Raw genomic sequence first — 142,016 nt, forward strand, 5'->3', positions numbered from 1 at the left:
AAGTGAACAAAAATATCTCTAGAATGTAGTATTGAGCAGCACAAATTCACATGTTATATTATATAATTGAGTCAAATAATGATAACGCTACGTTATTATGTTTCAAATACATAAAAAATAGCTCTAAACTAACGTATCAGCGTACTCGTATACCACGTGGCCATAAATGGTGCCATTAACTTTTCCTTTTTCATTCCCATGCAAGCGGTAAATTCTAGTTAGCATATTTTCTTTACCAAATTGTGAATTATTATTTTTAAAAGTTTATATTCTCTCTCTCTCTCTCTCTCTCTCTCTCACTGAAACTAAGAGCCTTTAAGATGTTGAATTTGACAGGCAAATGAGGTACACAGCTTAGTAAGAAATTCAAGAGAGCATCATATATACTTTAGCAAGAGGTTCAAATTGCACTGTTGCGTCCTGTTGCTCTCTCCTACTTCTTCTGCTTCTTGCTCATAAGTTTTGGACATCCAAGAACAAACTCTGATCTCAGCTTCTACAACCTCAATTTTCAGTCTGATGTGAGTACAGTTCATCTTATAATCCTAATTATATCTTCAAATTGGTTTGCTAAGAGATAAAGGTAATTTAGGGTTTCTGGTAGTTTGAATTTGTATGGCTTTTGTTACAAAATCAAAGGAAGAGAATAGAAGAAAAAACCTTATTTCAATTAAACTCTTATTTTCTGCTAGCTTTTCCTCAACATGCATGTTAACATCTTGAATTTAGTTTCCAAATTAAATGTTCAATTTTAAACGATTCAGATTTCAGTTCTTCAACTTATTTCAAGATTAAAATGGTCCAATTCATTAATCACATATATATATATATATATATATATATCTTTAAGTAGTTTGTGACCATTCATTTTAATGCAATATTTATCAATATCTGCTCAACTTCTCAGCAGAATTTTCAGATTTGCATGTGGAGGATCTCCATAATAATTAGAGGAGAATGTATATAAAATTGAAAAGAAATACTACTATCAGAATCTTTGATGAGAAATGTTTTCTTTCTCATCTATCAATCTCGAACCGATCAGTGATCAATTTAATTAGTTCATGAAGCAATTTTCCATAAGATATAAACTTATATGGAGTCCAAAAGAAATTAAGAATAATCTCACGAAAATGGAAGAAGGCTCATATGGTATGTAACAGTTTATTTTTCCTCTTAATTTGTGTTCTTCTTTCTCTTTCAGTTGAATCTTTGGAGCTGAACGATCGCAGTATTTCTTTCCATATCCACAAAAAAGGAGCGATTGAAAGAATGGCGAGTTTACTATAATCAGAAATATTACAATGATAACAAATTCAAGGGACAAGGGTTTCCAAGCGAAGCAAGAGGGCCACAACAACAATGATGGGAACAACAATAGCAGTTTTAATAAGGCATCATCATCAAATACTACTACTTCAAGGCAATGGTCTGTATTTAGAAATCCGAGGATCGTTCGAGTTTCACGTGCTTTCGGTGGGAAAGATAGGCACAGCAAGGTTTCCACAGTGAGGGGATTGAGGGACAGGAGAATTAGGCTTTCAGTACCAACGGCCATTCAATTGTATGATCTTCAAGATAGGCTTCGTGTTAGCCAACCTAGCAAGGTAATAGACTGGCTGCTTGGTGTTACGGAACAAGATATCGATAAGCTCCCTCCACTTCAAGTTCCTCATGGATTTGGTCATCAATTTCATCAGCCAATGCTATATCCTCATCAAGCGAGTAATTCTCTTATTGCTCCTTTCTTTGATGTAAATTCTACATTTATGGAGGCAGACCAAGTAGATGAACAAGTTCGTGATCAAGCGAAAGGCAAGTCGATCAAGACAAACGATGAACAAGATGATCGAAATCGTCATGACCACGAAGGAAATGTTAGTGGACAACTCCTAGCTCAAAAGCTATTTCCCATAGGCAATCATCCTTCTTCCATACCTGGCTTGCTAAACAATGCAATGGCATTCAACTACTATCACAACTATTTGGAGCCTTCAACGCTATCTCTAGCGCAGTTTGGCAGCCATGGATTTCCACAAGGTCCACAAACAGATCAGCATCGTAGTCATATGATGAGTACTAATGCCTTATCATTTTCAACTCCAATGGCATCTGGTTCTCAATTATGCTTCTGTCCACCTACAGCAACACCAACGCTATTCGGTTCATATCCTCCATATATGACCAATCCAATAGTGGAGGGTACTAGTACTGCTAATGATCAGCCTAGACAAGCCAGCCATTTCCAATTTTTGAGCTCATCAAGTAATTCACAAAATTTCCTAGCTAATAATGCTCTCATGCCTTCTCTTCATTCAATTGGCTCATCCTTGAAATCCTTTCCGTCATTGGTTGATCCCAAGCAGCAGCTCCATTTGGATTCACAAAATAACCATGCAAGCCAACCAAACAAGGACGTTCCATAACTTATTAGCCTTATTGCAAGTAAGATCGTATACCTTAGTTGTTGGTGTCGTGGTCTTGCAACATCGATCTCTATACATCGTGCATATTGATTTGCGCAACAGACGGGGGATGGAAACTGATGAACCGTGAAATGTATTTGGGTTGACTCGAGGAGCTAAGAGTTGATTCTTCAGCAAAAGATATATAGCTACAAGAATTGCTAGTGAAAAACTATGTAAGTATGACAATGTTATATCTAGACATTTGCAAACTAGTGATCCATTTGAGTTCTTATAATCTTTTTTTTTTTTTTTTTGTTGATGAAAGACCTGGATTCTATACATTAGACCATCAACAAATAATAGTTGGTATGTGATGACAGTGCTTGTGGTAAGTTTGTATATTACCATGTCGTAATACCTCACTACGTACTCCATATAATCCAGAATATTTAAGATGTAGTTTCTCTCAGAGGATACATATTTAGTCTTGTTAATTACTGATAATTGGAAGAAAAATTGATAGAAAATCAGCCGATTCAGACGTCTAATTAAGTAACTACTTATAGAGCAACAAAGGAGTAGAGAAAAGTAATATATACTCTCCATGTGTTGTTTAGTATGTAATGCCAAAATTTTGACACTATTAGTTGATATATAGTGTGTTTTTTTAAGAGAAAGTTTAGGGGTAGGGAGGCTGTCCCATTCTAGAATCAGGACATATGATCATAAGCCTCTTTGAGAACTTACGGAGAGGGTCTTAGCTTATTTTATAATTTTTAAAGATCGCTCACCAAAAATGATTTTTAGCAAAGGCATTCGAACTTATACCTTAATCTAACACAGAAAACGATCCTTGTAAACTTAATCAACCTTCGTTCGCAATATATAATGTGTTTAGTGCATGCATGTTTTTAATTTAGTCATATCCTATCTGATAGTGTTTGACTATGAACTCTTTTCAAAGGAGAGGATTCATATTATAAAATGTGGCCATTATCAACCACGTTTTAGGATTCATAGATTAAGTATAAAGACTCGAGAGAGAAAGAAAACTTAAAATCACGTTGATGTGTATTTTGGCTTGATATTAGCTAGGATTATGAACTGTGTGATATGCACATCTCTTCAAAAGCCAATATTAATAAGAAATAAAATAAAATTTTAAATTTTGATAGACGTGCTCTACATAACCAACTGCCCTACCCCTTGTACAGTAGTACGTACATCACATGCTCGTTAAGATCATGTGGGTGTGTGCTTGTAACTTTTGAACTGTTTTCTTTTAAAATCTTCTTCCTGTTTCACCAGCCGGTTTTGGGGCCCAGAAGTTAATTAACACATATATAAGTAATCTAGGAGATCTATATACACAAATATAAGCTGTGGTGTTTATATATGTGGTGTGCAATCTGCAATAGTATGTATAATGAACAGCACGTAGTCCTGGGGCCAAAATTGTGATCACCTCTTGATTTCTGCTGCTAGAACTGTAGCTCAAGCCTCGTGATGACCAATCGTACTTCCAATAATATTGCACGGTTCTAATTACTAATCCTGACACATATACTTAATACGTAGGAACACATTATAAATGTATATACTGTATCCGTATAACCAGAAATTAACATGCACCACTGTTTGCCTCTATGCATATGGGTGCATGTTTAATTCTATATAAAGCACTCAATAATATATATTAATGCTTCCAAAAACGAAGAAAAGGTAACGAGTGGAAAGTGGCATATAATTCGTTTGAAAATGTTTTTAAAATAGTCTAAAGCGCTTATGGTGAAAATATTTTTGAAATTAATACTTAGTAAAAATGTAAGTAAATTCATAAAAATCACTTTACGTGCTTTTAGAATCTAAATTTTTTTTGCTAAAAGCACTTTCAGTTACTTTAAAAGCACTTCCAAACGAACTTAATTATAATCGGAGGAGAGAAACTTTTTTAAAACAAGAATGTTATTATAATGATATTTTAAATCATGTCATGTAGTGTTATATATGTGTTTTTTATTTTTTATTTTTTTTTTGGAGAAATTAGGTTCCTATCTCTCATTTTGCTAGTCCATTGATTAAAAAACCTTATTCCTTTTCAATTTTTGATTAAGGTCCTTGGGTATTAATAACATCATTAATTATTTCAATAATAAAATATTTTTACATACAAATATTCATTTAGTGTTAAAAATGTTACAATTAGTATATTTATATTTATGGCTAAATTTTTTATCATATATTTTTATTTTTAGTTTGTACCCATTTTTAATTTGCAATCCTTTTTTAATTTGTACCAATTTTCTTTTCAGTTTTAATTTGTACCCATATATTAATTTCTTTTGTGCCCATATTTTCTAAACTTTTATTTGTATTTGTGCTCATGTGTTTACCGTCATGTGACATTGTATAATTAATCAATGATAGAAAAATTACATATGGTATAGTTATGTTTTATGGCTAAACTTTGTATCATATATTTATATTTTTAGTTTGTACCCACTTTTAATTTGCAACCTTTTTTTAAATTTGTAGTATTTTATTTTTAGTTTTAATTTGTACCCATGTATTAATTTCTTTTTGCGTCCATATTTTTAAAATTTTCATTTGTACGCATAATTTTTTAATCTTTTATTTGTACCCTAATTTATTTATAATGTATCCATTCTTCTTTATTAATGTACCACTTTGTTATATGTGAAATGTATTAGTTTTTTTTAAACACTACGGATACATTCTTTTGCCATTTATTATTTCTTATTGTTACATAGTTTTTATCCGTTTATTCAATTAAAATGTTTGAATTTTTTATTGTAGCCGTTTCTAATAGTATTATAATGAGGGACTTTAAATTTATAGGATTATAAATCTCATAAAATATCAAACAATTAATGTCAAAACTATAAAAATATAAATATTAATAGTAATATAATGAGGTGTACAAAGTCAAGAGACTTTGATCAAACTTTGAATACCATGAAGGTTTTTGTGATAGCCCGTCCCGAATTATTTGTACCGTAGGTGCGAAATGACTAAAATGCCCTTGGACGTATTTGGTGTTGTGGGGTGTTGTTTTGTTGTTTTTGGTGTTGACTCTACAGGACACACACACACACACACCCATACCACTCCCGTGTCTTTCTCTTTCTGTCACGAACACTCTCTCTCTCTCCTTCTTCTTCTTCTTCTTCGTACGGACCATTTCGAAGAACACCATCTAAGCACGGATCGAAGGTTTGAATGTGGTAAGTTTCATTTTGGTACCAATTTCGTGGAATTTGGTTGAGAAATGAAGAAGATATGAAGTTTTGAAATTTTTTCCAGTTTCTGGCAACGCAGACGACGGTGCTGATGGTGGTGGCTCTAGCGAGACTCACCGGAGAATATAAGGGAATATTCCGTTAAGTTAACAGAATATTCTTAACGACGTCAGGTTAGTTTTAACGGAATATGCTTACTGTTGGACGGAATATTCCCTAACGCCGTTAGGGATTCCGTCAGTGTGGCAGGCACGTGCTTGCGCGTGTGGCCATGCCTTGGCCGGCACATGGGGGCACGTGAGACGTCGAAAAATTATTTTAAAAATATGGAAATGTTCGTGAGGTTGAGTAGATCAAGTTGGTGTATTCATACACCCCGTTTGAGCATTGTATGAGAAGTTATTAGCTAGTTTTGGTTATGTGCTTTAAATTGACGTTTTTATAGTTGTTTCTCATATAGGTGAGACCTATCCCGAGGACGAGCACAGTCACTCGAGGCAAGGGGGTTACGACCCTTCCAAATGCCAGTGAATGGGCTTTTGGTTTTCCGTATATACCTATATACTTGTGATTTTCCCAGAAAATGATATGGAATGTTTACTTGTTTTAAATGCTATGCATTGCATTTGCCTATTTATTTATACATTAGTAGTTGCATATATGTATGTTTGGTGCTACGAACGCACAGGTAAGTGTCAGGTAAGTTATGGTGTGATTGTAATTAGTAGTTATGTGAGATGCATAGAGAGCTCATAACTTGCACCCCCGGTGTTAGTGCTCCCGCCCAGAGTAGGGCACAGTTCTTCATGTGATGGTCACCTCCAGCACCACATGCTCATCTTGGATCCAAGTTAGGTGCACAGTCCTGTTGTACAGACCACTTTAGGTGGTTTCGACTCGTAGGTGACCTACGATTATTCGTCTAGTCTTCATGTGATCGTAGCACTTAAGCGTATTTATTTACACCCAGTCCTGTCGTACATACCACTTTAGGTGGTTCCGACTCGTGTGCAGGTATAGTTAATGAGTTGGGGATTTGAGCTCTAGATTCAGCTGTACAGGTCACGTTAGGTGACTCCGGCTGACATGTTACTTGCATTGATTGGCATTACCTGGTTTACTTACTTTCTATGTAGGGGCGTTCGACATGGCATATTTCTGACCATGTTTTCTATATATGTGTATATTCTATTTTCTAGGAAACTATACAGGTTTTACGGCGAGGGGGTTAGAACTTTTGATAATGAAATGATTTTGAAAAGCTTTGTTTTTACTCACTCACACTTTCTGTTTTGCGCCCCTCCAGGTTCTAGTTTGGATTGCTCTTTTGGTGGCTCATGAGGAATTTACGGCATATCTGACAGATTATTACCAGTGTAGGACCCCCTCTGGGTGTGTTTAGTTAGTATTTGTTCCTCTAGACTGCACTAGGTTTTCTGTGCTCTGAATATTGTTTTTCACACTTACACTTGCACATGTATGTTAACTACTCTGTATGTAGTTTGATTTTTATTTGTTCGTACTTTTATTATTATTCTTAGCTTCCGCACTGTGCACATGGTTACGTCACCCTCACGTGACGGCCAGCATGCCTTGATTTCGGTCGGGGTGTGTCAGTTTTAATCAAAAAGTGTTAGAGACTAGAGACCGCATCCAATGTATCTTTTTTTCTGTTTTTTTCACATGACATTTCGTGATTGATATCGAAATCCTTGAATGAACATTGAGCTCTTCTTAAAGAACACACACGCGCACGCACACACACACAACACGCACACACTCTCTCTCTCTCTCTCACATGCATTTTGAAATGCATGCCAAACTACTAATTCTTCAGATTTTAACCATCCATATGCATGCATGCTGGGTCCTAATCTCGTTGTTTATTAACTATATACATGTCTAAAGTAAAACTTAACTGCACGAGTAAATAAATATTAACCAATTTCCTATACCCTACCACAGGGAAAACACAGAAAGCATTTCCTCTGTGGGTCATTTTTCTTTTCAGTTTCATGAATTAGTAGTCTTAATTTTGGCAGACAAGAGCCGAGCTACAAAGAATAGCCCACAGGTTTATTGTTTTCCTTCATCTCTGCACCCTCTTTTTGAAGCAACAATTAATATTATTAAATAACCATGGAAGACTCCGCACAAAATGAGAAAGGAAAAGCTACAGAAACACTGGTTAATTAATTTCGAAAATAAAGCAATTCTTCAGAGAATGAAAGCGAAAGAACACAAGTCCACAGGCAGAAAGGACTGCATTAGAAGGCAGACTCTGTGTCTCTCAGCTCAGCAGGCTCCGCAGCAGCTGCATCTAGGTATTAGTAGCATTATGTCACATCCAAGAAGCATTAAGGGACACCGGACCCCAGTTGTGGTCCTCTACGCTCAACACTCTGTAGAAAGAGTAAAAATTCTACTACGCTCCCGTATATGACATGCATTAGATGAATAGAGTGTTGGACATGTTGCTAAAAATCCAACGATGAAGGATTCAATCAACGGATGTTATAGCGTTGGGTTTAAGGTTTCACTAGCACAACAGGGTTAGGGTTACAAATAATCTTCGATAAACAAATTAGTCTATCTTACTAAAATAATCGGTATAATGTACAGAGCGAGGCGTATGTGTACCTAGCATGCATGCACATGCATACACACGGTAAGAAACTGTTCTTCTTTTCTTATTATTGTTTATTTATTTTTATTGTTCAAAATACATAAGGAGACGAATGGAATTTGTGTACAGGCATGCTGATAGGTACTACCACTAAGATTTATGGAATTTTTTGTGGCCCTCAACTATCTACATGCTGCGCTAGGTCAAGGACCACATTTGATCCATGGTTTCTTAAATTCTCAAATTGGTTTTTAACTTCCACTTTCAATTTTTCTTGTGTAATTAATATTTATTGTATTCTTAACTCATTACTCTTGTATTCGACAACTGATTATATGTAGACTGTTCGACTGATTCACAAACTACATTTGGGTATCACTTAACCGCATTATACAGCCTCCAATACAAAAATACTCCTCTGTGAGAAGTCTAACATAATTCATCTGATTCGACTGTCAAACCATAAGATTTCTCCGTTACTCCACGCTCCTTGATTCTTTCATATGCATATGCATTCGATTGCAAACAAGAACCAATAAGGCAACGAGTCAAAAAAAATATTAAAAATAAAGAAGGTGATGAAGTTTCATAGTTACGGCCCAACTTATCTACAAGTTTATTGATTGGCATTCTGGATTTGGGTAAATCACTAAATTGTGGTAACGTTCATCAAAAGTCCAGCCCATTTGATAAAACTTAAAACTGAAAAGTAAAATAGCCCCCGGCGAGGATCGAACTCGCGACCTTTCGCTTACGAAGCGAACGCACTACCACTATGCTACGGAGGCTGAGTACTTATTGTTTAGTTTCTAAATTATTTGTAGAATACATAATCATTAATTCGCAAATGATTTTTCCTTCTTTCTAAATTATTTATCAAAGTCACATCACATTACGTGGAGCTCCATCAACAAAATTCATTTTCCGGATTTAATCACTAACCTAACGTGCAAATGGTTGTATCGATTATCGCTTGTATCAAAAAAAAAAAAAAATGAAAGCAAACGGTTGGGAAATTGTTCACCAGAGTGTGCTAGGTTAGATGGAACATGAAAGCTTTGCGATGTTTTGCTACAAATCCTTTGAATCTGATGCTAACGGCTAATGGAACACTGTTCTCTTTCGAACCTTTCAACCAATCAGTCCAACCCCAGAGAACGATTTTAGATAAAACTCGAGCGGTTTCTTGATAACTCAGCTGCGGATAAGAAAACATGTTATGATCAACACAACACAGCATTTGTAAAAGGGAAGTGGAAAGTGGAGAGGGAAGATAAAAAGGATCTTATATATTGATTTCAAACACAAGTTCATCCTTTTAAGGACTTTTACAAGTTAACTTCTTTACAAATCCAGCATTATGATCTTACACACAATTTATTATGCTGCTTATCACAAAAAAATTTAAATTTAAATCACGACAGAAAATGGAAAGGAGAAGACGGATTAGAGGACACTCTACTTAGCAAACAGCTGCCGACGCCGCCTAGCTGGCTTTGCTCGCGAGCAAGCTGCTGCCTCACCAATAACGATTTCATTAACCAGATCCTTGAAGATCAACCGTTCGACGTCTAACACTACACCGGAGATGTCACCATGGAAAATTGTCCAGCTTTCTGACCGGTGCATCACATCCTCCCACAAGATGTTTTTCAAACCATCACCCTCGTCCTCTAAGCTGCACTCCGGTTTCTTGGCTTGCAATTGTTCTATATCGCTAGACAGTTCCTTCAGAAGCTTTTGCGCGTTGAGGGTCTTCTTTGCGAGCTTGTCAGGCTTCAACCATGGCACGGGAGGGATACCGGCTAAATTCAACTTGTCAACAAGAATTTCATTGACTGCATCAAATATGAGTTTCCGATGAAATTTCTCTCTCTCTTGTACCGCAATGGTTACCTTTTCGGGGATGCATTCCTCTTTTGCAAGCAAACTGCTTGCCTTGGTTTGCTCCAAAACATAGAATAGCTCGGGGTTGATGGGATGGCCTGAGGGATGGAGCTGAAATGTTGTCAAGCTGGAGCCGAGGTCTCTGAGTAGGAGGCCTGAAGCTAACAATATCTCAGAAATGTATCTGTGGTCTGGATTTGTGTTCTCGCAGAGCGATGCAATATAGTCTGTTCTTGCTTCATCATGATTAGAATTCAATCGTCTAAGCTTCTGAACTAAGTTTTCAATGTTCTTCAATTTCATGCGATTGATTTCTGATGTAAGACCAGATCCCATGCTGTCAAGCTTATCTGCAGGGTTCCATTGATCTTCACCTTTGCCGTGCTTGGAATCTTCGGCAATATTGCCTGTATTCCAAAAAAGAAGTATTCTAGTCAGATTTTAAGGACGAGAGAATATAAAATAAAATAAAAACCTCTTTTCTAGAATGCAAATATGTTCACCACTAGTTCAACTCTATCTAATCTTTCTAGTGAGAGCATTTTTTGAAAATAATGTATTCTCTTCTAAGGTTAAACTGTACCTTGGAGGGCATTCGGCATCTGCTTTACGGGTGATGGTGCATCATCTCTATATGCCGAGTTATCAAGAACAGACACAGGACTAGGTTGTTCTGGAACAACTATAGCAAGTTCAGCAACAGATCCATATTCTTCCAACCTTGGACTTGATTTCTGAAATGTTACAAAAAACGATATAAACATATAAATTAAATTTTTGAAAGTGAACGAGTGGAAACGGAAAATTAAAACCAGTAAAACACCTACTTGCTGCATTGAACCAGAAGCCAAAGGCTTGACAGCTCTCAAACATGGACTCTGGCTGCCATTTATCTCAGTAGCTCGTACAATACTATTGACTTCCATATCGAGGTCATCTCCTTCAAAACTCAAACTTCTAGATTCATTACTTATCTCACTCAACTGGTCATCACTTTGCTGCAAGTTGGAAGATTTTGGTCTGAGTTTTCCACCCGGCGAACCTGACTCTGTCAATTGCCTGCTGGACTGCCTTCTGGATTTTTTTGAATCAGATGGAGGGGTAGGTGGACGAGATGACTTTGCCAACTCAAGTTTCTTCTGTTGTAGTCTTGGACTCACAGATCCTGAGCTCTTTACTGAACTTGATCCAGCAGTATCCTTTGGCAGAGATTGCGTTGATCTTATATTCCTGCCACTTGTTTTTTTGTCAGTGGAACTGACAGCAGATTCCTTCCGACTGTTTTTAGGATGCTGATCTTTAACTGTCCGACTGCTAGTTGAACCCGTCTTATTATCTGTACTTCTCCTTCTCTGAAGAGTACGGGCATTAGAGAGGCCATCTACTGAAATTAATGATGAAGTGGGAATACCAGATTTTTCAACAAGTTTTGCAGGTTTCATGATCACAATCGGGGACTCAAAAGACCCAGAGAAAGCAGCACCTGTACTTGTGGAAGCAACAACATGGTTGCTTGTGTTTCGCTGGTTTGTTGATTTCGAATTCAGATTGGAACTTGTACATTTGGATTCACTGTCTTTTTGAGTTCCAAAGTTTGAAGCTTGTTCTTCTTTTTTGGTCTCTAAAAGACCTTTTGCTTGCATTGCTTCGAGTATCTGTTTAAGGGCTCTGAGGTCCTTCCCGGATTGTTTAAATTCCAGATCTTTCAACCTCTTCTCAATCTCACTATAAACAGAAGGGAAGGAGTCTGAAGTCCTTGCTTGAACTTTTACAGGTTTGGAAGATGGTTTCTGAGAACCTCGACTTCCATCCTGCATTTTCCATGGGGCTGGCTCAATTGGAAACCTTGAACTTGAAATAGGCCTCATAACCAAATCTGGATTTTTCCACCGTGGTGATGATGGTTCTTTCAGAGAATTTCTTGTGGTATTAGAAATTCTCATAGGCATAGGCCTCTGCAGATTATTTAGCTTCAGTGGTTTTGAGAAAGGATCAATAACTTTAACCGGGCTGGTTTCAATCAAGTGACTATCACTAGTCGAGGCAGAATCTGGCAAGGCTTCCAAACCCATCAACTTTGCCACTACACTAGGAGGTCGATTATGACTTCGGGACAACTGAGGTAGATTATGGTATCTGTCATTTGAGTTTCCACTATTCTGAAAACTTTTCGAACGCTGATATGATTTTGAATCAGATGTGGAATTCCGCATTGAACCTTCTCTACCGTCCAGCGAAAGTCTTGGCAACTCTTTTAGCTTTGGGGTTGCTTTGAAGGCATCTCTTGAATCCAAAGACAAACGATTTCTCTCTCTCCCATCATTAGAAAAACGTGGAGCGTCCTTTGTAAGTGTGTTCCAGGAACTATCTTTCAATTCATATGATGATCTTGGATGATCTCTAGCATCATCATTACTCCACGGTGCTTCTCGAAGTTTAGCAAGAACTCGAAGAGACTCCCTGAGGTCAGCAGGCACATTTTGCTTCCCATTGATCCCAACTTCAATTGATCCTTCCACTGATTCGGACAACTGTAAGGGTCTTGGAGAGTCTCTATGCTTCACCGCATGACCTGCAGATTCCTCTTTGGTTGTAGTTTTAACTGATAGTGCCCTAATTTCCCTATGCATAGAATCCTTCACCATGTCCCGGAGATCAAGGGATTGCCTCCCTAGTTTGGGGGACATACTTGATTGGTTTGTCAGATCCCTTGGTGGAGTTTCAGGAAAAATGCTTCTGTCAAAGGAAGATGTTCCAGGTTGAGCTGTTTTGTTGTAGTCCAGAGATGACAAGGAAGAAGAAACGGATGAGAAAGAGGCTCTTGACGATTCTGCTGAGAGTCTTTTTGTCTCATTCTCACTCTTGTTCAAATTCATTTCCTGCAATAACAAGCATTATAAATACGGTACCAGAAAATATCTAAATCACAGAGAAATCTACATTTATGACTTCAAGTTCGATTCCAAATTCAGCAGAAGCTCAGATATACATCATTATATCTGCTTGTGGATGTTGATTAAAACAAAGGGGAGGACTCATATACTAAGGTCTGAAACAACCTCAACTAAGAAAGGCAACCATATACAGAAAGCAGATATGCATATACAAAGACGCGCACATGCACACACATACAAGGGAAGAATAAAGGATGGCAGGGGCTGCTCACCACCTCCGGATAGAAACTGGCTGCATGCACACAGATATGAAGGGTGGTTCTAATTACACATAGGGCGCTAGCTATTTTTACATCCATCGATAACTTTGTATCGAATTGGTTTTCCATCAACTGAAATTCTCATCTAAAAACCGTATTAAATTAAAGTTTAAAAGCCCCTTCCAAATACATTAACGAAAGAGTAGGTCACATATTATCCGATCGATATGAAATCAACGTGTCTAAGAGATGGAGTCATCAAGTAGAAGCTCTTACAGGTGCTGTCTGACGATGGTATGCATTATTATACTCTCTTTCCAGGCCACCATTGCTGAAATGGGAATTCCCTACGAAGGCAATGCACTAGATGTTACAGGTTGCAATGCTAAAATTCAACCACCAAATTTGCAAGCAAGACAAGATAACATAAAGACCAAAAGTCAAAATTCAACCGGAAGACAGAAAATTTCCAATTAACCAACATTAACTTGATATCCATTCACCAGTAAGGAAACTACCTGAAGGAAGCCTCTTGTGGTGGCCAACCCGCCTACCGGTGAGAGCATGTTGCCGGTCAAAAAGCTGAAGAATCCCATTCATACATCCTATTTGCTTCTGCAAATCTGGACTGTCATCAGCTAAGGAATGCAGAAGTTTTGCAGCCATCTTCCCACCTCCTCCAATTGAAGACAATCAATTACTCTCACTTCCTAAACATCTACTGTTCTATATTCAAGCCGGAGAATCCCAGCATTTCATCCCCCATCTGCAGGAAAATTGAATGTCAAGCTCATCGAAAATTTCGGAACCAATAAGCAATTCACAACTATCAATGGCAGCCAGAACAAAAATCAGTAATGTGACTTACAATATTCCATCGCGTATTTAAGCAGTAGCCTCCTCAACAAAATGCAAACCCAGCAGCTCAATGGGGCTCCTTTCAATCAACTTTCCTCATTGGTGCAATTCCAAACACAGCTTCCCAACCGGAGTTACCACAAAATCAAGTCTTCTTTAAAAATCACTTTCTCCAACTGCTTGCAGCTCAAAGAAGATAACTTTTATCTTCTTCCAAAAATCCCACCATACAAAAATGTCCTTTTCAATCAAAGATCCAAACTTTCACAACATTTCCACTTCTACCATGAATTTATTTTCTGGGTTTTCCTCAATTTTCCAAAATCTCATATGCTTTACAAGAGAAAAATTGGAAATAAAGGGTAAATACCCACAAAACCAAATCCAATCCAATCCGATCCAATCAGCGAGGGAAAGAAACCTTATTGGGTTTCATTTCACAGAACAACCAGACAATGGCTTGTGGAAGAAGCACAAAAGGGCCAAAGAAACTCAGGACTCTGGGGACCCAGTTTACGCCAATGAGCACACAACATCCAGAGTTACAAAAACATTCACCTTCAATTGCCTAAAAGAAACTAAAACCAATGCAAACGTGTAAAGGAGGAATCTTTTTGTGGATCCAAGAGAAATAAGAGATGTTTTTCCTCAAAGAACAGATGGAAAGACACCCCTCCAACCTCCCTGGTGTCCCTTCTCTCTCGTGACGGCCTCCCCGCTCCGCCGACTTAATGCTTCATTTTCTGCTGCTTTTGTTTAGTTTCTGCACTGTTTTTCTTGTTCCTCTGCCTTTGTGGCTTTTACGAAGCATCTTTTGGACATACAAAAAAACAGATGGAAAGACAGCTTTGCAGATTGGGAAGGTTTGTTGTTTTATGGAAATTGGGCAAATGTGTTAACAAATCTTCTGGACTTGCGATAGAGTTAGATTTGAGAGTTGGCAAAAATTAAAAAGAAAAATAAAAGATGGGGCATTTTTTCTAGAGAGAGAGTGTGTTTGTGTGGGGCAGATGTAATTTAGGCGCTCTCTCTCTCTCACACATCCATGTGGGATGAAGATGTGGGTGGTTGTCTGCATGTGCATGTGATAATGTCAGGAGAGAGAGAGAGAGTTATATTTTTCTTTGGAAACTTGGAGTTGCCTGCAAAAGTCCAAGTTCCCTGTACTTCAAAAAGACTAGTCAGGTGATGATTTTTACCATCATAACACCGAAGGAGAAGTTCTTTTCTATAAATTACAAGCGCTGATAAGGGTTGGTTTGGTATTGTTGTAATTTGAAAAAAAAATTGTTTCTACTATATTGTGACAATAAGCAGTTATGAAATAAAGTAGCAGAGTGTTTGATAAACTTTTTTGTAAAAGTGCTATTAAAAAAAAAAACAATATTATAGTGTTTGATAAATTTTTATATAAAAGTGAAAAAAAGTTGATTTTTTAAAGCTGGGTTTTGCAACTTTGTGTTTTTGGTTTTTTTTTCACCCAAAACTGTGAAAAAAAGCTGAAGCTGAATGTTTACCAAACATAAGCTTTTTTTTATAGCCATTTTTTTCATAATCACCTCAGTACCAAACTAGGGATAAGAAGAATAACTTTTATCTCACGGATTCACAGTTATGATGATGTTTTGAGTCAATAAAATAAAAATACATGAAAGTTCTTGTCTAAATTTTTTTTTTTTTTTGGCGCGGAGCGAGACAGGACGAAGAATTTGTGTTATGTAAATTATTTTTTTACAGAAAAATCGAATTTGAGAACCTATTTACAAAGGTAAAATGTTGTAAACTACTTGAGCTAAAGTCTTATGCAGAAGCTAATATCATTTTATGAAAACGTTAATCATTTTCTAGAGTAAAAACACGCATCAAGTATGAGCATTTACAAACAATTTATCAGATACTGTGCATTAACCAATCAGATGGTGCGGTAAACGTTGAAATGATGATGCACCTCTCAATAAATAATTTCAAGCATTTGCAAAAAAATACGTGTTAATATTGTAGTCGGATGTGTTAATGGCAAATATACGAGTATCATATATTTAAAATAAAATTGAAAAGGGGGTGAATCCTATCAAGGCTCCTACGTGAGTAACGTGACTGGTGGCTGATGAGTGGCTGCTGGTATTTAATTAAATCTATCTATAAATTGAGTTGAATAATGCCCACCTGCTCACGTTGAGTTGATTGAAAATGAAGACCATTTAAAGGATGCTTATTTTTGTTAATAATCACCATAACTTAGTACAATAAATGGACCATTTCGAAGCAAAAATAGGATAATTGGGAGTTGGTTTGGTTTTGACAGGTGAAAGGAATTACTTACGAAATTATTATTGACATTCTAAAAATTTAATTGTTCATTCGTTATAAGTGTGTTTTTTTTTTCTTTTAATTATAAAAAGTTTGAAGTCCACAAATGCAATTAACAATTCCTTGGAGCCCTTTGTTCTAACATGGAGATTCCTAACTCTGTTGCGGCGAAGATAATAGCGGTAATTAAGACTATTGAATTAGATTTAGTTTCGGGATTGAATTTGGTTGGAAGTTGATTCTGATTTGGTTCTTGACTTCTTGTGCTCTCCTCAATTGGTTCCTTGGCAATTGAGAGTCGAGTGGAGGAATTGCTGGCATAGAATTTTCTAAATGTATTTTCGGTCTTCTCACATTTATAAGGAAGGTAATCAAGTTGTCTTATTTTGTGAGATTATCCTTTTGATTATATTTTGTCATATTACCCTCGTGATTATATAGGGCTTCCGCACTATCACTTTAAATAGGTTATCTTTTGTTGATCTTATTATATCTTGTATTGGTTGATGGTATGAGATGTTCTTCCTCAAAGAACGTATGGGAAGACAGCTATTGCAGATTGGGAAGGTTTGTTGTTTTATGGAAATTGGGCAAATGTGCTAAACCAATCTTGTGGACTTGTGAGAGTTAATACTTGAGAGTTGAGAAAAATTAAAAAGAAAAATAAAAGATGGGGTTTTATTCTAGAGAGAGAGAGTGTTTGTGTGGGGCAGATGTAATTTAGGCTCTCTTTCTCACATCCATGTGGGATGAAGGTGTGGGTGGTTCAAGAGCTGTCTGCATGTGCATGTGATAATGTCAGGAGAGAGAGAGAGAGAGAGAGAGAGAGAGAGAGAGAGAGAGTTATATTTTTCTTTGGAAACTTGGAGTTGGAGGGAGAAAGGACTTGCCTCTGCTCCCTTCTAACTGCAAAAGTCCAAGTACCCTTTACTTCAAGGACTTGTCAGGTGATGATTTTTTTCACAACAGAAAAGTAAAAGTTCTTATCTATAAATTACAAGAGATAGCAAGGAGAATAATTTTTATGATACAGTTATATTTTTCTTTGGAAACTTGGAGTTGGAGGGAGAAAGGACTTGCCTCTGCTCCCTTCTACCTGCAAAAGTCCAAGTGCCCTTTACTTCAAGGACTTGTCAGGTGATGATTTTTTTCATAACAGAAAAGTAAAAGTTCTTATCTATAAATTACAAGAGATAGCAAGGAGAATAATTTTTATGATACAAGTTTATCATCATAGTAACGTCATGAGTCAATAAAATGAAGATATGTGAAAGTTTTATTCATGTTTCTTTATTTAGTGGCATGGAATATTATGTGACAATAAATCTGTATTATGTAAATTGCTATTTTAGGAGAAAATAGAATTTGAGAACCCGTTTGCAAAGATAAAATGTTCTAAACTCCTTAAAGTCAAGCCTTATGCAGAAGCTAATATCATTTAATGAAAACATTAACCATTTTCTAGAGTGAAAACATTAACCATTTTCTAGAGTAAAAACATGCATCAAAAGTACGAACATTTACAAACAATTTATTAGATACCATGTATTAACCAATGAGATGGTGTGGTAAATGTTGAAGTGATGATGCACCACTCAATAAATATTTCCGAGTGTTCGAAAATGTACGTGTTAATACTGTAGTCGGATGTGTTAAAAGGCATATATGCGACTATCATTTATCTAAAAGAAATTTTGAAAAAAAGTTGAATTAATGTTGTCAAGGCTCCTCCGTGACTTGTGGCTGATGAGTGGTTGCTAGTATCAATTAAATCTATCTATAAATTGAGTTGAATAATGCCCACCTGCTCAAATTTTATTTGATTGAAAATAAAGACCATCTAAAAGGTTCTTATTTTTTATTTTTTAATAATCGGCCAAAGAAATTACTAAAGAAAGTATTATTAACACTTTAAAATTTTTATTATGTGTTTTTTACGAAGTATTTTTTCTTCTAAGTATAAAGAACATTTTCTTACTATTATATTGGCATTGTTACGTAATTCTATTAATTTCTTCAGGCTAGTAATATTAATTGATTAAATTTGATTAATTTGTTTTAGATTGAAGTGTCCCAATTATATAAAACAAAAGTTCTCCTAATTATACAGATCGAATATGTTTGTATTGCACTAAATTCAAAATAAAAATAAGAAATTAATAATTTGTGGAAAGTATCTCCTTTGTCAACTCTGAATATTTAACCCGATGGCCGTCTACCATTTTGGAAATATATTAATCCTAATATTTTTTGGGAATGATTTATTTATGAAGAAAATAATTGTAGCAGTTAGGGGAATATTATAACTAAAATACCAATGTGAACATCTGAAGACATGTTAACCATAACAATTTAGAAGAGTCCACCTAATCTGAAGAAATCATATACTTAATCTCAACTCATTAACAACGAAAACTAAAAAAATCCATAGAAAACTGATATAATTAAGAAGCTTCCATGGCTGCTGTTGCTGTAATGCGTGGGTTGTATGAAGTGCCCGTGCTTCGAGTCCCGCAAACACAACATTAGAGTATATATGACGAAAATTCTATCATGCTTCGGTGTTTTTGCATAAAATATACCAAAACATTTTAAAAAATGTTTTGTAATACTGAAACTAATTAAGAATTAGGAATGCTGTTTAGAATCTTTAAGCATTTGCTTCTCCACCATCTCTCTCTCTCTCTCTCTCTAATTAACAATTTGACATGCTTTGGCTATAGCAATAACAAACTAATCTGCAAGCTGCAGCCTCTATATTAACGCTTATTTATCTATTTGATTGATTCTGTGACTAAGGTTTTTTTTTTTTTTTTAATTTAATGTAGAAGGAAGAATCGAATTTAAAATGTCTTCCGACATTAAAAAGAAGACTTATACTATCTAGTCTAGTTGGTTTACAATTAAGCTTGTTAATTAGGGTGTTGTTATGATTCTTTAGGAACATATATTATATATGTGTTTGGTACTATATAATTGCATTGAAATTTGGAGAAAGTTAACGTACTGCATGTGCTTTGCTAGCTAACCAGTGGCCTGCATGCCTTCGTTCGCTTATTAGAAAGTGGAAACAGATTCTTCAAACACACAGAAAAGTCGAACCAAGAAAAGCCAAATGATGAAAAGGTGATATCAAAAAAGAAAAAAAAAAAGAAAGATGAAAAGGTGACAGTGATATTAATTACGACTGATGGAGGAAGATTGGAGAACAATTTATATATCCTGTTGATTTGTATGAATCAAGGGAAGTTTTGGCACAACGGGTATGTTGTTCTTTTGTGATTAGAAAGTTATAGATTCAAATTGTAGAAATAGTATTTTTGCAAAGTAAAGATAAAGCTATTTTCTTCTTTAATTGTCGCAAAGCAGAAAACTTTGTTAACTTAGGATCGTCATTCGGTATTTTGTATTAATTCTACAATATCACATGAAAAAACACTCACAAAAAACATTATATATTAACACAAAATATTATGGTGACAGTATAACCATATCATGCAACTCCTTCTCGGAAGATTGAGACAAAAGATTCATGCATCTTTAATTTTGCACACTCATAATTTGATGACAAGTGAAGGGAAAGCAGACGTGCTATGCCTGAACTCCATTAGGGCATACCCAACTAACCTATCTCAATCATCATAACCCATGTTTGAGGGAACACGTAATTACTCATTCGCCCCCACCCTTTAATTGATTGGAAAATTATGCCCTACTTTTCTGCAATTATTCCTCTTCCCCACAATTAATCATCTTAATCATTGGGGACATGGACATTACACTTCAAATTCATTTATCTAATTAGTATGTAGGACTGTTGTAAGGGAATTATAGAACAACCATAAGATTGATGAAATCATACAGGTATATCCAATCAATAATAGGTCATTAATTATTATCAAGGTCGAAATTAGGGCTAACTGAAGACGTATCTTTATCTCTACAATATTCATTACGTGACCAAATACTCTGATGAGTGTTATATATAAAGTTATGTGAATGTATTTAGGTGATATTTAAGAATTCTACATAAAGCAAAAAATTACAAAATGACAATTTGCGAATAAAATATCTTTATGCCCCATGTTGTGATTGAGTGACCACATATGAAAACACGCATGCACGATGGAATCACATATATGTTTTAAGAAACATGAATTTGCTAAGCTTAATTAGGTTATAAGAAACATATCAATCAAGGGTCTACTTTCTTATCCAAATAATGGCTTCGAAATGAACTCTATCTAAGCTTGATTAGGTTTTAAGAAAGCTCACTTTCTGATATAATGTGAATAATATATATATATATATATATATATATATATATATATATATGTTTTAACAGGCAATAATCAATATAAAATACGTATGAAGATTAGTGAATCAAAGTGAAACGTCTCTTAAAAAAGTTGGCCCCACTAGATTAAGTTTTGGTGGACCCAAGAGATGAACAAGCTTAGGGTTCACCATATCTGCTAGCTGAAACATACAGGGCAGGCACATGGAATCTGATTTGGTTGGTATGTTATCCCTTAGCTGAAATATATGATTTATATAAGCAAAGGCAAGGGCAATGAGATGTGATTTTACCTTCAAACTCAAAGCATAAGATCTTGCAAAAACATGGTGGTTGGGTAACCAGTTTCAATCAACTGTCAACGCCAGCTACCTGCATGAAGTTGAAGACGATGGTGACAGTGAAGAGGATGGTGAAGAAAAATTATTTCAGGTCCCCTGAGCTTTAGCTGTCATCTGTATGGGCATTTAATGACGGGAATTACGCACTCGGTCATCATCTTGTTTGCATAGTACGTGATAATCATCTTCGGGAAATAGGAGATTTAAACTCAGGACGTCTCATGAAGAGGTAGAGATTATCCTAACCGTGCGAGTTACAAGCAAGGTCATGAAACAACGCATGGGATCATCTAAACCCTTCGCTACCTAACCCGAATATACGCTCTACTCTTAGATCTCTGTATGCTTGGTAAACAAATACTGAAACATAAAACAAAAAATATACTATTACACGTAACTGAAACTTGCACCGCAGGGAAGTTACAAACATCAAGGATTCAAGTCACAAGCTATGATTTCCCACCAATAACATTGTAAATACTTAGAAGTAAAAGTAACTGAGTCAGCATTATTTTCATTCCGATTCTAAACAGTCGGTAAACAAATTGATCAAAATGTGTGATTCTAATTCATGGATTCTCCGACTAATTCTTGATTATTCCGATTCCTGATTAGATAAACTGAAAATCACAAATTCAAAAACCTAAAGGAGGAATTGCAATTGGTTGTTCCACTTGGCAGAATTCTTTGTCTAATTTCCCTCCACAAGTGGTTGTCCCACTTCTGGCTCTTTGTGGTTCTAAGGACAACTTCTCTCTCTCTCTCTCTCTCTCTCTCTCTCTCTCTCTCTCTCTCTCTCTCTCTCATTTGCTTATACATGAAGCAAATCCTCTTGCTTTTCTTCCTCCTGAATTTTCAGTGCATATTTCAGCACTCCGGACATGAATTTAATTCAGATTCTTGGGGCCGCAGCACCTATCGTAATGTTGCTAATTTTCTCACAATAAAATTGGACCAAAACAATTACCCGTTATGGAAGGGCACAATTTATCCCTCTTCTCAGAAGCCGTGGTCTTCCCTCGTTCGCGGATGGAACTGCTGTCTGTCCTCCGGACTTTATTTCCGATGCTGAGGGAAGGTTGCCCGATAACGTCGATCCTCTCTGCGAAGCATGGATCCGGCAGGATCAGTTGGTGCTGCCATGGTTGGCGAGTTCACTAACACCAACGTTCTCACCGTCATTGTCAACAAAATTCGCACAAAGACGACGATTAAGCACTCAGTAGTCATCCTGTTTGCATAGTAAAAGTGAACCATACTCGAGGAAGAGATTCAAACTCGCCGTATCGGTTTAGAGGTAAATGTTCTAAACCACATGAGTTCATGCGGAGTAAAGAAACATCATCACATTAGCACGCTATAAACGAAAACTCTTGTAGTCTGGTCCGTCACATGAACCAAATAACCAAAAAACCGAACATAATAAGAATGTCGCTTATATAAAAAACCGAATATAATTAAGCCAACAAAATTCAGTAGCAAACTCTTCGAAGATATTGCATTTCTTACCCAAGTAAATAAAACGCTCTATCCTTCTAGCTCTGTATGCTTGGTAAACAAAAAAACCGAAACAAAACAACGAATGTGCTCTTACACGTTTACTGAGAACTGGACCGCTAGGAAGTGAAAAACACCGAAGGATCCAAGCGCACAAGAAAGGCTTCTGAAGAAGGAGCTGCCGAACAATTTCATCTTGACTGGAAGCACAAGGTTTATGTGGGTCGCCAATACAACTTACACAATTATTCGTTGCCATGGAGGTGTTTAGAATCAACTCAGGAACCCGTTTCCTGAGTAACTTTAGCCAACTTCAACTCCACCGGCCAATACAAGTAATGGTATCAATTTTTGGGTGACAGCGCTTGATCCCTTAAAACTTGACTATAAAATTTCCACGATTTAGCTTTCTTTGTTATGGGGCGTTGACCAAATCGATTGTGCTTCACGTATTCTTGAACATTTGGAGCATAAACTAATCCTTCCACATAACGACGAAGATCGCCTCCAACCCCTGTGATGAACCAAGCGTATAATTGCATATTACACCAAGTCATTATGTAAAAAGTATTTGATAGTAGAAAACAAAAACAGAAAATAAAATGGATATTATGACTCAAATGTCATCCGAAAAAATACAACGAACGATAGGGGACTGCAAAAGACAAGTAATTGTAATAAAACACCTGGAAGCTAAAATTTCACACCAATAACGTTGTAAGTAAAAGTAATTGAGTAACTACTCCAGAGAAGTAAACAAAAACATTGAGGATGAGAATAGATAAACTGAAAATCATAAATTCAAAAACCTGGAGGAACCTACAGACATAAGCTTTGAAGCCACACAAACGTGCATAATACTTGAAAGACATAGCGGAAAAACTAGGTCCACACATGGATCAAATTTTAACCAACGTAATTATTTTAGCTGAGATCGACCATGTGCAATGCAAATGTGAATGAGGCTAGAATGTGAGATATGCAACCATTGATCTCCTTACATTTCCAAATACACAAAAACTTGAACGGTATCTCACCTAGTGATCTATCTGTTCGATTCTTGAATCGATATGGGAAGGGAAATATTGCTGTGTTCTCCTAAGCAATCAGAAACAAAGTATTAGTTTCAGGCTGTAACCTTTGTACTTAAACCAGTCACGTCAAAGTGAAGAAATAAAGAGGAAAGAGTTAATCAACTAACTGGATTGCATAAAGCTTTGTATGGAGAATCATCCACTAATAATGTGTTTGTCTCGTTGTACTCTCCCCTTGCAAATGGAAGATCAGGATCATGCTTCTCCCATAACTTTCTAAGTTCTTTGAAAACAAGGGGTTTTTCCTTGTTGTCAAGAGTTTTGAACTTCGTTTTAGTACAGTGGGATTGATTCTGCATACAACAATCGTTGTAAGAATAACGTAATAGAATTGAAATCAATGCAATGCAATTATGAATTGATTCACTCAAAATACAAGTTCTACAAATTGCTAAAGTAACACTAAATTACTTTACTGGATAAGTTTGATTACAGGTGATTATCTTACAAACTATACTGAAGAAGTCCTTACCCAGCAAAAAAGCAATTTCTTTTTGGAAATTCCCAAAAGATAATCTACCACCGCGTCCACGTTCTTCCTGAAAAAGCAAGTGTAAAATATCACAACCCAACAAAACAGAAAATGAGAGAAGGAACAGGTGTATCAGTCCTGGAATGAAGTTTACTTGTTTCTTGAAGACCAAATAGCCACGTTAAAATAGTCAAGGCAGAACAGTAGAAAAGAATCATAAAATGGCCTCTTAAAAACTGCGAAAAAAACATGTAGGGATTAGATTTCAGTAAGGCTAGAAAAGTATATAACTCTCCATATACATTTAAATGTAAATTATCACCTGATTTCCTTGCTATCATTTTGTCTGGTTTATACAGTTTCATCTGCTGGGGAACCAGTTGAACAATATCAGCAAGAAGCCCGTTTACATCAAGAATGAGAAGCTTTTTCCAAGAAACAAAAACAAGAGGTCTTTCAACAGCCCAATATGGTATCTGTGAACAACTGCCTTCCTTCGCCACAGCACCCAAATCAACCTGGCCAGGAAAGCCAGCGCAAACTTGGTGGTTGGTGTTGTTATTTCCTGAGGCATTAGATCTCTTGTTCTGATCCTTGTCCTCATTTTTCTCCTGTAAAGTACTTTCCTCCAAAAGTAATTGTATCACATGTAGGTCTGATACTACTGCTACCGGAGGCTGTGGAGATGGATCCGCTTCTGGAATAATCTTCTCCACTGAAGTACCAACAGAAGGATCAGAACTTGTATCATTACTCTTACGCATTTTAAGCCTTTTCTTCCGATCCTTTCTCCCTTGTGAGCAACTCAAAACTTCAATGAGTTCGATACTCTCAGAATTGATTCTTTGTTTAATTCCCTCAACAAGAGGTTTTTCCACTTCTAGATCTTGTTTTGAGAACATTGCAAGTGGAGGCTGTACAGTAAGATCTACTCCTGGAAAAGTATTTCCTCCTAAAGAAGTACCAACAGAAAGATCACATCTTTCATCAATACACTCATTGGTCTTATGCCTTCTCTTTCGCTTCTTCTTCTGTTCTTGTGAGCAACTAAAGTCCACATTAAGCGACTTGGGACCTTCTGAACTTGCTGCCGCGCTATTTCCCTTCACAAGTGGTTGTGGCAAATCTAGTTTTTCCTCTGAGAATTCTGAGTCTGGAGGCTGCTGAGAGGGATCTATTCCTGGCATAAAATTTTCCACAAAAGGAATACTAACTGAAAGCTCACAACTTTTATCATTACTCTCCCGGGTTTTAAACTTTTTCTTCTTTTTTCTTGAGGAACTCAAATCTCCAATAGGTTCAGAACTTTCTGAATTAATTTTCGTGCTAATCCCGTCCATAAGTGATTGTGGCAATTCTAGCTTTTGTTCTGAGGATTCTGAGACTGGAGGCTTTTGAGACAGATCTACTCCTGGCACAATATTTTCCACTAAAGAGCTACCAACTGAAAACTCACCACTTTTGTCATTCCCACAACTTTCATCATTACTCTCCCGGGCTTCCGACCTTTTCTTCTGTGTCTTTTTCTTCTTTTTTCTTGAGGAACTCAAATCTTCAACAAGGCCAGAACTTTCCGAATTGATTTTTGCGTTAATTCCTTCCATAAGGGGTTGTAGCAATTCTAGCTTTTGCTCTGAGGATTCTGAGACTGGAGGCTGTTGAGACGGATCTACTACTGGCATAATACTTTCCACTAAGGAAATACCAACAGAAAGCTCACAACTTTTGTCATTACTCTCCCTGGTTTCAGAATTCTTCTTCGGATTCTTTTTCTTCTTTTTTCTTGAGGAACTCAAATCTTCAATAGGTTCAGAACTTTCTGAATTAATCTTTGCGCTAATTCCTTCCATAAGGGGCTGTGGCAATTCTAGCTTTTGTTTCGAGGATTCTGAGACTGGAGGTTGTTGAGGTGGATGTACTCCTGGCATAATATTTTCCACTAAAGAAATACCAACTGAAAGCTCACAACTTTTGTCATTACCACAACTTTCGTCATTACTCTCCCAGGTTTCGGACTTCTTCCGAGCCTTTTTCTTCTTTTTTCTTGAGGAAGTCAAATCTTCAATAGGTTCAGAACTTTCTGAATTAATTTTCGTGCTCATTCCTCCGATAAGTGGCTGTGGCAATTCTAGCATTTGTTTTGAGGATTCAGAGACTGGAGGTTGTTGAGGCAGATCTCTTCCTGGCATAATATTTTCCACTAAAGAAATACTAACTGAAAGCTCACAACTTTTGTCATTACCACAACTTTCGTCATTACTCTCCCAGGTTTCGGACTTCTTCCGAGCCTTTTTCTTCTTTTTACTTGAGGAAGTCAAATCTTCAATAGGTTCAGAACTTTCTGAATTAATTTTCATGCTCATTCCTCCCATAAGTGGCTGTGAAAATTCTAGCATTTGTTTTGAGGATTCAGAGACTGGAGGTTGTTGAGGCAGATCTCTTCCTGGCATAATATTTTCCACTAAAGAAATACCAACTGAAAGCTCACAACTTTTTTCATCACTACTCTCCCGGGTTTCAGACTTCTTCCGAGTCTTTTTCTTCTTTTTTCTTGAGGAACTCAAATCTTGAATAGGTTCAGAACTTTCTGAATTAATTTTCGTGTTCATTCTTTCCGTAAGTGGCTGTGGCAATTCTAGCTTTTGTTCCGAGGATTCTGAGACTGAAGGTTGTTGAGGCGGATCTCTTCCTGGCATAATATTTTCCACTAGAGAAATACCAACTGAAAGCTCACAACTTTTGTCATTACCACAACTTTCATCATTACTCTCCCGGGTTTCAGACTTCTTCTGAGTCTTTTTCTTCTTTTTTCTTGAGGAACTCAAATCTTGAATAGGTTCAGAACTTTCTGAATTAATTTTCATGTTCATTCTTTCCGTAAGTGGCTGTGGCAATTCGAGCTTTTGTTCCGAGGATTCTGAGACAGGAGGTTGTTGAGGCGGATCTCTTCCTGGCATAATATTTTCCACTAAAGAAATACCAACTGACAGCTTACAACTTCTGTCATTCCCACAACTTTCATCAATACTCTCTTGGGTTTTAGACTTCTTCTGCATCTTTTTCTTCTTTTTTCTTGAGGAGCTCAAATCTTCAATAGGTTCAGCAATTTTTGAGTTTTCATTTGTGCCAATTCCCTCCATAGGTGGTTGTGCCATTGCCACCTGTTCCACTTGTTCAGGGAAGTCTACGACAGAAGGCTCTACAGAATGATCTACCGTTGGCATAATAGTTTCAGCTAAAGAAGTACCAACAGAAATATCACAATTTTTATCATCACTCTCATGGATTTTATGCCTTTTATCCTGCTTCTTTCTCTTCTTTTTTTGCTCGTGAAACAAATCTTCTTGCTGTTCTTCCTTTTCTGAAATTCCTGTGCAAATTACAGCACAAGACTCCGGGCATGAATTTTCAGATTCTAGGGCAACACCTATTGTATCCTTCTTCTTTCTCTTCCTATTAGTCAAGCCTCCCAGAGGAGGTAACTCAGCTGGTACCAAATCAGAAATGATACTCATTGAAGGCTCATCCATCAGTTTTTCAGTCCCAAGTGAATCATTATGATGTTCATCCCTACCCAAAGACTGCACACAATTTTTTTTTTCAGGAGTAATATTCTCAACTGAAAGTGTCCCCTTCAAACAGCATAGATCTGAATCACCAATATTTGGGGCATGACTTCTCTGCACATTATTCTGGGATTCCACTGGGTTTACCAGAATGTCCAAGCTTTGCACTGGATTGAAATTATTAATAACTTTAGCACCACTGCTCCTAGCTCTCTTCCGCTGTCTCTTCGGCAATACAGCAGGCAGAGCTTCAGTTAGAGGCAAATTTGCACTAATATTTACTGAAGGCTCCTCCAACAAAGCATTGTTCATGGACCCAGTGAGCTTCTCTGAGTACTCCTTTTCTGACTGAGAATTTGGTTTTTCATTACACACTGCAGTTTCCATGTTGATCAGTAGATAATCACTGGGAAATCTTCTCCTTGAATTCAAGCATTGTCAACTAAAATTGTCTTCTCCATAATTTTTCTAACACCTGAAAGAATGGTCAACATAAACGAAAAAACAGATTCGTAAAACATTTCTGCATTTTCCACAAGTAACAAAGAAAAACACGCTAATTCATTAAAAGGGAGATAGAGCACCCAGAAGCCAATATCATTAAACACATGCTTGGATTTCAAAATTACAAATTTCATACCGAAAGCAATTAAAAAATCATAATAAAGTAGTAAAAGAATCAGTCCAGGGTGTATATTCACATAAGCACAATACCCGGATGTGTAGGTTGTTATACACATCAACAACAACAACAACAACAAAGCCTTTTCCCACTAAGTGGGGTCGGCTATATGAATCCTAGAACGCCATTGCGCTCGATTCTGTATCACATCTTCCGTTAGATCCAAGTACTCTTAAGTCTTTTCTTAGAGTCTCTTCCAAAGTCTTCCTAGGTCTTCCTCTACCCCTTCAGCCCTAAACCTCTGTCCCATAATCGCATCTTCTAACCGAGCGTCAGTACGCCTTCGTTTCACATGTCCAAACCACCGTAACTGATTCTCTCATCTTTCCTTCAATTTCGGCTACTCCTACTTTACCTTGGATAACCTCATTCCTAATCTTATCCATTCTCGTGTGCCCACACATCCAAGGAAGCATTCTCATCTCCGCTACACCCATTTTATGTACATGTTGATGCTATTGTTATACGCATATTCACTTAAGATCAAAATTGAAATTAACAAGATAACAAATGATAATAGTAATAAACTGAACCAAATGATCCATGAAGATGATGGGAAACTTCTAGCTGATGATCGACCTCCGCTATAACTAACGGACTTTATTTTTCAGCAGTCATATAACAATAGGACTAAGTAATTTGCTTCATATAAAAATGGGATTGAGTAGTCTGCTTCGTATTACCAAATGGATCAAGTAATTTTCTTATTCTAATAAAGAATTTGAAACTTTGTAACATTGAAAATTCGAAAATTGCACTCAATCAGCTGATACACACAGGACTGAGATGGGATTAATAATTTTCTTCATACAACAGTGGGATTAATCCATTTGCATCATATTAATGAAATGGTTATGTAATTTCCTTATTCTAAAATCGATTCTATCGAAAATTTGCACTCAATCAGCAGATATACACAGGACTGAGATGGGATTAAGTCATTTTTTTCTTCATGTAAACATTGGGATTAAGTATATCCATATTGAAAACCATAAAAATTACAGAGTCACCTGATATACAAAGAAATGAACACACATTAAAATGCATTCACAAACAATCAAGCAATCAAATTAACAGCTCAAAATTAGTTTCAAAGCAATAACACAATCACCATTCAGAAGCTAATCAACAACAATTATAAATAATTAAAAAAAAGATAATATGAGCCGAAGCAAACAGGATAGAGATTAGTAAATCAAAAACGCAATTAATTCGTTAATTAACTAAATTTTTATCAGACATTTCAAAATATGAAGAAAATAATAGTTAACGGAGAACCGACCTCTGTTTAATCGGCAGTGTCAGCACCGAGCAGATTTCTGACGGCGGAATTAAGAGAAGACGCGGAGGAGCAACCTCGGCAGTATCAGTACCGAGCAAATCTCTGACGGCGGAAGTTAGAGAAAGAGCGGAGGAGCAACGGAATTCGCGGCGGAGAGAAGAAACAGAAGAAGAGAGGAAAATGAATGAGTAGGAGGCGGAGGGAGTCGAAGCGGCGGCGAGTCGAAAGGTCGAAGCGGCGCTTTGGGTGTGGTGGTAGTGCAAAATTGGCAATTGGAAAATTTAACTGCTTTTCGCTTCCGCTTCGATGCGCGGCTACCTGTTGTTAACCTAGGTGGGCTATTTCGTCATTTTACAAGGTGTTTACTTTTGCGTTTTCATCCGCCGCCTCTGCGTATTCGGATTAGGGTTTCTCTGAGCTGGACTCTTTATTGTTGTTTTGGGCCTAGTTTTCTGTTAATGGGCTGATAAGGTCTCATTTGGCCCAAATGGTGATTTTGTTTTGGTGCAAAGCCCAAATGTTGATAGTTCCGCCTTTAAGTAGTTTAAATTAAAGTAACATATTCCAAAAAGAAAATTAAAAGTAAAAAATATGATTAAAAGAAAAAGATTAAATTGTAGTAATGATCTCTTAACTTTAACTAAATTCATTACCATTGGTCGTTCAACTCATCAAAACGTGCAACTGCGATCTCTTAACTAAAAACACATTATCATTGTTCCCTTAACTTTAATCTAATTGGATAAATGATCTCTCAATTTTAACTCAATTGGAGTAATGATCCCTCAACTTTAACTCAATTGTAGCAATGGTCATTCTAACATAATTCATTTTGACAAAATTCTAACGAAGTTGACGAAAATTACCATAGCTATATATTTTGACGAGTTGAGGGACCAATAGTAATGAATTTTTAGTTGATAGATTATTGTTCCAATATGATTAAAGTTGAAAGACCGTTGCTACAATTTACTCAAAAAAAAAAAATCTATTTTTGAAAATATCTTCTGATAGTGGGCCCAGCGCATGCGATTTGAATTTCATTATAAATATAGAAAGTTGCCGCTGGCTTTACTACTCAGTGCTCTGGCGACGCAGATCTGAAGTCCAAACAACGCAACGCTCTCACAGGTAACCGTCGCTCGCTATCTCTATCTGCTGTTTGTTTCCCGAGAAAATGCAGGAAAATTATGTACAGAAATCTTCTGAAATTAGCTAAACTGAATAATTTACTCTACATTTGGTGGATCTGTATCTGAATTTACAATCGTGATTTTACTATGGAATCGCTTCTGTTTGTTGTTGTTATTGTTGTTGTAGATTGATGTTTATCACTCTCTTATGATCTTGTGAACATTGTGCATTTTCTTCGCTTAATTTTGATTCTCGTGGATTAGCTAGAAATTTTCAGATTGCAAATGCGAGTTTGTTTAATCAAGTTGATTAATTGCAAATTTTGCAATTGCTTGAATCCATCTTTCATTACTGTTTTCGGGTCAAATTTCGCACTCGGAGTATGAGATATGGCCGAGGAATTGAATTTCATGGTCCTTTAGTAATTTGATATGAGATCCAGAGTTGCATTATTGGAGGTTGGGTTTTGATCATTTGATGTTATGAATTAATGAAAAATATGAATTTCGAGATCCGGAGACATGATTTGTGGCGTAATAGCACAAAATGTTTCGGAGATAAACAACAACAAAGCCGTATTGCACGAAGTGGAGTCGGCTGTATGAATGTTAGAATGCCACTGAGCTCGGTTTTGCTCCAAGTCTCTTCCCTATCGGAGATAATCCCCGAAAATGGAAATTGACTAGAACTGTGTAATGTGAGATGGCATTTTCTTGCTTGCTTTGTGATTCATGCAACCCTGGGTACTTTTTGGTTGGTATTGCTTTGTGTTGGTTTCATTCATTGTTATTTAATTGGTTCGAAACCTATGTGCAGTATCCACTCATTCGAGGAGAGGAGCATGGGTCGTGGAGTCAGCAGCGGAGGGGGAGAAAGCTCTTTGGGCTATCTGTTTGGAGGTGGAGAAGAAACTCAGAATCCCGTGGCGAAAAGGGGTGCAGCTCCTCAGAACGAGGCGCCGGTTCCAACTGCGGAACCACCTGCTCAGAGGGCTACTGCTCCCGCACCACCTGCAGAAGTCAATAAGGAGATTCCCGCTGGCGTACCTGGGAACACTTCAAACAACTATTTCCGAGCTGATGGCCAGAACTGCGGCAACTTCATCACAGTATGATCTTTGTTCATAGTCATGTTTTGTTCGGTAGAAATTTCACCTACATTTCTGTTTCTCTCGCGAAGAGATTGCTCGCAAATCTGTGATTCGCAGATTTGCATATTTTCTGATGTTCTGACTGGAAATTTGAATGTTCTTTATCTTTTACTAACAACTTTTATCACCCGTTCATGTTTGGTATTCACTATTCATGGCTTTGAAAATATGGTTGACAGGATCGACCATCAACAAAAGTGCACTCAGCTCCCGGTGGTGGATCATCCCTAGACTACCTGTTTGGAGGCGGTGGCGGTGGCAAGTGAAAACCTCACGCCGCTGAAGTTGGAATCATCAGTTTGGTCCTCGGGCACCTTTGTAATTTGGACCCTCTGTAGATGATTTCTCCTCTCCAACATTCTAGCACTTCCTGTGGCGGGGATTTGTTGGGTTTAGGCTTTTATGCTGCTGAAACTTTCGAGTTAAGTTGGCCGATGATATTATCGTTCACAAATTGCACTACGTGTTCTACAAGGTTTTTTCGTTTTAATCGAAATTTGTACAAGTTTTCTAGATTCTGTTCGGAGGAAAGAAGCACACGAGAAGCGTTTCTCCATGAAGTCGCTTAAAAAATCACTTGATGTTATCGAAACCCCTTTTTTGTGCTCGAATTTTGTAGTGTTCTTGAAAAATACCTAGGAACGAACCTATTTTTCTCCCAACTCTCTCGTATAGAATGAAATCAATTGACCGACAAATCAACATGGGTTAGGCCAGTTGGTCAAGGCAATGTGCTTGCCCATTTTTTACTCAAATTCAAATCCCCCTCTAGAGATTCGTTCAAAAAAACATATGATGAACTTCCCCTAGCATCAAGATTCAAAGAACAAAATTCATGAACCGAAAAAGTACCAATATAAAACCAGATAAAACTACCAATGTAACGAATTTCCATCTAACGGAGACTGTAAACGATAACAAGGTAAAATTTAAACTAAAAAGACCAAACTTCTTATGAGCAAAAGCAACCTCTTTTTTTCCCCTTTCAATTAGGAGGACCTAATCGAGAATTCGCCCCGAGTTTTGATGAGCACTATAAACTAGAGTTTTAAACCTACGACTGTTATTGGAGGTTTGCAGATAACAACGGTGGGAAAATTCTGTGTCTCCCGTCATAGGCATCTATGATCTCCTTCGCATGATGAATGTACAGATACCCGGTGGTTTTTCATTTCTGGTTATGTTCAGAAGTAATCCTCAATTTCAAATGGATGCTGCGTCGTTCTGTCCTTCCGATGTTAGTTTCCTGTCACCTGCCATCAGAACAGTAAGAGACGATTGTACAGATTTGTTTCTCAACTCATTGCTTTGGCATAACTCATTATAGTAAGCATAAGCATTTGCGTACAATGCCGATGAGCCCGTAGCAAGGCAAATAAGTAGAAAAATACTCGTTACATTCCTACCTTGGCTTAGGGATGAAGCAGCAGCGGAATTAGCAGACAAACTTTCCCTTGTAACTGCAGCGTTGAAATTTGGTGCATCAGTCGGCTTATGAGCCCCGTTGTCTCCCACAACTTCAGAGTTAGAGTTCGGAGCATTATTGGCCTGATTTTTACCCAGATTCAGAGGAACCTCTGACTGCTCAGGGTTTCCAGTAACCTGCATAAGAGTCCAGGGTTTAGGTGCAACCCAATATATAGCCCACAACAGATAACATTCAGTATGCACACGACAAACAAAACAAATTTCTACCCCTCTTATCTATTCAAGACAAGGGAAAGAAAAATCAGACCTTATGCAAGTGAGAAGCGGCCGAATATGCTTGATTGTTTGAAATGGAACCTGCAGCAGCTTCTGTCTGCTCATGTGATATGGGCGCCTTTCCATGAACATTATCCGTCAGATCTGCAGTTTCTTGCCTGATGCCTCTAGAAGTTTTTGACTTGCTGCTGTAATCACCATTTGACATCAAACCACCAGCTTCACTGGCAGTCCGCTTCCTGATAAGGGATTCACACAATCAAAGTTGAATCAAAATATTCAAATATATTAGTAATATACCTCAACAAAACACACACACACACACATATAGACACCATATTCTTACCTGCTGGAATTAGGAATATCAATGTTAAACCCGGGCCGGTTGGGAAAAACTATACCACGAAGAAGCTTTCCATCAACAACAGTTTCAATTGTGTATCCATCAGAAAGTTTGTCAGTAACCTTTGCAACAAATGTCTTCTTCTCCAAAGAAAGCTGGGACTGATTCGAAGGGATATTCTGTCTGCCTGCAGTTATAGCACAAGATCATTCGTGAATGACATCAAAATCCCTCCTCAAGTACATATTCAATTTCAATCAGTGATTTTTTTTTTCTTTTCGATTACATTATTTTTCATTTTCTTTGAATAGATAACAAATAAAAGTCGCTAGTAGGGAACGGAAGCTTCAGTTAATGCAAAGAGTCATACTAGCAAGGCCAAAACATAAAATGCAAATGGAGGTACATACACATCGCAGCAAGTCAAACATAAAACAGTACAGGTACAACGCTTCCCTTTAAGGAAGTATCTAAAAAAAAGTCAAGATTGGCCACCAGAGACTGTTAATCATATTGACAAGAGTTTAAAACGAAGAACCAAAGGGTAGTCCTGTCCATCAGCAAATAGTTGTGCTGCATCATTCACTGCGTCACAACTTGTGTTTGCAGAATCCAACCGCTTACTCTACCTCAGAACTTCAGTGCTTCACTCATAAAGAGATTGAATAGACAAGAAAGCAAGGGACCTATGGCAAGCTCTCCACCAAACATTCAAGGAAAAATAAGTCTAGGGCCAACACCACTTTGGCCATGGTTGGTAACAGTCAAACTAACACCGTTGGATTGCAAGTACAAATTTATATAACACTATAATAACCTAATTCCTCATGTCCCTGTCCATTGAGAAAGAACCCTTGTTCTCTTCTCGGCTAAGAACCTAGATCATAGAACAGCAGACACCGAACCTTCTTTGGTCCTTTAAAATGGTTAAGGGTCCGTTTTGGGTGAGGAATTTGGTGGCTCCAAGGGATTGGCAAGGATGGGAGCAGGACACGAATGTGTTTGTGCATGTTAGCCATTTGAAAAAATAAATAAATAATAAAGTTATCTGAAAAAAAATAAATAAAAACAAAAACAAACATGATAAATTCTAATTTATTACATAACACGAAAACCACAGCAACTATTAGAATTGTACGAGTGGAGATCTAATTATCTGATTTTTCTCAGAAACCAAACAACAGCCACCAGGCTTGGAAATCCCAAATTCATCGGATTGGAGATTAGGCTCAGCTTAGTCGACAATGAATCAGATCTGAGCTTATGCTTCTGAGAAGTGGAAGCGCGGCCATCAGACCAGATAGCCTTGACCAAACCATTTCATCCAAACCGAGAGAGGGAGGGAGAGAGAGATTGAGAGATAGAGAGAGAGAGAGAGAGAGGGAGAAAGAAAGAAAGAGAGATACAGATGGGATGGAATGGGAATTGCACATGTGCAAAATTCGGCTCCAGCTTCGGCTTCAGATCTGGATACTGCTCCGGCTCCAACTTTGGCTTGAGCTCCGGATGCTGCTCCGGCTCTAGCTTCAGCTTCAGCTCCGGATACTGCTCCTGCTCCAGCTTCGGCTTCAGCTCCGGATTCAGCTCTGGCTTTGGCTTCAGCCTTGGATTTTTTGTGCGCGTTGTCATCTGCTTGAGATCTCAGTCGAGAGAGAGAGAGAGAGAGAGAGAGAGAGAGAGAGAGAGCGACAGAGAGAGGTGACAACACAATCTCACCTATTTATGGTTGAGATTAGGGTTAATCCATTGAGTTAATTCCCGGTTTAAAGGCCACACTTTGGCCCCGGGTTTTTCAAGACCTTTTAAAATTTACCCAAACACGGTATTCACGAATCCAGATTTTCCCAATGTCATCCCCTTGTCAAAAACCCCCTTCTAAACCCTCACACAAATGCACCCTAAACGACTAAACATTTAGCTAGTTCAGTGCAACAGCGCAGCAACATAATCCAACAGCTGCCAAGCGCATCTTTCATTTGCATGATAAATTTAATGAAACCAGTCATTGTGATAAACTTAACACATACACACACGTAGGCTAATGAAACCAAAACACATAAAACTGATAGCACTCATGATATCTGTTTTCATGGAGTAAGAATACTCGAAAGTGACACAAAGAAAAAAGAAGAAAAGAGAGAACTTCCTAGGGTCAGACAGCTTTCCCTGCCTCTAAATAACTTAGGAGTATGCAAATTCGGCAAAAATAAGAAAACAATAGAGCACATTTCAGACATGTCATTCTGATTCCTACAGGAAATATGTACATTTGATGCATAATAAATAAATGAGTTAATGAAAACAGGACACTTTATCTTAGTAAGTAACACTTACATTGTTGGGCATAAAATGAAACTGGCATGGGTTGGCTCATATCAGCACTAGTTCCAACCGGAACAAGGGCTCTGTCATGAACAGAGGCGAGATTTTGCTCTTGGCACTTTAGCTTCAATTTCTTCCTCAGCGATAATTTCTCTAGCTTACTTTCATTCTCCCTGGCAAGCCCTAAAATTAGAGATTATATCAGGCCAGTAAGACTCCATACACGTATAAAATTTTACCCTAATAAGATAACATCGATAATTCGGCGAGGAGGAATGAAAAGATAATACTTAACCTGTGTTTAGGTAAAACATGTCATCCAGTGCCTCAAGACCTTTACTGCAACCACCAATAAATACAAGAACACCTCCCTTGACAGGATCCAAACAGTCCCCAGCAACGGAAAATCTAGCAGACGGTCCATCACCAGCAGTTAGCACCTTGGTCCATACACCAGTATCTGCACCACCGTTGAGATAGAGTGGGTATTTAAGGATATGATTCCATAAAATATTAGGGCAATGGAAAGAACATAAAGTACATGTGACGAAAGGTGCATAGACAAGAAGGTTCGGAAGCTTCAAACATCCATAAATGTAAGTAGCCAAAGGTGAATGTTTTGAAGGATTTCTTGAAACTTACCAACATCAAGCATGTAGAGGTCATTGTATAGATTTTGGGCGTCTGTGAATCCCCCAAAAACAAATAAGTTCTTCCCAAAAGCAACAGTACAATGACCCCCTCGGGGTGGCATAAACTGGCCAGTAGTTTTCAGCTCCCTCCAAATTAGAGTATCTAATGAAGTACCATAATACAAGAATTACAGAAGGCACATATCATATCCAATATCCGCGAGCTAGGTACTAGTAGTATCTAAATTACATAAAAAGTTTAATAAACTTGCAATTGGGTAAAAAAATTCAGAAAATAATGGTACCTGTATCAAGTATATGGACATCAGACAAATAGTAATCGTGCCCATCTTCACCACCAATCACAATAAGTTTGTTCTTCCAAGATGAACAAGTATGGCTATCACGCCGAGATGGTGGGTTGCCTGATGTTGTAGCACGTTTCCATACAAACGTCTCTACAAGATAGGATGAGAAAAGGGATTAAACATGTCTTACGTGCTATCTGTATCGATCAGTGACCTAGTTAAGTCGAGTGTTCAGGTTCTAGATAAATTTAGATCCCCAAGGCAATTTAAAACTGAATGTGATGTCCTACACCTAGAACGCTCCCTCTCTTCTTCCTCCCAGTCTAGATTCTAAAAAGAACAAGGTGACAGGGATGACCCTGTGCAATCCTATAAACTCACAGCACGAAAGAGCAAGAGGACAGAGACAAAATTCTTATATGACTTTACTGAACACCACACCAAGGTCCATACGGTATCCAAAAGACAGATATATCAAATAAGTAAACTCATAAGATCAATGCAACTGGTACCATGCAAATGCAGAATCATTATTTTTAACAACAAAAATGTTAGCAAGACGCAGCTAATATTGATAGACTTTACTGAAGAGCATGCCAACTTCATCTCCAAAGAAGTCCCACATGCTATCCAAAAACCTATGCTAAAGTGAGATATATCAAGTAAACTCATAAGATCCATGTGATGTAAATGCATAATTACTCTCAGAAAAATGTGTGATGAAAGTAATTCAAACCAATCCTCACCTAAGTGATTAATGAACTAACCTTACAAGGAAACCTACCTGTATTCAAAATGTAAAGATCATTGAAATACACTTCATTGTCGCTACTAGCAGATTTTCCACAGCCACCAAAAATAAATAGCCGTTTCCCAACAAGGGCAGCACTATGACCCTCCCGTGCCTCTGGTGCTTCGCCTCTTAAACTTGGAGATATCCATGTATGTAAAGCTACATGAACATTCAGAACATAAGCGGGAAGTGATATGCATATTTGAGAAATCAATAATAAGGAATTTGATGAGCCTTAAAAGGTCGCGGTGACAATAAATGTTGAGAATTGAGTATATCTGGTTACATAGTTCCAAACCAACAATAACGAATTTGATATAAGCCCTAAATGGTAACAACGTAGTAAATGTTGAAAATTGAGCACAACTGGTTTCAACTCTTCAATATACCAATCCAAAGTGGATAAGGAAAATAAGTCAATTGCCACCCCGGATTTAGAATAGCTGATTTAATTATTTATTTTCCGAAAAGGAATCGTCTGATTGAATTACTTGACCCAAAATAACGTATAGAAGGGTGAGCATACAACGTAGTCAAGAAAAGATATCAAAGCTAGGGAAAGAACAAAAATATGAGAGAGAAAGCCACTCACAGGTGTCTAATATATGCAAATCCCTGAGAGGATTCATCCCATCCGTACCCCCAAAGACGAAGAGATTATTACCAACAGTGGTGCAGCTGTGGCTGTCCCTTGGAGTTGGCGGGGTGCCTTTAATCGCTGGCTGGCTCCATGAATGCGTAGCTGCAGTCAGCAGAGTAAGAGTATAACAATAACAATCTCTATCCAAAATGCAACAACACACAGGAAAATGCAGAGTGCTAGTTGTTAACACCAACGGGAAATTTTGAAACCAAAGTTAAAGAGATTATGTAGCACTAATCGAAATTTTATAACAAAAATAAAAAACACACAATAAAGATAAACAACTTTGGAAGTTAACAAATGAAACCCCTAAAAATCAAAATTCAACAGCATAACCCCATGAAGCATTTACTCTAATCCTGGTAGAAAATTAACCCATCACAGCATTTGATTCCAATTTTCTGAAATTACCAAATTAAACCCAACAAAAACCCTAATTACAAGCCAACTAAACACCCCTTAAACATTAATTAACGTGGTTAACTACATAAAGATTCAAGCTTTTTTCCCAGAAAAATCACAAGCAACCAAATTTACACAAACCCACATGCAAAAAACGATAAAGGTAAAAATTAAACGAATAATCTGGGTAAATTTTTAGCATTTGGGGAAGACCCACCAGTGTCAAAGACGTGAACTTCGTTGGTCTGACAGTTATCTCTGCCATAACCACCGAATACATACAGCATCCGCCCTTCTTTGATTGCATTGCATGTATGGCCCCACCGCTTCCCGGGCCCAGACACCTCCCCCACCGCCACTCCTCCTCCTTCTTGTTCTTGTTGTTGCAGGTGAGCTTGTTTGGCCTGCAGCTGCACCCTTTCCCACTTCATTGTGTTTTCTGGGTAAACAATTGGGAAGAGACGCCCAGTTGGGTTAGAAAAATGGGGAAGCAGTGAAATATGCTGAATTACAGAGAAGAATTTTATTTTATTTTTTTTATAATTTGGGTTTTTGTGTTTTGAGATTGAGCTGATTTTATTTTTTTCTAGTCCATGCAAATAAGGACATTGAAATTGAATAAATAAAATTAAGAGATAGGAAATTTTTTTTTGGGAAATGAGAGAAAATGCGTTTAAGTATGTGTATTTGAAGCCACGTAGTACGGTTTAGTTAGTATATTCTTTAATTGTAAATGTGAGCTCTTAAATTTGATTATCGTCAAAAACAAATTTGAATCACATTATTATTAATCTATTGTGAGACCACTTTCCCTTTTAGTGTAAAAAATATTGTTTGTTTTAAAAAATAATAATAATAGGCGCAGGTGGTGAGGTGATTTTTACATACAATTTACAGGAAATTGATTTATTTAAAAAAAATTAGGTGATTAAGAAATTAAAATAAGTGTGTAGAAACTGTTTTTTTTATTTAAAATTGAAAAAATAAATGATATGTACTACACTAAGGTCTCGTTTGGATGTGCTTTCAAAATGACTGAAAACGTTTTTAGAAAAAGTGTTTTTGGGTTTCAAAAGTACTTAAAGTGCTTTCTACAAGAAGCACTTTAAGTGTTTTTTCAGGAAGCATTTTAAGTGATTTTCCAATATTTGCTTAAAACTTATTAAAGATTGGTTTTAAAAACATTTTCACCAAAAACACTTTCAATCATTTTAAAAACATATTCAAATAAGCTCTAAAACATCAACAAAATTTTCTTTCTCATATCATAAAAAAGAAAGTTTGTAATTTGCTATCAAATTTATAAAAATAACTTTTTGTTATCTTTTACAGAAACTAGCATATGAGCACAATGAGAAAATTTTTTGTTTTTGTTTTTGAAATAGAGGAAGAGAGTGATAGAGAATGTGGGAATGAGAAGTTTTTATTTTTTTTATTTTTTTTTATTTTTAATTTTTAATTAGAGATATATTAGGATTACATGTAGGTGAAGTTTTGAAAAAAAAAACAGCAAAATTTAGTTGTGTGAAATTACATTTATGCCATGTATTTCTTATTCATGTTCTGATTTAATTAAAGGGTTAAACTAGTAATTCACAAGATTTTGGTTGATAATGAGTGTTTTATTAATTAGTAGATATTACAACATGATTTAATCAACAAAAGAATAATTAGCTCTAAATGGATACAAATTAGTTTATTCATGAATAAATTTAGTTATATGATGACACGTTACATGTCTTCACTGCAATTGTGTTTGTTACATTTAGACTTTCACTTCAGCATCGTCGTTCGAATGTTACAGAAGTTATGACGTCCTTTCATACAAATATATAGTACACAACGAACCTTTGAGTGCAAGAAAATCAATTCATATATAAAAATCTAAAGCCTTTTCGCAGTCTAACACGGATATAAATAGTGTTTTTTAACTTATTGCGAGCATGCCAACACACGTCCAAACATATTTTTTCTATCGTGAATATTTTGTTATATTTCTTACCATTAAAATTGTGATGCGATTTCTTTGGCAATAGGATATTGCATTCTGAATTATATAATTTATTGAAGGAGAGATTCGAACTCGAATACAAACGGACAAGTCCCTTTTTTTTTTTGGAAAAAATTTTAAAGAAACACTCTCGGTACTGTTCATTTTTAACGAAAAATCATATTTTTACCTTTTTTTGGTACTATTCACTACACATTTATTTGTCACTTTTCATTAAAACTAAAGTTTTATTTAGATATTTTGTTAGTTTTTTTTTTTTTTTTTTTAAGATGTTATATAAATTTTAAAATACAAAAATTTGGAATGTAGGGTTTAATTAAACTGTTGATAATTTTATCCAGAGTGCGAAATAATGAGAGAATACAAGATAAATAACTGAAGAACTTCTTGTTTTGTATCTTTATTAATATATCAATATCAATCAATAAAAAATAAGGGAATTTTTTATAAAATAAATTAAATTAGGTAGTTTAAAATCGCTTTTTAAATGAAAAATTAAATTAGATAGATAATATCGTTTGTTCAAAAAAAAAAAAAAAACGTTTTCCACAGGAAAGACCCTAAAATATGATGGGAAGGAGTAAAGTTCAGGAAATATTGTGAAGTCTGTCTCAATGGATGATTAGGTAAATTTAAACCATTCACTACACGTTGGGCTACCTTAAGTTTCCTAGCCAGAAAATCTACAACGCGTTGCACAACTAATGCGCAGAGCCGTCAACAAAACTCAGAAACGCCCCTTCCGAAGCCGTGCCCACGCTATGGCTGCAACCGCAGCACCCCCCAAGTGTGCAGCTCCTGAGATATGTCTGTCTCCCTGCAATAAGAGCATAATGCTACCACTAAATGTACTCTGAAATAACGAACGACAATGGCAGTCGTTTCATGATAACCGTGACTCTCAACTCCTACTCTGTTTCATGGCACGAATGCACCACAAACACACACACAGACACAGACACAGAAAGGAAAGTGACACCAGGGAGATAACCAACGTACCTCTATTATCCTCAAGACGTCGTTCCCAATTAGAAAGATACCCTGAAATGGAAAAGGAGAGGTTAAGTTTTCAAGGATTTGCTTAACAGCCTCGACCAATCACACAACAATAATGAAGCAAACTTACCAGCAGGATGGCAGGAACTGGTATGATGAATTCTAAGTAGAGGGTTGCTTTTGGGAAGAGGAATATATCGAGCAACATGATAGCATTAACAGCTCCGCTTGCCCCCTGGATGTCACAAACAGACACAATAGTGAAATGAATGTAATGTTCACTGAATGTTCTTTTTCGGAGTATAATAAGTAATACAAAGCAATGTATACCAACAATCTGTGAAAAATGAAACTTAGCTTTACGCATGGGAAATAATGATAGATAAAAACAAGCCAGGGGGAGGAGAAGAAAGGTAAACTCAAAGCTCATCCACAGAATTAATATCCCATTCCTATTGCCATGAAAACGCTTAATGGGATGGCCGGCATGGCATGATGCTAAACTCTGGCACCATATGATAGTCTCATCTTTCATAATTTAGTTTCTTTGGTAATTTTTCTTTCTCTAGGCAGTTGTTCAAATTTCTTGGGGAAATTATACTCTAGGCCAGTATCCTGGTTTGTTCAGAAATGCAAAATCACAAAACCAGTCCTGGGCAGTTTCTGAAAGCATACCAGTCCTGGTATCTTTGCCGCCTCCGTGTTCCATGGCTTTCGGCCCTGCAAAGAGCAGATTGTGATGAGACACTCAAGAGCTAATACCGTACAATCACAAAACCATCCAGGAGTTCCCAAACATTTTAAGAGTTCAGTAAGCAAATTAGAAGCATTATCTTCTGTGAACAAGTTCTTCTGTTGATTATCATTTGAGCAAAGCAATGAACTATAGCTTTGCTCAAATGAGTATTATTAGTTTGAGTATAATTTCACCTGCGATGACGCGGCCAGGAAGGCTTTGTGGACCAAGAAAAAGACTGAGCCACCAACTGCCCCGGCTAGATACAAGTTCAGCAAAAACTCAGGCCCAAAAACTCTTCCAATCTGGTCAGTGCACCAAAAGCAGACAAAGATGATAAAAACAGATTGAATATAACCCTTCATGGTTATCAAAATTTGACAATTCAAGCAAGCTTAGCCGTATGGTAATGATTGTATTGAAATTTCGATCATAAAAAGGCTTACATTCATCCCAAAAAAATATAGTCCGATCATGTTAGAAAAGATATGCCCAGCATCAATATGACTGAATGCAGAAGTTATCAACGTGTGCAGCCGTCCACTTGCAAAATTGTGTAATGAAATCTGGTTAGAGAAAGAGTAAATTAACAAGTCAGGAAATTGAAGTGAAAAACACTCTGTCATCAAACTAGAGTACTAGCAGCAGTAAAGAGTTTGCCCTTCAACGTTTTGTTTCCTTAATCTTTCCTTAAGTTTAGGATTGCTTCTCACTTTTAAGAGAGTGCACACGAAGAGGTGTCGGAACTCAGGAAATACAGCCATATGACAAGTTGACGACATTTAGTTAACTTCAAATTTAGAATGACTCACGGTAAAATTATTCATCATGAAGCTACGATCTGCAATCCTCCATAAAAGAAAAACAGCAACATTAGCTACAATCAATCCCAAAACCACTTCATTATTCGATAACCTCCCGAACCACGACCTCCTACAAAGGTGAGAAAATAAGTTACTGACAGATTAACACTACGATAGCAACTGCATATGGTCAAGGTTTGTTATGAATGAGCAAGGTTCTACACTCTATCGCAGTGCAGTCTAGTAGAATTTTTTAAATAATTAATAAAGTATTCGGATGTCCAAATAATCTTCTAGATAGAAACTATGAGTACAGACATTACCATCCCAAAAGGTCATGTATTTGGTTGATTTCATATGCTTTCTTCAATAATAAGGTGACAAATTTTGAAACATTACTTATTTTATAGCATAACTCGAAGAAACAAGCTGAATCAGAAAGTGAATTTAAACTCTGCTCAATTCTGAGTGGAGCAAATCACCACAAATGTCCAAAATTAATCTCTTTAAACTCACAAAACAGACACTTCGTTACATTTAAATTAACCCAAATAGGCCGAGTTCGAATCTCCTCCCGGTAGAATTGAGTAATTCTAATACCGCCTGGTAAACAGTGAAAGCAATGCACATATTATTTTCATGGGAACTTTAATGAAAGCTCCTGCTACATTTTAACGAAAAACCACACTTTTACGCTAAAAAATCAGTCATGGTACTATTCACTTTAACCCTTTATTTTGTCCTTATAGTTAAAACTCAAAATTTTCAAACATTTTTTCCTTTATTTTTTTCATTTCCTAACAGTAAACTGCGTTATTACATCAGATGGGCAGAAGTTTGCATTTCTCATCAATCAACTTTCAAAAAGGGCAAAAGCAAACGTTTCCAGTAAAAAATGCAGGAGCTTTTGTGATGAACAAGAAGCAAGCAATGGCGTGCAGCACATAAAAAGTAATATTTGTACGGCCAACCAATCACGAATCGATACGTGTCGTTCTTCGCCGTTACCAGCCACATTACTCTCTTTTTTTCACTGGTCAAATCAACCGTGAAAATATGAAATCAAAAGCCAATAAGAAATCCCAAATCAACTCAAAGAACCCTAGCTGAATCACAAACAATTTCACACATTCTAACAGAAATTTCACAATAATGCAAAATTTAAACAAATAAAAAAAAGTTACTGCAGATTAAACATTACCATGGACTCCGATGAGAAGTGAAATTCTGGTTGAACTTAAAGCTCCGTTTGGGAAATTGGGCTCTGAGGAATCCGACTCTGCAGTCCGAAAGGCTCTTGCTTGAAGCTCTCAGAAGGGTATTCGAGAAACCCAGAAAGGATTGCTTTCTGAGTGATGAGTTGGAGAGAAACCCATGAATTTTTTGCGCGAGAGTGTGCTGCGACCGCCATGGATGAGGGTGGTGGCGAAGCGGGAGTGCAGGAAAGGAGCTGAAGAAGTGGTTTTGGTTCTGGGTTATGGGCGGTTTGGCGAGAGAAAACGTTTTGTGACATTGGGAGTGGAAGATTGGGGAGGTGGTGGCGGTGGATGTGGCGGAGGTTGGGAGGTTTCTGGGGAGGTTTGAGGAGGCTAGTTTCAGAGAAAGGAGCCTCTGCATTTTTAAGGTTTGATGGAGGGCGCTCTTCGGTGGGTATTGGGAAGTTCCTTGCTTAGAGAAGAGGGCACCCTCCAAGTCCCTCTTGAAATCAAATGGAAGTGTGAATAAAGTTTGCAAATTTAAATGTGGGAGGAGAGAAACTCGTGGTTTATTGGTTTCTGAGATTTGGATAACACATTATTTTGATTATTAAGATTAAAAATTAATAGAAATGGTCCCTGAGATCCATTAGTTTAGTCATTCCGTTAAAAACTCCATTATCTCGGAGTTCTTAACCTGAAGTTTGGGCAATTTTCAAAGCTTCATAACTCAATCATTTCTTAACCAAATTCGACCCATAATATATCAAAATGAAAACAGAAAAGTGCAAAACAAGATTATACCTATTTGGAAGCCTTGTGGTTGTCAAAGATGGTCAAAAAATATCCTGAAAAGTGACTGGTTCACTGGAAAACTGAAAAACTCGTCAGAAACTGAGTAAACTTTAAACGTTCGTAATTTCTTCAATACGTAACGAAATTGAGTGATTCAAAAAAGGGTCTCTAGTTAACAACTTTCGAGCCATTTTCTGGCCAAACCACGGCGAATTAGCCGTTAAGAAAAGTACCATTCTCTTCGTCTTGTTGAGAAGTATGATTTTTTTTTTAATCACTCAATTTCGTTGAGTATTGAAGAAGTTATGAATGTTTAAAGTTTACTCAGTTTCCGGAGAGTTTTTTAATTTTTTTGCGGACCAATCACATTTTGATATTGTTCTACACTTTCCTATCTTCATTTTGATATGTTATGGGTCGAATTTGGTTAATAAATGATTGAGTTACGAAGCTTTGAAAATTGCCCAAACTTTCAGCCAAGAGCTCCGGACACTTAACAGAGTTTTTAACGGAATGACCAAAATAATGGATGGTAAACAATCTCATAAACCATTTCTATTGATTTTCAATCTCAGGGACCAAGGTGATGTGTCGCATCCCGGCCCTGGAAGGATTACTTCCCCGGCCCGCTTCACCACCGTAGCACGATATTGTCCGCTTTGGGCTTACCATTCCCTCACGGTTTTGTTTTTGGGAACTCACGAGCAACTTCTCAGTGGGTCACCCATCATGGAATTCCTCTAGCCCCCTTCTCGCTTAACTTCGGAGTTCTTATGGAACCCGAAGCCTGTGAGCTCCCAAAATGTCTCGTGTTAGGTAAAGATGATAATATATATATATATAAGGATCACTCCCCTGGGCGATGTGGGATGTCACAATCCATCCCCCTTAGGGTCCCGACGTCCTCGTCAGCACACACGCGACCAGGGTTAGGCTCTGATACCAAATTTGTCACATCCCGGCCCTGGACGGATCACTTTCCAGACCCGCTCCACCACCGTAGCATGATATTGTCCACTTTGGGCTTACCATTCCCTCACGGTTTTGTTTTTGGGAACTCATGAGCAACTTCCCAATGGGTTACCCATCATGGGATTGCTCTAGCCCCCTTCTCGCTTAACTTCAGAGTTCCTATAGAACCCGAAGCCAGTGAGCTCCCAAAAGGCCTCGTGCTAGGTAGAGATAGGAATATATATATATATATATATATATATATATATATATATATATATATATATAAGGATCACTCCCCTGGCGATGTGGGATGTCACTTGATGTGTTATGTAAATCTCAAAGACAATTTTGGCAAAAAAGTAGAGAAACTTGCTTAACTTGGGACTGGGAGTGACCAAATTACGGTATTACCCCAGTTGATCCACTCATGATTTTCTTATGTTGAACACAATTTTTGGTCAAACTATTTGATCATGCGACATGTTCGACTCTGTCATACTTTATAGAGTTTATGTAACATTTCACATCGTCGAGTGGAGTGGATCATGTAAACCTTATATGTATATTCCCATCTTTACCTAGCACGAAGTTTTTTGGAAGCTCATTGGCTTCGAGTTCGGTCGGAACTTTGAAGTTAAGTGAGTTCGGACGAGTGCATTCCCAAGATGGATGACCCACTGGGAAATTCTCGTGTGAGTTTCCAGAAACAAAACTATGAGGATGTGGTTGGGGCCCAAAGCGGACAATATCGTGCTACGGTGGAGTTGAGCCTAGGATGTGGTGGAGTCCGGGTCGGGATATGACAATTTGGTATCAGAGCCAATCCCTGGCCAAAAGTGTGTCGACGAAGACGTCGGGCCCCTAAGGGGGGCGAATTATAACATCTCACATCGTCCAAGGGAGTGGATCATGTAAGTCTTATATGTATATTCTTATCTCTACCTAGCACGATGCCTTTTGGGAGCTCACTGGCTTTAAGTTCTGTTGGAACTCTGAAGTTAAGCGAGTTCAGACGAGAGCATTCTCAAGATGGGTGACCCACTGGGAAGTTCTCGTGTGAGTTCCCAAAAACAAAACCATGAGAGCGTGGTCGGAGCCCAAAGACCTAATATCGTGCTACGACGGAGTCGAGCTCGAAATGTGGTGGAGTCCGGATTAGGATGTGACAATTTATCAACATTTATTGATGATATTATTAATATTAAATAATGAGGTGAACAAATATTAAAGTTGGTTTTCACTAATCGACCTTTTTAGAGTTCTAATCCTCCAAATTGACCCATTTTAGCCAAGTTACACTAGCTAAATGACATCAAGTTGGAGATTAAAATTTTCATGGATAACTTAAGAGTTAAAACATATTTAATATTTGTCTATATCATCACTGAACATAATGAATCTAATAAATGTCTAGTTTTAAAAATTTTAAATAATTATTTAGAATGTTTTAAGAAGTTAACCAATTATAAATCACTTTTAAAAATTGAGTAATTGAATATTTTAACCTTTAAATTTTTATTTAAAAGTATAAAAATTAAAATTTAACGATTAAAAATTCCGCAATGCCAGAACATACCTAGGGATGGCAATTCTAACCGTTAAACCGATAACAGTGGATAATCGCCCGAATGGATTGGATTTGGATATAAAAATTCGGGTATGGTTTGGATATGGGGAAAAATCGTTAACTTTATTCGGTTATGGTTTTGGACATGGTTATAGGGGTACCTAATCCATATTCGTACCCGAATCCGAATTCAAATATTATATATATATATATATTTGATATATATTATATTTTATTCAATTATGACTTTTGAAGTCTTGAAATCATGCCCACAACGTATTCAATTATTGCTATCCATATAGTACTAATTCATTATACATGCATCAAACTCTATACTATCTTTATTATGCATCAAACATCATACATGGGGCATACCAACAACCTCATCAATTCAATACTCTTATTCTTATACTCAACCAAATTAATTCATTGAATCATTTTATATATCAATTATCAAATGTTCAAAATTTATTAGATTCATCTCTCTTCAAAAGTCTCACTGTCAAGAAATTGGTGCATGTTGTAAGCTCAATAGATAATCTTTCATTCTTTTTCATGTTATTTGATTCATGCAAATTATCAATTAGCGTCAGTTTTTCAGTTTATTACATATGTTATGAGCCCATAGAATTATGCAAAATTAAATCAATAATTGTCTTCTTGTTTGTTGTCATATATTTAGTTTACATGTTTTATCTTCCTTTCATATTTGTTTTTGTCCTCTTTTTCTTTTTTATTGGACCAATTTATCATATTGCCTTATCATGAACAACTTCAAATATATATTGTTATGTTTTTTGTAATTGGATGTGGTTATTTAATGGCAAAATTAGTATCTACTAAAATTTATAGTGCGTCAATTGGATGAATATAAATTTTTTTTTTTTATGAAGATAGATATAACTGATAACCGATTGAAAATTCGTTACCCGGTAGATACGGTTATGGATAATCCCCGATTGTTATTTTGCAGTTATGAGTATGGTTAATTTTCATAGTTATAGGGATGAATATAGCATTTCCGTCTCCATACCGAACCGTTGCCATCCTAAACATACCACGCAAGAATTTTTGTATCGTGTGACGTTGTATCCGGTACTTATTCATGTAGTTTTGCGTTTGACAATCTCCAAAACCAGAATTGTGAAATGGCCATTAGGGTTCTAACGAGAACCACAGTTACACGCTTCACAAGCATTTTAACCGCCAAGCTAAACCCAAATTTCCCAAACCAAAAGTCCCAATCTTTTTCCACAAACCCAGCAAAACCCAGATTTACCCAGCAATCCCAGTACCGGAAACAGATTTCCCTTGCCACTCTGCTCCAAAGGTACGGCTTCCCATCTTCTCTGCTGCACAATTTCCTCTCAAAGCATCAATTTTTATTGAATTCCAACTTACAGGAATTAGAGAAGTCTCTGGCTGTTCTTTTATCCTTCAAAATCCCCCAGAAATCCCTTGTTTCTTTGATTTGTGACTGCCCTGGGGTTTTGGATTTTCAGTTTCTGAAGAAATGGGAAAAGGATTTTTCAACTTTGGGGATTTTGAGTGCTTCCCCGTTGTTGGTTAGGAGTGTTTTGGAACAATCTAAGAGGTTTCAGATTGACACAGATGGGGTTTTTAGGAGTGTGGAGGTTTTGAGGGGTTTAGGGTTTATGGATGGCACGGTTATTAAGGTTTTAGAGGGGTTTCCAGTAGTGGTTTTGATGAATGGGAGGGAGATTCAACGGAGAATCGAATTCTTGGAGGGAATTGGAATTTCGAGGGATGAAATTAATTGGGTTCTAAAATATTTTCCTGGGGTCATAGGATTTGGGGTTGAAGATAGGCTGAAGCCATTGCTGTGTGAGTTTAAAGGTTTTGGTTTTAGCGAGGATGTGATTAGGACAGAGATAATGAAAGAGCCACGAATTCTTGGCATGGAATTGGGCGAATTTTCGCAGTGTGTGGAATTCTTGAGGACTTTGAAGTGTAGGGTACCAATCAAGGAGAAGATTTTCAGTGAGGGAGAGTTTAGAGCTGGGTTTGAAGTGAAGTTGAGAGTTGACTGCTTGTGCGGATACGGGTTGATTCGTAGAGAGGCTTTTGAGGTGTTGTGGAAGGAACCGAGGTCAATTATATATAAGGTGGGGGAAATTGAGAGGAAGATTGAGTTTTTAATACAAAGGATGAAATTCAGTACCCGTTGTTTGGTTGAAGTTCCACAGTATTTGGGTGTGAATTTTGAGAAGCAGATCATTCCTCGGTACAATGTGATCGAGTATTTGAGATCTAAAGGCGGGCTTGGTTATGAGGTGGGGTTAAGAGGTTTGATCACGCCTAGCAGGCTTAGATTCTATAACCTGTACGTCAAGCCATATCCGGACTGTGAAAAAATGTTTGGGAGATATTCAGGAGATGTTAAAGTTCAAAGCCGACATCCTGCTGGACTATGGAAACTTTTCAAGCCACAAAAGTATCCAGAATCCAAAGAAGATGTGACGAACACAAAGCTATTTATGAAATCTCTGGGTTAGTGTTGCACCGTTTTTGAGCCATTTGTCATCCTCCAAGTTGAGGACTTTATCAGGTAGACTTTTGTGTCTGTAATCTGAATGCATGGGAAAATGGTTGGTGGCATGAAGTTATTTTGGTGCATGGTAGACATAGTCATGGTATACACTTGGCTTTTGGCACTTTGCCTTTTATGCTGCCTGCAGAAAGTTTTAAGAAAGCTTAAAGATTTGCATTGCTAACGGAGTTAGCAGTTTCCATCCATTGCACTCCATTCTTTATTGAATTGAAGAAAAGTGGCAGTGATTTTTGCATATGCCGGGAGTTGGATGAATGAACGATTGCAATATCTTTGGCAGAAAGATTATACAACGTAAAAGTGAACTTAAGGGCTAGGGATTCCTTTGGATCCTGTTTGTTGTGGAACCTAGGAATTGATACCTGTCTACCCTCTGCTTCTTCTTTAAGTGTGTCTCGTGTTCTGATATCTGCTTGTTGCAAATAACTTCGAGTCAGCATGGACATCTCTGATTCCTATTGATTGCATTACCTCGTCATCATTCATCTGCGACTTATTTTACACTCTACTTATCATGTGTTCTGCATTCAAGGCGATATAGAATGAAGAAGCTGGTTCAGACAACAAATTGAATGTTCATTTGTACAAGCAACAGATTGATCACTTATACAAGCTCAATCAACACTATTGGATTTGGCTACCGTGATTGGCTTCCGGAGGTCCACAAATCTTGAGGGGATATCGAGAAGATAACTTGTGCAACAACTTTGATGTTCAGTGTATAACGTCTTGAAAACCTTGCTTCGGGTGAGGACTGCAAATGGGGGGTTCAAAGGAAATGAACAAAACTACATCAAGGATAAGCAGATGTTCGGAGCTTGCTGATGGAATGGTTGAATCGGCTATTATTTCCGCGGATTCATTTCTTCCGCAGATGGATGCTGATCGTGTATGGAATCGTTTCAAGTCCGGTGGTTCGGAATGTCTTCGGCTTTGGTCTTTTTTATCAATACCTGTCATTTTTACGGACCATCTCTTGTATTATATTTCTGCTTAGAAACTATTACACATTTTGCATTTGTACTTACGGAAAATGTAGGCTTGTTTGGAAGTATTTTTAAAATTACAGAAAGCACATTTAGCGAGAATATTTTTGGGTTCGAATTTCATGATTTCCTTGCATTTTTGCTAAGGATTAGTGCTAAAACTATTTACATCAGAAGTGTTTTCAACTATTTTTAAAAAACACTTCCAAACGAGTCTGTAAACCGACTTGGAGATGTATCTTGACAATATTACAAACCTAAATGAGAGAGCAGATAAGTCTATAAGCGATATTGTTAATAAAATGCCACAAGATCAACATGTGTATAGAAGCCCACAATGTCTCCCATGATGTTGTGCTGGAGCTTGCCCTACGCCTCTGCTTGTATTGGAAAAAACCCTAATTAATGGCTAATAATTATTTTCGCACTATCAACTTTTTTTTATTCACACGTATTTCTACGTTTTGATTTTTGAATTAAATAAATAAAAAAAATAAAACTGTCCAGAAGTTGAAAAAAAAATAGTGAAAAACATTGCTCTACAGCACTACAGATTATAAGAGCAACTCCATCTTATTGATACCTGATGTGGCATTCCGAAACATATTGTCAAATTTCATTATATTTTAACCGGTATGTTGGTGAGACCCACTTTAAAATAAAATAAACAGTAAAACTATTTTTAAAAACTTATATTCTAGTGGATGATGAGACCTACCAATTAATAATCAAATAAAATGAAATTTCAGGCAGCATCAAAATTTACGCTAGAAGCATTGCTATCAATCCAGGTCACCTTTGTTTGGTTGGAGAAATATAATTTTTCAAAAATGACTAGTTCGCATTCCACTTAAAATTTGGTATCTTCTTTAGAGATGTTCCAAGACGAACTATAATAACATTTCATAGTCAACAAGAATTTTAAGTTTGAATTCTAACATTAAAGTCAATATCACACAATGAGTTGAAAACTGTGAGGTATTTACGAAGTTCAAATTTAATTCTTAGTTAAATGACAGGAAGTTAGTAAACTGCTTAGACCATCTCCTCAAATTTTGAACACAAAATTTAAATTTTGATAGCTTATGTGGCACTTATTTTTTAAAGTTTTGTTCTCTAACCAATATTTCAAATTAAATTATTATTTTATTATTTTATAAAATAAATTATTAAACTAATTAAAATTTAATAAAGAACATTTAAAGTTTAATTAGTAATCTGTTCACATTTCTTGATTGAAAAATAGAAAAAAGTATGATAATTGCATCAGTCAACTCAACATTAATTATAATAAATGATTAAACTAAATAAAAATAAATAAAATACATTTAATAATTAATAAAAAAACATTTGAAGGTGCTAAATTTGACATCAACCTCTTTTGCTGTCAATCCATGTCATCGCCACATAGGATTTGGCACTTCGGTTGGAGAATATTAGTGTTGTTTTTTTTACTGTTATAGCTTATGTGTATATTTTGACATTTGAAGATGCTCTTACCAGTTACAATATAAATATCATTGTGACGGTGTTTCAAGCCAATTATACACCACTTTATATTTAACTTCTCCATATAATTAGTGTATAATTAACTTGAAATATCACCATCGTGAATTCTAATGTGCAAGTGAGCCCTATATATATATACACACACACACGTCATGCAAATATCAGAACCGTGGTAATTAACAGAATAAAGATCTAACGTACAAATTGAGATATGCATATGATACCTTGTAGGCAATTTGCCCGGTCCATACTTAGAAAGCAAGTAAATGTCCCCATGAAGATTCTACCAAAATCGAGCTGTAAAGATCCTCTTATTTAACCCAAAAGTAGCACACCGATGAACATGGCTTTTTCAACGTTGTTCAACATTTGGTCATACAGATATGCATACTGTCCGCAGGTTGTTTGCAGAGAATCTATACGTTTATCTAGGAAGAATATCACAGCTGCAATCTTGTATATCCAATATTTTAACAGAATAAGATTGGAAGGAAGATGTGCTTTCGGTTACTATAATTATGGATTACCGATTTGGTTAACTTTGTTTTTTCAAAGAAAATTGACTAAAATGATTAGATGAATCAAATATTAACGATATAACGATTAGATTTGAATTTTTTTTGAACTGATTAGACCAATCAAATATTAAAAAACTGATTATATAGGAATAAATTTTTTTGATCATTTTGACCCATAAAGTAGGATTGAATTTTTTATTTTTTTGTGTGTGGTTATTTTGGCCCAATCAAATATTGACGACATAAAGTAGAAGTGGCTGTAATTGAATATAAGATAAGAGAAAATTGGTTAAGATGGTTTAGACACGTGAACAAAAGACCTATAGATGTTTCAAAAAAAGGTGCGACTATGAGACGGAGGCTCAGGGCAAAAGAATATAAAAAGACTTTGAAATAGACTTTAAGAAAAGATAGAGAGTACTTGGAATTAACGGACGACTTGATGCAAAACCGAGCGCGGTGACGTTCTATAATTCATACAACCGACCACACTTAGTGAAATAAGAATTGATTGTTGTTGTTGTTTATTTTAACCCATTCACCAAACTCCAATACTTAACATGGTCAAAAGACTGAAAACTTTTACATTCATGTCTAAATGTTGTCTGCCAATAAGGTGCATCTTATACAGCAAGGAAACCCCACTTGTAGGGTTATTGTGCAACAGCGTAGGATCAATCTTAGTACTAAACATGGGAGGCAAAACCCTATTCACATGTACATTAGGACTAAATTAATAAACAAATCTCCTTATACGATTTCGAAATTGCATTGACCAAACATACCAAACACATTACCGTCCACCAGGAGTTAATCCACTTAGTTTATATATATATATATATATATATATATATATATATATGCATGCATGCAATTTCATACAAATAGAATCAAGCATAAGCATGCAGCATTAGTTGGCCAGATTTAGTTTGGCAGACAGACAGCAATGCTGTTTTGGCGCAGCAATGCTCATAAAAAACATTGGCTCTCTCTCTCTCTCTCTCTCTCTATATATATATATATATATATTACTCTATATATTTATTTAACCAGTAAGTTCTTTTTATACATAAAGTAAGAGGAAATTACCGGTTGGGTTAGGATATTTTTGGTCTAAATTCTAAAGCTGCAATCTGGTAGCCAATCATCAATTCGAGTCATTGACAATATGTTTTGCATTTTTATAAGGTGGTAAGTGGTAACTCCTAGATATCTTTCCTTAAAATAATTAGACATGCATTAGCTAGGGCTTAGGGGTGGCAGACTGTATATTTGGCGTCACATGCATGCAGACGCGGTACCTGGAATCAGAGATGAACCAAAACGTCCGTCTTCCTAAGGTCATCTTCAACTAAAAGAAGATTAAAGGCTACGTTTAGCCTTATAGTTCTGCAAGAAATTATTTTTTAATGAACAGTATCATGTAATATTTTATATCATCTTCAACCGACGGGGTTATAGTCCAAAATATAGCCCTTTCACAAAAAACCATCTTCAACTAAAGGAAATATTTTTTTAGCCCCCTCAATAATTTATTACTTTAATTGAATTAAACTACCATATTAAAATAAAATTTTCAGACATATTTTGAATGCCACTTGTGAAAAGGATGTGAAAATTTGGTGAAGAATTGAAATAAAATGAGGTAATATAGTATGGAATGGTAAAAATGATGTGAGAAATGGGGTAGAATTGGCTTAGGTATTTATAGGAAAAAAAAATTAAAATTTTTTTTTAAAATTTCGTCTAAAAAAATAGAAAAAAAAAGTGGCACTCAAAATCGAACTACTTGACGTCAGGTAGCATGTGTTTGGGCTGGGTGGTCTTGGCCAACCCTTTAGCCGGTTCTCCAATTTTTGGCTGGGTGGAGCCCACGAGCTCCTTGGCCTAGTCTTTGATTGGAGATGGTTTTCGTGTCAAAACTGGCTATTTTTTTGTTTATGGCCCTTTGGCCGGGTCGGTTGAAGATGGCCTAAGAAAGCTTGCTTTGAATAAAGGCCTACAGATGTACTCAACAAATCCTTTTTTTTTTTTTTTTTTTTAAATTGCCCTTGTATTTACTTGTTTTTCATTCTTTTTGGTTATGTGCTCGATCAATCACATAAAGATTCATCGATAAGTATAGGTGAAACCAACCCTCGTCAACCAGAAGAGGAAATCGATTTCAAGTATTCTCTGGAGTGTCATACGTGAAAATTTCAGTGAAATTAATGTTCACCAACAAATTAAACTTCGATTGGTCAAGGTTTATGTGGTGCGCACCATATATGGATCCCCCTAAATTGCACACATGACATGTGACTCATGTAAACTTAATGAGTTATCAAGAGTTTTTTCCAAAAAAAAAAAAAAAAAAAGAGTTATCAAGAATTACACGTGTCTGCATCTGAAACATCCGTCATCAAACAAATCACATAAAGTACAAAACTGGACAAATTAACCCTAGTTTGATCAAATTATATCATTTAGGATTTATTTTTTAAATTGAAGATTTTTCTTTAATAAAAATTTAAATTAACTAATTAGCTCAAATTAAATGAAATCAGAAAATTAACCCCACAAATCACGGGATTTAGAATGAGCCTATAAATAATACGCTCATTCTAACAAAGAGGATTTTGGAGAGAAACGAAGAAAGCTCAAGCCTTAGTAGAAATTAGAAAGCTCTCAGGCCAAAGCAAACACCAAATACACGAACACTCTTGTGTTATTCATCAAACATGCGCCGATTTATCCACAGCCAAATCCGAAAGTCACCCACCACACTTCAAACTCTTTGTGGTCCCATTTCATTCCATAACAAACTTCAACATCCCTTGAAGAATCACAAGCAATCGATTCAAGTTCAAGATCAAGTGGCCACCACTCTTGGATCGAATTCTACTTTGGAGATTGAATAAGAAAGGTAGTCTTGTAAAAGAATAGCTACACAAAGATCGTAACCCTAAGTTTATTATTATTTTTTTTGTCAAACCCCTAAGTTTATTAATTCAAAGTATTATTTTTGTACACATATTTTTTTTCATTTGTTACAGAAAATTTCTTGTTTACAATATATATATATATATTTCCTTTTTTAGTAGCTTTTTTTTTCTTTCAATTATATACACATGAGGGAAGTTTCTTTAATACTACAACATTTAATGGTACAGGCTAGGAAAACATATTTTCACTAGTTTTTTTTTTTTTTTTTTTTGAAAAAACGATATTATCTACGCTAATGGAGAGGAGGTGAGCTTACCCTCACAATGGGCTAACAATAATGTGGTTGAAATTCGCCCTTGACGAGAATCGAACCTAAGACCTCTCACTTACAAATGAAGAGGAAGACCACTAGACTGTAGTACTAAGTGGCTTCACTAGCTTAATTATATGAGGCAAAGGTGAAGTTCTAAGTGAAATTTCTTTAGTACTACAGTCTGGTAGTACTCCTCTTTACTTGTAAGTGAAAGGTCTTAAGTTCGATTATAGTCAAAGGAGAAGTCGAACTACATTATTATGACAAACCCATTGTAAGGTTTAGTCCACTCTTCCACCTTCTTAATGTAAATACGGTCGTTTGTTCTAAAAAAAAAATTATGAGGCGTCACAAATAACATGACCATTATAGTGAACTATTAAAACTCAAATAAATTCTAGCAAAACTGTCTTCATAAAATAAAATTAAAAATAAAACTCTCAAATAAATAAAAGCACACTAAAACAAAACTAATTAATTTGGAGTTAAACCCAAATGAATGAAATTAATAAAACTCAATTAATTTCAAAAATGAAGGCCACCTAGGTCCACATTCTGGTGTGAAAAATTAACATTTGGAACGGCTAAGATTTTCTTATCAAATTGATTATGACATTATATATCGACCTCTCATATGCCATATGGGCGCTCCATCATGTCGTCAACTAGCTTAATTGTTCCTACATACACAATATTCCCCAAATCCCTCCATATGATGTCCAAAAGCTAAAGTTTGAAAGAAATATGAAAAAGCATACAGGAATCATAATTTTTTATCGAAAGAGACGGCACATTTTAACCACTGTGAAAAAAAATACAGTTTTGCTCACCAATTTATTATTTTATTTATTAAATGTTTAAATTTTAAGATTAGTGTCTATTCACTATACATATTTCGAAATTTAAATTAATTAACGGTGATAAATAGGTGGGGAGCAATTATATTCCTACAGTAAAAACGAATCTTTGCGGCAAAGAGACATCTTCACTCTCTATATAAACTCACTCTTATTTCACTTCTCCCACCACCACAATCCCTCTCAGCTTTTAATTTCCCACTTGGTTTCTTGTTTCCGAAGCTTTGGCTTTTCATTGTCACGCTCATTTTCTGAGTAACCAAACAGACACCGAGAAAAAAAAGACCAAGAGTCAAGAAAATGTCCATGGAATCCAACCCTCTTTTCATTCCACCAACTGGGTTTTCATCAGTTTTGAGCTTGGAGTTGTTCATCTGTCTCTTCCTCTTCATCTTTGTTTTCGGCTTTTGGCTCTCACCCGGTGGCCTTGCTTGGGCTTTGTCCAAATTTAAAGCTCAAATCCCTTCGAAAACCGCCATTCCAGGTCCTTCCGGCTTTCCTATTCTTGGTTTGGTCTTGTCCTTCACTGGTTCTCTCACTCACAGAGTTCTAGCCAAGCTTGCTGAGACCTCAAAGGCCAAACCTCTAATGGCGTTCTCAGTAGGGTTTACTCGTTTTGTCATCTCCAGCCACCCCAATACTGCAAAAGAGCTCTTGAACAGCTCGGCCTTTGCTGACCGACCCATCAAAGAATCGGCTTACGAGCTTTTGTTCCACAAAGCAATGGGGTTTGCCCCTTTTGGTGAGTATTGGAGGAACTTGAGGAGAATATCCTCCACCCATTTGTTCAACCCGAAGCGTATTGCTAGTTTCGGATTGTTCCGAGACAGTATCGGGTGCAAAATGGTGGAGGAGATGAAGGGTTTGATGGAGAGGAGTGGTGAGGTGGAGGTTAGGAAAGTGTTGCATTTTGGGTCTTTGAACAATGTGATGATGAGTGTGTTTGGGAGGAGCTATGAGTTTGGTGGAGAATTAGGGTGTGGAAATGGTGAGGGTTTTGAGCTTGAGGGGTTGGTGAGTGAAGGGTATGAGTTGCTTGGGACTTTCAATTGGAGTGATCACTTTCCTCTTTTGGGGTTTTTGGACTTGCAAGGTGTGAGGAGGAGGTGTAAGAAATTGGTGGCAAAGGTGAATGCTTTTGTTGGGAAAATCATAGAGGAGCATAGAGTGAAAAGGGATGAAAATAATGGAGTTTTGGGTACTGATCGTGAAAGTGGTGATTTTGTTGATGTGCTTCTTGATTTGGAGGAGAACAAACTCAGTGACTCTGATATGATTGCAGTTCTGTGGGTAAGTTAATTTGATTTTTGAAAAGAAAAAACCTATTAGGTTGTTTAGTTATTTGTAACGTTTGCACATTAGGTTTTCCAGTTTCAATGATCACTAGGAATATTATAGGAATATTTTTATGGAATTATTTCTATAAGGTTTTATGTTGTTGTTACTCTAAAATTATTATTCTGCACTTTTTCTTTACAAATTTTCTGTGTTTTTATTAGTTTGGAGTGCAAAATTACTATTTTAGAAATACCAATAACAACAACATTTTTTAAAGAGAATTTTATTCATTTCTTGTTTGCTAAATTCCTTAGTTGAGCTTTTATTCTTCACCTTTAACCCTTTAATTTTTTTTTTTTCATTTTCCTTCTTGTCCAAGCTTGAAAATTTTTAATTTTCTCCTTTGTGAACCAAATTATAGAACTCTCATGTTTCAAAATTTCTATTTTCCAATCCATTTAAAACAACATAATTAACGTGATTAATTATACAATAAACGTTTTTCTTTCATGATTCCAGGAAATGATCTTCAGAGGGACTGATACAGTGGCAATACTCCTAGAGTGGATTTTAGCAAGAATGATACTCCACCCAGATATCCAAGCCAAGGCGCAATCCGAGATCGACGCCGTTGTAGGCACTCCGACACGATCCGTATCCGATTCCGACCTCCCTAAGCTTCCTTACCTCCGTGCCATAGTCAAGGAAACCCTAAGAATGCATCCACCAGGACCCCTCTTGTCCTGGGCCAGGCTTGCCATCCATGACACTCACATTGACCACCACTTCATCCCCGCCGGCACCACCGCCATGGTCAACATGTTTGCAATCACACACGATGAGAAAATCTGGTCAAACCCTAATGAGTTCAAACCAGAAAGATTTATTAATGAAGATGTTCCAATCATGGGGTCTGATTTAAGGTTGGCTCCCTTTGGTTCTGGAAGAAGAGTTTGTCCTGGTAAAGCCATGGGATTGGCAACTGTTGAGCTTTGGCTTGGTCAGTTGCTCCAAAGCTTCAAGTGGGTCCCTTGTGATGGTCAGTCAGGTGTGGATTTGTCTGAGACCTTGAAGCTTTCTCTGGAAATGAAGACCTCTCTTGTCTGCAAGGCTGTTCCTAGGGTTGTGATTTGAAGAACAATTTCTATGTACTTTTGATAATTAAATATGTTGGTTAAATTAGGGTTGCTTTGTGGTGGAGATCAAGACATTTGGGTTTGGTTCTAATCCTATCTTATATCTAGGGCATGTGTATCACTGTCCATGTAAGCAGTTTTTGTCTATACATCAATATGCAATGCTAGCTTTTTATCTTAATTTCATTGTTTAATTTCTCTGCTTAAATTCACTATTAATTTTAATTTGAGAGTAGAGAAACGTATCGCTGCACCCGAGTGAATTGATCCTGGGCAAAGAAATGATAATGGAACGTTCATTATTTAATGCAGAGGACCTAATCATATTAGCATATTTTGGAGTGCTGGCTGCGTTTCCTTGATGTTTCTCGTGATTGGCACACTCACATATTCACCAATAAGTTCATCTTGTTATATGCTTTTGAGTCTTTCTCGTTTGACAACCCCTTAGATTCATCCAACATGATAGCTGTGAAGTTTATACGTTCTATTAACGTTATAACAATACTGTTATTGTTTTTTTAAAAAAAAAAGAAGAAAAAAAAAAGGAAGAGATTTTAGGTGCAATCAATTGATCCCCCAATTAGGGTGGATGTAAATCGGGATCTAGGTAGTCCCAAGATCACCCATAGTCCGAGAAATATACATGTGAAGGTCTTTTGAGGACCCTCCGGATATTTGGTACATGTCCCTTTGTGTCTACCAAGTATTGGATATAATGTTTACTAGGCATACATGTTGCATCAACAACACTCGACAAATACTCTCGATATCACTCATCAGATTGCTTTGGCAATAATGAATATTTGTTGACATATGCACAACATAGTTTGGCCGAAGACAATAAAACCACCAAGTGTTTGATGAAATGTCTTAGTTGAATAGACATTTTTTTTTTTTTTTTTTTTTGTGTGTGTTTCACGCTTTATTTGTATCAAAAAAACTTGTAATTTGACATTGAGACCCAAAAGTTCAAATTCTGAATCCATCACTGCCCTCAACACATGCATCGAGGTGACTTTTGTTAAGAATCGAATGACATCTTGTTAAATTTAACTATCATTTTTTTTTCAGGAAAATAAAATATTTGAAACACATCTACAATCTTATTCTTTGGTTTCTCACTTCAACTGTCATTGTGTATGTGTAACATTGGCCTTCCCCTTCCTCTTTATTCTTTGCATGCTTTCTATTAGCATTTCTTTATGATCGATATCGGATATAGCCTTTTGAATGCGAAAATTGAATATAAAAAATAATTAAGGTTTACGATTCCTTAATTAAGATTATATACAATAAAATTAGAGAATATTTTCCTAGATTTTTTTATTAATTTGATCATTTGTAATGCGTTAGTTTTAAATGATTGAGGAATAAGAACCTAAACCAAACAATGATGCGGCTCAACTCTCACCCTCTTTTATGAGATCCAATTCCTTCCTCAAGAATATATTTTGGTGAAAGATATGCCTGTGATCAAAAGCTTTGCTTCTTTTTTCCAGCTATAAAGAAAAGATGGAAACAGATTTGAATATCCAATCAAACTAACATTATATTTTTTTTTTTCCTTATAAATCCACATCAGTGCATGCAAGTAGATGCTTTTTCGGCCTTCGACCGATTCTCTATCACTCGACTCACACCCCCATATCCCTACCTATATATTCCTTTCCTCCTAGTCCTCTTACTCTCAAGTCTCACGATCAATAGTTGAAAAATAAACTCAAAATATAATGACAAGGTTAGTTAAGTCGGCTCCCCCTCCTTGTAGTTTGAGTTAATTAAGTCTCACTATCGTTTTCTGTATTTATATGTATATGTGTGTCTATATATACATATTATATGCAAAATGCTGATTTTATGAATAGATAATTCTAGGGAGACTATCTATTTAAATTATATATATTTCGTAAACCATATGATGTGATTGTGGATGATTGAATTATTACTTAGGTATTGATTAACGTGTTTATTTTTTATTAGTAAAACATCACATGATTTATAAATTTGGTCTAAAAAAATTGATCAACCTAGCATAGTGAACACTCTGAGCAAATGGCATATATCCGTACAAAGGGTGTGAACACATAATCCACATAATGCACATAATAATGACATGAGAAAATTAAAGAAAAAGAATCTAGGATGATGAAAATATACGATCTGGTGCACATATTTGGTTCTCATAGTGCAGAAAATTATATCTTTACCTCTAGATAGCCACATGTTTTTATTTTTTAATGTCAAAAAAATTATAGAGAGGAACCACTTGGGGTTCCAAAGTTCTTATTAATTATCATACAACACACGTAAATCAATTGAAGCATGTACATTATAAAATCAAATACAAAGACTAGACTTTAGTGTGTTCGAACTTCTAAATTAGCTAAGCATCAGCAGATGTATTAATTAGCTCAGAAAACATGTCGAATTTGTTGCAGTTGGAAGTGTTGTAACAACTTCATGATATCCAAATACAAAGTGAGCTTCTATTTTTTCGTCCTTCCTTCTTCCTTGCTTCTTCCCGATTAGGCGGAGCAAAAAATTTCTACAAACTAGAATCATACGGATCTTCTCCATCCCAAACGAAATAGGCTATGGGGTTCATTGTTTCATCTCATTTGAGATTCATCTTGCCCTAAAAAAAAGGCTTTTTCTTTTCAGGGTATGGATACAGAAATCATTGATGGATGGGAAGGTATATAAAAGAGAGGAAAGGTAAAAGTGCCCAAAAATCAAACTCTGTCTTGCGTAAAGTTGCCGGATTACGTTTAACATTTGAGGAGTTGGTGAAATGGGAGATTTTTTTCTTTTGTAACAATCTAGCCACATGTATGGTTATGGTATCATGTGAATAAAATCACAAAACCTTTTATATATACCAGAAAATATTGGATGCCAAAAGTTTGATAAAGAATTATGAGTCACTAATTGGCATCTATAGCAAGCTACCTAGTATCCCAAAGCCTAAATTTGTGGGTTGCAAAGGGAATTTAGGTTATGTTGATGCAAAAAAGCTCATGTAAAAGGAATCTTTCTTTAATTTGACCACCAATATAAAACGTAAAAGGATTCTTCTTCTCTAAGCCTTCCATATTTCCGCATTTGAATATTACTAAGATTGAATTTTGCTGCTGCCTTTGCTTGCATAGTTCATAACCATTTTGATCTGTTTTTTACCCCATGACCTCTATTTTTATATAAAGTTGTCTAACTGGCTTGCTAGCTTGTTTTGTTTTGTTTTTTTTATTGAAACAACGATCCAGGGTAGTAAAGGATTAGTCGAACATAACTACACATCAGAGTTTGGTTGTCAGATTAACTACAAAAGCCTATGCTCTGCTCACAAAACGAGTAGAATGAACCTAGCCCCCAATTTTGTTCCTCAATTACCATGGAAACATCAAGATATAAAAGGGGCATATATTGAGGGAATATCCAACAGTACCGTTTTGTTTCCTTACCAATATGCATGGAAATTGAAATGAGATAGTCATATGTGCAAAGTCTAAACCAGAAAACAAACGGTAAATACGATTTTTTTTTTTTAATGAACGACTTTAAAACATAAACTACTGGTAAGTTGAACAGCAGAAGACAAATTTGTGCAAGTCATAAACATCAATGGCCCCTACAGAACCCGTATATAACATAATTTAAAACTGATAATAATACCACATCATCAATTCACCATTACAACAAGCATGGCACAGATCAACCCCACGCTTATCTTCATTTCCACGAGGAGAAGATGTCATCATGATTTTGGCTAACCAAAGTTGCCAATAAAAATGAATAAGTACAATTTTGGGCTGCCTACTCCATCGACTGGAAAACCCTAGCTAGGTCCGATCGAAAGCCCTAAAGAACAACATCTGAGCGAATCATCGTCCACCACCCTAGTCACAAACCCTACTAAACTAAACTGTTGTTCATCATTATAGCGTACCATACATTGTATCAAGATATTCTATAAAACCATTGTTGCTTTACATAATTTCATGCGTATTCAAGTAGCTGGTCCTGATCAAGGATCAACTAATTGATAAGCTTTATAAACTGATGCAGGACCACCACCAATATTGTCGATATTATTCTAATTTAACCACATACCTATTTCTAGGTGTTGGATTGTATCACAAAATGTCTCGATGATATTAAGAGTGGAAACTCCTATATTTACTTGTACATTATTTTGTCATATGACTTAAATATTATTTTGTCATATAACCCTTGTGGGATCCTACTCTTCGACACTAATTATTTTTTGCTTATAAATATTATGCGGGTACAGGGTTCATTATTTGCTCTTGTAGGATGCTTCTCCAACATATGTTTTAACCACTAACATGTTAATTAAATAAAACGCAAACTTGAGAAAAAGCAAATTGTGGTAGCTCCTCATCCCATTTGCATGGACCACTTTGCTTAATTATACATATACATATGCACATATAATTAGTGATGTGAATCAACCGGACAATTGGTGTATCAATATATAGAGAGACTTGGTCCTTGTGATCCCAGATAGGAAGAAGAACTAGACCCTGCTGTAGGGTACATAGTTTTTTTAAATCCAAAGTTGTATTGCTGCGTCAATGGTTTCACACAATTATGTACAACAAAGATATTTAGTTTTAGCTTATCTTAATAATTATATGTAGGTCCTAATAAGTTTAGGTGTTTTGTTTATGCTTTCTCAGTGTTAAATGGGATCCACATAGACATGTCCTTCTACATGCTTCTATAATTATATATACATTCCCTGCTTCATCATCTCTATCATTATGTGATTTACAATGATGACAATCGCAATAGTTAATCATGATTACGCGGAGAGAGAGAGAGATCATCTCATCTCAATGTTATAAAGGAAAACTTTTGCTCACTACCGTCATGGGAGAAATTTTTAATTGTGACGGGAACACAAATAGTACAGTACGTGTTTTAATAAAAGTGGTGAGATTTTATTTTTTAAGTTATTAACTTTTTAGCACACATATCCGACCATTTGTATAGTCACATGTGATGTACCACCCCGTGTATCGGTCACACTGAAAAATCTCTCGTTAAGTGGGGGTGATGCTCACCACTCTATTATTACAGCTGGATGAGTTTAAATTTTGAAATCTATGTAGGTGATAGACACAAGTAATAAGTAAGATGATGAACTTTATCGCAATTTTAGAATGATGAAAAAAAATAAACCCGTATTATATGAACATATATATGCAATTTCTGACTTTTCTGACTCAAGAAAAAATGTTGAGTGTCAATATGATTAGTACGAATAGACTTATAGCCCTAGAGGCATAACTTTTGACAAATATATAATGGTGACAAGTTCAACATGCGCCCACAACAAGGCAATACGTAATTGAAATATAAATTTAGATAGTGAGAGAAGTTAGCTAGGGGTTATTAGATTATAAACCTCCTTAAAGATACATTAACATAATTTGTGGGAGAAAGTTTGATTGCTTATATACTAGTATTAACTGCCAAAAGATATTAGGTCTCTCCAAGGTTAGGTACTTTAAACTAAAAGGTCATGCTTGATCTTTTAATTTAGTAACACTCAATTTCATCTTGTTGATTGGAATCCTGAGTTCAAATTTTATAATGACAATCACGTCGATGCTTGTTATAATTTGCCTCAACTCCAATGCTCGGTTTTAATCACATCCATATCACTTCATACTCTTTTTACCAACACATAAAGATTAAAGAACTATTTGATAACTATTTTGTTTTTTGTTTTTTTTTTTTTAAACCAAAAACTCATTTGGTAACTACTTTCACTTTCCAAAGAATTAAAAATTAAAAACTAAATGTAATTACCAAACGAGTTTTTAGTTTTCGTTAAAATAAATATAAACAAAAATTGAAAACAAAATAATTATCAACGCCCACTCACACTTTTCAGTCGAATGTACAATGATTTGATTGAATGTCATACAAAATAGGCATGCACAAGAACTATTTGTCTTTGATCCAGAAAGAGTAACATGTGTTTTGGGCTTGAGGCCCAAAAAATTACATCGAAAGGCCAACGTCAGCCCACATTGGACTAGTCTTGATGCCTAGGTCTTAGGCGCAGGCGCAGCCCCATTTCATAGAAAACTCACCCAAAACGCAGCGTTTTGGTAGCTAAGGAACGCTTAGGTTTTCATTCCTCCCAGCAATCATAAACCCTCCTCTCACGGTGAGCTTCTCTCTCCTCCCCCCCTCTCTCTAAAAATGCGGTCTTTACAGCCTCTGCAACTCCGGCGGCTCCTGCTCCGCTACCTCTCCACCTCCTCTTCATCGCCGTCGTCTTCCCAAACACTCCAAACCCACATTCCATTCCTCCCCCAAACCCCCACCCATTTCCGCCATTCCCGACCCGCCATAGTCACCGGAACAAGCTCCCACTTTCTATCTCTACCCCATTTCTTTCTCTCTAAACCCTTCTCTTCCTCCGCCCCACCGACCCAAGATCCAGATCAGTCCGAATTAGCTCAGTCTCTCTCCTCCGAGCTCCTACAGGATTCTAGCTCCGACCCCCTCTCCGTAACCCAACGCCTCCAATTGAGCTTCTCCCACATCACCCCGACAGCTCCCCTGGTCCTTAACGTACTCAATCAGTCCCCCGAGGCCGGCCGTACGGTTTTAGGGTTTAACCAGTGGCTGATCTCGAACCCTAATTTTGAGCACACGGACGAGACCCTCTCGTATTTTGTGGACTACTTTGGGAGGAGGAAGGATTTCAAGGCGACCCACGATGTGATTGTGAGTGCAGGTGGAGTTGCTGGGTCGAAAACCTTTGCTTCCGCCATTGATAGGCTGGTGAGAGCTGGGAGGCCTGCTCAGGCTGTTTCTTTCTTTGAGAAGATGGAGAAGGATTACGGGTTGAAACGCGACAAAGATTCGCTGAAATTGGTTATCGAAAAGCTTTGTGAAAACGGTTTTGCGAGCAATGCTGAGAAAATGGTTAAGGGTTTGGCCAATGAGTTTTTCCCTGATGAGTATATGTGTGATCTGCTGATCAAGGGTTGGTGTGTTGATGGGAAGCTCGAGGAGGCGAGGAGATTGGCTGGAGAGATGTATAGAGGAGGGTTTGAGATTGGTACTACTGCTTACAATGCGATTCTTGATTGCGTTTCCAAGCTTTGTAGGAAGAAGGATCCCTTTCGCCTTCATTCGGAGGTGGAGGAAATCTTGGTGGATATGGACACTCATGGGGTTCCGAGAAATGTGGAGACATTCAATGTGTTGATTAGTAATTTGTGTACGATTAGGAAGACAGAGGATGCTCTGAACCTGTTTGAGAGAATGGGTGAGTGGGGGTGTTACCCGAATGAAACTACATTTCTTGTGTTGATCAGGAGCTTGTATCAGGCGGCGAGGATTGGGGAAGGGGATGAAATGATTGATAGGATGAAGTCTGCCGGGTTTGGCGAGGCTCTTAATAAGAAGGAATATTATGGATTCTTAAAGATTTTGTGTGGCATTGAGAGAATCGATCACACATTACGTGTTTTCAAGAAGATGAAGGAGGATAAATGTGAGCCCGGAATCAAGACTTATGAGCTGTTGATGGGAAAACTGTATGCTCACAACCGCATCGATAGAGCCACTGCCCTGTTCAATGAGGCTCAAAAGATTGGGGTGCCTTTGACACAGAAGGCGTATCCGGTGGACCCGTATTTCTTGAAGAAGAAGAAGGAGCTAAAGGCTTTGAAGAAGGGTGTGAAGAAGGAGAAGAAGCGGGAAACTTTCCCTGAGAAGATGGCAAGGAAGAAGAGACGGTTGAAGCAAATTCGATTGAGTTTCGTAAAGAAGCCGAAGAAAATGCAGCGTCGAGCCTACTGATGAGATGCCATTAGAAGTCGGAGTCGTCAAATTATCGACGGGGAATGACGGTTTTGATCAAAGTTTCTGTTTTTGGAAGTTTGATCGTTTGTTTTCGTTGATGTCGAATGTAGTTGCCTTACTTTTGAATTGTTGTTTTGATCTTATAGTTGGTTAAATTAGAAATAAACCGGACTTTGATTCATTTAATTCTTCAGTCTATGCGACATTTGTCTTTCTATTGTGTGCTATAAAATAACCTCGCTGTTCTACTTAATTTACATTGTCATTTGCATGCGTGATGTTCTGGTTTATACGAAATGTTTTGGGTCCGACAAGTGGACCATGTTATCTGATCGACCATACAAATCGGATTCCCCTATGTCCGTCCAATCTCTATCTAATACAGGATTCACTGGCTGGGCAGATGACATGGTTCACCCGCATACGGACCAAAGAATTTCAACCGGTTTAGCCATTTTCTCCGGCATAGGAAATTGCAAGCCGGTTTAGCCATTTTCTCCGGCATAGGAAATTGCAAGTGTCGCATTCCAACAGGGTTGCTGAAGCTGCTCAAAATGTCCATTTGTTTACTTGTTGACCTCTTGTTTCACAACCGATGTCGGATCTGAAACTAGCTTGTAATCAACTAATCAACTTCCGAATATATTCATCGTATCCGACTTAAATACGAAAATCATACGTATTCAAAGAGTTTGCGAATTAGAAAAGACAGAATAAAAAAAGTCAAAACGAAAATATTTTACTGACCAAACTGAACCAGTAAAGTTGGGGGTCCTCTGTTGTAGGTTACATTCCATTAACTCATCTAGTTTTAAGGGAGAGGAGTAAAATCCTAACTCAGATCATCAATCTACACTCTTCACATCAATAAAGTCGCCAGCCGGATTTCTACAGGCTTGACAGACTTTCCTTCCAGAACCGGATTGATCTGTCAGTCCCACAGGTAACGAATGCAGCCTCCGTTGGCGAGTGCGCAAGCCAACGGAAAGCACCAATATGATTGGAAGGCCACTTTGCTACTTTGTCTGCTGTCACAGCATCCCAGATAACAATCTGCAACCATACCATATTTATCAATTGAAACATTTCTTTTTCGGTCTCCTATCAATTGAAACTAACCAGCACATTTATCTAAATACAGTAAGAGCAAACAAACCTCATTGGTTGGTTCGTCGATGGACAGTACAAATTCTTCAGTATCATAAAAAACAGTCTGCAGATAAGTTTATAAAAGCACCTATGATATTGATACATGAGTAGTTTTATCACCAACTTTAATATTTCCTGATTTGGGTTCCTCAGACTGGGCAGCGGAGTGGAGAAGAATTCTGGTCTAGAATTTTACGTAGTTGACAAGAGGACTTATGTAGCCGTTTTCTTTGGCATAAGAAATTGCATTCTCAAATCCTTTTTAGAATTCTTAAAAGAAAAAACCACCAAAAGAAAGCCTTTCTGGAATACCTGACACCACAGTTGAGTATGTGTAGCTCCGATATATTGATTAACCAGTTTCCCAGTGCCAACTTCCCAAAGATTCACGGTAGAATCCTTTCCAGAAGATAGAACGAACCTAGAAGACCAGCAGTTGAGTCATATCCCAAAGAAAACAGGAAGGTTGTGAAGTCGAAGATTTAGAAAGAATTGAGGGGAGAATCAAAGTTACAGTGATGTTTTAACACATCTCAAGCCAGACACTTGACGGGGATATAAGCAAAATATTCCTTAGCCATGTTATCCAACATTTGTGAAACAACTTAGATGCAGAAACATCATTTCACATAACAAAGTCAACCCTCCATACATGTACTTTCACAATTTTCCATACTTTCATACATATCATGTTTCAGGGCTTAGACCTATCCTATGAGCCATATTCCATACCTTTGATCCTTAGTGAAGCTTGCACTGGTTGCCTCTGGTATGGAGCATGCACACTTGGCAGTTACACCATCCCATAAACAAATAACACGTCTTTAGAAGCTGTAACATACTTGCCAACTGTAGCTGAATACCTGACCTGATGCACAAATATGTGGATTTGAATGCCCTCATCGAATTGTATTTATCTATGAACAATGTATAGCAGAACTTGAAGCATGAATAAGGAGATGGAGTCAACCATATACGTGATTTATTGCTCCATTAACATCGATTTCTGGGGCATTTGCAGATAGGTAACACTGTAAGGTATTGACATCATACAAGTGTGGAATTGTATGATCTGTCCCTGTGGTTTTATTGATAGATATAAACATCATTAGAAGCCAATTCACTGTATTGACATCTAAATGTAAACTAATACTTTTGGACATTACATAAGACTAAGATCATTATAAATTCTCTGTCATAACATTACAACATCTTGTATGAGAAAATGAAAAAGTATGATATATAACTAAAATATTTGATGAAGCTGGTATGGGTAAATTGTAGCAAGAATAAATTTACAATAGAACTTCGACTACGAACCAAGACAAATGTACACATTCTGGAAAACACCAACTCATAGACTGCATAAAACATCAAATTGGCTCAAGCAACTTCACTCCACCAAGAAAATAGAAAATAACAGGAAAGAGCATAATATTACCAGCTAAAAGAAAATCTCCAGAAGGATGAAAACATACTGAACGCACCTTGTGTGTATCCTATGTCATTAAAAGGACAATTAAAGGAGTGTCGTTGTATACTCTGCTTCAATCTAGATGAGATGACAAGCAAAACCTGGATACTCTGAATGCCCTCTTTGCGGCCATCTTGTAAAAATCAAAGAACCTGAAAGTAGTAACAAAATTGACATAAGGGTTCAAAGCGAACTCCTGTTTCGTTAATGGTCAAGGGCTTTGGAGAAGAGGAAACAGCAACATGACTAAAAAGTAAAAAGGGAAGAAGAAGAGGGGGAAGAAGATATGTTACGTTGCTGGCCTTACAAGTTAAAAGAACTTATCAATATATTATCTTGGAAAGTAAGGAATCCATACTTTATGGTCTGATCTTTTGACCCAGATATAAGAACAGTGTTCTGAGGATGGAAATCCAAGTCATTTACAGGCTGCAATTAAATCGGAGTAACATTAGACATAAGGGAATATACCGCCGAAGACATTGTCTAATTGACTTTAAATGAAACATGAATAGAATCCAAGTAAATCCACACGTTATATGTAACTCTGATACTACAAAGTTTAAATTATCAGTTTACTTTAATCATTCTCTGTGTAATGTGCCTAGACAGGATAGTCTACATTGGATGATCACAGAAAATGGGTGCAATTAAACAATAGTTGTGGTTGAAAGAATAAATTTTTCATAAGCAAAACAATATTTATTGATCAAAATTAGGAACAAGGGTTGACTTACTTATAAGTGGTCATCGAATGTGCATATGACAGGTCGCACAGGACCATCTCTAGCCTCAACAAGCATCATTTGCTTAATTTTTGAAACCTAAAACATTTTAACACTGCCTGAGAATCAGATTGGGGCCATGTTGAAGAAAGAACCAATTCTATTGATGCGTCGGAACTTCCAGTAGCAACAAACTTCCCATCGGGACTAAACCTTGCACATCTGGCAATATTCTAAGTTTATCCCATCAGAACAAGTCCCAGTGGAAAGTGAATTTTATCATGCTAACTTAGTGAATCAATGAAAATAAGTACCCATGTTATGCAATTATTTTTTCCCTAGTTATGTATAACTTGTGCTCTGAAAGATGTCGTGTCTCATGCTTTGGAAAACTCTTTGATGAGCCTTTTGTTTCCAGCACAGCACTGTTTGCGCAAAAGATACGCAAAATCTGATTATCAGGGTTCATTATACAAAATTCTGTAAATAATATTCCTAGGAGTTTTTCATGATCGATTTGCTTTTTTCCCTGAGCAGCTAAACAATAAGTACCAGAGCCGAACGTTTGGAAGTTTGTTTGTAACCTGTTGCAAATCAAAAAGGCATCAAGCAGTAATCAAATGACAGAGAAACCTATTCCGAAAAACATAATTACCCAAAATCGACAGCAGCAGTGCGAGTAGCTGGGATTGCACCATATCTAGAAGCTACTGATGTACCCTAATCATATGCAATTAACCTCTCTCAGTATCTCATCTTTCTCCACTGCAAGGCCCTGTAATCACCTTAGAAGTTAGAACCAAAACTTTCTTTCCGAGTTTAAGCAATGCAACATAACACTGAAAATAGAGGGAAAAAAAGCCTTGTAATGCAAAAACAAACCTTGGAAACCAGTTCAAGAAGCCTATTACGTGGGGCTTCGGCATTCAATGATGTCATTGTCGCCGAAGCAACGGCACTTGCAGGCTGCGAATGAGAAAGATCACCAAAAATTCACAATCAAACTTAACATTTGAATTAAACTCTTCTCCACCATGGCTTGTAAAAAAGGATAGGTCACCGCAGTACATTGGTACAAGGCAGATTAAGCATCAAATGTAGTGATGTATTTGGTAACACGGAATCAAATCAATCTCCAATCAACGTATTCGAATCCCAAACTTAAAACCAGAACATCCAAAGTCTCATTACATCTTAATCCTCATCTACCATTTTCTCCCCGAAACCCAAGAAAAACTGGTACTTCAGCAGAACCAAATGCTCATGAAGTTCCCAACTAAGTCAAGTTTACAAATTTGAAATTGAGAGTAGCATATTTTCCTACATTTTCCCGGAAACCAATCAATCTGCGAGCCAAAAAAAACTTCACTTCCAGATTGAGATTGTAGCATGTTCTTCATACCCAACTGGGCTTAACTACTCATTTCTTCCCAAAAACCAAAAAATATTGAATCTTTACGTTGAAAATTCAAGTTCTTTAGTTTTCCAACACTATTTCAGCAACCAAAAACACACATGAACATCTATACACACATACATACATACATGCATATATATATATATATATATCATATATGTAATGATGAAGAAGTAGAGGTAGTTTGCTTGCCTGATAGAGATTGCTGTCACGGAGATGAGCAATGATGAGGGAACAGAGCTGCCTATGGAGCTTGGCATCCTGCGGTGTTTCTTCCAAGCTGTTCTTCTCCATTTTTCTCTCCCCTAAAACCGCTCCGTCCCCAAAGTTTCTGCCTTAATTTCAATAAACGACATGTCGTACAACCCCTTGATATATATATATATATATATATATATATATATTTTTTTTTTCCCTTTGGGTCCGTTATATTATAATATATTAGCACACTAAGTAAATTTAAGTTGGCTAAAGTACATATATTTCTACTCAGCACTCTCAAGTTCCAGGAACTTCGCAAATAAGCCCTTTCAAACTTAATTTGGTCAGAAACACAAAGAACTTGAGTGTTTGTTTGGAACAGTTTTAAAATGTTTTTTTTTATTAAAAGAAAAAATTAGAATCAATCTTTAGTAAAAATGCAAGTGAATCCTGAAAAAAATACTTGAAATGTTTCCTACAAGAAACACATAGCTAGTGCTTTTGAAACTCAGAAATATTTTCTTTAAAAGCACTTTTACTCATTTTAAAAACACTTCTAAACAAGCCATAAATCACCGATTCATATTGCACATACTTTTCATGTATTTAGCATTTACAATTGATAAGTGATTTTGTTATAATTTTATTCTTGAAATGTTTTTCAAACATCAACATTTTTTAAAAAAATTACACTAAAACGACCAAAAGTAGTTATTGGTAAGGGTGGGTAAGTCGATAGATAAGAATAAGTTAAATCGAGAATTCTCAAACACTCGAATAGAGAGAGAGAGAGAGAGAGAGAGAGAGAGAGAGAGAGAGAGAGAGAGAGAGGGGGGAGGAGGAGTAGACTAATTAACTAACCAAATAATTGTAGGCCTAATTGTAGTACATTAAAGAAAAAAACAACCAAACATTTGAATTACACAATAAAAGACAATCTCACACTAATTAAATAGGGGAAATGGATGGCCCCAATGTGTTGGAGTGTGCAACTAAATAATGCCAAAAGAATAGAATACCACTTTATGTTATAGTCTGGTAGTTAGAGAAAAAAATAATAATAATATTTGGACAAATTGCAAAGACCCAACTCATAAACATCTAACCACTCGGTTGGCTCTATGTTTAGAGATGAATTTCATGCCTCAAATTCGTATTTATACAACATGTATTGAATTCGATTTCTTGCAACCGTAAACCACATGATGATGATTTTTTTTTCTTTTTTTTTTTAAAAAAAAGTGGGATAACTAGTGGCAAGCCACAATTATCCATCTCTTTCGGAGGCCGGGAAGACTTACAGCGGCATTTCAACCTCCCTCTGGCCACAAATCTGGTTTCCATACCAGCAGAGAGTTTCGAACCCGATACCTCCAGTTTTTAGTTTTAAAGAAGTTTTGTAATCTGCCATTTACCACTAAACCACCAGCTCGTGGTTAATTACATGACTATGATTAGAAAATGCTAAAATGAGTCTGTAAATTTTTTTTTTACTAAAAAAAATAAAATACTGTGATAAAGCCACAAACTGATATTTTTACGAGGGAGAAAAAAATCATGACATCTCTTTTCCTTTCCGAGTGCACAAGCAAATGAATTTGCTATCCACCGACACTTAAGAATGCCTTGTGGGGCCTACATCCTTTGCTGTCTTCGTTAACAGTTGTTTAATATGTTTTCCAGTGACATATATGCTATGTTTTTTTGTTCCGAAAATACCCCTCATGGTACAAAGGCATCTCTTAAATTTGTTTTTAATTAACCAAACGGGAAATGGTAGTTGCTCGAGTATGACCCAAATGCCAAACTAATGATATAATATTATTTCTGTGTGAGTAAAATATCGGGTGTAACAAGTTGTATATTTTTCTCTTACGATTTTTTTCAAGCATTTTTTTTCTGTTGATTTTCATATGTTGACGCATAGAATTCTTGCATACGATTGACGTATATTCTTCTCTTCTTGTCTCTCGTCCTATGTCAGCTTTTTTTCGCACTAACTAATAAGAGACGTTTGAATAACAAGAGAATTTGAACTTAAGTACAAAGCTCTACGGTATATTTTGATTAGAGGAAAACTGCAAAGGGTAAAAATGGAATTTAAATGCATGTTGTGACACCTAGTCACCGACGACAAATCTTCAGTAACATTAAACAGTGAAAGAGTGAGAGCTTCAAAGGCCACCAGGCATGTGAAAAGAAAAGCCAGCCACACCCCCAGTTCTCTCTCTCTCTCTCCTCTCTCTCTCTCTCTCTCCACATTTTCTGTGCAGATCTTGAGAGCTAAATCAGAACATAAGCATCACTGTTACAAACTAAACCTGCATCAGAAAATGGAGCCTCAGTGCTTCTCAGCCGTTGGATCCATAGCCAAGCTCACCAGCTTCACCATTCTGCTCGCCTTCTTGCTTTCCTGCTTCACTTTTACTTCTACAGGTCAGTACTTCTTGCTCAAGTTTCCAAATTTAGCTTCTGTTTAGTGTTTTTCTTTGTTTCTGCTTGTGGGGTTTGGTTAACTTACCCGAAAACTCGTTTTCCGATTCGAAAGAATCCAACTTTCGAAGAAATCGTTGGAGGGTAGGTGAATCTTTTAGCGAAGTTTGAGATTTTGTGCTTTTTGTTTCTAAATTTGGAGTGGTGAAGCATTAAATGATTGATATTTCCTATTAAATTGGATATTTTTGTTGTTATATAGTAAAGCAGCTGTATAAATGTCTTGAAGAAAATTGAGTAGAACTAAAATTTGAGACTAATGAATCATGTGCTTACAATAAGGTCAATGTTTTGGAGATTTTGACGATTGATGAATTGAACTGTGTGTTGCTGGATGTGTTTGCAGAAGCCTATGATGCTCTTGATCCAACTGGGAATATCACGATTAAATGGGATGTCATCAGCTGGACTGCGGATGGTTATGTTGTAAGTATTGATGGGCAGAGGATTCCTTTGATGTGATCATGCTATACATTTACTAGATACTTTGAAAGCGGGTTATCGTTGAGTTTGGTTCGGCTCAAATTGTTGTTTCGGTTATACATCTGAAGTTTTTGAGTTAGATTTTAAGTGTTTTCAAAAGATGCAGTGGATAATTTGTTTAAATTCTGCACTGGATTTTATTGTTTGCTTGAAACTGAATCGGGAAGAAGAGATGCTAGGTTTTGATTTAGAATTATCTTCCCATCTGTGTTAACATCAATAGTAACTTTGTTGGTATTGCTCGATATTTTGGAGAATTTGATTTAGTATTCCATTACCGATCATTTCCATTACCTAGAAGCTCGATTTTTCCGATTATGTAATCCTTTATTTGCCTTTTCCAGTGAATTTTCTGATACGAACTCTATTTCTGAAATGGCAGGCAGTAGTTACAATGTTTAACTTCCAGCAGTATCGACATATACAAGCGCCAGGTTGGACTTTGGGATGGACATGGGCGAAAAAGGAAGTAATCTGGAGCATGGTGGGAGCACAAACAACAGAACAAGGGGATTGCTCAAAATACAAGGGGAACGTCCCACATTGCTGTAAAAAGGATCCCACAGTTGTGGATTTGTTGCCTGGAACCCCCTACAATCAGCAGATTGCAAACTGCTGCAAAGGGGGAGTCATGCAATCGTGGATCCAGGACCCACCCAATGCCATAAGTTCGTTTCAGGTAAGTGTGGGTGCTTCTGGAACAACGAACAAAACTGTCAGACTGCCGAAAAACTTCACATTGAGAGCACCGGGGCCTGGATATTCTTGTGGGATAGCAAAGATTGTTAAACCAACCAGATTTCTTACATCGGACAAAAGGAGATGGACCCAAGCCATGAGTAAGTTCAGAACCACCTTCTTTCCGTGCACACCAAGTAGAATAAATTTCGAATAGGTCTTTGGGTGAGTTGATTGCTAAGGCATTTAGAGTAGTTTGAGCATATGAACAAAACAACTTTGTAGTTTAAGCTGCACTTAAAATGTTGTTCCTAGGGTTGAAAGATGCATTTCGACTGATGAGTATGGTGTTAATACTTTAGACATGAAAGAATTTTCATGCTTTATCTAACCTCTATATCCTCTTGTGGCAGTGACCTGGAACGTTACATGCACGTACTCGCAGTTTCTAGCTCAAAAGACACCCACGTGTTGTGTTTCGCTCTCCTCCTTCTACAATGAAACCATAGTGAGCTGTCCCACTTGTGCCTGTGGCTGCCAGAACAACGCTACAGACCCAGGAAGCTGTGTAGAGTGAGTTCTCTAATTCATGTGTTTCTTGCATTTCTGAATATTGTTTTTCTGTCGCCTACAAAAATTTCTCGAGTTTTTCAGTATGTTATTCATGTCCAAAGCTGGAGTTTGCAGTAATAGTAAATAAAAATTCTTTCCTCTTTTGCCGATATTTGCAGGCCAAAGAATCCATACTTAGCTTCAGCTGTAGCTGGTTCCGGGAAATCTGCTAACACTCCTCTAGTCCAGTGTACCAGTCATATGTGTCCAATCCGAGTACATTGGCATGTTAAGCTCAATTACAAGGATTACTGGAGGGTGAAAGTCACAATTACAAATTTCAATTACAGAATGAACTACACGCTGTGGAATCTTGTCGTGCAACATCCAAACTTTGATAATTTGACCAAGATTTTCAGTTTCAATTACAAGTCATTAACTCCTTATGTTGGCTTAAGTAAGTCTTTTCTTTGCCCTTCATTAATTTTTGTGAAATATATATCTGCAGTTCTTCTGACTTTTATTGACATAAAATTTGGTTATACTTCTGGTGTGCAGATGATACAGCCATGTTGTGGGGAGTAAAGTTTTATAACGATTTCCTCTCGGAAGCTGGTCCACTTGGAAATGTGCAGTCAGAGCTCCTATTTCGAAAGGATACATCAACTTTTACTTTTGAAAAGGGTTGGGCTTTCCCTCGAAGGATTTATTTCAACGGAGACAATTGTGTAATGCCACCTCCGGATGCCTACCCATGGTTGCCGAATGCCAGTCCCAAACGTATTATTAGCATACTTGGTCCAGTCATGACCGCCTTCGCATCTCTGGTAGTCTTATTGGCTTATGCGTAGTGAGTATGTTCGGGCCAGGCGGCAAAGGCTATCAGTTTTATCAATACACTCTAGAATTTCCCATCAAGTTCAGGTTTCCCCAAGGCTTATGGGAAATCCAAGTGATGATGTCAAATGTATTAGTGCTGTGGCTTCAAGCTATAAAAGCGGTTCAGGTGCACTCCGGCTTGACTTTCGCTACAAAATTCTGTTTCGTTATCTGTTACACGTATTACATTTTTTCTTTGTCACCACTGTTATTGTTCAAGTTTAGCTGTTGTGCGATTATTTAGAACAATCCAAAGTGAATATGTTGTTAGTGCTATATGATATTTGATAAGAAATTGAAGTTGATGTATGAGTCTTGTTCATAGATTCCTGTTGAATTCAGAAACCGCGTATCGTTTTACATACTACAGATCGAAAACAAGAATAAAATTGTGTCACACACAGATATGGAAAACTTGTGTGAGATTTTACGAATTCAGATATAGTTTACAATCTATACCGAATTATCGCACACAGGACCACATCTGTCGCTCTGACCTTCAAAAATTTATCAGGAAAGTGAAAAACATAAAGAAAACATTATCAGAAGCACGGAGGCTGCCTTTTGTAAGATTGAAATAGAGTTTACATAGCCGGAGTTAGGTAGAGATGGGTATGCATCCGGCGGGGGCAGCATGCATTCGTCGCCATTGAAGTAAACCTTTCGAGGAAACGCCCATCCTTGCTTGAACGTGAAGGTATTCTGGTCCTTCTGCATAAGCACCTCAGACTGAATATTTCCTGATGGCCCGGCTTCCATTAGTAGGTCATTGTAAAACTTCATGCCATAGAACATACCAGTGTCATCTGCAGATTACAGTCAATCACGCTCGAACATTAGGACGAAACTCAAAATTCTGAGAAAAAGAAGCTTCAGAAGCTCGCGATTGTAACACTTACTGACGGATTGGTAGGGGACGAGGGGCTTGTAACCAAAGCTAAAGACTTGAGTGACGTTGTTGAGATTAGGATGCTGTACAACGAGCGTCCAATCTGTGTAGTTCATCCGGTAGTTGAAATTGGTGACGGCCATCTTGACCCGCCAGTAGTCCTTATAGTTTTGCTTGACGTGCCAGTGTACTCGGATAGGGCACATATGATGCGTGCACTGAAGCAACGGCGAATTATCCTTTTTCGGTGTGTTTATTCCTGCCTTGTGTGCCAGCTTTGTGTCACTCCTGTATGCATTGTAAAAGATTTTCATCCAGAAATTAGGTCAAGTGTGTACAAAACTGTATAATGTGGATAGGGTTGTGGAGGCTTACTTGACACAATTTTTTATGTTGTGACAACCGCAAGCGCAAGACGGGCAAGGAACAATGGTTTCGTTGTAGAAAGACGAAAAGGAAACGCAGCAGCTTGGATTCTTGGAGGCTAGAAACTGCGAATATGTGCACGTCACATTCCATGTCACTGCATTACGAGGAAAATACATAGAAATTAGTAAGACGTACTTGAAAGATGAGAGAGTAGGAAGATCTTAGAAATGTGAGCGAGGACATCTTACTAAGTGCTTGAGTCTTTCGCCGGCGATCAGCCGTGAGGAAGACTGTGGACGGCACGACCTTTGCAGGGCCACAAGTGTACCCCGGTCCGGGACCAAGCAAGGTGAAGTTTTTGGGCAGTTTCACCGTCTTGTTTGAAGTGCCGGCTTGCCCGACACTCACCTGGAAGCCAGCGACTGCTGCTGAGGGATCCTGTCCCCAAGACGCTAGGACGCCACCTTTGCAGCAATTAGCGAACTGCTGGTTGTAGGGAACTCCGGGAAGCAAGTCTACAACTGTTGGAGTTTTCTTGCAGCAATGTGGGATGGTTGCTTTGAATTTTGAACAGTCTCCTTGCTCTGTGGTTTGAGCTCCCACCATTGTCCAGATCACTTCCTTTTTCGCCCATGACCACCCGAGAGTCCAGCCAGGGCTTGGGATTTGCCGGTACATTTGAAAGTTGTTCATGGTCACTGCAGCCTAACATAATTCAATGATGGATAAGAATTTGATTTGTAAATTAATCAACGAGTCGCGATTTTCAAACTCTTAGTTTAGCTTTCGACACTCTGTATTCCTTATTTACAATTTATACACTCGCAAGGGGAGTGTCAGAAGTTAAACTGGGAATGTGTAAATCGCTACTCTTAATCATGGACAAAAACAAAGTCACTTGAATGATATCGATCTTACAACATAACCATCTGTTGTCCAAGACATAACATCCCATCTGATCGTTATATTTCCGGTTGGATCCAACGGATCATACGCCGCTAAAGATCACAAAACCGAAAGCAAACATCAGCAAACAAATAAATTAATGAAACCAATAACAGAGACAAAGGTCTGTTTCTTCAAATTAGATTTGTTATAAAAAAACTTACCTGCAGGTGACAGTATCAAGCAATACAGCACAGCCAAGAATGTGAACTTCATCCAAGACCAAGAACAACATGTGAGGCAGATTTTGTGAGTTGGGTTGGCCTGGTTTTCGATTTCCATGGCCTCGGTTCACCAGATCACACGCTTTCCAGCGGCAGCGATGAGAGGATGAATGAATAGGAGACAAAGATATGTAGGGTGTCAGAAAGGAAAAGGGAAGAGACAATATCAGTATTTGATATATTTTACAATCACACACACACACACACACACACATATATGTATATTACCTTATTTAAATTGTTTATCTGCGACGTGTTTCTGCACCTTGAAGCAAGTTTGGTGAAGAATAATTATGTGAAAGGCTGGCGGGAGAGTTCGAGAGGCTCTGAAGACAACAGCACAACGGTCAGTTTTCTTTCCAAACACTGTTGCTTCTTTAGGTCATGTATCACATGAACTCAAAAGCCTCCCATTTTTAGCCAAGAGAGCATGTTGTAAACTTGTAATTGGATTGCTTCAATTGCAAGTCTTCTGTTCTTTTTTTTTTCTTTTACTAACTTGTAGCCAACACCACTTCCACTTTCTGTGCTCGTGCTTGCACTTTCTGCCTCCGTCCACATTTAAAAATTTATATACATAGCTAATTAAACTCTCAAATTTAGGAAAACATGCAAGGATAAGACTTGTTAATAAACTTTTAACTAAATCGGTCCTCATAGCATGAGCTTGTAGCTAAATAACGCATTAAAGTGATTGATTGTTTAGGCAAAATCTGGCGAAGGTAAGTGTGATGGTCTTGTTTGGTTCACTTCGGTTGAGTTGCATAAAAAAACATTTTAATTAAAAAAAGAAGTGGATGACACCAAACATGCATTAATATAACTCGTTTGTTTTAAATGCGCTAAATACATCAAACAAAGAATATTGGGCCGAATTGTACTGTTGAAAGAACATTTGTTGCCCCAATGAATTACACGATAGTGTTCAAGGGAAGGCTGAAATGCACTTATGAGTTTTTTCGTTCCCCGAAAGGATTGATTGTCGTGGCTTGACCACCAACTGGTCTTTTTGTTTAGAAGCTGACCTGCATGAGAAATTATGATCAAACATGTGTGTTGTTAAGGAGCTTAAACCAAGTTCACCTACTGATTTTATTAGGTATTTTAATGCAAATTTTGGAATGGTTCAACACAACAGCCCACCGTCAGCATAATTGTAGCTAGGTCATATTTATTGGATCCATTCACGACAAATAAGAGATTTAATTTGAGTACTCCACAAGCATGATCTGTATTACCAAAAATGTAGATTATACCTGCAATCTTTGTATTTCTATGTTTGATGTGACTATCGATGGTATCTTGCGTTTCGGGGCAAGCTTGACACAACTAGTAAACTTCCCTTGTGAAAATGACCTACTACATTTTCCCGCATGCCAAACTGTTATTCCAAACACGTGATGAGAAAGATAAAAAGATGGGATATACCTTTGATTACGTAGTAAAATCTCTCCAAAAAGACATGATCATTCAGTGAAAATTTTATCTACAACCTTCTGAACAGTTTATGTTGGATCTACAATGTATGTCATACATTGATGTTAGGACAATTTAGTTTTTAAGGATCATACACGTTCCTAGGATTATAAACTCGATGATACAACTATCTAACTCGCATGAAAAGGCAATCTGAACAGTTTTCTGTCTAGAAATTACAATACTTACATTGACAATGACTTTTGCATCTCTTTCTCTTCAATCCATCCTCCCCTGGATCAAAAAAAAAAAAAAAAAAAAAAACGAAGTGTGGAATATAAGAAATCATTAGATTGGATTTTAAACTTTGGGACTGTTGGGTTTTCTAAATCAGACAGGGATTTTTCAACCTCTGCAGCTTTTGTTATATTAGGTACCCTCATGAAATTTTGATTAACCTGTAATACAATATGATTAAAGTGACTTGTCCAAGTTTTCCGGTACAAGTGGCCGACGGTTTGGCTAATAGGGGTGTTAATCACCGGTTCATTGGTAGGGTTCATGCCCTCCTTGCGCCGTTACTAATTATTCTCGTAATCTTTCTCGGCTTCTTCGTTATAGGTTTGCTAGGAGTGGTTTTGTTGTTTATGTTGTCGTGCTTTGTTCTATTTTTTCTTGGAGGGGTTTTGGTTTTCCGTTGCCCTTGCCCCCTGACTATGGTTTTTCTTTATTTTCTGCTTTAATGAGTTCTAATATGCAGCGTCAAGCAGTTCCGCTTTCTCTGTCTCAAAAGTGCATTGTTGGAACTGGATTCTTGGCTTTAGATTCCGAGGTTACTAACTAACTGCTATAATCGAACACGATGGAAAGATCTTTATACTGATAGTCACTAGATCATTTTCGGGAAATAGAGATACTCTAAACATTCCATCAGTTATGTTTGGATCTCCATATTATCCTCTGCTAGTATATGGGTGTCTTGTCTCTCTATACATTTGGATATAATTCTAAACATTTGTTCAACTTTTCTGAACTTGATCACAACTCTACAGGCATACAGTGACAGAGTTCAGACACTCCCAATCTTTTCTTGTCCAATCCTTCCATTAGTTGTATTGATGAAGAGGGAGCATCTTCAAAACCATCATTCAGATTTTTGGTCGCGTCCTTAGTGATGGGAGCTGAAGAAAACTAGTAGTAGTGCTGAAAGCAAAGGGGTAGCTAGTGTAGACGATGAAATTGGATTTGAATTAGTAGAGCTGGGTAGGGATGGATATATATCAGGAAGGGGCATCTTGCATTCATTACCATTGAAGTAAATCATCAATGGAAATGCCCAACCTTGCTTCAACGTGAATTCCTTCGTGTTCTTTTGGAGAATAAGCTCTGATTCAACATGTCCACCGGTTCCAGCTTCCATTAGTAGGTCGTTAAGATTTTTTATGCCGTAAAACATGCCAGTGTCGTCTGTACATAATCAAAGTGTAACAGATTGAGAAAAATGAATAGTACTAATGTACAAATATTGTAGTTCCATTGTAAACTTACTTGTGTTGTAGTGAATGAGTGGCTTATAGAGAAAGCTTGAAACATTAGCAAGTTTATTGAGATTTGGATGCTGAGCAACAAGAGTCCATTGTGTGTAATTCATCCGGTACTGGAAGTTTGTGACGGCAATCCTCACGCGCCAATACGCTCGGTAGTTAGCCTTCACATGCCAATGGACTCGAATTGGGCACATGTGATCTGTGCATTGTAAGATTGATGCATTTTTCTGAACTACGGTTTTCAAACTTACGACACTTGAAGGGTCATTGTCCCTGCATATGTTCTAATGTTAGAGGGCAGATAATATAAACTTACAAGTCTCGAAATTGATTTGGCTAAGAAAGTTGTGGGTACGAGGGTACTGACGCGCAGTTATTCTTATTTTGACAGCCACAAGCACAAGACGGACAGGGAGTGATCATCGGGTTGTAAAAAGATGACAGAGAGACACAACAAGTAGGGTTCTGGGAAGCCAGCACTTGCGAGTAACTACAGGTTAAACTCCATGTCACTGCCAAAAAGGGAACACGATATTTACATGTTAGAGAGACGTACCGTTTCTTATTTTGCTGTCGAAGCAATTTATAAACCACATGCTGAAACATATGAAATCAAAGGCCACTAGTTGAAACGCTATTGCATGTACATGCGAAGATATGATCAAAAGATAGAATGTGACACTTTGGGCACAATTTTTTCGAACGGTAAAACTTACTCATTGCTCGAGTCTTACGCAGACCATCAGGCGAGTAGGAGACTGAGGGTGGAACAATGGTTGCAGCACTGCAGGTATACCCCGGCCCAGGACCAAGCAGGAAAAAATTCTTGGGTGGTATTACTGTTTTATTCGAGGTACCTGAATGCCCGACACTCAGCTGAAATGCCGAGACAGCAGCTGAGGGGTCTTGTCCAAGTGATTCCAACACACCACCCTTGCAGCAATCAGAAAATCTTTGGCTGTATGGAGCCGTAGGAGGCAAGTCAACAACTGAAGGATTTTTTGAGCAGCTGTGTGGAATATTTCCTTTGAACTTGGAGCAGTATCCTTGATCAGTGGCTTGAGCTCCCGCCATGGACCAGATCACCTCCTTTTTAGCCCATGTCCATCCTAACGTCCACCCTGGGCTCGTGACGGGGCGGTACATTTGGTTGTTGCTTATTGTCACCGCAGCCTGGGTAATCAAGGTAATATTAATAAGCATTTGTTTTAATGAACTTTTTGGAGATTCTAAATGCTTGAATCTTTGTATTAATTAGAGCTTAATCATAACTTAAGATAAACAAAAATCTAAGAAAATTAATAAACAAATAAGATTACAAAGTTGACCTTATACAAAAAGGCTGGCATTGATTTGAATCATTTCTGTGTACTTTTTTGACAATTTTGGAGGAATATTCATTGGACATGATACTTTTTTTCATATTTTATACTTTTTGAATTTATTAATTGTTAGGGTTACGCAAAGTGTTCATACCAAAAACACAACAAAAAAAATGTTTTACAAGTTCTTGTGGCACTCACCACATAGCCATCAGAAGTCCAAGAAACAACATCCCATCTGATATTTATGCTCCCTTTTGGATCAAACGGATCATAAGCCACTACTAACACGACCGGAAAGAAAAAAAAAGGCAAGTTAGAACAAGCAACGATGCTTAATCAAGGAATCATATTCCTAATTAGAGTTCTAATTACAGCTAAAAATCTCACCTGCATAAGAAAATATTGTGAAACACACGACAGATGCAAACAATGTGCTTTTACATTTCCTACTCTCCATGGATTAACTTCCAATATGCTGCCTAGGGTTTTTTGAACAACGTATTTAATTGGTACGATACGATTGTCGAAAGGTCAGTATTTATAAGCAACTAAGCTCAAATCAAATAGTATATCTTGTGCTAGGGTTTTTACAGATGTCATGTTCTCATGTACTTGATTGCGACACAAGTATATGTATATGAGGAATGTATATACGTCTGCAGTATATAAAAATTTAAAGGCATGGAAGATTCCTTGTTGCAGCAACATTGATCCTGCCGGCCGGCGAAGGTGGGCTCGGACGATGAGGGGATCTTCCCATTTTTTCGGTGTTTATAACCAATCAGTTAAGACGTCTGATCAGGTTTAAGATGATAAGCTGCTGATTAATGTTATAATTAGATACAAAGTTGCTCATATTTTATACCAAGTTTAACTAGGTCAACCAAGCCCCTATGTTTTTAAGCAAGAAAAGTCAACTTCCTGCATCTATCAAGAGTATTGCTTAGATCAGAAAAATATTGGTCAAATAATTTAACATTTTCTCCTTGTCCCTTATTCTCTTTACATTGCAGGATCTACAGTATGAGTATCTGCAGCTGAGGCCAAAATTAAATAATATTCTGGTGCTTTTTGGAAGCACAAAATTGCTTTTAATTCACCAACCTACCAGTGCACCGTTTGGAAAAGCACTTATGGAGACAAAGCAATAGATTGCACAAGCTTCTTGCCAAATGCTGACTGTGACCTGCATAACTAATTAATTTCAGCTTTTTCATACTATTTTTTTGATCTTTTTTCGTCTATATATTTTCATCTATCCACGTTTTCTAAAACCATGTTAAGTGGCATCTTCTTGGAACATGATGTGCTTTGCCTAAAAGACATTTGTATAGCATCAAATCTGCAGATAGTTTGAGATTTGAACAGTGCTTGGAATTGAAATGGAGGGAAGGGCGGTGGGCCTTATTAAGGATACAGTTAGAAATATAGTTAGCAAGTTTGTTAGTATTTAGTTACCGTTGTTAGGCTTACTAGTATAAAAACAATGTGTGTACTTGTGTAATTCTTTATTCTTTCAGTCAATACAAATCAGATTTCTCTCTCTAAACCCTCTCTCTAAGATCTCTGTTCATCCTTTTCTTCATCTTCCTTCTTGATTTTCTCTTCAATTCCCAAATATTTCAATGTAGTTAACAGGCCTTCAAGTTTGAGTCTAGACGCTATACGTCCTACTCCAAGAAGCTAAGATCGCATATTTTTATATTTTTATTTACAAAACAAACAAAATTCAGATTGCTAAGATGAAGTTATATATGAAATTATGAATAGTGAGTAAAGTTGATGAAATTTATACACCGCGTACTAAATATTTGGTGATTAGAATGGTAGGGTACGTTGGCATAAATGATTACCAACTGCAAGGAACAATCACTTTGTGCACAATAAATACTAAATAGGAGAGTCTATGCTTTTGTAAGAGATGTCTACAAATGACGTGGTCAGACACTCCTACCTAAATTTTTCTCCAAACCGTAGAAACGTTGTAGTATTAAATTTACCTTCCCCTGGGACCCTTTTAAATAGTCATTTTGCCATATCCCATGATTCCCATCTGGTTGTCTGCATGTATAGTTTTATAGCACTCTTCTGAATATGTACAAACACCATATTTACAAGTAAAACTCAAGAACACAAGGAAAATTGATTTGGACTGGGCTTTCCAGTCTCCTCTTGGCCACCCAGGGCCTTAGAATTGTAAAAGAAAAGGCCTAATAACATTGGTGGTTGGTGGGTTGGGTTACAAGCTCAAGACTAATATGGGCTTCCATGGTTGGATTTTATGCTCTTCTAAACTTGTGGAAAGGGCCTATTAATAAGTTCAATTTGATTGTTTTTGTTGAAAAATGTAATCCACTTTGAAAACTTGAAAATTTTAAATTACAACTTTTTTATAAAGCTCAATATCTGTCTAGTTGTGCAGAGTGTTAAGTTAAAACAATATCAGTGTAATTAATAGTAAGTTATTAACCCGACTATAAAATCTTGATAGTTTTTATGCAAGTGATATTTCAATGAGAGAATAAAAGACACAGGACATCTGGAGATATTTCATTGGTGAAAGAAAAAAGAATTTGATTAATCAAATTTCGATGGGATCTAACTAGTATAGTTAGAGAGACTAATGATGAATCAAAAGTAGATTAGTGGGAGTATCCCATATTCCCATTTGTTTTATAGCAAAAGCAATCATGCTTGCCATAATCTAACATTTTTTTTTTAAATTAACCCAATGATATTCATACACTCATTTTTATTTCTCACATTACCTCTCTCAATTTTCAATCATCGAACTGCATGAATTGAAAAAAATCAATAACAAAAAATTAATAAAAGTACGTGAAAGATAAAAACGAGCATGTAACTAACACAGCCCATGTACAAATGGTAACAAAACCACAAAAAATTATAGAAAAAAAAAAAACAAAGTTTTAACGAAACACTCATGATATTGTTCACTTTTAATGTTAAAGATATTTTTACTCTAAAAAGTCACTTTTAGTAGTATTCACTTACAACACATTTTTGTCATTTTAATTAAAATTCAAAGTTCTCAATCAATTTTCATTAATTTTCGTATAAAAAAAAAAAAAAGGAAAGGGGGATGTCTTTGTAATTTTGTATATATTCATTGGCAGGAAGTGGGCACCAGTTGGCATGTCGGTGGTATTTTAGCAAATTTTCAACTACAGAACATGTTCGCTCACGTTACGGCAAGTAAAAACCTCCCCAGCTCATGTCGCCAATCCCGATGAGCTTCCGTTTCTCTAATATCTGACTCCCTGACGACATGTCGTGCACTTCTACTTATTCTATAGTATCTAGATTAACTAACACTGCTTTATGTTGTAAGGGCAATTTTCATGACAAGAGCGTTCTGTACTAATAATACAATAATATGTGTCATTTTTATGATACATCTTTATTTGTTGTAAGAGTTTTTAGTTCAAAGTGATTAAAAATATTTATTTTTACACCCGAGAAACTAGGTTTGACTCTCCCTTCTTCATTATCACTTGTATTAAAATAGAGAATCACTTCTCTCTTGTACTCAGAGGTGGTAGTGTGGTTGTGGTATTTTCTAGGGGTGTGATTCTCTCTGGATCTCACATTTCGGAGCCAGCAAACTATTCAATTTAAATTATCTGGTCTTTCATTTCACTTACCCACCTCACATACAATCACTCTTTAACACTCAAAAATCTCCCTTTAACGATCTAGATTGCTCGGTCCATGAGTTTCAAAGTGTGAGATTTGGAGAAAATTTCAATCCGTATTTTCTGTATCTCAAGTTCCAATTTAATCTATAATTTAAAGGGATGTGTGTGGCGATCGTGGACTATTGCTTTTCCTCATCATTGCTGGAAAGGTGGAGGGCTGCTACTAAATTTTAAAGATTTTATGTGCATGAAACGAAACCCTAGAGACCGAATTTTTGTAAGGTGGGGTGTCTGCTTTTCTGGTAGAGTTTGGTATGGTGCATTTACTATGTACCACCGCTGCCTAATTTACCTATTAAAATGAAGGTCAAATCAAACCATAACTAAGAGAATTTGTTAGTTAGGGTTGTTTATCGAAATACTCTCAAGTGATACAACTAACATACGTTATATGAACGGATTATTAATAATATTGTACTTTAAATTATGAATTTTCCATGTGTTTGTATAAGATCGTGTAGAAGGTTACTATCGTGTGACAATATCAACTAGCATTTGGTCTGAGGGTAATTGTCTTCTCTTAATTGGAAACTCTCTCAAGTTCAACTCACAAGGATAAGAGAGAAAAATGAATACTTATGATAAGTTTGATATTTAATTAGGCGTGCTACGTGGTTAACGTTGTTGTAGTGGTTTAGTTTTGTTGTGGGTATAGATTGTTAACCCAACTACAAATTGTACCGAATTCACACAAATATATTTGTTGCTCTTATATTTATATAAATCGAACACGAAATCTCCTTCGACTAAATAAAAACTAAATACTGCTAAACCAACTGATAACGTGCATGATCCACTAGTAATTTCAAAAACCATTAGACCAAAATGAACAAACTATACTAATTAAATCCCACATTTCAACTTTTGGATCTACCTTTTTCAAAGAAGGGTAAACGGGAAGGAAGATTGTGAAATTCTATTGACCAAACAACACTGTGCAGTAAATGAAGAGACGTTTAACATGTCTGGAACATAGGTACATCACGTATTATTATATAAGTAAAGTGAAGTTTTTTTTTTCAAGTTTTTTTTTTTTGAATAAACGATATTATTTACACTAAAATGGTGATGAGTGGCTCAGTCTCATAATGTGCTAGCAATAATGTGAATCAAATTCGCCTTTGGCAAGAATCGAATATAAGATTTTTCATTTACGAGTGAAGAAGAATACCACTTGATCAAACAAGTATCTCACCACTTGCATAGTGACATATGGTGTACTACTCCTTATTCTAGATATACTGAAAAATCTGTCAATACTTGACCCTCAAAGACATAAGATTTTTTAGTTTGAAAATGACACGGTTCAATACACCAAATGTAATAGTATAATTATTTATAACTAAAAAAAAATTATAACTAATTGTATTATAATACTTGATGTACCGAGCCGTATTTCCGGTACACAAAAAAATCTCTTTGTTTCAAGTTCGAGATCTACGGCAGAGGGCTTGGATCCAGTCCAGTGTTCCTATTACTCAAAGTAGTGAAAGTGTCGGTCGGGAACAGGTGGGGCTGGGGACGTGGCCGCGTCCTAATGGGTTCGGGAGTTGGGATTCCACAAGGACAAACGAGAAATTGACATTTGAAAGGAGGAGAGAAATGTCCAAAGATACAAGAAGCCACGGGCGGCTTTGAAGGAGTCGCGTACCCAATGCCACCGCGGACGGTGGGTTTTCCCCAAATTCAACTCTTGCTTGGGGTTGATAGTGGGGTTTTACCAAGATTTTATGCTTTTTTTTGCCAATGATCCCCGTGATTTAAGCTGCTTTGACGTGATTGTACGTCAAAGTGTTACAAGAATTGACTATGATTCAAAGCGTGTTGATAATGCTCTATAGAAAAAGTAGAAAAACGTTTTCGATTTGGCTAATCTAGTCATCGTGTTTGTTTTTGTTAGCCGATTAAGGACATTTCATTCAATCTCTTTTAAAAAATTCACAAGAAAATTCATATGAGAAATAATTACCCTACAAATCAATGAGAAATAACACATATAAGAAATAAAACTTCTAATCTGAAAAATGATGAAGGTTGTGACATAGAAAAGAGAGGAGGTCAGAGAGTTGGAAGGAGAATAAATATTCTTTTAATTTTTATTATTTTTTTAATTTTAAATATTTTAAATCAAATAAATTATAATTTAACAAATAAATTTATAATAATTTATAAATTATTTACAGAAATTAAGTAGAAATATTCTTAATTAGCTAACGAAGATAAACACAATAATCAAACTGGCCAAATTGAAAACACATAAACTTAATTGACCTAATGACTAAAATACAGGGACCATTATAACATTTAAGCCTCAAGAGTATCTCTTTGTCATATACAATTAATGATATTCAGGAATATGTCCTAACTTACTCTCACTATAATTCCATTATTTTTTTTCTTAAAAATTTATCCATATTATTTTATTAAATAAAGGCCTACAACATTAACAGAAGAAAATCCCTAAGATCTAGAAATACATTAGGGGAGACATTTATTAGAAGAAAAAAAACTTAGTAAATTACACCATGATTGTTATTTTGCCTTTTTACTTTTCTACTAATTACATTTTAAATTCAAATTTTCTATGCTTATTTTGTTTGTGGCCAGTTTTTATCATTGATTGACATGTGTTTATAAACTTAACTCTTGTTTACTTTGTTGTCATAATTTTAATACGTGTCAATCAATAATAGAAATCACACACATAATGAGTAAAAAAATATTTCATCCCTCTTATTTGACCCATTAAGAAATAGAATTTGATCAAATCTACTTCTCTCCAACATTTCAAATCCCACTTGAATTCTCTTCCAATTTTCACAATACCAAAAAAAATATTTCATTCACTTCTAAATCCCAAAAAATCCCACATAATCTCAAATTGTGTTAACTAATCAAAATCCTTACAAATTTACATTTGTAATTGTAATTACAAACTGTAAATTCTAATACATCTCTCCTCCCTCTTCGCACGTGTCAACAAGCCTTCAAATACTTCAAACACAGGCGCATCTCCCACACTCCCAACCCAACGCTCTCTCTGAACTCCAACCCATCTCTCCCTCTCTCTCTCCGTCATTGAGAAGCCGCTGCAGCCATGGCGCAGTACAGTAAGGTCGCCCCGACCCCTCTGCTGAAAGATGAGCTTGATATCGTCATCCCCACCATCCGAAACCTCGATTTCCTCGAGATGTGGAGGCCCTTCTTCCAGCAGTACCACCTCATCATCGTCCAGGACGGCGACCCGTCGAAGGTGATCAAGGTCCCGGAAGGCTTCGACTACGAGCTCTACAACCGCAACGACATCAACCGGATTCTGGGTCCCAAGGCGTCCTGCATCTCCTTCAAGGACTCTGCTTGCAGATGCTTCGGCTACATGGTCTCCAAGAAGAAGTACATCTTCACCATCGACGACGATTGCTTTGTAAGTATCGGTTTCGAAAACTCGGGATCTTAGTTGGGGCTGTTTTGGATGTGGGATTTGATTTTTGAGTTGAAAAGCTTGGATCTTGGTGGGTTTTGGGATATGGGTTTTGTTGGGGTTTTTTTAAATCTTGTAGTTCAATTGAATTTCGATTCGACTCGAATTGATTAGTCTGTGCCGAAATTCTGTTGCTTTTGTTGTTTAGATCTGTTTCTGCTGCTAATGTTTTTGACTTATGCCCTTCGTTTATTATCTTGATAGGCATTACCTGCTTTGATCTGTGTTTCTTTTGAGTTATATGTTAATATCTGAGTTTCCTTTGGTTGGATCTGTTTCTTACCATGAGTTCTTTCGGTTGGTAAACTTAATGTCTTGTGCAGAGATGGGTTTGTTTAGTCATTGTCTTCTGATCCGGTTTCGGTGATAGCATGTCAATTTAATTGCGCTCTTATGATAGCAAAGCTTTGGAATGATGGGTTGACAATTTCGTTTCGTTTCGTTTGCGTAAATCTTAATGGTTCAGCACTAGGCTAATTGATATATTGTTACCACATTCACAGATCTCCACCTTGCACCCTATTCAGATTACTTTCGGATTTACACTTCATAGTTTAAGGCTATAAATCTTGATTAAGTTGGCAATGTTGAATTTTGGTTTCACTTATCCGAATTTTGAGTGGTCAATGATCCTTGTTTTGAACCATTGATGAAATTGGCAGTTTTTGTGGTGCGAATGTGTTTCAGCTTTCATCGGTATGTACAATTCTTGTGAAACTGTGGTGTTCTAACTGAAGTATGGTACTCTTTGTGAAAATGCAGGTTGCTAAGGATCCTTCTGGCAAAGATATCAATGCTCTTGAGCAGCATATCAAGAACCTTCTGTCTCCATCAACTCCATTTTTCTTCAACACCCTGTACGACCCATACCGTGAAGGTGCAGATTTCGTTCGTGGATACCCCTTCAGTCTGCGTGAAGGTATCCCAACTGCTGTTTCTCACGGCCTCTGGCTCAACATCCCGGATTATGATGCTCCCACCCAGCTTGTTAAGCCTCTAGAGAGAAATACCAGGTACATTGTTCTGCCATTTTCCATCCATTGGAAATTGTGAATGTGAGTTTATAAAATGCTTGCTGACTATAATGTCGCCGTGTTTCCAGGTTTGTGGATGCAGTCCTGACCATTCCCAAGGGAACTCTCTTTCCCATGTGCGGCATGAATCTGGCATTCAACCGTGAGTTGATTGGACCTGCTATGTACTTCGGACTCATGGGTGATGGTCAGCCAATCGGGCGCTACGACGACATGTGGGCTGGCTGGTGCATGAAGGTATCTCTCAAAATACCTTTAGAGCCTATAAATCTGTATAGTCCTTTGTTATTACATTGCAATGATTTCGAAATCAAAACACCCTGCCTTGTGTTTTCGAATTTTAGTGGCTCACATGAGTTGTCATTGTTGGATTTATAGGTTATCTGTGACCACTTGGGGTTGGGAGTTAAGACAGGATTGCCCTACATCTGGCATAGCAAGGCAAGCAACCCATTTGTGAACCTTAAGAAGGAATACAAAGGAATCTACTGGCAAGAGGAGTTGATCCCCTTTTTCCAGTCCGCCACCCTCCCAAAGGATTGCACCACCGTCCAGGGCTGCTACCTTGAACTCTCCAAGCAAGTCAAGGCCAAACTCGGCAAGGTCGATGACTACTTCATCAAGCTTGCAGATGCCATGATCACATGGGTCGAAGCATGGGATGAGTTGAACCCAGTCGAAGGAAAGGCTGTTGAGGCCAATGGAGTTGTTGCGAAATAGATTGATTTTCGGCTGACATTATCATTGCTTTCTATACTCAGTCATAGGGTTGGTTTGTAATCTGATCGTCATTTTTTCCGAGCTTCTGAGCTTTTGGTTTCGAGCCAAGGGAGTATTTATTTTGCAGGTCGGAGAAGATATTTTCGTGTTTATCTCAGTTCTATGAGCTTAGAACAATAATTTGATGACGGATATGTATTGCCATTATACATTTGAAAGTGTTAGCTTGTTTATTCGATTCAACGACGACTCAGTGACAGTTTTGTTGGTTATACTGTTTGTTTTCTCTCTTTCGTTCTGTCCGACGTAATTTAGGGCAATTGGCCGGGACAGTGTGTTCGTCTTTTTGCGCATAAATTTGGATCTCTCTTGTCCGTAAACTAGAATAAGTTCCGTAGTTTTTTGTTTCTTTTGTTTGCGGACTTTTCGAACATCATTCCCGGCATCTAAAATGCTAAAGAATGAGTTGGGGGATTTCATTACTTGTGGGTGTAATGATATTTTGGAAAATAAAGCCGTTTGAACCTTTGGAACATTAGTCAACATCAAGTACGGAATTTGGTAAACAAGTGGCGTTGTTTTGAAAGTTTGAACTTCGAAGTTGTCTACTTCGAGGTTTTCAACCATTAGATATTTTGTTAAAAATATAAAAACTAAAATTTAACGGTTAAAATATCCGGATCATCGTAAAATTTTGGAAAATTGCAATCTTTCACTAGTTCTTTTGAAGGTTTTAGGTCATCACATCGATGTTAAGTTTGGTAGTACGTGACTTTTATGACTGTTTAAGCACGACATTTTTTTAGCTTAGTCCTACAAAACTATGCGGGTCTGTTTTGATATGAGAGCTGCCCTTCTCTCGAGCTTGTATGACTTGCCGACGAAAAAAATTCAATATCAAGAAATGGAGTATGGACCCACATAAGAGAACGTTTGGCCCCAAGTTCTTAATTTTCTTACTTCTTTGACATGACTTTTATGCCCCCACAACCTTCATGTGTCAGAGATTGTGGAAAATGTTTAGTTTTGAAGCATTTCCCTTCTTAGTAATTAAGCACTTTTCTATTAAGTCATTTCGTCCAAAAGGTGATTTTCTCAACCACAAAAGCTATTTGTTTCTCAAATTGTGATAAATCATCCAAACAAATTGATTGAGAAGCAAATGAAGTTATCTTTCCCTTTTCTTATTGCCTTGGCAGGAAAACATCACACTCATGTCCCTCACAAATGGGAGAAAATCTTCGTTAGGTTCATGTAACTTTGAATGTTTCACAAATCTCGTAAAAGAATAAACTGAATTTCAGTATTTTGGTGTCATATAACCTCACTCTCTATTCACGTTGAGAGAGTTGTCCTATGCAGCGGTTATGCTCATGATTCTCTCCCAAGGACAAAGGAGATGAAAAAAGGAATGAAAGTTAAGTTAGAGCAACTAGGGTTATTTTAATAAACAAGTGAGACCTTTATAATCGCTCTGAGCAGGAAAGAAGCAACCTACTTTGTAGTTGAGGGCTAATCCTGGAGTCTTGGTTCTTTCTAACCACCTTATATGGGTTTAGAGAATAAGGTTACTATTGTTGTCCGACGATCAAACTTTATGTGTAGTTCAACTCGCCTTATCTATTATCGTCCTTTAATTAATAAAAAAGGAGACGAACTATAATTGAACATATCACATGCACTCACCCACCCCTGCATCCTATTATTTCCCATTGCCACTGCTTGCAGCCTTTATTTAAACTCTAATATTGTCGATTGCCATATTTGTAAAACAGATATGGATTCTGAAAGATACATAACTACACAATTAGAAAAGCATATTCCTATATGAATAGCATCCATCCATGCAGTGAGGAGTTTTTGTCAACTCAAACAGTTGCAACCATCGAGAATAACTTGCACGCAACTAAGACGCCAATGAAGCAGCATTCAGGATTAATCACTTGATGCTATGTGATTTAGTTAAAAATAAAAAATAAAAAAAATGATGGTGCGTGATAGATCTGGGATACCGCCACCATCCTTCATTGCCTAAGAAATACAAATATATGTGATCTACAAGACAACATTCACAATGCAGGCCCTGCAAATCAGCCACCAACAATGTGTTCTAGCCTATTAAAAATGATTGCTAGATTGTACTGCATGTAAATTTCTGGGAGCTTGATTTGTTTTTCTGCAAGTTTTTGGTGCATTTGGTAAGAACCATTTTACCTGATGCATATCTGCAGCTCTTGAACCATCGTTGGTTCGATATAGTTTACTTACGAAGCAAGCATCCTTCTTTATTTTCTTCTGCGAAAACAAACTTTTGTGCTGCTTGCACTGCCTGGAAACTCACCTGTTATCGAACTTTTCGGGGATAGTCTATGCTTAACTAGAGAAGTTCTAAATCATAACTAGTAATAGAAGATGATGCAGTGAAAGAATCCTATGACTTCATAGAGCAAAACAATTAAACACATCCGATATGAATCAGTAAAAAAGTTCATTACGAAATGGTACGCAGAAGGGTAAGAAACAGGAGGTTAAGACGATTATTTAACCACGCATATAAGTGAAGTAAAGGGGTAGTTAACAGCAGGTTAAAGGTAAACCAAAGATTTTTAGTTTCTTCTTACACACTCCAAGTGCTACTATCAATGTGTCTCAAGGAGATCCATGGTAGATTTCTTCACATCTCCGACATGCATTCACACTTTGCATCCTATCACATTACAGACGGTATAATTAACTCTCTGATATCAACCACGAACGTCCAAGTTTGAATCCCCTTCCCCGTAAATCAGAATAAGTTCACTATTTTGGTTTTTTAGAATGCTAAAGAACGAGTTGGCACATTTCATTACTTGTGGGTGTAATGATATTTTAGAACATAAAGCCGTTCAAATCCTTGGAACATTACTCAACATCAAGTACGGAATTTGGCAAAACAAGTGGAGTTGTTTTCAAAGTTTGAACTTTGACGGTATCAAGCATGGATTTTCTACGGTGTTCTAAGTATTGTATACGTCGAGTTTTTTTAACTACTAGATTTTTGGTTAAAAATACAAAAAATATAATTCAACTGTTAAAATGCACCGGAACATCATAGAATTTTTGAAAATTGCAATCTTTCACTAGCTATTTTTAAAGTTTTAGAGCATCACATCGAAGTTAATATTAATAATCCGTGTGATTTTATTATTGTCATACGTGATGCCCTTGAATATATACTAGAAGGTTTTGAGAGCTGTTATGGTATGAGAGCTGCCTTCTCTCTCCATGAGACAGTGGGACCTCAACGTTACCCACAATTTCACCCAATGTGAATGAGTTTTTAAACTAGTATGTATGATTTGCCGGCAACAAGATTCAATTTTAAGAAATGGAGTATAGCCCCACATAAGAGAGAGTTTTGGGCCAAAGTTCTTCATTTTCTTACTTCTTCCACATGACTTTGATGCCCCCACAGCATTTAGTTCAAAATTTCATGTGTGAGAGCTTGTGGAAAATGTTGAGTTTTGAAGCATTTTCCTTCTTAGTAATTAAACACTTTCCTAGCGTCCCTTCGTCCAAAAGGTGCTTTTCTCAACCATACAAGCTATTTGTTTCTCAAATTTGAATTTGTGAGAATACATCCAACCAAATTGATTGAGAAGCAAATGAAATTATCTTTCCTTTTTCCTACCAGAAGAGATCTAAGCAAAAGAATTTCAGTATTTTGGTGTTATATAACGCCACTTTAATCTCGATGAGAGAGTTGCCCTATGCGGCGGTCATGTCCATGCTGTCTCTCCCACACACAAAGGAGATTAAAAATGGGAATGAAAGTTAAGTTAGAGCAACTAGAGTTATTTCAATAAATAAGTGAGACCCTTCTAAGTGCTACGAGCAGGAAGAAAGTAGCCTACTTTGTAGTTGATGGCTAATCCCGGGGTCTTTATTCTTTCTAATTGCCTTGTACGGGTTTGGAGAATAAAGCTATAGTCCGACGGCCTAACCTTATATGTAGTTCGACTTGCCTAATCCATTATCAGTACTTTCATTTTTTTTTTAAAAAAGGAGACCAACTATTACTATAATTGAGCATATAACATGCAATCACCCACCCCTACATCCTATTATTTCCCTTTGCCTCTGCCAGTCTGCCTGCAGCCTTTGCTTTTCAAAGTTTTGAACTCAAACATTATGGATTGCCAGATTTGTAAAAGCAGATCTGGGTTCTGAAAGATACATAACCACAGAGTTAGAAAAGCATATTCCTATATGCACAGCATCCACCCATGCAGTGAGAAGAGTTTTTTTCAACTCAAACAATTGCAACCGTCGAGAATAACTTACACCCAACTGAGACGCTAATGTTGTGGCATTCGGGATCAATCACTTGATGCTATGTGGTCAAGTTGAAAAAAATATGATAGTGCGTGATAGATCTGGGATCCCGCTACCATCATTTGTTACCAAAAAAATACATACATTGAAATGGCGCCGGCGATCAATTCCTATGTTAATTTCTTTGGAGCTTTAGCCAAATATATGTGATCTACAAGACAACATTCACTATGCAGCCCCTGCAAATCAGCCATTAACAATTTCTGGGAGCTTAATTTGTTTGTGTGCAAGTTTTCGGGGCATTTGGTAAGAACCATTTTGCCTGATGCATATCTAGCAGCTCTTGAACTATCGTCGCTTCGACATGGTTTACTTATGAAGTCTTTATTTTCTTCCGCGAAAACAAACTTACCCTTTGCTTGTGCTGGTTTCACGCCGCCTGCAAACTCACCTGTTATTGAACTTTTTGGGGATAGTCTATGCTTAACAAGAGAAGATTTAAGTCATAACTAGTAATATAAGATGGTGCAGTGAAATGATCCTACGACTTCATACAGCAAAACAATTAAACACTTCCGATATGAATCAGTAAAAAACGTTCATCGTGAAAGGTATGCAGAAAGGTAAGAAACAGAACTTATTCCTAAGGATGTCAGTTTCAAAGCAGCACTTATCAACGAAATTTCTTCAGAATGCAGAGAATAAAGAGAACCAGGAGGTTAAGACGATTATTTAACCACGTAAACAAGTGAACTAAAAGGTAGGTAGCAGCAGGTTAAAGGTAAACCAAAGATTTCTAGTTTCTTCTTGCACACTCCAAGTGCTACTATCAATGTCTCTCAAGGAGATCCATGGTAGATTTGTTCCCAACTCTGACATGCATTCACAGTTCGCATCCTGTCTCATTCACACGGAATAATTAACTCTGTGATATCAATGGAAGTCCAAAATAGTAATATAATGCATTCAAAGAGAAACTGGACTGAGAATACAGCTGAGATTAATGTACATTACAAAGTGATAGGTTCGTGAACTAGGGACTGAGATTTATTTCTCAAGTCGAGTCCAAATATATTTTTTGGACATATTCATTGTTCAATGTGGCATATAATCGATGATACAAGGCAACATTTGGCTTTTTGATCGAACCACCATGATAGAATTCAAATTTACAGTGGTACACATCAACTTACCTTATTTGCAGATCACTTTTAAGTGATTCTCAGGCAGCACAAAGCATCACTTTACTGCTTCGCCTGCATGGATTGCCGTTGATCCTCTACTTGTTGGAGCTGCGATGACAGTTGAAGCAAGTCGATAGTGGCTCCATCTTGACAGGGTAGACGATCTTTGGTGTTTGCAAAACCTGATCCTTGGATGATCCCATCTGAGATTCCAAAATCATTGGTGTCATCACAATCATTAGATAGCAGTATGGGACTCAGGTGACTCCTAGCTCCAGAATTCATTCCTGAAGAAGGGAATTTACGGCTGGCTGGTATGACTAAGGGGCGTGCGAAAGGAATTCCTGACGAATAGCTTGAAGAGTTCTGTGATCGAGATGACAGAAGAGAGCGAGCACAGCCAGAGTCTGAGATTCCTGATAATCCTGGAACTGCTGAAGTTGTGTTGAAAACATTGAAATCTTGACTTCCTAATGCGATCCCATGAAAAATAGAATGTGAACCGGAACTTAGGCCTCTCACGTCTTGTGGATATTGACTACCATTCTGACTGAATACGCTTGCAGTTAAAGGATTAGTACCGTTTTCATGAAATGAGGGATACTGTTTGCCAATATCGTAAGAAGGGAAGACAGGTTTTGAATGCAGATGCCCGTTTGTAAGAGGCATCCCCGACAAAGGCCTATAATGAGTCCCGCCTTCAACTTTTATGTGCCTGCACCAGTTACCCGTTCCATATTTCTCAGGAATGTCAGTAGGGAGTATCTCTTGGCAGATAAAAGATGCAGTTGTTAACATATTCCCTTCAAATCTGCCACCTGCAAGATACGCATACTTTAAAATAAGCAATGAAAATCCGAATGCTTCAAAACAGTAGAGATGGAGTGATGATTCTCTAATTAGACACTCTGAGAACGGTAAATTATAGAGGAGAATCCTTAGACTACATTTGATTGGAGTCTTATGAAACACGAGTCTTGAGAACAACACATAATGTTTAACTGTTGGTGACTAGTTGGCTTCACCTGTTAATGCAATTGCAGATTTGAAAATTAAACACAACTTTTGTAAATTTGGGTGCGTGTTGGGCCCGTTTGAAGGTTTTGAGTTGAATTCTAGAGAAATTGTAACAAGAACATATTATCATACAGAGAAGATGACTCTTATTTAAGGCTTTTTCATCCATAGTGGTGTTCAAGGAGCTTGACTTACTTAAAGAAACTATCTCTTACGTATTTCAATATAAATTTCAATTGTATATTAGGCCTAACTCTCCGAGGCAAAAAGTTTCAGCTCAATGTTGCAGCTGCAATATGCACCCAGTGGACACATTCCTCCATTGCTAAGGCTTGATTTTCGACACGGTAGTCGCTCAAAGCCTCAATCGTAAGGGAGAAATTGGGTCACAAAACTATTTTTCATCGATAAGGGTCAACCATATATAGAGGACACGGATGTGCAAGAGATGACAGTATGTTTGTAATCATTGAGGACAAAAAGGAGGGGTGGGCGCCAGGAAATGCAAGGATAATCTAGATCAGAAATGAATTATTAAATTTTATTAATACCATCAAATGACTGAGGGAACCTCCCAGCTCTTCCAGGATGACTCCCTATCTGAGGCTTTCTCCGCCGCTCGTTGTGTCCTGCAAGGCGCCTACGACAGCTACGCTTACCATCATCAAATTCACCCAACAAATGAAACCTGTATGGTCAGAAGCTAGTACATATTATATCAGCAAGCAATAAGAATCATAACATTAGAAAAGCAGTTCGATTCAAAATCCTGCTGGGATTAACTGAAGCGCACAAAAAATCAGAATGCCAAATGCTTGTGACAAACCAAAGAACAAGAAATTTAATCAAGAAAATATGAATCATGACAAACCTGCTACATTGTTGACAAAACCTCTGTTCTAAGCCGTTGACAATAACTTTTGCAGTCTTCGAGTGAACCTCGCAAACCTTATGCCTCTTGTGGTAGTCCTTATAGGAGCTAAGATCCTTGTTGCAACCATAAACCTGGCAGTAGGCAGGCCGAGGATACACACCCAAAACGCGCATTCGCTTAGGGGGTGTTGATGATCCAGATGAAGACAACATGGGAGTTCCTTTAGACAATTTAGCGCTATGAACATCTCTGTGATCAGCCAATCTCCCTAGTTTTAAGTCAATGAGTGAACAATCCCTACTGCTGGAGTCCACAATGGAGCTCGAAATCCTCGAAGAGGATTTGTCTTCACCGAAAAACAAATTCGGGGTGGACATACTTGTGCTCACTGCATCTCTAATTGAATCATTCTGCAAATGTTTGCCCACCATTTCTGGAAAACCCAACTCCCCAAAACCTTGACTTTCCATAAAAGTACAAGGGGTTTTCAATTCCCAACCCATCAAACCATTTCTACTTCTAGAAAGTGAATCAGTATGTGAAATTGTTCCATCTGATACAACAAACCCTTTCCCTTCAGAAATACAGCTCCAAGATTCCATTGCATGTAAAAATAATTATAAATTACCAGATTCTACCCAAATCCCACTTCAAATTATGCCATAAAATTATCACACTTTTTACCCAAGGATCAACTGATTATTTATCCATAGGCTCCCATTGGAGAATCATCACTAGCACTTTACAAAACCCAAAAAAATTCCAACTTGATACCAAAAAAAAAAGGGACTGCACCAAGTTTTCTCCTTGGAGTTCAAATTCATGCGAATATCATTTTCTGGGAAGCCAAACAGATTGTAAAGGAAACCCCATCAGGATTATATTAAGATAAATATAACCAAACTGCAAAACAAGTTGAATTCAATCAAAAAGCATTGAAGGAAGAGGTAAAAAAACTATTCATGCTTACTGGAAAGCAAAAGACTGAATAAGTGGGAAAACAAAAGCCAACAGTATTCAGGTACTTAATGGAAAAACTAATCAGCACCTGATAGAAAGGATAACCAAAAGCTGCCCAAAAGAGAGAGAGAGAGAGAGAGAGAGAGAGAGAGAGAGAGAGAGAGTTCAGTATACCAGTGTAAAGGTGGAGAGTTGGTATAGTGTGGTAGTACGGGGTTGAGGCAGATACACCCAAATTTGGAAGAGAGTTTTAAATATTAAACTCCATGGAAGAGCTTGCAGTAGCTAACTTGCTGTTTTGAGAGAGAGAGAGAGAGAGTCCGAGACCATTGAACTGAACTGCAACTTTATTTAATTTAGTAGACTAAAGTTAGAAAGCAAAAGAAGTTTACCCACTTTTTCCTTTGTTTGGCAGGCAAGCAGACCAAGGCATTGCTATTTCCACACTTCCGATTAACCACCCTATATTTCTTTTTCAATTCATTACTGCAAGACAATAATAGAGCAATTTTTTTTGTACAAGTTGATATTTTAAACTATTTTAATCGATAAAAGACGAGAACATAGAGATATATTTTATTGGATGTAGGAAAATGAATTAAACAAACTGTCCCAATCGACTGGTCTAACATGAATCTATAAGTTTTTTTCTATAAAAGATATGGTTAGGAGAGCATAAATGATAAATCTTGAGCCTATATTGTTGCTATATGGTGTGAGTGAGGGGAAAAAATTGTTGGTAGAAGTGAAACTTGCAGACAGAAGTTTGATTGAAAACACAAATTTAAATTGAAATATATATCCGAGTGCAGATAGAAAACATAAAGCTCATAAGCACCTACGCGGGATTTTTTAACGGGTCTGAAACACGAGAAGGTAGTCATATGTCATTATATAAGTAAAAGAAATTTTTTCTTTTTCAAGTGTCTCTTTACTTGTACAACGATATATGACGTAAGTGCCTTTATTTTGCATTGAAAAAAAAAATTATTAGAGACCAAACGCAGAGAGTTTGATTAGTTTAAGAATAATCCTTGGAAGCAAGGAAAACATTGGCTCGAATTAAAACATGCCCCGTGATGACCACCACCAATGACCAAAGCCATGCGAACAACAGTCAATACTGTCCAACTATTTTAGCAAATTTGCACAAAGGCCTAAAGTTTTTCTAGTTTTTTGCAGTTACCATATAGATTAAAAGAATCTACAACTAACCACCCTCAATACAATTTGTCACCTATGCGGCTATGTCCAGTTCCATCCATCTTTCCGTCAAATGATGACGTGTGACAAGCACACATACCATTTTAAGGCGATTTTCGTCATGTCACTCAACTAGGGTTTAAATTTGATGAGGTTTTCTAGAGAAAATAGAGAGAATATGTTATTGAGGGAAGAAAAAAAAAAACTGCATAACACATGTTTTTGTAGCAATAAAGTGTGTAACACATGTCGTAATTTGACAAAACTGAAAAAAATACGTGTCAATTGTGCAAATTGCACAACTTTCTAAATTTTTGTGTGTTACTAAACATGTGGTAACCTATCACTCCTGCCCTGACTGGCTGGAGCGTGCATGCAAATGCTGTTCGAAGGAGAATGGGGATGGAACAACTCACTTACAGATATGGGGTGCTTTCACAGAAGTCCTCTCTCTCAATCTGCTGGGTATAAACTTTAAGATTTGGGTGCAGATCTTTCTTTGAATGGGGTGGTGCCTACTGCCTGGTGGATTAGTGGTGGTGGTGCGAAGTTTCCGCCAAACCCAACATTTAACTTGCTTTTGAAAAAGGAGGATTTGACGTGCAAATTCCAACACCATCCACTCAAATGATCAAAGACCAAAATTTGCAACAAGTACAAACTACAAAATCGTAACTTACATGATTTAGTTTGATTTTTATCCATTTTTCGGATCTTGAATGGGCGTAAAAACACATTTTACTTTGATGGTTGTCATTTGTTATGACATTCAAACTTTAGGTTTCTGTTTATAATTTAAGTGATATTCTAGTTACTTTTATTTTAGTTTGATTTTATCCATTTTCCGGATCTCGAACGAACGTAAAAACACATTTTACTTTAATGGTTATCATTTGTTATGACATTCAAACTCTAGGTTTCTGTTTATAATTTAAGCGATATTCTAATTACTTTTATTTAAATCATCAAATGAGTGATCCAAGTTTGAGTACAAAAGAGAACAATGTTTTAGTCGATGCCTAGTCTGCGAAATGGAATCTCCTTTAATAGCACATCCTAGTACCGCTAAAATATGTAGTCATGGGCGTATTTTCTTATTAAAAAATCGACTATTAGCATAATTTTTCAGTTCCTAACATCTTTGTCTCTCCTTATTTTAGTCAAACTCACATCTTTATCTATGTTTTTAGTTTCTCTCATCTCTATTAAGTTCAAAAAATAAAGATGATAACAAGTACTAAAAATTCAATATTTAGAACAAAGTTGAACTAAGTTGGTGCAGTCATTTCTGTTAAATTTGTCTATAAATGTGAGAGGTCAAGTACGGTTTGATTTTCTTTATTTGTTTAATAAAATTTCACTTTTGTATCATCGAGATTTCATTAAAACAAATCCACTTTGATTGTCGCCCTAAAGTGTTAAAATGTAAAACTAAATCGCTAAGCAAAAGAGTGTTTGGTAAGTCTTTAGGGCATGATTATTTAAAAAGAATCATAAGAGGAAGGAATATGCGTGCGTAAGAATCGAGTTACAAGAAAATTAGAATGAGTATGAAACGACAAGAGACGTGTTCATTGAAGTGTTTACTAACTACCAGAAATGAGAATTGAAAAGAAGTTCAATCCAAATATAAGTTATAACAATCAATATGGTGGATCATCAAAGAAAAAAGACTGGTAATATATGATGTCATAAATTTGGCACATCTAAATATTCCAACCAGTACAAAACATCAACCAAACATTTTCTTTCCAGTATAATCATTCAAATATTTGACCGACACTAGTCCTTCATTTACAAGTTCTTTTGTTGTAAAGTACATTTAAGGACAGAACAAAGAAATAAAAAAAAATCCTTCTAGTTAACTAGCTGCAGAAAAGTATGCCATATAATATTGTGGGGTGTGTCTTCACCCCCCTTTGTTCACCAAAAAAAGTATGACATAATATGGACCACAAATATTATGTTTTGTTTTTATTTTATTTCTGCCGACGATGTAGGAAGGAAGAACGAAAAAAATTAAGAATAATAATACTCAAACATTCATTTTTATCTTTCACATATTTTTGTTAATTTTTTATCATTAATATTTTTCAGTTCATTTAATCCGACGGTCGAAAATTAGAGGTGTATGTAAGAAATAAAAATATGTGTGTGAATACCCAAAACTAATCACAAAGACTTGCAAGTCTCCAACTAAAACGAAGGTCTTGACCAAAAGAGAATTGATCCATGTCAAATGGGAAGTATTAATTATTCTACGTTCTATTTGAAATTGAGTTTCAAGGAAATATCAAAGGTATGCATTCAGATTAGATATTAGCGAATGTAAACCATGAATCAAAGTCTAATGCGACGCATAAAATGTCGACAAAACTTTGGCATCAGAGTGAATGCAAAGTATATGTTGGCTGAAGAAAACTGTGTGTTCACATGCATCAGAGTGAATTCATCAAGCGAGTGTAGATTGAGCCCTACAGAGTTGGGGCCAGAGACGAAACCCTACATCCCACTGCATGCTCCTTCACCAGAATACATAAAACCATAGACGAAAAAAAAAAACTATGCACACCAGCTATAATTTCAGCCAGTCTGTTTAGAAATCGTCCCCTAACTAACTCATTGTCACGCGGTCCCCTAACTCTTTAACTTCCATAGTTTCCCTGTCAGAATTGAGAAATTCTATGGCTCGAATCTTTAGTATTCTCTTATTTATTACCTATGTCTACTATTTAGGTAGAATATCGTCACCCATTGTTACTAAGAAACTGAAAGAAACCTTAGAAATGGAAGAAAGGGGGGGAAAGTGAGGAAGAAACATATGTAGAAATAGAAACAACTTCTAAAACGAAGGGGACTAAATAGGAACAAGAGGGATCCACCGAAGAAGATCCTTCCCCTTCCCTTTTTCGGAAGAAAATGAGGATATAGACAAAATCGATGAAACGAAAGAGATCCGAGTGAATGGAAAGGAAAAAACAAAGGATCAATTCCACTTTAAAGAAACATGGTATAAAAAAAGACCCGTTTATGAAACTTATTATCTGGATGGGAATCAAGAATAAGAAAATTCAAAGTCAGAAAAATTAAAAAAAAAGAAAAGAAAAAGAGATATCTTTTGGTTTGAAAAACCTATTGTGACTTTCGACTATAAACGTTGGAATCGTCCATTGCGATATATAAAAAACAGTCGATTTGAAAAGTTTGTAAGAAATGAAATGTCACAATATTTTTTTTCTACATGTCAAAGTGATGGAAAAGAAAGAATATCTTTTACGTACCCACCCAGCTTAGCAACTTTTTTTGAAATGATACAAAGAAAGATGTCTTTGTTCACAAAAGAAACATCCCCTCTAATGAATTTTATAATCATTGGAGTTATACCAACGAACATAAAAAGAAAATCTAAGCAAATTTTTTTTTAATAAAGTAAAAACTATTGACAAAATTCTAGATAAGGAAGCCCTTTTAGTTGTACAGACAGAATTATCAATGTTGTATCTAATTTGGTACATGGAAAAGTTCTAAACTTCTTGGCTAAAATGGGGATAATTAGGATTTAAAATGTTAGAGAATACCTAGGGGCGCAAGACAACTCTCTCTAAGGAGCTTGGCAACATAGCCTCGTAACTTCGGGAGAAGGGGTGCCTCCTCACAAAGGGAGTCATAGTGACCAGGCTTAGGATCAAGAAGAGATCCATGAAGAAAAAGATTTATCCGAGAAAAAAATCTTAACAGTTACATCTAATCACAAACTACACAAAAGTCTCTCATCTTTATTCTTCATTGGACAGTTCGAATAGACTTCGCCGTTCTTTACCAACTAAAATAGAAAAGGCTGTGATTCTCTAATCTCTAAAGAGAAGGGTCAAAAGAAGAAAGTCTAGACTCTCACAAATATGAATGACATAGAATGACAATGAGGTAAATGTTCTCTTGTTAGATGTATGTATGTTTTATACAATACAGTTCAATATGGACAAAATCTATCTGTAAATAGTTAGCATAGTCTAAAGACTAACTGGAAATATTAATTTATTTTAGATTTTAGATTGGGAGATTAAACATATATGTGGTAACCCTGTCTCACAAAATCGAATACAACCCGCCAACCTTACGGTTAGGGCTTAGTACATTCGCTAACATCCTGTTATGTGAAGCCTGCAGCCAATAGGTTAGAGAGAGAGAGAGAGAGAGAGAGAGTTGTGACCAACCTATGACAAGGTAGATCGATATTTATTTCTATGTTGCTCATGATGTACCCAAACATAGCTAGTTAGGATGCTGCATGCATGGCCTAAAAAATATGTATCGACCCAGTTCATGAAGATGGGAAGAAGCAAGATGCGGTATCAGCTACAGGCTGCAGCTGACAGCTAATTTCCAACTACAAACTAACAAAAATCATCAATACTTTTGTAGGTTAAATCAATCGCCGCTGGCATGATCGTCTAACAAAGCGACAACGGCGACTGGGGCTGGTGGTATTTACGTACGTACGTATTATAATTATGGCTCATACATACATACATACATACATACATACATATACTAGCCTTCATGCACGCGCTCATGTGTGTGCAGAAGGCATTTTTTGAATCAGAGCGTGCTACGTGCAACTTACATATTTTAAATGTATTTATACGCGTAAATTGACAAAAGGAAAGTCAATATTTGAAATAATGAATAATCTTAGATCATGCTAAAAGAAACTCCTCATAAACCGATTAAAACAGCTAAATCCATATAATAAAATTGGTTTCTATTGAATATATATTAATAATAGAGAAAATAATGTTTAATAAACAACTGATTGAGTTACATTATTACTAGCCCATTGTGAGACTAAGCTCACCCCCACCTCCACGTGCGAAAGACTTTTTTTATAACCGGTATTACACGCCTCTTAAGATGTTTTGAATGTGTTAAAAATGAAGAAAATAATATTTAATGAAAAACTGATTAAATTACATTATTGCTATTGCTAGTCTATTGTGGGTACTAATTATTAAAAAAAAATTGTACAAAAGAAACTAATTATTTAAAAAACACTATTAAAATGACGAAAATACCCTTACCACATTTGATGCATTATTTTGGGTTGCTTTTGAAGTTTTTTGTTTGAGGGACATTTTTGTTTGATTTATTTTGGTGAAGCTTGTGACACCAAAAATTCTATTCATTGGCCCCTTAGCTTTATATATAAAGATATATATATATATATATATATATTACATACTATCAAAAGCTATCTTCTCCGGATTCACTTTGTAAGGATCCTAGGATACCCACATCTTAGTTGTTCATCGTACATCATGCAGTCAGTTTTCGTCAGTTACTATTTGTGTTTAATTTTAAATAAAAAAGTCAAATAATTTTTGACCGCATGATATACGATAAATAATAAGATATGAAAATCCTCATAATTCTCACAAAATAGATCCGAATGGTTTCCAATTCCAAGTTATATATCGCGTTGCATGAAACTAGCAGTGCAAGTGGTCAACCACCCCAAATCATTGTGTGTATGTGTGTGTATGTGTGAGTGAGAGAGAGAAGATGCATGTCTTTAAATTTATTTTGATAAAAGAAATTCTTCTCTGATTGCTATATAATAAGGCTACAAAGTTAGTCTACGGTCCCTTTTAATACGAACGATAATTTTGTATTACAATTACGTCTACATATCAAACACTAATCCTGTAAGAGTAATAATAATGCGATTATATGTTATCTACTGTATAATCTCATTATTATGTGACATTGGACTATAAATTTTGACAATTATGTTGTAATCTTAATTTTTTTTGTAATTCAAAAGTTAATGTTAATATTATGTTGTAACACCGTTAAATATAAAAAAATAACCTCAAAATGAATAAAATAATGATTGATTACATGACGTCTACTAATAACTTTATCAAGGGGGAAACGTGGGGGGAAGTAAGCGATGTTGGGGGCTTAGCGTCGAGGGGAAATAGAGGGGGACGACTAGGAGAGTGGAGTGGCAGAGATAGGCTAGGAGGAGGGAGGAGAAGGGCAGCCATGATCCCCAAACCGAAGCAAGGGGTCGACGACCATGGTTGTTGCAGATCTAGAGTTTGTTGTGTTGGGGAAGGAGAGAAAAGTTTTGGGATGAGGAAATTCTAACCAACTAATACTACAAATCTGTCACAAAAACAACAGACGTTACCAACCTTTAAACTAAGGCACATGTAATGTCACTACCAAAAGCAAGACTAAATTCTAATTCAACTTTTTTTCAAACTTGTGAGACAAATCTGTCACAAAGATTTATAAGTAGTTGAATCACCCCATTAACTGCCAAATGACATTGAGACAAAATCCCTTTCTACTTTTATCAAACTTGTGAGGATGCAAATAATTGATCCACCTTATAAAGTTTTTTTTTTTTAAAAAAAAAAAGTCTTGTGAGGACTTATAACTTTATAAGGAGTTGAATCACTCCACATTGACTGTTAATTGGTTATGGAACTAAATCATCTCAACTTTCTTCTAAACTCTGAACCAATTGTTTTTGAATATTTACTTTGTTGTTTGATAGTTGAAGTGGAAAAATTGGAAAACTTGTAGCAATGCAAGGTAACGCATTCACTTTGTTGTTGTAAAAAATATCTAATAAGGTTGGGTTTTGGGTTTTGATGGGTTGGGAGGGAACAATAGAGGTGGACGCCACCATCCGTGAAGCTGTACCTACAATCAAGCACATTCACACATTGCTATAAGAAAAATGATAATACCACTATACCTTTTATCAAGTGAAAATGACCCCAATAAACCCCTCTTCTTTCATATGTCCCTTTCAAAAGAATTAAAACACAACTTTGCATGAAGGAAAATTAAGAAAAAAGATAAAGCAGGCAATTTCTGGGTGGCTAGGGATAGAAAAGGAGCCACTCGATCGATGCAATATATCGGAGCAAAGGACCCACCACCCCCACGTATTTTTAGTGTCCACTCCTTCCCTCTTGCCAAAGAGAGGAGAGCTAGTACACTTTGGCAATTGGCACCGTGTTGTTCTTTCTTTCAGGAAATCATGGTCCCCCTTTTTATGGATGGGAAAAGATCGGACTGACTGAAAGAGAAGACAACTCAGTCATAATCCTCCAACAAAATATTTGGTGGAATGGTCCCGACTAAGATCGTATGTATTCATGCATCTCTTGACTTTTTCAAGGAAGTAAAATTTGAAAATTTACAGATAGAAGCAAACCCAGAAGCTAGATTAGTTTCAACTTTTTACCTTCCAAAACACATCAAAAAAATACGTGCATGGTCAAGTAGTAGACTAGCTAGCAGTACTACTGCCATTACTAGATCTTTTGGATAACAAACGATGAATACCGGAAGAATGAACGTAGCCAAGTTGGCTAGTGTTAAGATAGCAAATGGAACTATGATGAATAAGAAGTTTTTCATTGATTGGAATATTGATTGAATTACAAAGAGAGAGAGAGAGAGAGAGAGAGAGAGAGAGAGAGAGAGAGAGAGAGATTCTCTTACATAACAACACTAACAATTTTTCACAATTTCAGCAACAATCCATCCTATACTATAGCATCCCCCTCACGGTTGGAGCAGCAAATCTTGTATGGAGCAGTCAAACATGAGATTGCTGCAAAGAACAGAGCACACATTTTAGAGGAGTACACCTAGTGTTAAATTCAAATTATTCTCTCCGTAGTTTTAATTAAATTAAATTATTACTCGGATCAAAACTTCAAAGACTTGAAAAGGATTAATCAGAAAAAAGTACAAGGTTAAGAGGGCGGATGGCAATTGCTTGGCAAAACCCAAGCTCAATAATGGGGTCAAAATTGGCCCAGCTTTTCTATGTTTCAAATTAACTTCCATTGTTGTTCCCTACCCAATTTCTAAAGGCTGTAGTGGCCTAGGAGATGGAAGTTTTGTTTCAACTTTCATGAACTGAAACGAAACCCAAATCAATACTCTCTTGGGCCTTTTGGCTGAAGTAAAGAACATGATGGATCCAAAGCGACACACACGCACATCAAACATCTACAAATTATATGAAAAAAGAAAGAAACCATCCCCCACAAGGAATCCAAAGCCATTGATGTGCCCTCACACCATGAGATGTTTAATGTGGGTATGTACTGCGCCCGACATTATACATTAAACTTGGGGCTGGAAATTTTTCATTTCATTTGATGTTGCCCTTCACTAGTGTACTTTTTGGTTGCTCTTAACAAGTGAAACTAGTGAAGTTTTAGGAAATTCAGGATGTTTTTCTATTTAGGCAGATAATTGAAAAATCCTTTTTGGTTACATGGTCAGAGTCAGTCAAATCCTAGACTTATCATACTACTAACTTGTTACTCTACAACTCCCTTAATCTTTTGGCTAATCCCAAAAGTTTAAATATATAGAAGATTTTGTTTCCAAACGTTGTCCTGTGTTGAATTTATTGTTGGCATAATTTATTATCTCTAACAATAAAAATCGATAGAAGTGATCTATGAGTTTATTTACGGTAAATTATTTTGGTCATTTCATGAAAAATCTGTCAATATCCTCGTTAAATTTTCATGTGAACGATCACGTGACAATCTTTTTAAGGATATTTTTGTCAAACTAACCACTCCACTTAATAAGAATATTGACAGATTTTTTAATGATTTTGGTGGACAAACTCAATGATCATTTCTATCGATTTTCATTGTTAGAGACCAAAATGAAGAGTTATGCCAATCTCATTAATCATTTTAGCTAAAAAGCTTTTATTGTTTAGGTCATCTTAGTCTTGTGTGTATCAAGTTCGCAATTGTTGTGAGTCAAAATCACATCTTATTTATATGAGTCCGATACAAAAACGGACACTTATATAGGACCAAGTCCAAGGCTAAAATCACCTTCCAAATATTCATCCTATTGAAAAACGGTCTTTGTAAACCTTGTGAACATGATAAACATGTGACACAAATATTTTGCGACTTGCACGTTTTTTCAGGGCCATGTAGTTTTTTTGCCTATGCTCTTGAGTGTTGTTGTTAAAATAATATTGATTATGTCTGGATATAAGTTATAACTAGTGCTCTTTCTTTGCAGTTTTGTGGGTGATCCTTCTTGCTGCAACCAGTTAATTACTTCATAAAAATAAAAAAAATAAAAAAACTGCGGTCTTTATCTTTTATTTTCTAATTGCTTGCATGCCAAGGCTGCCAAGTGCTTAGATAGGATTTTATGACTCGTTTAGATGTGCTTTTAAAATATTTGAAAGTGTTTTAGATAAAATATTTTTGAATTCTAAAAATGCTTCATGCACTTTAATTTAGTCATTTTTCAAGATTTAATTGCATTTTTACTAAGAATTTATTCTAAAATATTTTTACCAAAAACGCTTTTAATTAATTTAAAAACACATACAAACGAGCTGTTAATTCAATTCCAAAAAATCCTAGAAGTTAAAAAACTACAGCTTTCAAATGCTTGTGGAGGCAGGTTACTAGTATTGACTTGCCACAAAAGGAGGAGGGGGACTACACTAATTCACATGGCAATGTGAGTCCACGACAAATTGACAGTGACAAGTTGACAACACGAGCCATAACATTGTTTATAGACATGCTTCTATCTGGACCTTAGCTGGCTTCAGCCTTCAGAGTTGTATCTGAATGGTCTAATGTATGTTATGTCGTCAAATTGGTCCCTTTCATATGCAATTATAATGATAATTTTTTATTATTTTCATACACTTTTATCTTTAATTTTTTTTGTTCTTAATTTGGTCAATAATCCATGAAATTTACATTCAATCTGATGACTCTTGGGTCTTATGTGCATACGTCTTTATCTCGAGAATTCAAGGACCTTGTTTCCTCTGCCTTTATGGCCTAATGTGGTATCTTTTCAACCAAGTAATTTCAAGGAAACATTTTCTTGCATACAAGTTACAACCAGGAAAGAATCCTCACACACAGTTGGGGATATATACGTGTGTTAACATTTCATGATTACAAGATGAGAGATGTATACGAGAGGATATAATCCTAGTTATACAGCAAAATCTCTCAAGGATCAGAGGGACAAACAGAAGGATTGGCATATATATTGTAAACACAAAATTATCTATAACAATTGAAACAAGAACACGTGTACAAAATAATAAATTTGTATTAATGAATTTAGGCACACAATCTTTGTAGCTATTCTTTTGCAAGAATATTCCTCTAATTCGATCTCCAAAGTAAAATTCGATTCAAACGTGGTGAACTGTTGATTTTTAATCGGGCTTGTAATTTCTTCAAGGAGCGTCGAGGTTTGATCTTGAATGAAATAGAACCACGAGGAGCTTCACATAGTGAGTCATCTTCGGCTTCGATGGTGGATGAATCAGCACGTATTTGTTGCGCTTGTTAATTATGTACGACCTTGACGAATAACACAAGAGTGTTTGTATGCTTGGTGTTTGTTTTGGCCAGGTAGCTTTCTGATTTATCGTTTTCTTTGATGTCGTCCTTCTTGAAAATGAGCCTAGAATTTGTAGGCGATTGAGTCTTAGTTTAGAATCCCCAATCTAAATCCCATAATTTGTGGGGATTGATTTTCTAATTTAAATTAATTTAAGCTAATTATTTAATTTCGCTCTTAATTAAATCAGAATCTTTAATTTAGGAAATTAAACACTAATTGATATAATTTGCCCCCTTTTGCATTTGATTTGATCTGATTTTTTTTTAGTACATCGATAATTTTACACTAGGGGGAGGGAGAGTTCAGTTAGGCCACACAATGGGCAGCCTAATTTGGTATCAAATTTGTCATCCACGATATTCGAACCTAAACTCTCGCTTCTAAGCAAAGAGGAATACCACCAAACCGTAGTACTGAGTGGTTGTATTTGATTTGATTTAACCTAATTGATTTAATTTAGTCATTAATTAAATCAAAATCAGTAGTTTAATAGTTTAAACCATAATTGAGGGATTTGATCAATATGGTTAATTTGCTTCTTTTTTTTTTTTACTTGATTTGATTTATTTGATGAAGGTCTCAAATGTCGACATATGTCACTCTTAATGACTCGTCTGACTTGATGAGTTACATGCAATTTGTGGAATTTGGCAATACCTATGGTGTGCGCCTGTTGACCCTAAAAACTACCAAGCCTATGTGGCACGCAGGCCGAGCAATTAATAAGCTAACTACGTTCTTTGGTTGTGTGCGGGGCGTGCCAACTCATAGGCCGAGTTCGACCAGGGAGTAAAATATGTTAATGTGGCGTTGGGCGCGCTGTTGACTTCTTAATCTTGCGACTGTGGCTGAGGAATGAACACATCTTGGCCTTCGGGTTCTAAAGCCTGAAGACAAGGCTGCTAGTTCTGAAAAGTTCAATTTCAGATTCGGCTTTCAATGCGCCGAATGTAGTAACCTAGTAACACCTCACTTCGCCGAGAAGGCTAATGAGATGACCTGTACCAACGAGGACTCGGAAATCCTTGTTGACCGTGGATAAATAACTAGTCGGTCTTGAAATAGTGCTGTTTATCCAGATTAAAGGTACTCATCGGTCGGCTGATTCTACGACTCCATTGTTGTCTATCCAAACTGAAGATGTCGCCGGTTGCTTCATAGTACTGTCTATCCAAACTGAAGATGTGTTGGCGAGAAGAAATGGGGAGTGGAAAAAGTCTCAAGGTTGTTGAGAAACTTCGCGCAGGGCAATTTGTGTGTTGATTTTAAAAGAGATGTCCTCATTGCAGATCGTCCTTACTTATAAAGGTGAACTTTCACGATGACTAGATAACCAAGTTGCAGAGTCCTCCGCGAACAATACCTTGTGAAATAATAATCATGAACTACCACGCATTATCCTCTTACTTTTGGTGATATCGTAATGTTAATCACTGCGATGCATTGAACAAACCCATTTAAATATGGTTCTATGCAACTGACTAGATACCATTTTGATTAGGATAGAATCCTAAAGCTGCACGGCAAGCCCTCACATAACTCTCCTTACTGCCGTATTGATTGTAAGGGGTTGGCAAGCAGCCAGATGTGCAATCTCCATTAATTTCTCCACAATTCGATAAAACCCTTAATTATCTGCAAAAGAATCCCACACATAACTCTATAAGCTTTAAGAATATTTTCAAAATAATTACTATGATTAAAATCAATTGTAATGCCAAGAAAAATCTCTTAATTTTGATAATCATCCGACCGCTTCGATTGCTTAGGCTTAAAATGTAAAATCGGGTCCAACCAGCACCACATAAGTTTGAATGAGTCAAAATTTAATTTGTTGGTATATTTCACCGAAATTTCAATGTCTACGTATATATAAATAATTGACATAGTTATACAGCATAATCTCTCAGAGCGTCAATAATATTTTGCTTCTAGTATCAATTATATTCTCTTTAATTATTAACCCGGAGAAATTGAAAGAATTATTAAACGTATTGAAGTTGCACCTGTCTAAATTCAACAAACGAACTTTAATAGCTCTTCTATTTTTTTCTAGGTTAATAATTAACGAGAATATAATTGATTCCAGAAGCAATATATTATTGGTGCTCAATCAATTGCCGGTTCCCTTTCATCTCATAAATAAGATGTTGATTTCATTGTTCTTATAGTGCGGATCAGCCAAACACATTGAAAAACAAGATGTGACAGAAGACCCATGGATAAACCCCTGATGTTGCAAGGATGTTTGCTTAAATTAAGCAAGTATAACATAGATAGATTCTAAATTATCAAAGTTAAATTATTTGCGAGGCATGATTAAATAATTTAATCTAGATAGGGCCAACCTAATTAAACACTGAGGTGCTGCACTGCAAATTTTGTTTACCGACTTTGTACAACTACAATGTTTACAATACATAAGATTTGGCATAACCTAGCTAATTGTGGTAGAAATTCTAAAATAATTACAATTGTAAACTTAATAAGTACACACAAAAAAAAAAAAAAAAAAACCCTAGATAAGGAGAAAAATCCAAAGATGAATATTCTACTCTTGTTGCAGTCTTATTGGAATAAGAATGTGATTGTGTAAATCCTAACATATCTAGGATATCTTTTATATTCCCTTTAGTAGTTAATATCATATTAAGAGTTGTAATTCTAAAAGGGTAAGGAATTAACCTTCCCTACTACTATAAATAAAGGCACAATGGGGTGGAATAGAACACACCCACAATTACACATCTCTCTCTTCTTCTCTCTATGCCGCACCTTCTCTCTCTATATGGCCTCCATATTTGTTCAGTAAATTATGCCTACAACACGTTATCAACACACTATTGATGCTACGCTAAAGAGAGTTTGATCTTCAATCAGAAGAGTATTACATTTTAATCATTCTTTTTATGATTAATTTATTATTTATTGAATTGATCTACATGCTATTGATTCAATTTAATTTTTTCTGTGTTGAACGTGATACAACGCATTGAAGATGCAATTCCGGCTTTATGAAAAAGATCTTCTACAAATTCAAAGGCTTTTATTGTTTTATGCCAATCAGGTACGCTTAAAATAAAGTAAGATATTTGAAATGACCTTGAAGCATGAAAACATTCCCGATGATGCATGAACCCGCTACATTTGTATTTACCTTCCGATATATATATTGTATATGTTTTTATATTTGTCAATATATATATATATATACACACACACACACATATATATTTGTTTCATGCATCGCACAATTATATTTGCTATGTGGAATATGTGAGTCAATGTATACAAAATAAATTAGAAGCATATTTAGGGTTACATAAACCTAGGGGATTTCGAAAAAAAAAAAAAAAAAAAAAGTAGGGAAAGTTTGGACATGGTGTGGCACACCCACCACCACCCCCATGGCACAGCCTTGGCAGCAGCCCTCTTGGCTTTGCTGCAACCACACAGACCCCCAAGCCTTCGGCTTGATTAACTGGCATGGACTTGACGCCCCAATCCGCTCTCTAAGAAAGCCCACAGCCTTCCTGGGCCCTATCTGTTAGACCCAACCGACGACAAGCTTTGCTTGCTGGGTTCTTGTCCCGCGCGCACACATGCCTGAAGACCTACTCACTCTAGTGCTAACCCACATGATTGAGCTTGGTCCTCACGGCCCAAATATGACGCCGGCCACATGGTAGGGCTCCTGTGCCTCAACCCACATGCCAGCTTTTGCTAGGGTTTGACCCGCACCCCCTTGAAGCCCAAACTAGCAGCTTGGGCTGTTGTTCTTTTCCCCTACCCAGGCCAGTGGACTGTAGTCCGCTCCCGAGGCCTTCCTACTTACGGCACTTAGGCCAAATATTTTTAGGGCTATATTTTCGACCCAATAATGTTATTTTAATATATTTAGCTTCTACAATCGACCCCATATGACCCAATTTATTGAATTAATTAAAAGTGATATGTAGTCCATTAATCTGATAATGAATCCACATTTATTGACCTGAAGATCACTTTTGGACATTAACGATTCAATAATTTATTTTTATACTTTAAACCATTGACACACTTTCGTAGTAACAAAGCTCTCACACTTGAGTTCCCAAAGAAACTCAAATCAACTACACTTAATTGTATATTGCATTCTGTGTTTTTGCAGGAACCTCTCTTTTATAAACTCAACATTCATAAACTAAATTGAACATGTAGTTTCAAATTTAGTGCCTTTGAAATCCAAAGTTTTCATAAAACAATACACCCATGAAAACCTGACGTTTTTCATGAAAACCATGTCTTAGAACTCGAATGTTCTAACTTTGATTCTTATGGATGATTTATTCCCATAGCACCAATCACAATCTTGTTCCCTCGAATTCAATGGATTGTCAAACTGTCACAAATTTGATTTCCCTTATTTGGACGTTTCTAATAGAAACCATTTAATGTGGGGTACAAGATGTGCATCTCCACTTGACTATCAAGAAGCTGAGAAACCATTGAAACCAACAATGGCAAGGAAGAGCTGAATAAGCTTCCGCCATGATCTTTATTCGAAGACTTGTCCCTGAAGCATTACAAATGGAAAATACCTCCCGAACGAGGATTCCATAGCTCTGTGGCTTGCTTCTATGGACCGTTTAATCATGAAAGACATTGCCTGAAGCACACTAAGATTACGTCCATGAATGAGTACGATTATGAAGTTTATAAATCCGATCAAATTTTGAATGGAGAATACTTTTCTATTCCTTCCTTATTTCTAACTCACCCCTGAAGTAATAGTGTAGAAAGCGGAAGTTTACCAAATTATTGGATCTAATTACTACCACAAACATATGGTATAATCAGGGCCTACCAAGGTGTGGCATCATGCCCGAAACGTGATCCTTGGCACCTAAGACCTAAAACTTCAAGAATAAGGGATTATATTCCCAAACCTTAACCCTACAAAATCTACTTCCGTCTTGATGGCATTGATCATTGGTTATGCACCTGTTCGTGCCTCTACCAATGTTGTTGATGAGTACCATTCTCATAGTCAATATTTGAGATTAATTTTGTTGGCGGAATCCTTTTAGTAAACCATTTACTTTGTGAACATTTTCCCATGTTCTTGGATTCATGTTTGGTGATTGTTTTACTTATGGATAATTTTATTGATATTGTCCTCGAATATGAGTTAATTGAATTATGTTTCTTAATACATGTGACCGATTCAATTAAACACGTGATTAGGTAGGAATGTGGGGAAGTTAGTTTTCTGGATGAGTGCGATACTACGCACACTAACTTGACACCTACATCACATCTCTAACAACGACTTCAAGTCTATCCAACCTAATTAAGAGCATTAGCACGCTCCTCGTTGTATGAATGGTACTGCATCACCATTTAAGGGACTTTAAATTCTCCATGTCGTTGAGTTTTTAAGGATATTTGAGATAACAATGATCATAAATGAAACCACTGAAGAAAATATAGTGAATATCTTTGCACCACCTCCAAGAATTAGCCTGAAGCTTTGATTTGAGGGCCAATGGGTTACCTCCTAACTAGTAACACGCCACTTGTGGCTAGCCTGGAGCCAGGTGATTCAAGTAGTTTACTTGCTTTGGCACGACCTTTTTGGGACACTTAGGTCGAACAATGATGCTACGACGCATCTCCTTACTTGAAATAAGGACCTTGTGTTTACAAGCACACTTTGACAAAGCCTGCTTGTTTGGGAAAGTTGATTTTTATATCATCATTCGCAAAGATATGAAACGTCCCTATTTTCATAGTGGATTCAAGGGAATATATGTGGACTAATCCAGCCAAAATGCGGACCATATAAATACTTATGGTTTTGGTTGATGAATTGACAAACTGGTCACATGTTTGTCCACACATATTGCTGCTAAACCTCCTAGCTGATTAAGGGCTTACCACCCTACTTATCCCTTAAAGTCTGGGAGATTGGATAATGCCGAAGAGTTTATATCGACGGTTTTCGATAAAGTATTGCATGTGTTTTGGGTTTATAATTGAACATCTAATTCCCATGTTCACCCCAAATAGCCTCGCTTAGCGATCATAAAGCGCAATTTAAATGATGGTTTTCCTTGAGGCTCATTGCCACCCAACCTATTTGACATTATAGTTGGTTACTGGGTACGAACCTTGCGATTTTCGTATTTTTCGCATTTGGGTGTGCATTCCATGTGCCAAGTTGCGCCGCCACAACGTACCAATATGGGTCCTCAAAGAAGGATGTGAATCTTTGTCGATTATGATTCTCCTTCACACTAGCTCTCTTCGAGCCCTTGCATGCGATCTCTTTACCGCTCATTTTTGGGTTGTCACTTTAATGAGACAATCTTCCCGCCGTTAGGGGGAGATAAGAAAGTTAATGTTCCTGGAGAACGGCGAGAATTTGAGTGGACATTGCTCACTATGTCTCATCTCGATCCCCGTACCGCACAAGTATGATAAGCAAATGTAATGAATTCTAGATTTCAGAATGTTGCTCCAGACGCATTCCTCTGATCTAGCTAAAGTAACGAGATCATATACCAGCTGCAAACATGCATGCAAGGATATAAGTACTTAACGGACGTCGAGTCAACATCTTTGGAAGGTGTACCACCCCTGTTGGACGGTTTGGTACACCGGCAGATAGCCAATCAATTTATCTTATCTTGGAGCATGACAGATCACTCGGTTCGTAGGATTCACTTCCCTGGAAGAGGAAGACACGACACAACAATGAATCGAAACTCGATCGCTGTCTCAAATCATTTCCATCTCATGAGATTAATCTCGATTACTCCCGAGACTTGAAGTTCTTGGTCCAGTATACTAGTTTGGATGAGCTACATGGAATTGAAATGAGATTACCATCAATGATGTTTTCACTTATATGTTAGCGACCAACATAAATGAAAAGACGATATCGAACCATGTTCCGTTGATTAAGTGACAATGTAGAACTGATTGGACAACCAAAATTACAATCCAGGTCAAATTCCTTACCAAATGTGTATTGGACTGTCGTTCCTACATTGCCCAAGGTAACCTTGTTGTGTTACAAGTAGGAAAGGAAATGTTATAAGATGAATGAAATAGTGTGATATGATGCACACCTTACGGTGCAAGGTTTCTCTCAAATGTTCTGTGATTGATAACAGCATTATGAAATGTGGTTAATGTTTCTCCGTGGGAATATAAATATGGAGATTTACATGTAAGTTCCCGAAGAATTACATGGACTGGTTCAAATAGTTCCAAAACCACGGAACACCCTCTTAACTTGTTTGAGGCGTTCACTTACAATCCGACGGATGTCATATACCTGTCTAAGTGATTATTTGATCAGTCAGGGATATGAATTATGCCCTTGCGTGTTAAACTATGAAGTCTTATTCCAAATTGCTAGAGTTACAGTTTATGTCGTTGACATGAATCTCACCAAGACTCTGGAAGAGCTTGATAAAACTGCCTCTCACCTGAAGATGAAATTTGAGATGAAGGATCCTAGGAAAACTCGTTTATGCCTTGACCTGAAGTTGAAGCATTATTCTAACGGTATTTTGGTCTACCAGTCGAAATACACCCCGAATGTGTTACCTTTGAGTATACCTATGATCGTTCATACGTTATATGCAAATGAGACCCTTGAAGATGTTATGGAATCTGAAATTCCATATCTAAATTCAACTTTGCACTTTGTTATACTTAGCTCATTGTATTTAGGCAGGATATCTCATTTGCTGTTGATCTTGGTAAAGATGCAGTACCGCGCCCACACGCAACCACTAAATTGGTTTTAACGACGTACCCTGAAGGTAATACGAGGGCAAATCCTAACGTATCTCGAGTGGATCCAACCCCCTTGATCCTCGAAATAATGCTTGCCTTATTGTTATGCTAACGTAGGTTATTGTTATGCTAACGTAGGTTACTTATCAAACCCGCATAAGGCAAAATCCCCAAATGGTTATATCTTTACCATTAGGGATATCACAATATCTTGGAGGTTCACGATATGACCTTAGTTTCGAAATCTTCGAATCGTTCTAAGACTTACCTCACTTCACTACACCATAAGTAAGATATGGTCAAAAGGTCTTGTTAAGCATATTTGAAGTACTTGCTGTGTTTTCATCCATCGTTGAGTCCCAACAATGATCTATGAAGATTATGCCACATGTATCCACCTGACCAAGCCATGATACATCAACGAAGTGAACACCAAGACAAATTATGTTCACATCTACATCAGTAAAGCATCAGGAGATTGAAGTCATGCAAGCCGATCCTAGATAACCTTGTCGACCTCTACACGAAGTGACTGCCAAAGTCAACCTTCTAGAAGTTTGTTCGAGGAATTGGTATGCCTAACTATCATATGCAATGCTTGTAGTTCTCATTTGGAAGTTATATCAAACTCAGGGGAAGTATCCAGAAGTGTACTCACTTGATCTTAATGTACTATTTTTCCCTATAATTTAGAGTATTTTTTCCATTGGATTTTGTTACCTAACTAGGTTTTAACAAGACACTCATCCTGGGCTGATCATACCCTTATGAGCTCTTCTACTTGCGTCCAAAAGATGCATAGTTTTGACGTAATGCAACTTCTCACTTTCCTCCTTAGTCTATGGGTTTTACCATAACGAGGTTTTGTGAGTTTTACTTTTTTATGCATTCTTCTGTTGATTTGAGACTTGCATTCCCTCATTGTGTCGACGACTTTATCAACTGTACTTACTTCATTATTGAAGACTTGATAGGAATATCTTTTATATTGGAATAGGAAGCAAATCCTAACATATCTAGGGATATCTTTTATATTCCCTTTATTAGTTAATATCCTATTAAGAGTTGTAATCCTAAAAGGGTAAGGAATTAACCTTCCATACTACTGTAAATAAAGGCATAATGGGATGGAATAGAACACACCCACAATTACACATCTCTCTCTTCTTCTCTTTATGCCACACCTTCTCTCTCTATATGGCCTCCATAATTGTTCAGTAAATTATGCCTACAACCAAGGATTAAAATATCGACCGTGCAGATAATATCGGGCCTCCAATTTACTGATATTTCGGGGAATATATCGTTATCGTTTTAGGTATCGGGAAAAAATCAACAAAAATGACAAATATAGGCATTGAAACACATAATTTTGGTCTAAAACTTTCATAGATGTTATGTACATTATCAATGAATGTATTGAACAAATAAAACTCAAAATTTACTAATAATAAGATACACATATGATGAAATATAAGTGGTATGTAATGCGCGTTAACGAAAAGTTTTCTAATAAAATGTTTATTAGAATGAATAAACCATGCATAAATCCATAGTTTGTTTAAACATTAGATTACAATTTAGATAAGTGTCCAACTACATAAATGAAGAGCTCCTATGAGGTTCAAACAATGAGGAACAACCATCTAGATTCATACAATAGTCATACCAAGTAATGTAACCCGAGCAGTTTGTAAGCCATGTTTGAACATGGTGCACATATGTCTCTCTTGAGCTCCCTACTGTCCTCCCATACAGGGGATAGTTAGGATTAACCCAACTAGTATGTCTATAGTCTGTTTCATCATTTTGAGCTCCATAACTAGTTCCACTATAATCAGATATGACATACCCATAGCCATCATAAGATTCATTTGAGTTAGTACTAGGTCTAGTTCCTATGCTCATAGATCCAAAATTGATCGCCATATCTAATCACTGCCCACATAGCTCCAAAAAATCTTTTGGGTTTCAATTTGCTTCAAAACTTTTGAATTTTTTTGGGTTTTGTTATAGTTATCGGGAAATATCGAGAATATCGGCAAAATATCGGAGATATCGCACTTATCGGGGATATATCGTCGATATAGGTGAAGATATGGCCTTACCCTCCAGTATTGGTATCGACAGTTGAAAATATCGATATATCGGTGTATCGGCCGATATTTCAATTTTTGCCTACAACAACTCTAACTTTGTTAGGTAGACGAAGATAAACATTATTTCCTTACCATTCCGTTGCATATCTAGAATTGTGAAAAGGACTATGTTTTTGCGTTGGCCATAAAAGATCATAAGAAAAGTTTTATTCGAACCCATGTAATTAACTTCACTTTACACCTAATTTAAACTTAAAATATAAATTGTCTTTTTTTACCCTATTGTATAATTATCATCAAGTACAAAATGAAATTAACAATAATACTAAAATGTATCAATAAACTCACACTCAATAAGCAAACTTTACCATCATGCAACATTTATTCTACACCCTTATAAAGGGAAAAAAAAATCTTTTTGACGGATGGGTGGTGATTTTTAAGTTTTGAATCGTCTAACTAAGGTATTAATAATTGATTTATGCACCTTTTTTTTTCATTTGATTTCAAGTGTTTTTTTTTTTTAGTGTTGAGCGTATTGCCTGCATAAAAGGACTTTTTAGCCCAAGTATGTGTGTAACACAAACGAAAGGAGAAATGGATTATGCCAATCAAGTTTTTTCATTTGAATTTAAGTTTTTTCACGTTTAGGAGTGTAAGGTTCTAGCCGTGCGATTTTCCCTGGTTGTAGCCGTCCATTTTTGTTTTTGTAATGCCTACGAAACTGTTCGGTTAGAGAGAGACTATAATATGTGAGTGATGAATTAGCCACATAAGCAAACAAGCATATTACCCTTTTTGAATAATCACTCACATATTGTGGTAAACATAATTCATTTGACGGCTCCCTTTACACCTTGAATGAGTAGCATAACATTTATTTTGGTTTTTTATTTTCTAAATGGGTGTAAAGATAATTTACTTATTGAATTGAGTTTGTGAAGGTAATTTAGGTAGTAAATTTGGGTTTAAAAAGACATCGATAGTTTAATTAGAAATAATATGAGTGTAGAGAATAAGTTGAATATGAAAAAAAATTATATGGATTCAAATAAAATTTCTGAAAATTATATTAGATAGAATTTACCAGAAGAAGAAAGTTCCTCTATTAAACAAACCCCGTATGACCATATATGTGGAAGGAAGACCAAACTCAAGCACATACACCATTTCATTTGACTCCCGAGGGATCATATATATATGGCACAATTGATTAACAAGGTTGTTAGTTTTTTCATGTATATATTCTTTTCTCGATCGCCACTTCTTTTTTTTTTTGGTTAACAAGTTGTTGGTTTTTTCAAACCGAATCAAACCCTAATTATAATGAATTCTCCATATACCTTTCCTCATATAACGTAAAGTAGAATGTTAAATGTTTGGTTACTTTAACAACGTTGGATGAACATGGATATTCATGTACATTCAACTGTGTTATAGACTTGGACTATCTCGCTAGGAAGCAACAGTATAAGACTTCAGTTTTTCTTTCGACATTTCAAGTTATTTAATTGAAAATTGAAATTAATTGCAAACATTTCAAAATAATGAAAACTGAAGGTGTTATCAAACGGACTCTCAAATAGTCATTTTATAATGCTTATCCACCTAAGACACTCTCATATCTCGTGTATCATATATGTTTCTTCTCTCTCATCGTGTAATAATGAGATAGATAAAAAAAAAATGGTTGTGAAACATAACATATGCAAGTTTTTGTCCATCAAGCTATGCTACTAAAAGTTGGATTAAACTCGAGTACTTTTTTTTTTTGGGTAACATAAGGTGGGGTGGATCAACTCAAAGAATTATTACAAATATTTCTAGTCTTAGGGACTCCTATAATATCATCAAATAACCGAGTTGATCCAATCAAATCAAAAGGATTCTTGAGTACTTAGTTGTATCTTTAAAAGTAAATCTCACTTTTACTTCAAAAGTTGCACATATGAATGGATTTGCCTAGCCTATTTTCTCTCTTGTAGCAAGCCATTATTGAAAAAAAAAACTAAATTAGCGTGAATAGCTAGTCTCTAACTTAGAAGAGTGTTTGAGAAAATTTGGGTAAAAAAGGACTATAAAAGTTGTTTTAGCTCGTCTACCGAAGGCACTTATAGATAACTGAAGAAACTGGTGGCCTTACTTAAACATTAGGTATTGTATATATCTGACATAATTTAAGTGCTTCCCAGTTAGGAGTCGACACGCATCCATCCAAAAAGCATGCAACTGATGCTTGACGTCCGCTAGGCAATACTATGTAACCTAGATGCCTAGACATTGTACAGTATTTACTATTTGCCAAAATATTTTTCATGAATGTTTGGTTTTTCGTCGTGCTTACTCACGTATGAAATCCGAAAAGTATGAGTTTCATCTTAAATTTATAATTTAATACTTTAGAGTCAAGAAACGAATCAACTACATAGAATCGAAAAATGGTGAGTCTCTTTTAAAAGTCAATAATTAAATATTTAAAAAACAAATCAACTAAAAGGCTAGTCGGTCGGATTCTTTTTCCTTAATTTCTCTACTTTTAGATTTTTTGATTCCTTCATTCTCCAATTTTTGCTAAAAGAAAGAAAATTCATTTCGGAAAAAAATGAAAAAAGTAAATAAAAAATGGATGATGCAGTGGAAAAGCTGGACCGTAGAGTGAAACCAGGCAAAACCCTCGTACGTATGGATGGATGGATATACGATACACAGAACACAAGGATATTTAATACATGTTTGTATAGTGAACAGTATTAGCTTGTAGCTACAGGAAAGATAAAACCAAACACCAATACGAACACCCTTTTTTCAAGGGTTTCCATTTTCTTCATATTACCCTCATCTTTTTATCCCTTTTGGTATACCCTAAACACGCAGCCTCCTGAAAGAAAGTTTGTTTACCTCTGATCTTAACCAAGTAGAGAGAGAGAGAGAGAGAGAGAGAGAGAGAGAGAGAGAGAGAAAGAGAGAGAGAGAGAGAGATGGGCAGAGGCAGAGTTGAGCTGAAGAGGATAGAGAATAAAATTAACAGGCAAGTGACTTTTGCCAAAAGAAGAAATGGGCTGCTCAAGAAAGCTTATGAGCTCTCAGTTCTCTGCGATGCTGAGGTTGCCCTCATTATTTTCTCTAGCCGTGGCAAGCTCTATGAATTCTGTAGCAGTTTCAGGTATATGTATATATATCTCTCTCTGTCTCGCTCTCTCTTTCTCGGTACACTGAAAATTTCTATACATTTTTTAATGTTAAGGATGCATTTATTTTACTTTGGATTTACGTATTTGATGAATGTCTGTGGCCTTTTTATTTTATGCCAGTGGCTGTAATGAGCAAAAATAAGTGGGTTTTCCCTCATTTTCTTTCTTCTTCTTGATTCATTCAGCTCAGATGTTGATCCATTCCAAGTAATCACTTTAAGCAAGAAGATGCTCTCTTAATTATCGTTTTTCTCATAATTAAAGATCTAAACTCTTTTAATTTCTCATCTTTCTTAATTTTATTTCTTGGATTTATGTACGTTATAGTAAAAGATAATTCATTAGGTTTTGAACAATTGATGAATCAAATTTACCGGGTTGTTTGGTGGTTCACAATCTTAATTTTCCTATATAGTTTAAATTGATCTTAGTTTGATCTTTATATTTAATTAGTTTTAAACACTAATTTTCCCAAATTTAAGGAAATGGAGTTTGTAAATCTAATTAATATTGTTAAGTTGTGAAATTGTTAACCTATCGATATATATATGAAACGCTTAAAGTTTCCTAAAATTTAAAAATTTTGATTTCGCTTTTAGTATTTGCTACTTATAATATGTAGGATTCAGCTAATTTAAACAACTTTCCTGAATTGTGAACCATTTTGTAGACAGAATTGGTTTATTGTTTTTTTTTTTTTTTTTTTTTTTTTTTTTTTTTTTTTTAACTATTTTTATGTGTGTGTTTTCTCTACTCTTTTAAAACCAACAAGATGAACACTTCGATTCATGGTGTTTTCCTGAAAAAACAATTAACAAGAAACTTATAGATTCTTTGATCATTTCATTGTCGTCACTTTTATTTTTAAGCTAATGGGAGAGACCAGTAATACACCGGTCACTGTTATGATCCGGTGCCAGGTTAATTTGATGTTTGATGTAAGTTAGATTTTGAGTCATTATTGGGTTAGTTCACTTTGTTGGTTTAGGTCCATTCACCGATTATACACATCTGTTTTTTTGTTATCTTTTTATTAAATTTTACTCAATTTTAAAATTAAATATAAAAACTAAATATTGTTTCTCCTTATTCCTGCTCCAAATTTGTATCTTAAAATTTTCTTATACCTCCATCACATATTAACTGTATTAACTAATTTATGTTGCAGGTACTATACATATATACACACACACACTAGTATGGATTTATAAATGTATAGAAGATGAAAATTCTTTGAACTATTTTCATGGATGATAGGAAGACTAATTTTTATTTATTTTTTGTAGATACCTTTGTCACAGGTTATCAACTTATGATATAGGTGTTATATATGATGACATATAGGTATCAAAGCTAGAAAGCACATGTCGTAGAAAATTCCAATTTAAAGTATCAAAATTGTTAGCAATATCAACTTTTATGCCCACATTACCACCAAAAGCCTTTTTGTCCATAATATCGAACCTTTATGAAACCAGCCCAATGCAATTAAAAATACGTTTACCTTTCAAAAATGCTATTTAAGAAGGAAAAGGAATGCTAGTGACAATAGAGCCAAGCCGATATGCAAGAATTTTAGGAATACTTTTGAACAGAAATGATGCTTATAGTTTCTGTCATCAGTGCTCAAGTAATTTGCATATTTTTCCTTCTTTTGTTTAATTACTCGTCTACGATTTATGGTGATATGTTTTGGCTAATTGTTTACAACATTACACTGAAAGTACTTTGCAAACATTATGTTTCTTTATATAGTTTTAATTATTATATCTGGTTTCAAATGGACATGAAGTCAAGATTTACTAGAAAAATGCCAAGCTAACTTTGGGTTCCAAACTTCTTTTTAAGTAATATAAGAGTTGCCATCCTTTATTTTAGGGTTCGAAGCAAGCAACTAACAATATACATACATGAAACTGAAAACTCAGAGGTTCTCGTTTTTAATGTAGTACTAATCCAAGTCGCTTTAAGCCAATATATATACGAGGTATACTGATAGACAACTTAGCACTGGATAGTAGCTCATTCATGTTATCTTAACTGTTAAATGGTGTTGAACATTGTATTATGGATTAATTCAGTTTAGCAAATGTGTGTGTTGAGATTTAGAAGATTTGTTCGAGGAATTTTATGTTGATTGTAATTATAAAAATTAAACTGGTTAGGGGTTGAAGGACGGGGAGTGATCTATCAAGGGTCTGATACCTTCTAATTTTTAGGAGAGGAAAGAAAGTAGGCTTCAATAGTATGTCAAACACTAAATTGTTAGAGATAAAATCTCACATAAATGGATGATGGACTTTGTACGAGCTTATAAGTAAGCTGAACTACTCATCCTATTGTTGTTGGTTAATTTTATGATGGAACCTCAACTTTCTTCATGATATCTGAGTATTTTGTCCCACGTGCAAAACTCAATGGTCACATGTGGTCCACGTCACCTTGATTGTGTTGTCCATGTGTTAGGTTTGAAAATTTACCACACATTAAGGGCATATTGGGATAGAATTCCACGTTGATGGGAGGATAAACCTTGCGTAGATTTATAAGTAAGTTGGATTAGTCCCTAAATTACAAATTAGTTTCAGGTTGAAATCTCCACTTTGTTGACAAGCCCTAAGAATTTTGGCTCTCTAGCCGTGATAAATGAGAAAGGAGTAATTACGGCCACAATAATGGTCCAATGACAAAACCTTTATTTATAGTTCAACTCGCCTAGTCTTGTCATCACCTCTCTGTTTGGACTCCAATTTTTTTTTTTTATATACTGGATTGCTTAGTTTGCATTAGTATAATATCGTTTCTCTAAGACCATCTCCAATTTTTGGGTTAAAACCTAAAACTTTTAGCATATAAAATTTAGGTTTTAATCTAGAAACAACTTTTTTGTTCCAACCCGTTTGAGTTAAAATTTTAGCCTCATATTATTAAAGAATGAATTTAAGCTAATTTTTTTTAATTAAGTTTTTAAAAAATTATGTAGACTATCCTAAATTAATTTTATGAACATTTTAAACTAAAAATATTTAAATTATGATAAATATTGAAAAATCACTAAACTAACACATGAAACTCATGAAACACTATAAAAGAATTTGGAAATGACCAATTACAACCTCTAATATGATCTTTTTTCATCTTGACAAATTTGGAAATGGGAAGAAATGGTTTTGGAAGATGGTAGAAAGAAAAATCGGAAGAATTGTAGGATAAAAGTGAGTTTTGTGTGGATGTTTGAACAAATACATAGGTATTTATAGAGTTTTTTGGGTGAAGTTTGAGTTAAATAATTTTAGCCGTTGGATTTAAATTTGGACCATTAGATTTTTAATTTTTTAATTTTTTTTATCATATTAGGTCTTAGCTATTGAATTCAATAAATTTATAAATATAAACTAAAAAAAAAAGAAATTTAAACTGGACCATTAGATCAACCAACGGTCCATTTGAATTATAGTCGTAGGATTAGAAAAAAGAGCCGTTAGGCTCATTAATGCACTAGACAAGCGAGGGATAAGTCCACATGGATGGGGTTCAGCTACTACAGCACTTGGTGCGTGCATGAGTACCTAGGGCTTAGGCGAATAGGTTTCACCTCCGATTTTCCACTCTTACATGTGGAGCACACCACTAATCCATCCCACTTTTTTGGCCGGTATTTGGCCCAATTTTAGCTTCTAACCTATAACCCCAAATTGCCACAAGGGTTGGAAGGAAATTGGTTTTTTTTTGTGGTTTTTTTTTTTTTGGGGGGGGGGGGGGGGGGGGGGGGTTGGGTTTGGTGGGGGTGTGGGGGGGGGGGGGAGGGAATAGAAGGTAAATTTTAAGACTTACTCCAAGAGTTGAAATTGGTCTACAAAAATATGTGTTTACATATCTAAAAGTTAATATTTTTAAATTTTTTTGCTCTCTTTTTCTGAATCTACATGTTTTATTAATTGTGGATTCAATGATCTATTAATTATTCTAAAAGTTTCCAATCCTGTTATTTTTTATTTTTTGTGGTTAAAATGTGATCTTATTGTGATTTCCAATTGTTCATCTTAGCATGATGAAAACGCTTGAAAAGTACCAAAGTTGCAGTTATGGTTCCCTGGAAGCCAACCTACCAGCCAACGAGACTCAGGTAGCTCCTTAAGCCGGAGTACCATATTATGAGAACCAAAACAATCCAACCTTATCGAATCATTTCAATCAGTATTTGTTTGCGTGTATAATATTAAATTTTGTTGATTCGAGAAACCTAGCTGGAAACTGTTGACCTAATGACAAAATTGTATTTAATTTGTCCCCAAGCAGAACAGCTATCAGGACTATTTGACGTTGAAGGCAAGAGTTGAGGTCCTCCAACAATCTCAAAGGTATCACAGTTTGAATGCATAATTTTCATTAAGTAATTTTTCTCAGCTTCCAACTTATTGGTTTGAGGTGAATGTTTTGTGTCCTATATCGTGAAGAAAGTTGAGGTTCTACTATAAAACCAATAGAAATATGGAGAGTAGTCTAACTTCTTATAAGTTCTTGTAAAGTTTATCCTTTTATCGATGTGTGACTCTTTTACCTTCATATCCTCACACATCGTTCTCCAATGAGCTAATATTACCTAATCCTCTATTTTATGTAAAATTAAGTAGATTGATGACGTTTTTTTTTAATTACTATTAGCCTTAAAGTGAGGGAAACAGTTTGAAACTATTAAAATAATTTAGGGTGCAGATTGATGACGTTCTTGAATTAACTAATATTGCAGAAACCTTCTTGGGGAAGATTTGCAACCCCTGAACACAAAGGAGCTTGAGCATCTTGAGCATCAGTTGGAGACCTCTTTGAAGCAAATTAGGTCAAGAAAGGTAATTAATCAATTAATTAACTCAAAGAGTTTTGGTTTCACCTGCTGAAGCATGTTCATGCATGAAACCCTAATTTGTATTTCATAAATAAGGATTACAAATTTAGAAAGAATCATGTATTATTAATTAGTCCTTTTGAAAACTCGTGGCTTAACCCAAACAAACCTGGCCCTTCACTCCTTGAGCTATATGTGCTTTTATGTGGATATACTGAGGCATATAAATTTTATAGGTTGTCTTCCTATATATGATTAGAATACTAGCTAGAATTATTCATTCCAACTAACACTTCATTGTTATGCATTTTCAAGAGATCGAAATGATTTTCTGATAATTTCTTTTTGCCACTTGTTATTGATCAGACTCAGTTTATTCTCGATCAGCTTTCTGATCTTCAAAACAGGGTAAGTCATTAACTAATCTCGTTTTTGCATTGATCGATACTCTTCCACAATATACGCATGCATGATATCACCTTTCTACGTATGTGTGTGTGTGTGTGTGTGTATTTCATATCTGGCCTTGCCTCTTGCTCCTGAGCAGGAACAGATGCTAGTTGAAGCTAACAAATCCTTGAAGAGGAAGGTAAACAAATAAAGCCTTGCATGAATTATTCATCAAATTTGTTTAGGGTTGAAACCCTTCAGCTTTTTTCCCCAAGTATATGTTTATATACATGTACGTATAATTAAACGTATAGCTGGAAGAAACAAGTGTGCAAGCTCCAGAAGGAATGGCATGGGAAGCTGCTGGCCATGACCACAACTACAACATTCAGCAAACTCGGCTTCCTTCCCACTCAGAAGCCTTCTTCCATCCCTTGGAAGGAAACAACTCCAGTTCCCAAATTGGGTAACAAATTTCACCCTTCTAAAAAATTAACTCCATTAATTATTTTTGTATTAATCAACAACACTTGCTTTTGAAACTTATTTACGATAACATTACTGCAACTCAAGCGTTGTCTCACTTAACCTTTGAAACTCAAATTGTGTTATTCAAAGAGTTAAGTGACACAATTTAAATTTTAAAAGGATTAAGTGATAAATAAGCCTTCTTTTTAACCAATCTTTTACTTTCTCTCTTTTTCTGACTACTTTGCATAAACTCACTGGTTATGCAGATACACCCATATGGGTTCAGATAATGAAATGAATGTTGGAAATCCGGGCCAGTATGTTAACGGATTTATTCCTGGGTGGATGCTTTGACTTTGATTATGCATATAATATCCATCGTGACATATAATATACATACATACATATATATATATATGGAATAAAATTAGCAAGGGATCATGTTGATCAAGCTTTTATTTTATTTTCTGTTATGATCTTATAATTCTATGCAACTTGTAATGATTCTTGAAACAATAAGAATAATATATATATATATATATATGTGTGTGTGTGTGTGTGCGTGTGTGTGTGTTTTGTAAGTTGAATTAATGTCATTGAAAAACTTCTATGAAATGTATGAGACCTATTTGCATATATAAAGGTTTACAACCCTTCTTTTTTTTTTTTTTTTTTTTTTTTTTTTTTTGGGTCAAACAATAGCTTTATTAGATTAGAAGTTAGATGGTTTTTTAGCCAAAATAGTCCCTGAAAATTGCCTAACTTTTCACTATGGTTCCTGAGATATGAAATCAATAGAAGTAATCCTTGAGATTGTCCACCATCAATATTCAATCATTTTGGTCATTTGGTGAAAAATTATGTCAAATAATAATCAAAATGATAAAATTACTCTCAATATAATAAACAATAGGCCAAAATGATTTGACAAAAATTGACGGTATTTTTGTCATTGTATCCTTATTTTATGGAGATTTTTTCACGAAATGAACAAAATGATTGATTGCGGACAAACTCAGGGACCAATTCTATCGATTTCAATTTTCAGAGACCAAAGTGAAGAGTTATTCAAATCTCAAGAACCATTTTTGCTAAGAAGTCATGTTAGGTTAAAGAGTCAATGAGTTCGAACTCAAGTCATGATGCAAAGGCAACTCCTTTCTACCATTTTGGTAAGGGGCCACTTGCTTATATCTGAAATTTGTCAATCCTTTCGGTCACAGGTTGTATCTCAAATTTGCCAATTGCTACCATTTTTTTTTTTTTTTTTTTTTTTTTGCATTACTGACACAAAACAAACGCATGAGTACCCAATGTCCTTATGAAACATTGCACATGATCATAATCTGGTTGTAATCTTTTCACAACAGCGAAAAAGTTAATAAAAGTTCAAATCTTTCCTTCACGGTGATCAAAACAATGACATGCATAGAAAACCAAATAATGAGAAACCTTGGGCCTCGGCTCCCAGACTTACTTGTGGGCCCAAAGATTTTGAGAAAGCTTTACCTAGTGGTCAAATTAAACTATTGGTCCTCTCAATGCTCTCAGCCGGGAAAAATTAACTACGGTATCCGGTATCCACTGATATTCTAAAATGATATTTTTGAACAGAATTTTGCCCTCCCTAATGACCCCACATCAGTTATTGTTACCTACTTAAAAGATTGGCTTTAGGTGGATATGATTTCCTTCATAAAGCCCCGTTGAACACATGTTTTTTTTAATTGAGAACCTCCTCCTCAGGGTTGAAAAATGCTTATTGTTGATGGGTGTCGTTAGGGGGTGGCCAATTTCATTGAGAACCTCAAAAACGCATTGAGGGCATGGGTATCGACTATCTAGTTTTTGTGCTAATTAATCTTGGTCAAGGTGAGAATCTATGTGTTGAAGTTTGAAGTGTTTTTATTGAGCTGCAACTTGCGTGGAATAATAAACTAAGAAGATTATAGTGGAATCAGATTCTGCACTTGCAATACAATTGATTTTAAGTGCTAAAATAGATAATCATCCTATGGGAAATTTGGTATTGAATTGTCGTGCTCTTATGCACAATGCACCAAAGCTAGTCTTGTGAATTTGTAATATTTACTGTGAAAAGAATTTATTGTTGATGATTTGTCCTGTTTGGGTTTATTGTGCAGTTTGGGTCTAGTCTTTGTTGAGCAAGCTCCTCCTTCTTGTCGTCGATTGCTAGTTCCAGATATCCCTGATGTTTAGTGGCCTCGTAGTATTATTATGTAATCAGTATTTTCTTTTGGGTTTATGCCTCTGTGACTCTTCCCAGCTGCCGGAAGGGATGGATAACCGTGGCTTACCACTAGTTGTCCCCCTTTTTTCTTTTTTCTTTTTTCTTTTTTTTTTAATGTATGCAACAATATATTTTTACACTAAAAGGAAGAGTTCAGCTAAGCCACACAATGGGCAGCCTAATTTAGTATTGAATTCGTCATCCATGAGATTCAAACATAATATCTCTCACTTACAAATAAAGAGAAATACTACCAGATCGTAATAGTGAGTCGCAGTTGTTCTTCTTTTAAAAAGAAAGGAAAAGGAAAAGAAAAAGAGAATTTGTGGGCCATAGAATACAATTTTTTAGCTCTAAGCAATAACATAATATTAAGAAGCAAACACAAAAAACTTAATATATTAAGAAGATCGGCAAGTCAACCTCATTATTTTTCCCAACTTCCAATGGTGCATTAGAACCATAATTTATTCTTTTTTCATGGGTGGGAAACACAATTTTCAACACAACAATTTGGTTTTATTTTTAAAGAGTTTTAACGAAAAGCTCACGGTATTATTCACTTTAACGAAAAATTATATTTTTACACTAACAACTCAATTCTGGTATTATTCACTTTACCCTTTATTTTGTCCTTATCATTAAAACTCAAAATTTTCAAGTCCTTTTCATTAGTTTATCTTTATTTTTAATCAGGGGACAACTTATTTGTCCAGCTTCTTACTTAAAAGACAATGAAAGACATTTCCCTTTCGGAAATTCCAATATTTCAACTGTCGATATCGACATAAAATTAATTTGGATCCCTTCGTTAACAAAAGTGCTTGTCTCCTTAGTCAAACTAATGCAACCAAATAGTTGAGAAGACGGCCATTTGTCTTCCTATCAAAAAAAGACATGTATCAATCCATTATCTTGTAATTTGACCCTGTCTTAAGTCACAATTACACTGGTGTGATTTGATAAGGGGAAATGATAAGCATGTACTCATTGGGAAATTACTTTTGTGTACTAATTTTCTTGTGCACTCATATTTATTTATAATTTATTTCTTATAAATAAATATAAGTATGCATGAGGATAAAAACGTGCAGAAATCATTCTTGTTTGAATAATTCTGTTATTGATATACGCATAACATATGTTACAGTACTACATGTGGCTGCAATCCAATGATCAGGCTCCTTATAGTTCTCCCAACACGAGATTCAGCAATCACGTTAACTTGCAAATGTGGTTTCAAATTTAGAAAGAATGTCATTTGAGAAACTATTGTTTGGTACACGGCCTCATTGTATAATCAATCTACTTATATTATAGTATCGATCCAATTATGTCAGGTGTTTGTGTTTCAAGAGAGATTTTTCAATGTGAACGGAACATGTGATGGTATATCACGTGTCACTATACAAATAATGAAATATATGTGTTAAAAAGTATATAACTTAAAAAATAAAATTTCTCAAAACTTATATAAAAACACATGATGTACCATTTGTGTTTCCGTAACAATGAAAAATTTCTCGTGTTTCATCCTGTAAAAGTAGTTTTTCATGTTAAACTAGTTTTTCATATATTGTGAAGGCAGCAGCATGCAGCTGTTACCAGGTTTTAGGTTTTGGAGTTGGACTGCTTTTATTTTATTTCCTTTTCCAGTCAGAATCTTCTTTTCACCTGAATCGGCCAATCAAGAAGGGGTCAGAAGAAAATAAAAACGACAAGATACCTGACCCTTGTGTGCAAATTGGGTTGAGCCAAAGCCCACGTGAAAAAGAAACCCTAATTTAATTAATCGACTGCTGAATGTTGGCAGAGAAAGAGAGGGCCACAGAGGGCAGAGACTAAAACAAAGCCAGAAACACACATAAAAACACATGTACAAGACCTTCCCCACTGATCATATTTTTACTTTTCTCTTCAGGTTATTGTTTAAGTACGTGCTTACTCGATTTTTGCCATGGCAGAAAAGGGTTCACCAAAATAGTAACATCTTTGCGATGCATGTGTGTCTCTCTGTTGGTGTTTTACAGTGAAAACAGGACTACACCAGAACAATCAACACTGTATCACAGATTCCTATTTCGGAGAGGTTAATTATTACTTTACCCAACAAAATGCAATATTAATAAATAATATACATAGTTGAGTATAATATAGAAAAAATAATTCAAAACCATTTTTTTTTCCTGCATGCAAAGCCCTCGTGAAGAAGTTGCATTTAGCAGGAAGGTTAAAATGATAGTAAATCTAATATTACGTGTTTTAAGTTTCTTAAATAATATTGCATGATTTATTTAAAATATTATCATGTTGGTGTTCTTGTTTCATAGAAGTCCTTTCCCTTCTCTTGATAATTCATTGTTATTTTGGAAAGCAATGAAGTTTTTGGCGGATTTGTTAATTTTGGTGCAATGAATAGTAGTTTTACTTGGTGGGACTTGGTACTTGATTTTGCTGATGCGTCTTATAGAAGAGATCGTGTCGGACTTCCATTCTTCCGTTCGAGGTCATGAGGAGAAAATTGTTGTTGCAGAGGTAGATACTAGCAGTGAAACATGAGCAGCAGAATTATGGAAAATCAATTTCAGGTGACTGAAGCTGAAGAATTCTTAAACTAGAATATATGGTTTTCGTTAATTGTTTTTAGCGGGTATTGGCATAGTCCCCCCGCTTGTTTTACTTTTCCTTTTTTTCTTCATATTATTAATAAAAGGAGAAATTAGGTTCTCATCCTTCCTTTGGCTACTCCATTGATTAAAATCCTATTCATTTTCAATTTTAGATCAAGGTCCTTAGGTATTAATAACATCATTAATTATTTCAATAATATTTTTTTTATTTCTAAATATATTCATTTAATGTTAAAAATGTTACAATTAGTATATTTATATTTATGACTACATTTTTTATCATATATTTTTAGTTTTAGTTTATACCCATTTTTAATTTGTAATTCTTTTTTAATTTGTACCAATTTTCTTTTCAGTTTTAATTTGTACCCATATGTTAATTTCTTTTTGTGCCCATATTTTTTTAAAGTTTATTTGTGTTTGTACCCATATATTTTTTTTATTTGTACTTTTTATTTTGCTAAATGTACCCATGCTAATTATATGTACCTATTCATGTAAAACTTTTTAATCTTAAAATGTACTCATTCTTAAATTTACCAATTTGTTAGATGTAAAATGTACATTTTTTTTATATAAAATCTATTCAATTTTTTTTTTCTAATCCATTTTAAACTTATATGGGTAAATTCTTTTTTCTTTGATTTTAAAATGTATCCATGTCAAGTTTAATCGAAGAAATTTACTAATGTTATTAAGCCAAATATGACACACCCCGACTGAAATCAATGCATGTTGGCTGTCACGTGAGGGTGACGTAGCCATGTGCACAGTGCGGAAGCAAAAGATAATAATAAAAGTACGAATAAATAAAAACCAAACTACTAAATAAACTAATTAAAGTTATACACTAGATTGAGACTAAGTGTGATAAACATAATCAGAGCACAGAAAACCTAAGTGCAGTCCAGAAGAACGAATACTAAATACACAACATCCAAAAGTGATCCTACATTTGTGATGTTCTGTCAGAACCACCGTCAAGTCCTCGTGAGCCACCAAAGCGCTTCTAACTAGAACCTGGAGGGGCGCAAAACAGAAAATGTGAGTGGGCAAAAACAAAGCTTTTCAAAATCATTTCATTATCAAAAGTTCTAACCCCTCTCCGTAAAACCTTTATAATTTCCCAGAAAATAGAATATATAAATATGTCACAACCATGCTTAGAGTAGCAACATTCACAAATATGTATGTATGTAAGCCATGTCAACTAACTCAGCACATGATGTAAGTAACCCAGGTAATGTCAATCAATGCAGAAAATATGTCAACCGGAGTCACCTAACGTGACCTGTACAGCTGAATCTAGAGCTCAAATCCACAACTCAATCACTACACCTGCACACGAGTCGGAACTACCTAAAGTGGTCTATACGACAAGACTGGGTGTAAATAAGTACGCTTAAGTGCTACGATCACGTAAAGACTGTGCGAATAATCGCGAGTCACCTACAAGTCGGAACCACCTAAAGTGGTCTGCACGACAAGACTATGCACCTAACTTAGATCCAAGATGAGCGTGTGGTGCGGGAGGTGAACATCACGTGAAGGACTGTGCCCTACTCTGGGCGGGAGCACTAACACCGGGGTGCAGGTTTATGAGCTCTCTATGCATCTCACATAACCATTAATTCACAAACATAATCTATAAACTTACCTGGCACTTACCTGTGCGTCCGCAACACCAATAAAAAATAAATGCAACTACTAATGCAAAATTAAAATAGGCAAAGACTATGCATGACATTTAAAACATATAAACATTCAATTTCATTTTTTGGGAAAAACCACAAGTATATAGGTATATACGGAAAACCAAAAGCCCACTCACTGATATGTGGAAGGGTCGTAGCCCCCAAGCCTCGAGTGACTGCGCTCGTCCTCAGGATAGGTCTCACCTATATGTGAAACAACTATAAAAACGTCAATTTAAAGCACATAACCAAAACTAGGTAATAACTTCTCATACAATGCTCAAATGGGGTGTGTGAATACACCAACATGATCTACTCAACCTCACGAACAACCCCATATTTTTAAAATAATTTTTCGAGGCTCCACATGCCGCTACGCGCTGGAGAGTGCACTGACCTATGCGCCCTCCACGCGCGGCCACGTGCCAGGCACACTGACGACGTCAGTCAACGCCGTCACGAATATTCCGTTAAACCCTAACAGATTCCGTTAAAACTAACTGACAGCGTCAGCATATTCTGTCCAAAACTGACGGAATATATCGCCTTCTTCTCCGGCGAAACGCTGGTCGCCGGAAACCTGGAAAAACTTTAAACCCTTCGTTCTCACTCGTTTCTTCACCAAATTTGATGAAACCAGTACCAAATTGAAACTCTTAACTTGTAGAACATTTCCTTACCTGTTTAAAGCCCCAAAGATCACAAGATGCCGTCAGAGAAATTCAAGAAAAATCAGCCAAACTTGCAACTCACGATCCCAACATCTAATTCCACCCAACGAACCACCCCGAGCTTCCTAAGGACCTCACTAAGCTTCCTAAAAGCTTCAAATTCCCTGAAAGTCAATAATTCACGTGTGCATGAACAGTGACCAAATCAGAGATTCCTGGTTCAACGTGAAATCAAAGGATTCCTTACCTGAATTTGGTATGATTGAACTTGTATGATCCTCACGAACACAAAGGTATCATTTTCCACTTCGATCTGCAACGTTTGCAAGGGTTTTGAACCCCGTCCGTACAAGTGAGAAGGAGAGAGAGAGAGTTCAAGACAGAGAGAGATACATGGGGGAAGGAGATGATGTGGATATGGGTGAGTGTGTGGTCCAGATGCAACCAACAAAACCACAAAACAATCACCCCAAAATGACAAATAACTACCAAGGGAAAAATCGTCATTTCACACCTACAGTACAAATAATTCGGGACAGGCTGTCACATAATATCTGTTTTTTTTTTTTTTTTTTTTGGTGATTTTTAAGAATGTACCCATGTTTTGATACAATTAATTTTTGGTTTATTTTGATGAATGTACCCGTGTTTATACACACACACACACAATAGTATATTTATATTTTAATATTTTTAATGCCACAAATTATGGTTTTTTTTTATTTAAACAACTAAAATTTCTAATTTTTAATTTAATTAAAAAATATAGTAACGTACATAGAAATAAATTATCACATTAATTTCAAGGACCTTGATCAAAAATTAAAAACTAACAAAGTTTCAATCAAAGAATATTCATAACTAAGGACTGTATCCAAAGTCTCCCTTAATAAAATCTAATAGAGAAGGGACGGGCTGGGGGTTTTTGGGTGCAATGGTCTTTTCTCCTTTGGGGGAGATTGGTGCCTCGCACATGACTGTTGAAGAAGATCTAATCTCGCCTAATCTGTCTCTACAAAAAAAAAAAAAATTTAAAAAGTTTTTGAGTACTTCCATATGGGTAAATAATTTTCACACACCTCTCATCTACACATCTTGATCATTTGAAGTGTTTTTTTTTTTTCATAATTCACTTGTATTTTAACTAAGGATTAGTTTCAAGATCATTTTCATCGAAAATGCTTTCAGCATTGCTAAACACACTTCCAAATAAGCCAAAAAATAAACATTAATGTGCATAATTAGACAAAAATGATGTGAAAATCATTTCCTCAATTTAGGCGTTGCTAAAACAAATAAAAAAGGTCAAAGCCACCTGTTAGTAATGGGTCATCAAATCCTTTTTGAACCCTGCCAACGAAATAGTCAATTTTTTTTAGCACGTTTGTTATATAGAATATAACAAGTCAGTTACCACTCTTCCTTTTTGTTTATAGGCAAGAGAATCTCTCACTTTCAAATTTTTTAATATTTTATTAACTTTAAACTAATATCTTCATATGACATAATTAGTTCTAATCAAATTTATAATGATGGTAATTATGTAGACGTGCATATTCCAAGTCATGGATCAAGAATTGTTTTTCCAAGTCAACTCACGGGTTGTAACTAAAGATGGCAAGTCATAGTCCAAATTTTAAGGCTCTCTCTAGTTACGGAGGACTAAATTTTGTTTCTCTTCATATTTATTATTATTTTTAGCCAAATTTTTGGGACTACATGTTGCCTGCCATCAAGTTAAAACTTAGTCTAGCTCTTTGGTTGGAGACTGACTTTGTCAACGTCAATTTTAAAGCTAAATGTGACCTATAATTCTTGGTGAAGATGACCTAAGCGCATAGCTTAAATATTGTATGACATAATTTTTTTTTATTGTTTCACCAAATATAGTAAATAAAATAGATTTATTATTTTTTGTAGTTTACAAATTACACTATAACTTCCTAAGATTTTTTTTCTTTTTAGTATATTGATATTTTTACACTAGGGGAACGGGGAGTTCGGCTAATCCACACAATGGGCAACCTAATTTGGTATCGAATTCGCCATTCACGAGATTTGAACATAAGACCTCTCACTTC

General features: G+C 36.3%; 15 protein-coding genes, 1 long non-coding RNA gene and 1 other non-coding gene across 19 annotated transcripts; 8 read left to right on the top strand and 9 right to left on the bottom strand.

The window, feature by feature from the left end:
- The first annotated feature begins 1,212 nt into the window (after positions 1–1,212).
- On the top strand, positions 1,213–2,754 carry LOC137711945 (transcription factor TCP5-like). Its single transcript, XM_068451097.1, has one exon. It carries the CDS (start codon positions 1,305–1,307, stop codon positions 2,424–2,426), a length of 1,122 nt encoding a protein of 373 aa, XP_068307198.1. The 5' UTR covers positions 1,213–1,304; the 3' UTR covers positions 2,427–2,754.
- A 6,256-nt stretch (positions 2,755–9,010) lies between these two features.
- TRNAT-CGU (transfer RNA threonine (anticodon CGU)) lies at positions 9,011–9,082 on the bottom strand. The gene has a single exon. It is a non-coding gene; the product is annotated as a tRNA-Thr (tRNA).
- A 481-nt stretch (positions 9,083–9,563) lies between these two features.
- On the bottom strand, positions 9,564–15,245 carry LOC137712693 (protein LONGIFOLIA 2). Its single transcript, XM_068451825.1, has 6 exons — positions 14,204–15,245; positions 13,854–14,101; positions 13,612–13,682; positions 11,009–13,060; positions 10,765–10,915; positions 9,564–10,588 (listed from the first exon to the last, which is right to left on the bottom strand). Exons 2-6 carry the CDS (start codon positions 13,999–14,001, stop codon positions 9,753–9,755), a joined length of 3,258 nt encoding a protein of 1,085 aa, XP_068307926.1. The 5' UTR covers positions 14,002–14,101; positions 14,204–15,245; the 3' UTR covers positions 9,564–9,752.
- Positions 15,246–22,561: 7,316 nt separating this feature from the next.
- On the bottom strand, positions 22,562–30,033 carry LOC137712662 (uncharacterized). Its single transcript, XM_068451782.1, has 7 exons — positions 29,735–30,033; positions 24,527–28,245; positions 24,359–24,440; positions 24,205–24,271; positions 23,840–24,025; positions 23,676–23,736; positions 22,562–23,152 (listed from the first exon to the last, which is right to left on the bottom strand). Exons 2-7 carry the CDS (start codon positions 28,155–28,157, stop codon positions 22,983–22,985), a joined length of 4,197 nt encoding a protein of 1,398 aa, XP_068307883.1. The 5' UTR covers positions 28,158–28,245; positions 29,735–30,033; the 3' UTR covers positions 22,562–22,982.
- Positions 30,034–30,801: 768 nt separating this feature from the next.
- Positions 30,802–32,531, top strand: LOC137712566 (protein SPIRAL1-like 3). The gene is made up of 3 exons (XM_068451657.1): positions 30,802–30,865; positions 31,685–31,976; positions 32,198–32,531. The coding sequence occupies exons 2-3, from the start codon at positions 31,710–31,712 to the stop codon at positions 32,282–32,284; spliced, it is 354 nt and encodes a 117-aa protein (XP_068307758.1). The 5' UTR covers positions 30,802–30,865; positions 31,685–31,709; the 3' UTR covers positions 32,285–32,531.
- Positions 32,532–32,887: 356 nt separating this feature from the next.
- Positions 32,888–39,658, bottom strand: LOC137712565 (uncharacterized). Its single transcript, XM_068451656.1, has 11 exons — positions 39,383–39,658; positions 38,713–38,862; positions 38,112–38,279; positions 37,325–37,477; positions 37,030–37,182; positions 36,683–36,847; positions 36,400–36,570; positions 34,069–34,252; positions 33,754–33,961; positions 33,425–33,620; positions 32,888–33,271 (listed from the first exon to the last, which is right to left on the bottom strand). Exons 1-11 carry the CDS (start codon positions 39,594–39,596, stop codon positions 33,222–33,224), a joined length of 1,812 nt encoding a protein of 603 aa, XP_068307757.1. The 5' UTR covers positions 39,597–39,658; the 3' UTR covers positions 32,888–33,221.
- A 2,115-nt stretch (positions 39,659–41,773) lies between these two features.
- Positions 41,774–45,425, bottom strand: LOC137713643 (RHOMBOID-like protein 12, mitochondrial). Its single transcript, XM_068452968.1, has 8 exons — positions 44,913–45,425; positions 43,721–43,841; positions 43,355–43,474; positions 43,103–43,213; positions 42,848–42,892; positions 42,303–42,407; positions 42,176–42,217; positions 41,774–41,993 (listed from the first exon to the last, which is right to left on the bottom strand). Exons 1-8 carry the CDS (start codon positions 45,326–45,328, stop codon positions 41,904–41,906), a joined length of 1,050 nt encoding a protein of 349 aa, XP_068309069.1. The 5' UTR covers positions 45,329–45,425; the 3' UTR covers positions 41,774–41,903.
- Positions 45,426–49,326: 3,901 nt separating this feature from the next.
- LOC137713725 (transcription termination factor MTERF15, mitochondrial) lies at positions 49,327–51,875 on the top strand. Its single transcript, XM_068453068.1, has one exon. The coding sequence runs from the start codon at positions 49,372–49,374 to the stop codon at positions 50,737–50,739; it is 1,368 nt and encodes a 455-aa protein (XP_068309169.1). The 5' UTR covers positions 49,327–49,371; the 3' UTR covers positions 50,740–51,875.
- Positions 51,876–58,133: 6,258 nt separating this feature from the next.
- LOC137711912 (cytochrome P450 78A5) lies at positions 58,134–60,315 on the top strand. The gene is made up of 2 exons (XM_068451065.1): positions 58,134–59,193; positions 59,701–60,315. Exons 1-2 carry the CDS (start codon positions 58,204–58,206, stop codon positions 60,313–60,315), a joined length of 1,605 nt encoding a protein of 534 aa, XP_068307166.1. The 5' UTR covers positions 58,134–58,203.
- A 6,213-nt stretch (positions 60,316–66,528) lies between these two features.
- Positions 66,529–68,367, top strand: LOC137712875 (small ribosomal subunit protein mL104 (rPPR9)-like). Its single transcript, XM_068452054.1, has one exon. The coding sequence runs from the start codon at positions 66,558–66,560 to the stop codon at positions 68,169–68,171; it is 1,614 nt and encodes a 537-aa protein (XP_068308155.1). The 5' UTR covers positions 66,529–66,557; the 3' UTR covers positions 68,172–68,367.
- Positions 68,368–68,855: 488 nt separating this feature from the next.
- Positions 68,856–71,541, bottom strand: LOC137713758 (uncharacterized). Its single transcript, XR_011065332.1, has 6 exons — positions 71,156–71,541; positions 70,765–70,949; positions 70,294–70,401; positions 70,056–70,191; positions 69,331–69,744; positions 68,856–69,227 (listed from the first exon to the last, which is right to left on the bottom strand). It is a non-coding gene; the product is annotated as an uncharacterized lncRNA (long non-coding RNA).
- Positions 71,542–75,340: 3,799 nt separating this feature from the next.
- Positions 75,341–78,551, top strand: LOC137712606 (protein COBRA-like). Its single transcript, XM_068451711.1, has 6 exons — positions 75,341–75,576; positions 75,980–76,059; positions 76,499–76,955; positions 77,208–77,367; positions 77,526–77,803; positions 77,905–78,551. The coding sequence occupies exons 1-6, from the start codon at positions 75,474–75,476 to the stop codon at positions 78,195–78,197; spliced, it is 1,371 nt and encodes a 456-aa protein (XP_068307812.1). The 5' UTR covers positions 75,341–75,473; the 3' UTR covers positions 78,198–78,551.
- A 49-nt stretch (positions 78,552–78,600) lies between these two features.
- Positions 78,601–80,804, bottom strand: LOC137712605 (COBRA-like protein 4). The gene is made up of 6 exons (XM_068451710.1): positions 80,593–80,804; positions 80,402–80,481; positions 79,732–80,188; positions 79,490–79,637; positions 79,125–79,402; positions 78,601–79,031 (listed from the first exon to the last, which is right to left on the bottom strand). The coding sequence occupies exons 1-6, from the start codon at positions 80,708–80,710 to the stop codon at positions 78,736–78,738; spliced, it is 1,377 nt and encodes a 458-aa protein (XP_068307811.1). The 5' UTR covers positions 80,711–80,804; the 3' UTR covers positions 78,601–78,735.
- Positions 80,805–83,236: 2,432 nt separating this feature from the next.
- LOC137712403 (COBRA-like protein 4) lies at positions 83,237–88,231 on the bottom strand. The gene is made up of 7 exons (XM_068451487.1): positions 88,165–88,231; positions 85,313–85,327; positions 85,139–85,218; positions 84,332–84,788; positions 83,983–84,127; positions 83,617–83,888; positions 83,237–83,535 (listed from the first exon to the last, which is right to left on the bottom strand). The coding sequence occupies exons 1-7, from the start codon at positions 88,229–88,231 to the stop codon at positions 83,237–83,239; spliced, it is 1,335 nt and encodes a 444-aa protein (XP_068307588.1).
- A 3,437-nt stretch (positions 88,232–91,668) lies between these two features.
- Positions 91,669–94,166, top strand: LOC137712634 (probable UDP-arabinopyranose mutase 1). The gene is made up of 4 exons (XM_068451746.1): positions 91,669–92,083; positions 92,903–93,153; positions 93,243–93,411; positions 93,553–94,166. The coding sequence occupies exons 1-4, from the start codon at positions 91,757–91,759 to the stop codon at positions 93,892–93,894; spliced, it is 1,089 nt and encodes a 362-aa protein (XP_068307847.1). The 5' UTR covers positions 91,669–91,756; the 3' UTR covers positions 93,895–94,166.
- Positions 94,167–99,177: 5,011 nt separating this feature from the next.
- On the bottom strand, positions 99,178–102,585 carry LOC137712832 (squamosa promoter-binding-like protein 6). 2 transcript variants are annotated; one of them, XM_068452003.1, is made up of 4 exons: positions 102,418–102,585; positions 101,281–101,836; positions 100,961–101,097; positions 99,178–100,210 (listed from the first exon to the last, which is right to left on the bottom strand). In XM_068452003.1, exons 2-4 carry the CDS (start codon positions 101,784–101,786, stop codon positions 99,453–99,455), a joined length of 1,401 nt encoding a protein of 466 aa, XP_068308104.1. In that variant the 5' UTR covers positions 101,787–101,836; positions 102,418–102,585; the 3' UTR covers positions 99,178–99,452. The 2 variants fall into 2 exon arrangements, with proteins under 2 accessions (XP_068308104.1, XP_068308103.1); XM_068452002.1 differs by having other exon boundaries at positions 101,281–102,121.
- A 24,010-nt stretch (positions 102,586–126,595) lies between these two features.
- Positions 126,596–133,228, top strand: LOC137712931 (agamous-like MADS-box protein MADS2). 2 transcript variants are annotated; one of them, XM_068452136.1, is made up of 9 exons: positions 126,596–126,715; positions 126,752–126,954; positions 131,030–131,108; positions 131,282–131,343; positions 131,733–131,832; positions 132,195–132,236; positions 132,376–132,417; positions 132,533–132,684; positions 132,956–133,228. In XM_068452136.1, exons 2-9 carry the CDS (start codon positions 126,770–126,772, stop codon positions 133,041–133,043), a joined length of 750 nt encoding a protein of 249 aa, XP_068308237.1. In that variant the 5' UTR covers positions 126,596–126,715; positions 126,752–126,769; the 3' UTR covers positions 133,044–133,228. The 2 variants fall into 2 exon arrangements, with proteins under 2 accessions (XP_068308237.1, XP_068308236.1); XM_068452135.1 differs by lacking the exon at positions 126,596–126,715 and having other exon boundaries at positions 126,722–126,954.
- Positions 133,229–142,016: the final 8,788 nt, after the last annotated feature.

Source organism: Pyrus communis, chromosome 13, assembly GCF_963583255.1.
Source record: "Pyrus communis chromosome 13, drPyrComm1.1, whole genome shotgun sequence".
Lineage (NCBI taxonomy): Eukaryota > Viridiplantae > Streptophyta > Magnoliopsida > Rosales > Rosaceae > Pyrus > Pyrus communis.

Coding starts and splice junctions, on each gene's coding strand:
- LOC137711945 (XM_068451097.1), top strand. CDS start 1,305: ATGATAACAAATTCAAGGGACAAGGGTTTCCAAGCGAAGCAAGAGGGC.
- LOC137712693 (XM_068451825.1), bottom strand. CDS start 14,001: ATGGCTGCAAAACTTCTGCATTCCTTAGCTGATGACAGTCCAGATTTG. Junction 13,061..13,611: donor ACCATCGTCAGACAGCACCT/GTAAGAGCTTCT, acceptor TTGTTATTGCAG/GAAATGAATTTGAACAAGAG. Junction 10,916..11,008: donor CTTCTGGTTCAATGCAGCAA/GTAGGTGTTTTA, acceptor GTAACATTTCAG/AAATCAAGTCCAAGGTTGGA.
- LOC137712662 (XM_068451782.1), bottom strand. CDS start 28,157: ATGGAAACTGCAGTGTGTAATGAAAAACCAAATTCTCAGTCAGAAAAG. Junction 24,272..24,358: donor ATTTGGTCTTCAAGAAACAA/GTAAACTTCATT, acceptor TTGCTTTTTCAG/GAAGAACGTGGACGCGGTGG. Junction 23,153..23,675: donor TCGAACAGATAGATCACTAG/GTGAGATACCGT, acceptor GGTTCATCACAG/GGGTTGGAGGCGATCTTCGT.
- LOC137712566 (XM_068451657.1), top strand. CDS start 31,710: ATGGGTCGTGGAGTCAGCAGCGGAGGGGGAGAAAGCTCTTTGGGCTAT. Junction 31,977..32,197: donor ACTGCGGCAACTTCATCACA/GTATGATCTTTG, acceptor TATGGTTGACAG/GATCGACCATCAACAAAAGT.
- LOC137712565 (XM_068451656.1), bottom strand. CDS start 39,596: ATGAAGTGGGAAAGGGTGCAGCTGCAGGCCAAACAAGCTCACCTGCAA. Junction 38,863..39,382: donor AGTTCACGTCTTTGACACTG/GTGGGTCTTCCC, acceptor TGCTGACTGCAG/CTACGCATTCATGGAGCCAG. Junction 37,478..38,111: donor TCTTTACATTTTGAATACAG/GTAGGTTTCCTT, acceptor CCTATCTTGTAG/AGACGTTTGTATGGAAACGT.
- LOC137713643 (XM_068452968.1), bottom strand. CDS start 45,328: ATGCAGAGGCTCCTTTCTCTGAAACTAGCCTCCTCAAACCTCCCCAGA. Junction 43,842..44,912: donor ACTTCTCATCGGAGTCCATG/GTAATGTTTAAT, acceptor TCACCTTTGTAG/GAGGTCGTGGTTCGGGAGGT. Junction 43,214..43,354: donor TATATTTTTTTGGGATGAAT/GTAAGCCTTTTT, acceptor TGCACTGACCAG/ATTGGAAGAGTTTTTGGGCC.
- LOC137713725 (XM_068453068.1), top strand. CDS start 49,372: ATGGCCATTAGGGTTCTAACGAGAACCACAGTTACACGCTTCACAAGC.
- LOC137711912 (XM_068451065.1), top strand. CDS start 58,204: ATGTCCATGGAATCCAACCCTCTTTTCATTCCACCAACTGGGTTTTCA. Junction 59,194..59,700: donor ATATGATTGCAGTTCTGTGG/GTAAGTTAATTT, acceptor TCATGATTCCAG/GAAATGATCTTCAGAGGGAC.
- LOC137712875 (XM_068452054.1), top strand. CDS start 66,558: ATGCGGTCTTTACAGCCTCTGCAACTCCGGCGGCTCCTGCTCCGCTAC.
- LOC137712606 (XM_068451711.1), top strand. CDS start 75,474: ATGGAGCCTCAGTGCTTCTCAGCCGTTGGATCCATAGCCAAGCTCACC. Junction 75,577..75,979: donor CTTCACTTTTACTTCTACAG/GTCAGTACTTCT, acceptor ATGTGTTTGCAG/AAGCCTATGATGCTCTTGAT. Junction 77,804..77,904: donor AACTCCTTATGTTGGCTTAA/GTAAGTCTTTTC, acceptor TCTGGTGTGCAG/ATGATACAGCCATGTTGTGG.
- LOC137712605 (XM_068451710.1), bottom strand. CDS start 80,710: ATGGAAATCGAAAACCAGGCCAACCCAACTCACAAAATCTGCCTCACA. Junction 80,189..80,401: donor GGACAACAGATGGTTATGTT/GTAAGATCGATA, acceptor GAATTATGTTAG/GCTGCAGTGACCATGAACAA. Junction 79,638..79,731: donor GCGAAAGACTCAAGCACTTA/GTAAGATGTCCT, acceptor CTCGTAATGCAG/TGACATGGAATGTGACGTGC.
- LOC137712403 (XM_068451487.1), bottom strand. CDS start 88,231: ATGTCGTCAGGGAGTCAGATATTAGAGAAACGGAAGCTCATCGGGATT. Junction 83,889..83,982: donor CAAAATAAGAATAACTGCGC/GTCAGTACCCTC, acceptor GAACATATGCAG/GGACAATGACCCTTCAAGTG. Junction 83,536..83,616: donor ACTCATTCACTACAACACAA/GTAAGTTTACAA, acceptor GATTATGTACAG/ACGACACTGGCATGTTTTAC.
- LOC137712634 (XM_068451746.1), top strand. CDS start 91,757: ATGGCGCAGTACAGTAAGGTCGCCCCGACCCCTCTGCTGAAAGATGAG. Junction 92,084..92,902: donor CCATCGACGACGATTGCTTT/GTAAGTATCGGT, acceptor GTGAAAATGCAG/GTTGCTAAGGATCCTTCTGG. Junction 93,154..93,242: donor CCTCTAGAGAGAAATACCAG/GTACATTGTTCT, acceptor CCGTGTTTCCAG/GTTTGTGGATGCAGTCCTGA.
- LOC137712832 (XM_068452002.1), bottom strand. CDS start 101,885: ATGGAATCTTGGAGCTGTATTTCTGAAGGGAAAGGGTTTGTTGTATCA. Junction 101,098..101,280: donor TTTTGTCAACAATGTAGCAG/GTTTGTCATGAT, acceptor CTGACCATACAG/GTTTCATTTGTTGGGTGAAT. Junction 100,211..100,960: donor GTTCCCTCAGTCATTTGATG/GTATTAATAAAA, acceptor CGTATCTTGCAG/GTGGCAGATTTGAAGGGAAT.
- LOC137712931 (XM_068452136.1), top strand. CDS start 126,770: ATGGGCAGAGGCAGAGTTGAGCTGAAGAGGATAGAGAATAAAATTAAC. Junction 131,109..131,281: donor TACCAGCCAACGAGACTCAG/GTAGCTCCTTAA, acceptor GTCCCCAAGCAG/AACAGCTATCAGGACTATTT. Junction 131,344..131,732: donor GTCCTCCAACAATCTCAAAG/GTATCACAGTTT, acceptor CTAATATTGCAG/AAACCTTCTTGGGGAAGATT.